General features: G+C 34.7%; 3 protein-coding genes and 1 pseudogene across 6 annotated transcripts in view; 2 read left to right on the top strand and 2 right to left on the bottom strand.

Annotated features, from left to right (window-relative positions):
* LOC107899405 (protein virilizer homolog) overlaps positions 1 to 6,532 on the bottom strand; it is a 19,235-nt gene extending 12,703 nt beyond the window's left edge. Inside the window, exons 1-9 of the mRNA XM_016825109.2 lie at positions 6,148 to 6,532; positions 5,832 to 5,920; positions 4,549 to 4,672; positions 3,446 to 4,102; positions 2,945 to 3,313; positions 2,742 to 2,846; positions 2,453 to 2,635; positions 1,582 to 1,723; positions 1,313 to 1,494 (exon numbers count right to left, since the gene is read on the bottom strand). Of these exons, the coding sequence (XP_016680598.1) occupies positions 1,313 to 1,494; positions 1,582 to 1,723; positions 2,453 to 2,635; positions 2,742 to 2,846; positions 2,945 to 3,313; positions 3,446 to 4,102; positions 4,549 to 4,672; positions 5,832 to 5,920; positions 6,148 to 6,222 (1,926 nt within the window). The 5' untranslated portion in view covers positions 6,223 to 6,532. The remainder of the gene's footprint in view (positions 1 to 1,312; positions 1,495 to 1,581; positions 1,724 to 2,452; positions 2,636 to 2,741; positions 2,847 to 2,944; positions 3,314 to 3,445; positions 4,103 to 4,548; positions 4,673 to 5,831; positions 5,921 to 6,147) is intronic.
* Positions 6,533 to 63,446: 56,914 nt separating this feature from the next.
* On the bottom strand, positions 63,447 to 71,857 carry LOC107899406 (DExH-box ATP-dependent RNA helicase DExH1). 3 transcript variants are annotated; one of them, XM_041091295.1, is made up of 17 exons: positions 71,800 to 71,849; positions 71,475 to 71,660; positions 70,942 to 71,087; positions 70,689 to 70,788; positions 70,383 to 70,598; positions 70,171 to 70,266; positions 68,610 to 68,885; positions 67,924 to 68,127; positions 67,673 to 67,828; positions 67,034 to 67,126; positions 66,592 to 66,806; positions 65,601 to 65,760; positions 65,208 to 65,481; positions 64,932 to 65,124; positions 64,645 to 64,831; positions 64,012 to 64,380; positions 63,447 to 63,861 (listed from the first exon to the last, which is right to left on the bottom strand). In XM_041091295.1, the coding sequence occupies exons 2-17, from the start codon at positions 71,643 to 71,645 to the stop codon at positions 63,730 to 63,732; spliced, it is 2,988 nt and encodes a 995-aa protein (XP_040947229.1). In that variant the 5' UTR covers positions 71,646 to 71,660; positions 71,800 to 71,849; the 3' UTR covers positions 63,447 to 63,729. The 3 variants fall into 3 exon arrangements, with proteins under 3 accessions (XP_040947229.1, XP_016680599.2, XP_040947230.1); XM_016825110.2 differs by having other exon boundaries at positions 71,475 to 71,857; XM_041091296.1 differs by lacking the exons at positions 71,475 to 71,660; positions 71,800 to 71,849 and having other exon boundaries at positions 70,689 to 70,792.
* A 9,246-nt stretch (positions 71,858 to 81,103) lies between these two features.
* On the top strand, positions 81,104 to 114,561 carry LOC107899407 (trafficking protein particle complex subunit 8). 2 transcript variants are annotated; one of them, XM_016825111.2, is made up of 28 exons: positions 81,104 to 81,532; positions 81,651 to 81,745; positions 82,140 to 82,239; positions 82,454 to 82,558; positions 82,720 to 82,882; positions 103,932 to 104,052; positions 104,202 to 104,264; positions 104,347 to 104,427; positions 104,547 to 104,641; positions 104,729 to 104,879; positions 105,135 to 105,221; positions 105,590 to 105,709; positions 105,801 to 105,929; positions 106,007 to 106,104; positions 106,200 to 106,323; positions 106,509 to 106,616; positions 107,042 to 107,180; positions 108,797 to 108,907; positions 109,014 to 109,074; positions 109,240 to 109,306; positions 109,590 to 109,775; positions 109,875 to 109,985; positions 111,213 to 111,377; positions 111,470 to 111,628; positions 112,298 to 112,531; positions 113,136 to 113,300; positions 113,553 to 113,656; positions 113,738 to 114,561. In XM_016825111.2, the coding sequence occupies exons 1-28, from the start codon at positions 81,370 to 81,372 to the stop codon at positions 114,285 to 114,287; spliced, it is 3,855 nt and encodes a 1,284-aa protein (XP_016680600.1). In that variant the 5' UTR covers positions 81,104 to 81,369; the 3' UTR covers positions 114,288 to 114,561. The 2 variants fall into 2 exon arrangements, with proteins under 2 accessions (XP_016680600.1, XP_016680601.1); XM_016825112.2 differs by lacking the exons at positions 81,104 to 81,532; positions 81,651 to 81,745; positions 82,140 to 82,239 and having other exon boundaries at positions 82,454 to 82,506.
* Positions 114,562 to 120,727: 6,166 nt separating this feature from the next.
* On the top strand, positions 120,728 to 123,030 carry LOC107898208 (60S ribosomal protein L15-1-like; annotated as a pseudogene).
* Positions 123,031 to 144,179: the final 21,149 nt, after the last annotated feature.

The following is a 144,179-nucleotide window of genomic DNA, read 5'->3' as shown; positions in this document are numbered from 1 at the left end:
CCCAGAGCTTGGTTCGAGAGGTTCACTAAAGTCATTCTTCAAAATGGCTACAAGCAGTCCCTTGCCGATCATACGCTTTTCATCAAGGTAACTTCTACAAATAAGAAAGCTATCCTAATTGTGTATGTGGATGACATCATTCTTACTGGAGATGATGAGGAAGAGATTAGCAATTTGAAGAAGTTGTTAAACAGGGAATTCGAAACCAAGGACTTGGGAAAGCTAAGGTATTTCCTAGGAATGGAGGTGGCAAGATCAAAAGGACTTGTGATCAACTAGAGAAAGTATGTACTTGATTTACTCAAAGAAACTGGTTTTCTTGGCTGTAAGCCGGCTGATACACCAATGGAGGCAAACTTGATATTCAATAAAGAAGATGAGTCCTTAGTAGACAGAGAGAAATTTCAAAGGTTAGTTGGGAAACTAATCTACTTATCCTTGACAAGGCCAGATATAGCTTTTCCCGTAAATGTGATAAGTCAACACATGACTAATCCTACTGAAGAGCATATGGCAGCAGCAAATAGAATTCTCAAGTACTTGAAGAAAACTCCAGGACACGGCTTAATGTTTAAGAAGACACAAGACAAAACTGTTAAGATTTTTACAGACTCTAGTTGGGCTGGAGATCTCACTGAAAGAAGATCCACTAGTGGGTACTGCACTTTTGTTTGGGGTAACCTTACAACTTCGAGAAGTAAGAAACAATCTGTTGTTTCAAGAAGTGCTGAAGCTGAATTTAGAGCACTAGCTTTGGGGATATGCGAAGGAATTTGGCTACTTAAATTACTAAAAGAACTTGGCACAAATCAGGAGGATCACTTTGAAGTTCTGTGTGATAATCAATCTGCCATTCAGATTGCCAAGAACCCAGTTCAACATGACCGAACAAAGCATGTTGAAATTGATAGGCATTTTATTGCTGATCAAGTCAACAAAAAGACAGCCACTCTTTCTTACATTCCTTCAGAAGGACAGATTGCAGACATTCTTACCAAGGCTTTGCCAAAACCTGTGTTCAATAAATTCCTATTCAAGCTGGGATTATACAATGTATATTCTCCAGCTTGAGGGGGAGTGTAGGAATATTCTGTAAATATTTTAGGAATATTTTGTAGATATTTTTTTTATTAAAATCCCTTATTTTAAGGGATAATATCTCCTATTTAGTATCTTTCCTAACTTAGAGTTTCCTAAAGTAGTGTCATAGGTTGTATATAAAAACTCTGATTTATGTTCTATTTAGTATCAAATACTCTGATTTCTACAAGGAGATTATCAATATTCATATCAACCAAGAAAAGGAACTAACCACCCTCAAATGTGTCTCAACAATGATTCCAACTTCCTGTGGACTGCAAGTAAATCCTTTAGATATTAAAACAGAAGCATACCGAAGAGGAACACACTCTTCCTTGTTCATAGCATCAGCACCCTTCAGGGCATGAATTAGTGTAGCAGTAAGGTCAGGCTGATGTAGGAGAAAAACTAAGCCTGAAACAGAGGTAATACAGCATCAATCACAACCATAATTGACTTAATGATACAATGCTATCTTTGTTGCAGAGTCATTAACAAAACCTGAGCGACAAAACAGTAGGGAGAGAATTATGGATCCAATGGATGACACAATCACCAAAGAAGTGTCCACAACATCCGCAGCTTCAGAATGCAAAATAGTAGTTGACAACAGCGCAGCTGATAAAGGAAGAAATCCTCGATCCTGCTTCAAAAGAGACAATATTGAGATAAATAATAGAACCACTATAATTTGATCACACCCAACCAACTCATCCAAAAATATTTGGAAAATAATAGATTTCTTGCAGAGTTGCATTACGCCTACAAAACAAAAAATAATAGACGCTCCATATAACATCACAATAACTAGAAAAGAAAAAAAAAGTTAGGGATACCAAGAGGGATTCTTATGGAAAATCGTAGACAAAGTTTATCCCCCTTCCCAAGCCAATGGCTAAGGTCACTGGTCCATCATCAACAATGTCTTTACTAGTCCAGGGGATAGTGCCCTTTGTGGTCAGTAGATCATGAGTGTAGTAATTTGTCAGTTTAATTGAGTTTTAGTGTTCTCTCTCTATCAGTATAATTCAATCATTCAGCAACAAACATGGCATACAATAAAAATTATCATATTCCACTTTTCATCTTGCAAAAACCAGCATAAGGTGAGATACAATCGTCCACTTTCTAACCTTATAGTAACCATTTCATCATCTTCCTACCAAATCCATCCTAAAAGAAATAAAATAATGATGCAATGATACTGATCGTGTGAAAGTTTATTTACGCCTTAGATCATAACACTTCTAAAAGATGGATAAACAAGTCTCAGAACAGATCATCTGCTATAAGCTAAAATCAAATTTGCAAAAGCAACAAGCATGGATATGGAACATTCAAAAAGTTCATAAGAGCTAACTGAGCAACCTACCTTGAGAAGTGCCAGCAAATGCAAGTCAATTTCCCAATCTGAGAAGCAACAATTTGAAGAAGCAATCAACCCACTGGTTGCTTTATGCGATACTAATCCATCAGTTTGACCAAGAATAAAATATCTGCTTGCATGGGCCACTGGAGATGGATCTTCAATTGGGCCATGTGAAATTACCAAATGCTGCATTAACATTGAGTACAAACATCACAAAATTACATTTAGAGCAGCCAGCACATATTTCGAAAACAACAAGAAAATTAACGCAGTTGAAAGATTGACAACTGACCAGAAGCTTTTTAAGTAGTGATCCAACACCTCTGAGCTTGTTTGAAGCAACATTTGTCCCTTTAGTAGTAGCAGAAAGGCCACCCAGTATGGATAAGATTTCAGACTGGTAAAGAATAAAATTACAAGCAAAGAATTTTAAGACAATTTTGGATATAAACCAATTGCCCAAGCAAAAAGGCAAGACCAACTTCATAAGCATACCTCGTATCTCGAAATAACTTCATAAAATCTTAGTCGATGAAGGATATAAGTTGCTAGAGAAGCAACATCATGTCGTGGTTTTTGCAGCAACAACTTCAGCAAGTAACTGTAACCATCACTAGTGCCAGAAGGGATATTTTCATCCTCACGAGGCCACCAACCAAGAAATCCCTCACATCCAACAGAATGTCGAGTAGCCTGCTCAATAACTCCAAGTAGCAACAATGTAATGGTAATCGAGTTCTGCATCTGGTGATCAAAAAGATATGCAAGCTGATCCATTCCCCCACAGTTGACAAAGTGAAAGCAGCTCTCCTTAGCGGAGCACAAGAAAAGAGCCACATTCAACCCCAAGATGACATTATTACTCTGTAAATTGAAGTTAGCATATGAAATATGGATAAGCATTAATTTCATACCAAAGTAATTTTATATCTTTAAATTCAAAAAGGAATGCAATATAATATAAATAACAAGGAAAACAGCCTCTATCTCAATCACCTCTGGTAGCTGGCCATGCCCAAAACTAGAGGAGCTCCTATTGAAATGAAAACATGGTGACAGCATTTCCACCAACTGTTTGGAAGAAGCCAAATCAGCATCAGACTCCATAAAGATACATTCTGTCAATGATTCAGAGGACTCGTTCATGGATTTACGTTGAAGAGTCTCATAGAGCTCAAGCAGCTCTTTCTTGGCCTCACTTATACCATGGTTCAACTCCTTAAAATCTTTGTTTCTTCCTGATGTAAGATGCTTCTGATTGATTGCATTAGAATCTAAGTCAAAGGTTACAAATGAAGCAGCTGCTAATGCTAGAGTATGAACAACTTCATGTACTTCGTGACCAAGGTTTGGCAATTCCAAAATTTTCAACATTTGCTGCAGTAATTGCTTAACCTCTACTGACAAATCTAGTGTGACTACTGGTAAAGATAAAACATTTAAAGATAATGATTCCTCAAATGTCCGATTAAACGCGCATAAGGGAAGAGGTAGGTCTTCAAGCTTTCCGTCAGCAGAGCTAACAAGATTAGTTAGAGAGCTATCATCAAATTCAATGTTGAACTGCCCCAAATCCTCTGCTGTATTTCCATATATGACCAAACTTAAACTCCGGTAGCTACCTCTTACAACTAGATGGTTGGTTACAACTGCCTGCAAAAGATCACAGTACAATTTTAAACAAACTCGGTGTCCACATATAGCTTTCCCAAAATAAAGACACACCAGGTGGACAGATAGGAAGCATAAAATACTTTTAAATAAAGGAGAGATAACTACAAACGGGAGATGAGAAGATAAGCAGAGCTATCTTATGCTAAAGATGTTAAAATGTTTTCTGCAGCCTCAACAAACATTTTAATTGCACATCACATCAATCAAATTGCTAATGCTAGCAAATTCCCAAAAAACTTTGTTAATTCATTCTTTTTAAAACATTTTATTATGCAGCAATCAACCTATAGGTGTACATAAATGCATATATATGGATAAAAGTGCAGGCTTACATAAACCAATGCATAAAGTGAGGCAACATAACCTGAAAAAGTTCAAATATAGAATTCAAATAAATCCCAATGGTATAGGAATGGTAGAATCACCTCAACTTCAAGCACATTTGATGAAGAATGAGAATATAGAAAAGGCTGACAGAGGCGCCTAAATCTTGTCTCTCCCTCACTCTGAACAAACACCTCCAAAGCAAATGAAGGGGGTGAAGTGGCCCTGTATAAATTACAGCATAGAAAATTAGGTTTTCAGAAACCTCAATATTCCAATAACTGAGAAGCACAATAGCCAAATTTATGGCATCAATTAAAATAATGTATATCCTTTCTACTAGCTTGCGCCTAACCTTAACAATGGAACACATGCTGAAATTTGTTATTAATATAATAATGTATCATACTAATTAAACCATATACAAAAGAACATATTTGTGATGCACCAATTACTGTTTATAATCAACAAAGTCTCAGATTTCGAATCTGTCAATTAACAAATTCAGAACTCCACATTCCTCGCTCAGCTGGATGAAAAAATCATGGTAAGATGCAAGGGTTTGAAAGCACTCAATCTAGGCCATGATAAAGCAGATGCAAGAGACTTCGACTTCCTCACCTGTTTAAGAAGCTGTTGTTGCTTGAGGTGAATTAGATGAATTTGGTTCTAACATTTACTAAGAAAGAAGCTGCTTTTAAGAATGAAAAAGGTAGATGATCTTCACCATCAAGTTCATAAGAGAAGTGAGAGAAGTAGATGAATGGTATGCCAGATTCATTCTTGCTTTTGCTCATCAGGAATTTTGGCAGAATTGGGTTCGACTTTTCAAAACCAATTTGATAGGAAGGCAAGAAGAAAGAAAGATTGCTAGGAAACGAAGAAAGGGAGAGAAAAACATTGCCACTCTTGAGAGAAATTGGATAAGCCAGAAAAATAAAGAATTGGCAATCAATAAATGGAAGAAAAGAAAGAGGAGAAGTCTCATCTCAACATATTAAAACAATTCAAATCAATTTATCAATCAGCAATCATTTTCCTTAAATTTATTTTGACTCGTCTAAAGGAGGAACAAGTCCCACCAATTAACCCCTGCTTACCATTCCTATTCTTTTGCTGTTCTTTCCCTCCAACCAAACACAATATAAGTGCCAAATTAAAACCTCCACTACTGAACTACATCATACCAACAAAACAACATACAATATATTTCAGGAGACGGATATGTCACTTATATACATACTTCCCTAGCTTCTAATGACCATAATTCAATAATATCATGTGAAGAAAACAAAATTATAACACCAACATTATCATGTACATGAACAGTTCCCATGAGAAAAATAACCCTACAAACTGTAGGAAGCTTACTAGCTTAACATACCCAACAAGCGACACAGCTTGAGAAGCTGAGGACGCATTCTGTTCAAGGAACTCACACGCAGTTATAACAACTGGTTCAGCAAACAATACCTGAGAAAAACAAGAAATCAAAAACAAAACACAACCCGAAACCCATAAATTAAATTCTTATAAAAGAAAATGCAATACTCCATTCAATCAATAAACCAAGAACCAACGAAACATTCCAATAAAATCCTGGATTGCCACAAAAAAATATCATTTAATTATTCCTTGCCAACCCATTTCATAAAATGCCAAAAAGGAAAGAAAGAATCGACACCAAGAAAACAAGATACCTCGTCGACGTATTCGTCCAAGTGAGTGTGAACGAAAGTCTGAGAAAACAGAACGCAGGGCTCGGGTCGACCCATTTTGGTTTAGGGTGTTAGTTTATCGATCTTCGGGTCCGATTAATGAGGGGACATGAAAATCTGAAGAAAAATTCTGGATTTGGGTTTGTTCAAGATTTTTAGGGTTTTGGATTTGATTTCTAAACCCCCGCCGCCGATTAAAGAGTGTTTGGTTCTGGTTGAAAGGGGGTCCAGTTTTTGTTTTGTGGCCAAACCGGACCTTGAACCAGAGAGGGAAGGCGGAGTTAGAACAAGGTTTTACTAGTTGAAATTAAATACCTTCAGATTTCAAAACTTTTCTTTTTTCCTATGGAGATTTCAAGATTTTTCTAATTTGATCCTTCGACCTCAGTTACATTTAAGTAATATTTAGATGGTTAAAATCTGTCATAGGTCCCTGTACTCTTTACAAATTAAGAATTTAGTCCTTTTAGCTTTATTTCTAAGAATTTAGTCCTACTTTCAGATTTCAAAATTCAGTTCCAAATGTTAATATTGTTAATTTTTTATTAAATTTATTGGTATGACATTTTTAAAATGAAATATTCACTTAGTAGCTATATAACTAAAAAAAATGGTATTGTAATTAACATGAATTTAACAAAATAATTTTAACACGGTTAATAGTTGGCCCTAAGTTTTAAAATATGAAAAGTAGAGAGACTAAATTCTTAAAAAGAGAAGTATATGGACTAAATTCCAAATTTTTGAAGAGTATAGGGACTTATGGCATATTTTAACCGATTCATAATTTAGTTTTTAGGTAGTAACAATTATAAATTTTGCCCTTAATATTTATATATTTTATCTATTTGACCCTAATTCTTTTTTTAGCTAAATTTGCCTCTAATCCGTTTAAAAAGAGTCAATTTTGATAATCAACCTTTCAAAAAGAGTTGAATTGCTATTTTTAACGAAAATATTCACTAAATCATTAAATTTTTAAACATGAAAACCCACGTGTACTTCATACTAATTTTTTTAACTTTTTATAAATTTTTTTTATTTTTGATTTTTTTTAATTTTTAAATTATTTGTTGACGTAAGATAAATAGTGTAATGTTTGCATGAAGTACACACAGACTCTTACGCGAGTTGTCACGTTAACATCAATGAAAAGTTAATGTTTTGGTCAGCATTTCTGTTTAAAAAATTGATTTTACTCTTTTTTAAATGTTAATAACCAAATTTAGCTAAAAAGTTAAAAACCAAATTGACAAAAAAATGTAAAAGTTGAGGACTAAATTTATCATAATCTATATATTTAAGGGTAAACTACAAGTTTAGTCACTTATATTTTCTAAAAAATATGTTTTGGTCAATAAACTTTTAAAAATTATTATATAACCACTAACGTTATCGATTTGTTATATTATGATCACTTAGTCATTAAAGGTGTAAAAATAAGCTAATATGGCATGTTAATGTAATAATTTCAGATGAAATTTTAGGTTAAATTATACAATTAGCCTTTATATTTTTTCCTTTTGAGCAAATTTTTTTTTCTTTTATTTCCCTTTTATTTCTTTATTTTCCTTCTCTTCTTCCCCCTTTCTCTTTTCTCCCGTTCTTCAATGGCTACCATTTTTTCTCCCACTATAGACAAAGTTTCAAAACATTTCTCTAGACTCCATTAATGGAACTTAAGTCACTATAATGGCAAAAAATAACCCTTTAACATTTAAAAAAAATATAACAACCCTAATTAAAGAAAAAATCCACATCCAAAATTCTAAATTCAAATACGAAATTAGGTATAAAAGGGAAATATAAAAGAAAAATGAAGAACCTAAAAATTTTGATTCTTGGCAACTATTCCACATCCAAGATTCAAAATTCAGATACAAAAATGGGTTTAAAATGGAATGCATTAACAACTATTCCTCTTCAAGCTCTTTATCTCTTTTTTTTTTCATTATAAACCCAATTTTTTTAACTAAAATTTGAATTCTAGTTGTGGGTTTCTTTGACTACAGTTTTTATGTTTTTTTAATGTGAATGGATTATTCTTTGTTATTATCATGACTTAAGTTCTATCAATAGAATTTAGAGTTTTTCTTTTTTAAGTTTTGTCTTTATTGGGAAAAAGATAATCATTGAAGAAACAGAAAATAAGAGAAGGAAAATGTAACTGTAACACCCTTAACTCGTATCCATCACCAGAACAAGGTTACGGTGCATTACCAAAGTTTACAGATCAAATAAACTAACATTTCATATCATATATGTTCATATCAGAAACCAATCGAAATTAAACATATTGTCCCTTATACAAGCCCTCAGAGCCCAAAATACGCGTTAGAAACAAGTCGAGACTAAATCAGATACTTAAAGAATTTTTCGGAAAACATTGAAATTTTTCAAAGCTGCAAGGGTCACACAGCCGTGTGGCCAAGCTGTGTGGCCATTCGAAATAGGGACACACGACCGAGTCACATGCCCGTGTGCTAAGTCGTGTGAACATATTGACTTGCATTCTTAAGAAGATACAGGGGACACACGACCGTGTCACCTACACACGGCTGAGACACACGCCTGTGTCTCTGCCCATGTGGATGAAAATAGACCAATTTCCAAGCCACATTTCTCACCCAATTTGACACCAACCTAACTCAACATTTTTGCACATCAACAAGCCATAACAAGGAATTCAAAACAAGCCAAAATCAAGTCTTAAACATAAAATATCACCACATACAACCAATATTCTCTTAGACACCTCAAATGACAACTTAAAAGCATGTCAACCAAGTATCCAAACTTACCTAAATAACCAAATACATATATACATAATCCCAAATGGTACAAAATATACCATTCTAACAAACATCAATATGATAAGACCACATATATATACATCAAAATATACCAAACATAAGCCACTTAAGTGGCTAATCTCAACAAAACACTTATATGCCAACATTAGCCAAGTTAACCTATACATGCCATTATAACCGAAATTAATTTACTGAAAGTACCAAAAAAGCCGATGGATAGTGTGAAATAGCTCCGACAAGCTTCCAACCCGAACGAGCTTTCGAATTACTATAAAACACGGAAAATAACATGAAATAAGCATTTAATTTTAGTAAGTTCGTATAACAAGGAAATTAACTTACAATTTAATCACATTTAAGGTAAGCATACAAAACATATCCAAACCAATTTGGCCAAAAGCCTAAACACATATCCTCAACATGTTAGCCATGTAAAACACATATAATAGCCAATAAACATGGATGAACATAACCACTAAGCAAGTTTCATATACATGTATCATCCATTTCATGTTTCAATATATCATGCAATATCATTTCCATGTATTTCATGTATATACCTATAATAGTTCGTATCGAACTCATATTGTCTCATAACAGAACACTGCCCGTTGAATCGTTTAAAATATCGTTAGATACACGGGTAGTACACATGAGGTGTACTGAACTGTAATTCGTCAATTCATGTACATGTATGCTCATGCTAGCTATGAATTGGTATGTTCTCACGAGCTGTGAATTGGTAAGCTCACACGAGCTGCAAATCGGGAAACTTATACAAGCTGCAAATTGGGAAGCTTATACGAGCTGTGGTGTGTCCGCAACACGTGTAGGACCCCAATCAAATCGGTAACCCTAATGACATGTCATTTGTATACTACGAATTCCTAAGGTTCAAACGGGACTTGGTAATCATCGGATATGCAATTGATATTTATACATAGCAATTATACAAATCACATACATATGATTCAATTAAAACATATAAATACTCAATTTAATTACACGAACTTACCTCGACGAGTATACGTAAACACGGAGGCGACTAATCCAACATTTTCTCTTTACCTCGATCTAACTCTGTACAAGGTCTGGCAAGATCTATACAAATAAATTTAACTCATTTCAATATAATTCTCATTCAATTTAATCCAACATGGAATTTTGGCAAAATTACCATTTTTCTCTATACTTTTAATTCCTTTATAATTTAGTCCCTAAGCTCGAAAAATGAAATTCATACAATTTAATCCTTACTCAAGCCTAGCTGATTTTTATACATAGTAATAACAGCCCATATATTTCATAATTTCACAAATTTTACCATAAATTTATCACCTTTTTCAATTTATCCACCAATTGATGATTTCATCAAAATTCTCTTTACAAAAGTTGTTTATCTAATAACAACCATTCATTTTCTATCATCAAACTTCAAAACCTAAGTATGTTCATCAATGACAAAACCCTAATACTCTAATAGTTTTGCAAATTAATCCCCAAGCTAGCTAGATTAAGCTACTACAATCTCGGAAACATAGAATTCATCAAAAACGGGACAAAAATTCATATCTAATTGAGCAAAATCAGCTTGCTTAAATTTCGAGCTTCATGGCTAGGTTTTCTTTCTTTCTTTTTTTTTTTGGTGGAAGATGATGAGAATGGATGATAATAGTTTATTTTATTTAATTTATTATAACTTTAATCACTAATTTCCAAAATTAACCTTAATATTTCATTCAATTTCCAATTATGACTATTCATGTTTATCCATTAACAACTTTAATGGATAATTACTATATAAGGACCTCCAATTTAAAATTCTATAGCTATTTAATACCTTTAGCTATTAGAACTCAACTTTTGCAGTTTACGCAATTTAGTCCCTTTTATCAAATTAAGTATGTAAACGGTAAAATTTCTTAATTTTTATACGGTATTTCTATCATACTGTAGACTATAAATTAATAATAAAATAATTTTTTTCTAACTTCGAATTTGTGGCCCCGAAACTACTGTTTCGATTTCACTAAAAATGGGCTATTACAGTAACACACCTAACCTAGACTATCATGAACACGAAAGTCAATCACCCTTCTGCCTACTTAGTCTGATTGTTAAGTTGGTATTTCATCTTTTATGCAATTTTGTCTTTTTATACAAATTTTCAATTTTGGTGTTAGTCGTAATTTGATTAGTAAATTAGTAGCTATTTAGACATAGGTTAGTGTGTTCATCATTACTGTTAATTTATTTTAGACAAACCTCCCTTGGGTACGATCCTCGGAATACTTCTGGTATTTTGTTATACAATCTATATTACAATTTGAAATTTTTGTTTGCAGATATCACACTTCACTTCCATAATTAATTGCATATTTCTAAGCCCCCACATACGCATGCTTGAGTGCGGTCATTCATATGTACAAATACTAGCATTGTTTCACTATGCAACTGTAAATCATTACACAAAATAGGTCATTTCTAAAGCTAGGTTATATGCCTTTTCAACCAACCATCACATTAAGGCTTGGCTTATATTCACAAATAATAAACTATCAATATATAAACTTATTCTACCTATGTCATTTTAGCAAGGATTTATATGCATGAAATGAGGCATGTGAACATGTTTAGGCAAGTGATGTTTGGATGCTAATTGTGGTGCCTTTGAATGACATATTGGTTAGTTGAATTAGGGTGTAACACCCCTTACCCGTATTCAACACCGAAATAGGGTACGAGGCATTACCAGAACACATAAAATTATAAACATGTTAAACCAAGTTATAAAATTTCATTCAAATTTGAACTCTTCAAATTTTTAACATGCTTTTATAAATCTTCACGTTATAACTTCAAAATACTATATTTGTAACAAATAGGGCTTCTGAGGCCCAATACATACTCATGCAATTCAACACTTCATTTCCATTTCATTTAATTCATGATTCTCATGTTCACGATTCAATTCAATTTCTCAATCCAATATACATTTCAATACCACAATAATTCATTTAATTCAAATCATATCATTTGCAATTTCCATTTAATTCACGTACAGTTCAATTTCATTAAGTTTAATACTAATACATATTTATCGTTTAACTTAACGTCCTCCTTTTGCGTCATTTTACACTTCAAGCATGAACTTAGTATTTCATTTCCTTTCCACTCCCATTTCCTATGCATATCACACAAGATATAAACATTACACTCAACCATAGTCGCAAGCTAGTTCTTTTTGAAGACTAACCACATGACAAACCATTTTAATAAAGATTACAAAGTTTAAACCTTACCACCCTTTTATGATCACAAGCATATTTCCATCTTACCATCTCAATGCATAATTTTATAAATTTAATGTGGCGTAATCCAGCCACAACTTGGCCAAAGTCTAAGCATACACACCAAACATGCTAACCAAATAAACATATAGTATAAGCATTATAAGCATGGATAAGTACCACATTTATTTATGTATCAAACTTATCAACATGAGTTAATTCATAAACCATTTTTGACATTGCTACATACCAAATCATATACCAAGTATACCACATACACATACTATGAAACTTTATTTTCTCACATGAACTTTAACCATAACTAATAATGTACAATTATAAACATCATTTCTTTTCGATCGTTTATTGATTATAATCGAGCATATGGCCAATTATACACAAATCATTCATATGTTCTTCCAATTTTCCTCCTCCTCCTCTCCATTCAACATCCTTAATGTACATAACACTCTTAGAAATAACATTTTATATAGTTTCACTATTCACTTACATGTATACTTAAAACTGTCTCTCCGCGTCAGAGTCACTAAATTATTTTTACCCAGAGATACAGAGCTCTAAATTAAGAACCGTTAATTTTTCTCGAAACTAGATTCACATATCTTCTTACCATAAAATTTTCAAAATTTTTTGGTTTAGCCAAATAGTACAGTTTATTCTTTAAATTTTCCCCTGTTTCACTGCTCAACAGTTCTGACCTCTCTTCACTAAAAACTAATTATCTCATTTTACAGAATTCAGATATTGTTTCCATTTGTTTCTCTTGAAAATAGATTCACTGAAGATTCTAAACATATAAACTTTATCCCATAATTATTTTTTTACAATTTTTGACAATTTCCAAAGTCAGAACAGGGGATTCTAAACTCATTCTGACTCTGTCTAACTAAACTTCAAATATCTCAAAATATATAACTCTTTTGCTTGCTCTGTTTCTTTTATGTAAAAATAGACTCATTCAGCTTCAATTTCATATATTATTTAGCCTCTAGTTAAATATCCACCATTTTTGGTTATTTTTCAAAGTCACACAACTGTTGCTGTCTAAATTATTTTATTGCTAAATGTACTCTTCCATAATTTCACTTTTTCACTTTCAATCACAATTCAATTCAAAATTCACTTTTCCATTTCTAAGTCGATATTCAATTCAATTCCACACCTATATTCACTATTCAATTACACTTAGTCAATTTCTCGATGAACACTTCGGAATAATAACAGATACTCAGTGGATTCAGCACATTGCAACCACCTTAGATGTCCGGTGGAATCAACACATAGCAACCACCTTACTAATCAATGATGTTCGGTTTGCATAGTAGCATGCACATAGTACTACACATGTGACCATTACCATCCGATACCCATAGTATCCTGCACATAGTACTACACACGTGATCGAAACTATCCGGTACGCATAGTAGCCTGCACATAGTACTACACAAGTGACCATCACTTTCACTTTTACATAGTGGCCTACACACAATCCGTGCCACACATGTGATCATTTCTGTCACTTCATTCGTATCCCTTTTTATTCCAAAGGTTCATTCGAGAATTTTTCACTTTTTCTCACTTTTCTTTTTATCGATCAATTTCAATTTCTCATCTTTCTTGATTTATAACAATACATTTAACTTATATAACATCCACACTATTCATTCCAGTCCAAAAATCATACTTTGGAAAAATTACATTTTTCCCCTAAAGTTTCACAAAATTACAATTTTGCCCATAGGCTCGTAAAATAATTTTTATTCAATTTCTTTGCATTTTAGGCCTAGCTGAACCATTTTCATAACTATAGCAGTCCACAATACTAACTTATTCAAACACTTGTGACATATTTTATAACTTTTACAAATTAATCCTTTTAGGGATTTTCATCGAAAATTACTTAGTACAAATCGTTTATCACACTCCAAACATTCATATTCTTACATAAAACATCAAAATACATACATATCATTCATAGGTAAATTTTTAAACACAAACCAATCGAGCTTGGAAGCTTGAAAAACCCTAGCAATGGTTTCTCCATGCAATTTTCGGCCTAGAGGTTGAAGATGGACAAAAATTGGCTTTTAATTTTATTTTTAATTCATTTTAATAACTAAATGACCAAAATGCCCTTAATGAAAAACTTTGGAAACATGCCTAACCATACACATTTTTGTCCACCAACTTAACCAATGGTCTAATTACCATATAAAGACCTCTAATTTAAAATTTCATAACAATTGAACACCTCTAACATATAGAACTCAACTTTCGCATTTTTTTACAATTTAATCCTTTTGATTAAATTGAGTGCCCAAACATCAAAATTTTTGAACAAAATTTTCAAGAAATCATTTTGTGAAATCATAGACCATAAAAATATAATGAAAATAATTTTTTTCTCGTCGAATTTGTCGTCCCGAAACCACTATTCCGACTAGCCCCAAATTTGGGCTATTACATAGGGTCTTGATAATGGCAATTATATGTGTGCTTGGATGATGTTTTGGTCCCTTGATAGTGTGTATAATTGGATTGAATGTTTATGCATGAAATGTTTTTGAAATGGTTTGATTTTAAGTAAATTTTGGGTTCACATGGCTTGGGACATGGGTGTGTGACTCAGCCGTGTGAGGTACATGACCGTGTGTCTTTTGAGAATTTCTTAAGGTTCAAGGCAGTGAATTACACGACCAAGCACATGGCCTGGCACGCGGGCGTGTGACACGACCGTGTGTCACTAGTTCGAAACTTACATAGCCTGGGGTTATGTCACACGACCTGGCCGCATGGCTTTGTGACCTCTATTTTGCAATTTTTGCGTCTTTTCCTTAAACTTTCCATTTTGTTTCAAATTAGTCTCGAATTACTTCTAAGCTATTTCTAGGTCATTGAGGGCTTGATTTAGGGATGAAATGTATGAGAATGAATGGTTTATGATATTTTTAAATTATTGAATGTTATGATGTTTAAATATTTCTGATTGTACGGTAATGCTCTATAACCTTAACTCGGTAATGGAGACGAGTTAAAGGTGTTACAGACATAGATGTGATTGACTGAATTGGCAGTACATTGGACATGACACAATTCGAATAGATCCTAGATCCATTAATGGATTTATTCACTTGTGACATTCGTAGTGTGACATACCTTAATCTTAAGTGGATGATGGACTATGTATGCATGACTCGCATACTTTAATGCAAGTAAAAGCTTGGGTTCAAATAGATAAGGAACTGAAAGCTAGTGCGTTAAGGATATGACTTATGTTGTGTGTAGCATCATTCATAATAGTAGAGTTCATAGCCCAACTAATGGGTAGATGATATCTTCCCATCGGCTTTACATGATAGATGACAAATAAATGTGGGCATATGTCGTTTGCCTTTGTGATAAATGACTTGATTACTATTTGATAGTAATTGACTTTTCATGAATGAAGAAGTAATCGTTACCATGAGATAAAATAGGATCATATTGGGAGAACAAATTTATCCCAAAGAGATTAATGATATCCTATGAGAGTAACACACTTATGACAAGGTAATTGGACGAACACTTATTAAGTAGCTTTCGTAATGATATGTAATTAGGGAGAGCTCAATCACGATAGTTTTCATGACTAAATAAGTTTCAGGCGAAAAGCTAAACCTTAATTATAAATTATTTGAGTGTTAATTATATATGTCCAATCAGTCTCTTCGTTAGCTAATTGAAACCATAAATGAATTTTATGTATAATCAAATGAATAAAAATGAATGAAAATGAAGAAGTTAGAGAAATTGGTTACATTCACAAATTAATATATTTTCTCACTAAGTATAAAAATGAATAAAGAATTAATTTAAGATTTTTGAATTATTAATTAAATAATTGAAGTTAAAAAATGGAATTAAATTAATTAGTCATTATGAATCTGTTTAATATAGAAATTAAATATATTTCTTTATAGATTCTTTTACAATAAAATTGTTGTGACTTTAACGAAATTAACATTGTGTTGAGAAAATTATTTAATTGAAAAATTAATTTATCTTATTAAATTAATCTATAAATAATATTTATTTTGGGAAATAGAAAAATATGTATTAGTTTGGATTAAATTATAAAGTGATGGGTCAAAAAGTTTAGAAAGCAAATATAATTGGATCCAATATAGGAGAGGCCCAAATCCCCCCATATTACAAAAGAGGGTGGCAACCCTAGTGTTATAATCTAGGGTGTGCTTGTAACACCCTACACCCAATTCGATTGTCAGATTCGAGAGGTGAGATATTACATTCGTTGTCGAAGCAAATACGGTCTTATTCAATATCCAAAAGAAGAATCATATGAACAAATTTAATTTAATCACACCTTCAATGAAATAAATGAGTTTTAAAACTTCTAAAAACATTATTAATTCATATTTGGGTTCTAAGTAAGCTTACAAAATCTCTTATGAATCATCGGTAACAAATGAGGGAGCAAAACACAAATACGGTTAAATACAAGGGTCTTATCGCTACATTAAAGGATGTATGTCGTGACAATGAGGGCAAATAACTCTTAGTGTCATGACTTTGCCAAGGTATGTCGTGAATTTGAAAGCAATAACTTGATGGCATGACTTCAATAAGGGAATGCCGCGACTATAAAGACAATTTTCTCGATTTTGCATCATTTCTTACAAGCCTATTAAGTTTCAATCTCATTTGGTCTATTATGACCTAAAAACTTATCTCATCATATTATACGCATTAACACAAATACCAATTTATCATCCTTGGCATATCAAACACCTATAAATACATTATTAGAAGTATATATCTATTTATTTTAGATTCATGCATCATACTTTTTCACTTGACATGCAAGAAATATCTTAATTCGTAGCATAAAATAACCAAATAAGCAAGCATAAAATCTAACCACTAGATTAGTACATATATACTACCAAGCGTATATGGTCACAATCAAAATGTAAACATTTCTTGCCAAAAGTACCAAAATAACAAATTGAACCTCAGTACCAACTTCAGACATTAAGTACATGCCATTTGCTACAAGCGTATTGATCCGAGAGTTGAGTCCTGGATGTTGTCGATCACCTTGAGACCTCAAGATCTAAGGATACCTACTCACATAAATAAACAAAACCGTACGTGGAGCAATAGGGCTCAACGGTGCTAACATGATTTAAACAATAATCAAATATAAGCAATAGACCAAATAGATTTGATATAAGTTCAACTATTAGCTAAATCATATTTTCTAATCTTATCTCATGTATTCAAAATCATACCATATCCTTATTATCATATCATATACCAACATTTAATTCATTTATCGTTATATCTCAACTATATCCACATTATAGCATAACACAAGAAACATTTCACTTTCTCATTACATTCTCAAACTTACTGATTCATTTTATAACTATATCTACCCTCGAGGCTCGTATTAACCAGAGCACATTATCTTTCACATACCATCTTTTATTGCTTAAGCATCAATATGCAATTACACAATTCAATATCCAATGCCAGTAAGTAAAGTGCATGTTTCATAATCCCTATTAATTGAACACAGACTTAATACGGATATACGAATCAACAAACCATCACACCAATATATTTGGCACTTAGTGCCGCATCGATACATCCAAAGAATAATGCACTCTGCGCCTCATCGGTATAAACCGAAGAAAATGTATAAATGTGCCTAGCACCTCCTTAGTATGTCCAAAGTATAATGTGTTCCATGCATCATCGGTATAAACTAAAGTAAAATCTCATACTCTAATCCTATAGCATGCCAACTATACTTGAATTTATCCGAGACTGTTAATAGGGTATTCAATATTTCAAAGCATATGAGATTCACATTTCACAATAAATTACATAACAAATATCTTTCATACTCAATCTGTAACACCCCTCGCTCAACCCTATCACCGGGCTCGATCTACAAGGTGCTACAGTTGTTGTTGGAGCAACTACTATCAAATAAACCATAAATAAATCAATCAAACATTCAATCATGTCTTAAGCGCATTCTCATTATGATACATAATTAAGTTCGAGCCTTAACCGAGCGTACAAAAGCTCTTTTGTTAACCTAAGCACGAAATAGGACTGACCGCCCAGAGTGTGAATACTACAAAATATATCGAATTGAGGTGGTGTCCGCAAGTATATGGGTCAGGTTGTAATATAGCTTGTTTAGAATAAAACAATTGGTAAGTGTTCCGAGGATCGTACCAAAGGATTGTAGTTTAGGGAAAACTGCTATTAAGCCAATTACCAAAAATAATTACTAATCATATCGAGTCATGAATTAGTAGTGTTAATCAAGAAGCAAGATGATAATACTAATAATAAACTAAATAAATTTAACTAAACCTAAATCTACTCCTAGGTTCATGTATTAGCTTTTCCTATTCGTTGTTTCAACTGCGCAAGTTCTTTTAACCTAGATCTAGTTGTTTTACCTAATTAATTATTGATGTAGAGTTCTAAATGGTTGGTTTCTAACTAACCTAGTAGGGATTCTAAACCTTCTACTAACCTAACTAGATGGCAAGACTACTTACCTCTCGATGATGCAGTAAGACCTGGGTAGGGTAAGGTTTTCATGGATAGGCAATGCCGATTTCGGGTTAATTCTCACTTAAACGACTTCCTAGGGTCGTCAAACCTAGGGTTTAAGTTCTTCCTTCCCTAACCATTGATCTGCTAAGTGATGCTTGGTAGGCAATACCGATTTTGGGTTAATTCCTACCTAGATGACTCCTTAGGGTCGTCAATCCTAGGGTTTAATAACACTCAACCAAATCTAACCAATCCAAATAAACTCTATCAATCAATCAATCAATTAATAAGATTAGAACAGTTGAAACATGTGAGATATGTATAAAGCATAAATTGATTCTAATCTTTACACAAACATCCAATTAAACAATGTTAAAAAAATAGATATAAAGAATAGAATAAAGGAAAAGAGATGCTCATGGATTTATTAATGAAAGTGTGGCTCCGAAACAATCTCCCCTCGCGAAAGTCTCACTTTCGAATAGGATCTTCAGATTACAAGAACATAAAATAAACTAAGGGTCCGTTTGTTTACATGTAAAAGGTTTTACAGAAAATGAAAAGAGCTCCTCTATAAGTATTTTTATTTTTATATAAAAATTAACTTAAATCAAGCTTAATATTATTATATTGATAATAAACTTTATTTTTATATTTAAAATATTTAAAATTATTAATAAACTAATATAAAATATTATAGTTTTCAATATTATTAAACATAAATATTTAATTATTTATATTTAGTTATATAATAAATTATTAAGATAATTAATATAATGTATTATTTTAATAAATTATTTAACGTTTCAATTTTATTTTAATAATAAATTTTAAAAATAATGATTTTAAATAATATTCTTCACATATTATTGAAAACATTCAATATTAATATTTTAATAATAAATATTTTGTAGTATAAAGGTTAAAATATGTCATAAGTCTATGTACTATTTACAAATTTGTAATTTAGTCTTCGTACTTTTATTTTCAAGAATTTAATCTCTGTACTTTTCAAATTTGAAAATCAAGTACAACTGTTGACATTGTTAATTTTTTTTGTCAAGTTTTTTGATGTCACATTTTTAAATAAAAAATACTCACTTGGTAGTCATGTAACTAAAAAATGACGTTGTAATGAACCTGAATTTAACAAAATATTTTTAATATATGCAAAAACAATGTAAAATATAAAGTCATACACATAAAATAAACTCAATTAAACAATGAAAAGATAAGAAAATCTTATGTTTGTTTCACTGAAAACAACTTTTATGAAATATTTTTAAGAAATTTGTCAAACAACAGATATTTTACACAAATTTATCCAAACACCGAATAATATTAAATTTTTTGGAAAAGTAAATCATTTTCCAGAAATCATTTTCCGGAAACCATTTTCAATGAAACAAACATACCCTAAGTAAAATTAAGAATGAAATAAAAAACCTAATAATAATTTCTATTTCCCTAAAATTGTTTGTTTAAACTGATTATAATGGCCTTTATATAGGATAAACTTGGAATATTAAAGTTCCAAAATTATTCTTGAAGTCCTTAGAGTTTGACTAGAACAAATACTCCTAATTTCCCTCAAAAATGCAATTATCTTGTCCAGGGACTTTTTGGGCTGCGCAAAGGCGGTGTTGCAACACAGGAATGTAGTGTTGCAACATCGAATTTGGTATCGTGACATTGAAGGTAATTTCGGTCCAAGGCTTTGTTTTTGCTTCTATCTTCGATGTTTTGACATTGATGTCTTGGTGTCACAACATAGGCATCAGTTTTGGCCCGAATATGAATCTTTAGCTCCCGAATTGTCCTATAAGATCATGTAACCTTATTTAGATATATAAAATGTAATAAAAACTACTAAAAAGTATAAATTACTACTTTAAGCTTGAAAACCTAAATATATATTAATATGTTTTTATTTAAATATTAAACAAGCTAAAGTTATGTGTAAAAATGATGTAAATAATAGTGTAATTCGTTGCATATCAAGGACCAAATTGTAAAGTTTTGAAAATTCAAGACTGACGTCGTGATGTCATCTCCTCCACATCATCACACCACCAAACAATTTGTCATGTTACAACGTCCAAGCACTCGATATTGGGACGTCACAAACTATAACAACCCATTGTCAGTGATGTCGAAAATAGTGGTGTCAAGACCATGATCTTGACTAGTGAGTTAGTATTCTAATATTTATTTAATGTTTATGAGTATTTATTGGGGTCGTATTAAATTTTCTTTAAGAAATTTTAATGTTTAGTTAGTTAATTTAGTAAAAAGGACTAAATCGTAAAGGTTACAAAAGTGGGTTTCTATTTGTTAAAGAGGTTAAACGGTTAGAAAATATACTAAAGGACTTAGATGGTAATAATACCATATTTTAAGTTAGTGGATGTTGGTGTATTGGTTTTTGTGTAAAATTTGATGATTTTAAAGGTTATAATTGTAATTTAGTAATTAAATTTAAAAAAAAACAAAGATAAAAAAAACTATCATCTTTCCTAATTTGCTTTTCCAAAACCGAATTCACCATTAGAGAAGGAAGAAAGTTTCGGCAAAGCTTTAGTGACTACATGGTATGAATTTTTGATCCATTTTTAGTGATTTTTATGTTTTTAAGCTCGTATTAGCTTAATCTAGCTAGCCCGGGGGTCAATTTGTAAACTGTTAAATGTCTAGGGATTTTCCATGAATGACTTACATGTGTTTGTGAATTTGGTTGATGGAATATTAAGTTTGATTGAGGAATAAGCTTATTTTGTTAAGAGATTTTTAGTGATTTTGAGCATTAGGGATTAATTTTTTAAAAGAGTAAAATCATATCTGTTAATGTGAAATTTTGATAAATATAGATTGTTAGGGAACCATATGAAAATCAGCTAGTATGAAATTTTTATTAGTTATGGATAAATTTAAGTTTCGGATTTAGGGACTAATTTGCATAAAAGTTAAAACGTTAGGGGTAAATTCATAATTTCATATTAAAATGGGTTATAAATTAGAATATAAGAAGTTAAGCTATTTGAATTAATTAATTGAGTTAAATTACTATTTAGATCAAGAATCGAATCAACTAGACTTGAATCGAGGAAAGGCAAAGGTGTCGGATTAATCATCGACTCTACTTTTACCACCGTATGAATCGAGGTTTACATTTCATTTTAAAATATTACATTTGAATTTATAAGATTAATTGATATCTTTATATATGTATCTATATATTGATGTTTAAGATTGCCTTGATTTGAGAAAAGGAAAGGGCTATGATTGAAATATATCATGATATTATACTTGAAAAGGAAAAAGACCATGGTTGAACGATACCATGGCATTACATTCGGTATTTCCAAATCAATGAAAAGGTTGAAAAGGATGTTATCCGAAAAGGATATCAAATGAAAGGGTTTAAAAGGATGTTATTAAAAAAGGATAACAAATTAAAAAAATGTATTTGAAAAGAATATCATGGAATGAATTATTAAGTATAGGTTTGTTATGTGATATGGAATGGTTATGTACATTTGAATTGAAAAGAAAGATGATTGAATGTGTGATTGATGATTTATATATTAAAATATTGTGCATGATATATTTCATGTTGTGATTAATATGTTCTTATATATGTGTATAGTTACTAACTTATGAAGCAGTGTGATTAGGAAGAAATGTGCATATGGGAAATAAACAATGCTTGAATAGTTTAATCATGTAATTATTTATTTGGTAAGTTTGAGTTTCTCATATACGAGTTTACTAAGTACTATTTCTTACGAAGTTGTTTTCTCTATCTTGTAGTTCTTTGGAAAGCTCAACCGGTTGGAATTTTTTCGAAGCTCTATCACACTATCCATTGACCATTTTGGTAGTTTTTGGCTATTTTGACAAACAGTTTTAAATGGCATGTATAAGACTTTGATGTAATAGGTACTTTAGATTAGTTTGATCATATGGTGTGTTTCGGCTTTACTTGTACCTAGTTGTATATATGGTTTTGGTTTGGCTTGTATATGTTTAAACTCATTTGGATATGGTGATTTTGGTGATGCCTATCTAAAGTGGTAAGTTGTGATGGTATGGATTGAGATGAAATGGTCTATTAGTATCCATGTTATACGATTTAAGTTGTGTATTGCAATTTTGTTCTTGAATGGTTTTGGTGTGTGAATTGTAGTGCCATTGAATGGCATATTGGTTAAAAATTATAGGATGATTGATTTGTTATGTTTTAAGTGTGTTTGGAGTGTGTTTTGATGATATGAATATATATGGAAATGGTGTTTCTTGGTGTGCAAGAATAGCTTTTGAGATGGCTTGTTTTAGGGGATAAAATTGGAGCACACGACCTAAGACATAGGTTGTCACATGACCATGTGCCATACATGGTCACCCTACATAGCCGTGTGTCTTTAATGTTTTAGGTGCAGGATTCACACGGTCTGAGACATGGCCTGCAACATGGCCGTATGTCTCAAGTCAGTATGTAACAAGGTCTGGCACACGACCTACGACACGACCATGTGACCCATTATTGAATACACACACGGTTTGGCACACAACTTGCGAGATGGCTATGTGGCCCTATTTCGAATACCCACACGGGTGAACACACGGACTAAGACACAGCCGTGTGACCATACTTCGAATGTCTACATGATCTGGGCCATATCACACATGTAAACCAAAGCTTTATATCCGAATTATTCACTAATACCATATTTGAACATCAAATGCATTTTGTGTCATCTCGTTTTCTCATTCCATATTAACAGTATTACCCGATGGAACTCAGGAAATGAACTTGAATACACTAGTACTAACCACATCTGTTGCTCGTTCGAGCTGAACATATATTCATGTTAGGTTACCCATCCAGACTAAACATTTATATCGACACAAAATAGTTTGGCCAAAGTTGTAAATATACATGTCAGGTTACCCATCCAGGCTAAACCTTTAAAACAACATCAGGTTACTCATCCGAGCTAAACTTGTCTCACATGTATCTTCGAGTCCTCAACAAATGCTGGATCTCAGTACTCATTGATATTCAACCTGTGTCCATGTGTACAATGCCTTTATTAAGTTCATCAGGGTAATTCCAGCATATAAGTTCATATTCATTTTTTTATAATTGGGTCCAAATCTCACATTTTGTACCAAATCATAAATAATCCAAATTTTAATTAAACGCATATATTCATAATTTTAAATACATAAAAATTTAAATACAACACACCATATCAACTTACTTGATCGAATCAACAGACAAGTTGATTTGCAATAACTAATCGGTAATTTTGGCTTTCCCCTGATTATCCTCGATTTGGTTCAAATCTCAATAATAATGGGCCAAAAGTTGAGCTTCAAAAAATAGGGTTTTTATTTCTTTCTTAGAGTTTGAAGAATATGATGAAGAGAAAATATTTTTCTTTTCATTTTCTAACTTACATACTTTAATTGAATCTAATTGAACTTAATTAATTTAAATAAATTTAATTAACTAACCTTAAGGACAATTAACAAAGTTGGTGCATACTAGTTGTCTCCCATTTGTCACAAATAAAAAGGGTCTAATTTCTCTATTGGTCCTTGGATTAATTAGAAATCTATAGCGATTAACTTTTACCAATTTTACAATTTAGTCCTTGCACCACAATTAACAATCCAATTAAAAAATGAAGGAACCAAATTTCAATTAACCTTTATAATAAACTCGTAAATATTAAATAATAATATTTGTGAACTCGAACATTGGAAATGAGGTTCATAACCCACCGTTTTCAATACCATTGAAAAACGGGTTGTTACAACTCTCCTCCATTAATAAATTTCATGCTTGAAATTATTACCTAAGAATAGGTTAGGGTACTATGATTTCATGGTTTCTTTTCGCTCCCACATAGCCTCTTCTGTACCATGACGATGCCATAACACTTTTTGTCACACCCAAACCTGGCAAACCAGATTAGAAGACATGTGGATGTGAAGTTATCTGTTTGGCATAGTGTAGTCCACCTATTTGAAGTCTTTTGGTGAATAAGAGTTGGCATAAAGTATCCACTGGGTATGTAATTAAAGATTTTATCTAGGTTATTCTGCTATTTAAGAAATGAGTGTGACAAGCAAAGAGTAAGCCTGGTGTAAGTTACCGCCGAAAGTATAGTACGCCTGGTTTGTGTGAGCACTGTGCTAATTGAGTTTTGTAACGTGATCTGGTTTGAAGTCAACTGGATTGGCTGGTCAAATAATATTTGTACAAGATTCTTATTTATATTTCACTCAGATTTTGTAGACCATTTACTAGGGTAGATTGTAGTTAAAATCGACACTTGTCAAGTTCCACTTAAGGGAACTGGATGTATATATATGGCGAGAAGGGTTTGTCCGGGGTTTTTTCTTCCTCCAACATTTCTTTTTGGTTATTTTTCTTAAAATAATATATTCTCTTCTTCTTTATTAAGCTGGAAGCTAAGGCTTTTAAAGTAATCAATGGATGTTCCACCTCTTGGTAAGTTTGATAGCTCTACATTTTAAGTTTTTGAAAGAATAAGGCTGTTAAAAAGCATATGAATAGTAGGTTATGAATAAGAGGCCCTACATGGGGTCGTCAATAATTGGGATGTTAACGATTTGGCTATAAATCGGTTCTAATGATGGTTCCAAGTTCTTTAAGCAGTTGTTGCTGCTGCTGGTTCGAGATAGGTGTTTGAGTTTAAAATTTTAAGCTACGGTATAGGTGAGTATCAGGTGAGTCCTTAGTCTCGACTCCTACACGTCATTTTAGGAAGCTTTTCATATGGTTGATGTTCTAGTAATTATGCATGAATTCTTTAGTGACAGCTGAGCGTATATGTGTGATCTTCATATAATAACTATGTAAGCATTAGTGTGTGAGGTGTTGCCTATATGTGTGCATCTGATCCTGTATAGCAACCATATATGTGTATATGGAATGTATATTGTGATGCCTGATTTTGTTGATGTTTGTTAAGCATCTAAAGAGGCATGACTCGATTATGAATATAAGTATATCCTACATGAATGTGTATTTATGTTAGAAGTATGATGCATGATTGAAAATGTTGGAGAATTGGGGGCTAATGGAATGTCAGAAAACTATGGGATGTGAATTTTGACACTGTGATAGTATTCGATGAGGTCCGTCGGGGTAGTAAAAAGAATTTCGGTACGACAATTTTGAGGAATGGCCATGCCCGTGGCATGTTCTAGAATGGGCGGATGAGCCACGTTTATCCACTAGGGTTTCTACGTATCCAAGGGTAATGATGGGAAAACCTCACGCGATAGTGAGTTTAAGCAAATCCATAATGCAAACAGGATAGTTCATGTGGTGCCTTGGTGGCAACCAAACAGAGCCTTTATAGGTAGGTTATCTATAAGGCCCTTTTGGCTTATTCTGTAAGTGCCTTTGTGGCGTATTTTGAAAGTGCCTTTATGGCATATTATATAAATGCCTTTATAGCATATTATGTGTTGCGTTTATGGTGAATTATGAAATACCTATGTGGCAGAATCTGGTTATTCGCTGTTGTGGTAAGATCTGGGTCAGTTCTAAGATCTCTTTGATAGATAATTCTACGATAAGGATCTAATACGTCTAATGATAATTTGGTTTGGTTAGCCTTGTAATGGAATTGAATGAGATTCCTAAAAGGAAGTATGTATCAGTATTATAAAGAGGGAATCTGCCATAATAATCTGTTAGTATAGGGTAGAGGTGTATTCATAATTATGAAAGGTATAAGTGTTAGTTGGTTTATGATTGACTACGATATGTAGGGTTAAAATCTGAGTTATCTGGTACCCTCCATGTATAAATATTTTCGGGTCTCATTTATTTGGAATCTGAGTTTATTATCAAATTGGGCGTTCTTATGTTTCGTAACATAGATGTTTGGAATTCTTCTGAATGATTTTGAATGTTTCATCATTAGTATGAGTTTTTTTAGGTCTGAATCAGGGTATAATCCGATTGTTGGTTTGACGATTATCAAACTCAGTATAGGAATCCACAAAATGTAAGATCAGTTAGTAAATATCCGCTAAGGAATAGTATCCTTGAATAGTTATTCTGGGGAAAATTGTTAAGTGTTGTTGATGAGGAAATTCATAGACAGTGGGTTCCGTGTAAATATTCTGTTGAGAAGTATCTTGGGTTCTAGGAAGAATTAAGGTCTATGTCGACTAGAATGATTTGGAATCAATCAATATGTGAAGTAACACTGACACATTAAATAGGATGTAACAGCCCATACCCAATCCAATCGTCGAACCTAAGCTATGGAACACCACATTAGCCACCAATGTGACTCTCCATTAAAACCCAACCTATCCTCCATCACACCAGCGTATAAACCATAAAATATATGCTTAAGTTACTTTCATGTGGCTAAATTATAGGTACTTACAATAAAACGCTAAACCAAGTTAATCTAATCATAACTCACACATAAACAAGACTTCGCATACTTGAAGGGTTCGCATAATGATTTTTCTAAGTGCTTTCATACTCAAAGATTCTTATGTCTTTCTAGACAAGCTTAATTTTGCGAACAAGGTTTGTAATATAACAAGGTCTTAAAAAAGGGAAGGTTCGCGAATTCCCCTTTAGTGCTCAGATTTCGCGAGCTTGGTTCGTAGAGTTTTCTACTATATTGTATTGTCAAAACCTATTAAAGATTCACAAGAAGTAGTTTGCCTTATGTTAGGGTTTTCAAATATAACTTTTTCGCTATCTCCAAATAGATAATCAATTGGCCTTTACATTTTATTGCTTAAAGTATCATCGGTTCACAAATAAAACCATGGGAAAAGTCATGAAGATATGAGATTTTACAGAACATCAAAGAAAAATTGGATTATAATCAAATATTTAAATATCAAATGTTTTTTTTATCAAATGTTACGGTTCGCAAATCAAACACAAAGAAAACACAAGGAAATATAAGGGAATTTTCTAAGTTCTAAATCAATTAGCGAGGTCACAAGATCTATATCTCTAAGCCCAAAATAGATTATCCCACATTCCCTTTTTCCCAGACTTCTCATGTCACCTTTTTAGAATTTCTGCCTCACCTAGATCACTCGCTCCACCGCTACTCCTTATGCACTTACCTATCTGTAGTGGTCAAAGAGGAGTGTGTGAGTCCTTGCAAACTCAACGAATATACAAGCAAAAATAATAACCACACAATAAGCATAAAACATATGTTAAGCAAAAACATGGGCAAGATTATAGGGCTGCGAACTAAGATTCACCTTACTTTTGTGAAGTCTGGTTCGCTAACACTTACAGTCAAATAGCTTAGTGAAAACATAGTAACTTTTTAAACATATTCTTAGTAACTTGTTCATTTTTGTTAGATAATAGGATCTCCTTATCATGCCTCAGAATGACTCAATGAATCCTTACCATGTCCCATAAGTGTAGCACAAGGTTAAACACTCTCCAACATACCAACATGTCCCATTAAATGGAGCCCAGCTCGACATTCCCGTATCTCTCTAAACTGTCCTAGGGCGTCAATACCCAAAACATAAAACATGTGCGTGAGTACTCACAATCCTATAACATGCCATTATATCCATTAGATTTAGAAGATTATTTTAAAAAATTTACTCAACATAGAGCTCGCAATTTGTAAGGAGCGTACAAAACATATATTCTTATAGAGCTTGCATGTCACTTGTTCCAAAAACAAATTTTTAAATGCCTTAACATAGTAAAGTAATAGAGAAGACTTATTCTCAAAACTTAAGTCAAAACCCTAAGCTTCTTATTAGCATTATGGTTCGTAAATACATGTGGCAATCCCTGAACCCTCACCAATTTGCTGGAACTGAAACAAGCTTTGATTTTCCTTTGACTCTACTTAGAGATGGTTCTATTAGGTTTGCAACAAACATGCACAAGTCACAAAGAGCACATTCAAGCACATACATAAACATAAGCGATTTTAGGTTTCTCACATACTGGACTATTTAGATAACATATTTTCTTGTTTTGCGAACAATTCTAACATTACTTAGAAAATAGGACCTTACCTTGATTTCTAAAGAATAATTGCTGAGCTCTTTGATGACATAACGATCAACAGTAAATCTAAGAGAACATAATATAGAATTTCCTTAATGACAAGGGCTTAATTTATAGGCTCTAAGTGTCCTAATGTTTTTAGGATACTCTAGCTGTAATGGAAGTAGGAATCAATTACATGCATGAATGGTGTTTTAGAGGGAAAAATAATTTAACTTTCAATAACTAAGGTGTAACTCTACTTTGACCATTCTACTTACGACTTTTAGCCCAGTATTGAGTTTACAGCTTGCCGAGCCCACTAGCGAACACTAGTTCGCCAAGCCTTCTAGTGAGCTCCTACTCGCCACACCCAGTAGCGTACTTCAACTTGCTAGACTTGTTGGTCGTACACCTGCTCGCTAAACTATTCACGTATACAAGCTTGTTATTTCCTCTAGCGAACCCCTATTTGCCAACCCTACTGATGAATACCTACTTGCCAAACCCTTTGGCAAACTATAGTTCCCCCTAGTCTCATTGCTTCCTCTGTTTCCCAAGTGGCTTCACTGGTCTTGTGATTTAGCCATAACACTTTAACTAGAGGTATCTTCTTATTTCGTAGAACCTTTTCTTCGAGAGCTAAGATTTCCAGGGGATCTTCATCATAACTAAGACCAGGTCACGCCTCAATTTCATCTTCTGAAACAACAAGGGAAGGGTCCGCGTAATATTTCCTTAACATGACCACATAGAAGACATCACGGATTCACTCCAGTCCTTGTGGAAACTTAAGTCGTTAGGCTACTCGACCAATCCTTTCAACCACCTCATAATGACCGATGTACCACAGACTTAGTTTCCCCTTTTGTCCAAATCTTAGGACCTTATTCCATGGTGAGACCTTCAAGAACACTTGCTCGCCTACTTGGTACTCTATGTCTTACTCTTTAAAATCAGTGTAACACTTCTGTCTGTTTGAAGAAACTTTCAACTGTTCACATATCATATTTACTCCATCCTCTATTTGATGAACTGGCTTTGGCCCAACTATTCGCTTTTCATCTAATTTTGCCTAACAGAAAGGTGTTTGACACCTCCTTCCATACAATACCTCGAAGGGTGTCATTTGGATACTTGCTTGGTTACTATTGTTATATGCGAACTATATCAGGGGTAAATATCATTTCCAGCTTTTTACTAACTCCAATATGCAGCTTCGCAGCATGTCCTCCAATACTTGTATCACCCTCTCTAATTGACCATTTGTTTGTGGATTATAGGGAGTACTAAAATTCAGTTTTGAACCTAAGGCTTATTGCAAACTTTTCAAAAATCTCGATGTGAATCATGGATCTCAATCAGAGGTAATGGAAACTAGAACACCATGTAATCGTACTATTTCTACGATGTATAACTCTGTTAACTTATGCAAAGTGTAAGTAGTGTGAACTCTTAGTAAGACAATCAATAATCATGCATATCGTATCTTTCTTTATCGAGGTTAGTGGCAAGCCTATTACAAAATACATGGTGATCCTTTCCCACTTTCACTTTGGAATTTGAGTGGTTGTAGCAGTTCTAAAGGATACTGATGTTCAGCTTTCACCCTGTGACAAACAAGGCACTTCACTACAAAGTCTGTGACAACTCACTTCAACCTAGGCCACCAATATAGTTTGTGAAGGTCATGGTACAAAAGTGTCCCTTATTTGTTTAGTGGGAAGTCCCCTTGTAACACCCCGAACCCGAGACCGACACCGGAGTCGAACACGAGGTGTTAACAGACTTTAAACCCCTTATAAAAAAATTTCCCAGACACTGCCAATCTGCGTACTAGTCGCTTTAAAAAATCATATCTTGAGTTTCACAACTCGAAAATCAGTTTCGTGATTTTTCCCTGAAACTAGACTCATATTCCCATCTACATATTTTTTTCTAGAATTTTTGGTCGGGCCAATTAGTACAGTTTATTAGTCAAAGTCTCCCATGTTACAGGGATCGACTACACTGACCTTTGTGCATTACGACTTGGATATCTCCCTGCACAGAGCTTCAATACTGATTCCGTTTGTTTCTATAGAAACTAGACTCAGAGAGGAATCTATACATATATGGTATGACTCCTAATTATCTCTGGTTAATTTATAATGAATTTCCAAAGTCGGAACAGGGAATCCAGAAACCGTTCTGGCCCTGTCTCACGAGAACCTGAATATCTCTTAACATACTGTCCATATGATCTTTTCGTTGCTTCTATATGAAAATAGACTCATCGAGCTTCGAATACATAATTTATTCATCAATTAATTCCACTCCTACTATTTTTAGTGATTTTTCAATCTCACGTCACTGCTGCTGCCAGCATCTGTTACGAAAGCAACTATGCCCATTTCGTGATTTCTCCTTGATCTAACTAGTAATTCGTCATACATATCACAAATTATGATCATGACTAGCCATGCCAAAGGCTAATCATTGTCAAACATCCCCCTACTACACTATTGCCATATCATGAATTTTAACACCAAAATAATCAACCATGACATATGGCATAAAAAGGTCGAATTATCAAGATTTACGACCTAACGTTATGAAACCAAACCCAACCGAACATTTATGCCATTTTCGCATGGCTAAAAGTTTACATACCAAAGTTCAAACACAACATAATAGCCTATACATGCCGAAATGTTCTCCTAAGCCGACTAAGAAGAAAGTACAGAAACTTGCTAGCCGGTGTGATGACTTCGACGACGGCACGATCACGCAAAAAGAGACGAGTCCAAGAAACCTAGAATAGGTGACAAGCAAACACCAAATGAGTATATAACTCAGTAAGCCATAAGCATTCCACAACCATCCATTAATAAAATTATCACAACAGGAAACAATGAAATGAGGTTAAGTACTCCATCCATACCAAACTATACCATAGTTCCTTAAACCCTATGGTTCAATCTCATACCAAGTCCTACATTGGCCTTTCATACATCATTTTATTTTCGTTATAATCATACAATTAAACGAACTTTCACCTATTCCACAATGAACCTTATGTACGTGACTTCAACTATAATCGTCACATAGGTTCAAAACTTACCAAGCTCAACTCCAAATATAAACATAGCGCCTATTAGCCATGAACTCGAGGTACTTACCTTTTCCGCTGTCCAAAATTGACTCGGTAAAGTCGCACCCTTCATGTAAATAATTTATAGAAAATATATATTGGGTTCGCACACATAGTGCTTAATAATCAACCGCGCACACTTAGTGCCATGCATTTCAAGTTCGCACACTTACCTTTTCCGCTGTCCAAAATCGACTCGATAAGGTCGCACCCTTAATGTAAATAATTTATAGAAAATATATATTGGGTTCGCACACATAGTGCTTAATAATCAACCACGCACACTTAGTGCCATGTACTTTAAACTCACACACTTAGTGCCATGCATTTCAAGTTCGCACACTTACCTTTTCCGCTGTCCAAAATCGACTCGGTAAGGTCGCACCCTTAATGTAAATAATTTATAGAAAATATATATTGGGTTCGCACACATAGTGCTTAATAATCAACCACGCACACTTAGTGCCATGTACTTTAAACTCACACACTTAGTGCTGTACAATTTAAACCCGCACACTTAGTGCCAATCTCATGACCGTGAACACTTATTGCCCGCACACTTAGTGCCGAAAACCAGCCACTCAATAGGCTTCACTTCCTTTTTACATTCGACAAATTTCATCTCTACTTACATATACATTTGTATACATTTCATCTCATTAAACACAATGGTATAGGTATTACGATCCTTTAAATCAATACCAAAGATATGCTTAATGACTTACTTGTGTTGGGTAAGATGGTTCCAACTCGGCTACTCGATGATCTTTTCTTTGCCTTTGCTCGATTCTCCTCCTTTAACTCCTTGAGCTTAATCAATAAATCAACTAGTTTAACCGCCTTGCTAAATATTTACAATCCAATTACACATGCATATGTATGTTAGTATATTCGGCAATCACCCTTACTAATCACCCACTTGATCAATTATGGAGAATCAAAGTTAATATCACAATGTGTACCCTATATGGCCCATTATACATAATCAAATTTAACATCATCTATATATTTACTCATATGGCCGAATATACCTAATCATTCATACACCTAACCAAAAATAATTTCTAAAATCTTTATATCATTTATACACTAGTAAAGCATCCTCTCCCTTTCCATCAATTTAGCACATGCATTACTCATTAACCTACAAAAATTATATTCGGCCTTAGCACACAACTTGCTAGCCGATTCTTCCCCATCTAGCAACCAATGCACATATGTGCTCACTCAAAAATGCTAAAAAAAAATAGATTCAAGAATCATCAATCCACCATCACATGCATCATTAACAAGCTTCATATTTAGCATGCAATGGCATTAACACAAACTCCACCTAGGCCGAATCTTAACTCATCTTCATGCCTCATCACCACAATATCAAACATCAAAATACCAACCAAGAATGTAACATGCATGGCCGAATATCATCTCCATCATTTAACAAAGTTTGAACCATGGCTAGGTAGATTTCAAACTTACAACTTAAAATATACATGAATCTCAAAGAATAATATCAAACATACCTCAATCTAGTTACATGCATGGCCAAACTTCCTCCTAATTCTCTTCCAAACCAAACATGAAGCAAGAACTCCTTCCTCCTCCCTTAGAATTTTCGGTCAAAAGAGGATGAAAAAGGATGAACAAGTTTTTCTTTTCCTTTCTTTATCTCACGGCAATGGGGGGGAAACAACCACTCATTTTTTTGTTTTTCCTTTCTTTGTTACCCATACTCCTTATTTTATTTTTTTCCTACATACCTCACTAGGCCAACATGTTCCCAACATGTTTCCACTCATAGCATGGCCAACCACTAGCTCAAATTTTGGGTAATTTGACATGCAAACCCATCATTTTCACAACATGCATTAATAGACCATTTTAAATTAGCCTATCATATTTTCACCATGTCTCATATCGATCCCTATTTAATAATTTCTCATACAATTGGCAAAATTGGAGAATGAAACTTCCACATACTCATGTACACACATAATAAGCATAGAATATGGAAATTAATTATTTTTATGACTCGGTTTTGTGGTCCCGAAACCACTTCCCGACTAGGGTAAATTTTGGGCTGTTACACCCCTTACACTCCGTGTTTCACTTGTTGAACCTTCTTCACCAAATCTTCATCTGAGGCATGCTTTTCATTTATTTGTTGTAAATGTGTAGGTTTCACCTGTAGTTCTACGAGCAATCCCCATCTTCTATCACACTCAAACGTATGAATAGAGCTCATAGCTCACTTACTGATTTTTTACTTAAGGCATCTGCAACCATGTTTGCCTTTCCTGAATGATATTCTATCATACAGTCATAGTATTTTAGTAGTTCTATCCACCTCATTTTATCGTAAGTTCAGTTCTTTCTATGTGAGTAAGTACCTAAGGCTCTTATGGTTTGTGTACATGGTACACTGTTTGCCTTACAAGTAGTGTCGCCAAATCTTGAGTCTGAACACCACTGCTACTAACTCCAAATCATGTGTTAGGTAGTTTCACTCATGAAGGTTTAGTTGCCTGGAGGAATAAACCATCACCTTTCATTCCTGTATAGCATGCAACCAAGTCCAATTTGCGAAGATTCATTGTAGACTACAAAGTGTTTCCCAAGTTTTGGTTGCACCAACTCTGCTGCTTTAGTAAGTATCGCCTTAAGTTTCTTGAAGCTTTTCTGTCTTTCTTTTGTCCATGCGAACTCCTCATCTTTTTGCATTAGCTTTTTTAAGAGTGTCGCTCTAGTGGCAAACCCTTCCACAAACATGCGATAGTAACCTGCGAGCCCCAAAAAGCTTTGCACCTCTGTAACACTTCTTGGCGATCTCCACTCCTATATTGCCTCAATCTTCTTTGGGTCCACGTAAACTCCTTCTTCCAAGACCACATGACCCAAGAATACTACATCTTTTAGCCAAAATTCACATTTGTTGAACTTCACGAACAATTGCTTCTCTCTTGTTTCCTTAGTTGCCTTAGCTTTGTCAACCAACTCATCAAAGCTTGATGTGTCATGCGGTACCAGATAGATTTGGATATCACAATACAATCCAAAATACTTTTATCCCTTTCTTGCGAAACCATTTCAACTATGTACATGCTCAATCTTACAAATTATGCTTTATACTCAGCTACAGTCAGTTCGCATTGCACTAAATTAATGAATTCTCACCTGCGAGCTTCCATGTACTGCTCCCCCATGAATTGCTTCTTAAATGTTACCAGGAAGAAATCCCAAGTCAATCTATTCATAGTAGTCTATTGCTTCACAGTATTCCACCAGTGATGGGCTTCACCAGTTAGCAAGGACATTCTATTCCCAACTCTCTTCCTCTGTGCACGCAATTTGCTCAAGGATTTTCTCAACTCCCTCAACCCAATATTCAGCCTTGGTAGTATTAGCTCCTCTTACCTCACTAAACTCCTTACCACCCAGAGCTCGTAAATGCTCCAGTGGCTACCCTCAGCAGGCAAGAGCTTGGTTCACACCAACATATCATTGAAACACTCCAAGTATAGCTTGTACCATGGAAACGGTTTTGTTGAAGTCTTGTCACCCTCTGGAGGGTTTGCAATTCCATTAACATAGTTTACATTAACTCTTCTAGGAGGTATCTTACTTACTCTAGTGAACATAAGACACAATCTTAAGTACTTACAGTTTCTCATCCTAGGCATAACAAACATATTTACAAACTTAATTCACCAGACACATGGGCAAACACAGCTCGCTGGAATACATAGGTGAATGAAACTTACTTAAAAAGGTGAGTAGCGGAGGATGATCCAAATCATTTTTCTGAAAGAGAAGCATTTGGACAAAGGCAATGTTTATTTCCCAACCCTACCCTAAGCAACCAACAGTCATGCATAACACTTCAATTATCATACAAACTTGATGATCCTGTTGAACTAGCTAGCCTAGTAAGCCTACCTAGCTAGCTAACTTGGTAAACCTTACCAAACCTGGCGAGCTCTAATACCAATAAATGTAACACTCCATACCCAGTTTAATCGCCAAACCTAAGCTATGGAATGCCGCATTATCTACCAAAGTGACTCTCCATGAAAGCCCAACCTATCCTTCATCACAACACCATATAAAAACAATATATGCTGAAATTACCTTCATGCAGTGAAATTATAGGTACTTATAACAAAACGCTTAACCATGTTGGTTAGTGGTTTCAGTGGGGACGTTTTATGTTTGGGGGTATTCCTTAGGGGCTTTCTCAAAATCAATAGAGCCTTATAAATCCTCTTCTTCATCTTCTACTTCAAGCGTAGTGGGAATGAAGAAGCAAGTTGATTGCTTCCATTTCTTTTGAAAATTTTCCCAGTCTTCGCTTTCAAGGTAATAGACATTCAAGCTTAAAGACTTGGTAGAGATGTTTTGAAGGAAGTTGAAGTCTACTTGACTCAGATCCACAGGGCCAATAGCCACTTGTGCATGAAGAACCAAGTTAAACCTTAGCTTAGGCAAAGCCTCAGTTAGATTCTTTATGATGTCCTTTTGATACTTTCTTAAAGCTTCATCACTAGTTGTGTAGACTTTCCAGACTTGCTATGATTGCTATGATGTTCATGTTTGAGGCTGGAACAAAGGTATTATGACAATTCAAAGAAGACACTACACCATCAACATAAAAATTAGCCCGACTTAATGAGGAAGAAGAATGAATACCAGGATGTGAAATATTCTAACTGCGTGCACGTAATCCAAAAATTTTGTAAAAGAATAAAGGAGGTTCCCTTATAGCCTTGTCAAAACCTGTGCCAGATCCCTACTTGCATTATGAGGTCAGGCCACTAAAGTTTAAAGGATACTAAAATCATCCAATCAATTTATGGAGTCATTTTCCCGATGACTGTTTGGGCTCAAATCTTGTAAGAAATATTGAAATATATTTTTAACTGAAACAACTTCACCAACTCCAACACACGCCCTTTTCTCATTCATTTGTATTGCTTCCAGGAAACTTGGAAGTCGGCTAGTTGACATTGTGCATAAACACTTTCCTGAGGAAGGGACCATCGTGTTGGACAGCCAAATCCATTCTCGATTTGTAGATAACTTTTACGTATTTATCCTTGCTTAAGTGTAGATTCAAAATCATGTCCAGTTTTTTGGGACCACAACTCTGACGTTTCATTCCATAAATATTAATTCTTTATTATTTACGAGCTCATTAGTGTTGTATTAGAATTTGGTTAGGAAATTTTATCCTTTGGATAGTTAATTAAGTAAAAAAGACTGAATCCTAAAAGCTGTAAAAGTTGAGTTCTATTAATTAAAAGGACTAAATGAATAATTGGACCAATGTGTGTTAAGTTAGTGAATTAAAGTGTTATTATCCATGTGAATAAAGCCTAATTAAGCTTAATGTTAGGTTAATTAAAGTATAATTTAAAAAGTCTTAATAATTACAAAAAAAACAAGGTATATAAATTAAATTAAAGAAACTAAAGATGATATTTTTGCATCATCTTCTTTACCTATCTTCTCCACGACCGAAACTAAAGGAAATTAGGGTTTCATCTTTTCAACCTTGAAGCTTGAGCTGGTAAGTGAATTCTAGCTCGTTTTTAGTAATTTTTATGTTTCTAAGCTCGTATTAGCTTAACCTAGCTAACCCGAGCACTAATTTGAAAACCTATCAAATGTTGTGTATTATGTCATTGATAAGTTCGAGTTGTTTTTGAATTTTTATGTTAGATTATTAAGCTTGGTTGTGAATTAAGACTATTTTGTAAAACATTTTTTTGATGATTTTAACGTTCAAGGACTGAGATGTAAAAATAGTAAAATTGCTTGTACTTGATTGAATTAATAGAAAATATGGTCTGTAACTCCTACACGGTTTGGCTAAGCTAGGTTTAGGATGAAAATGGTTTAATTGCGTGTTTTAGAGTTAGGGACTAAATTGCATAAAAGTAAAATATTGAGGGTAATTTTGTAAAAATGTCAAAAAGGACTTAATTGTATGAAATAATTTAATTTTAGAATTAGTTAATTAAATGAAATTATTATCTTAGATCAAGAACGAGTTGATAATCATGGAAAAGAGAAAGTTATAGAATAGTCCATGTACTTTTGACATCGCTGCAGTTTAGTCTAGAAAGTTCGTTCAGTTTAATTGAAATACAATTTTAAATGCTTGTTATATAGACTCAGTTATTGAATGTTGATTAATGAATTAGTTCTTGTAAATGGAAATAGAATTAATGAGTTATTATCGCCTGATCACTGATGAAATGCCTTGAGCTGGATGAACGTAGGATAAAGTACAATTGGCATGCCAATAGGTTATTCTACCTGCAGTACAGGATTGGTATGAGATGTGATGATGACTTCTGTATATTTTTTGTTCTCTAAATATACCAAGGTACTGTCTTTGTTGCAGACTATCGTGTTATATTATAATGTTTTCCTGGTGTGTTACGGGGGAGAATGATAACCCACGAGCTAGGCACCTAGTGCCGAGGTGTTTTATCAGTTGGTTTGGATCGTATGAGCATTTAGTGTGTTTTGGATGGTTAACCGTGTACTCATTTCTGTATACCATTGATCGGGCAATGTTTTATTGATATTTGAATATTGTTGAAATGTGGAAATGGATTTGATTGTTGTTTGAGTATTACTTACCTATTGTAAACTATGAATGTCAGGAACTTTATTTACTTATCTTGTAATTGAATTATTGGGTTTAATTCAATATATTTGATGGAAATCGGGAGATCGAATCAAGTTGAAGAATCACACTATCTAAGGATCTTTTGGTAGATTTTAAATTACATTTAGCTAATATGACATGTAATAGGAGTATTTGGTTATGTTTGTAAATGTTCCTAAGTACTTATAATGTGTGTTTTGTGCATTTGATCTGATGATATGAGTAACTAAATGTGGTATGCATTGTTTAATACCAAGTTTAAGCAAAAGTGTGCAAGCATGAAATGGTAAGATTGATATGATTTAGGTATGGTATGTTTGAATTGAAAGTAATTTGTTTTGAGTATGTGATGTGGCTTGTATAATGTAGCTAAGCTAGTTAAATGCTAAGTGATTAAATTGTGTTGTCATTGATAACACATTGGTTAGACTTTAGGTTCATGGTTTCCAAATTTTTGAGTGATTTTGAAAGCTCTTTAAAGTCTTTAGAACATGTGCTATTGAATATGTTTAGGTACGTAAGCTATTGGATGTGAAATGGCCAAGTTTTGAGTCATTTTTTGGGAACACATGACCTGGGAAAGGCGTTGTCACGGGACCGTGTGTCACACACGGGAAACCTACACGAGTGTGTAGCCTAAACGTGTTCGGTGCAAGGTTCACACAGCTCTGTGACCTAAGTCAGTGAGTTGCACGGGCAGACACACGGGTGAGCACACAGGCGCGTAGGCTAGTCACTCGGCCGTGTGGATAGTTACACAACCATGTCTGGAGCCACACGGTCTGGACTCTGTCACACGGCCTAGACACACGGTCGTGTGACCACTGTATTGAAAATTTTTAGATTTTCCCTAAATTTTCAGATTTGTTTTGAATTGGTCCCTGATTATTTCTAAAATATTTTTAAGGCCTCGTAAGCTCGATTTAAGACCTGTAAATTTATGTTCTACCTCAATCTATATTATTTATGAAATTGTTAATTAATTTGGTAGATTTGATGTTGTTTGTTATTGATTATTCTGAGTTGTACGATAATACTCTATAATCCTAATCTGGTGACTGATATAGGTTATGGGTGTTACATTACGAGCTTGTAACCTGGGCACATACTAAAGTGGGCATTGCCAATTAAGGCTCCTTGCCTTTTTATCTTCAATTGGTAAAATTTTTGGAAGACACCCAGCATCGATGGCTCATATGCATGAAGTAATTAATAAACATAGCTACCAACTTCCACCAGGATAGGGTTGATAACTATCCTGGTGTGATGTCGTACCAATTGAGCACCGCATAGAAGAAAGGATGGAGTATCAACTGGAAGCTGGCCTCCAACAAGATTAAAGGAAGGGTAAAACCTCTGGTATTATCGCTCAGGCGACACCCTTCTGGTTGTTGAAAATCATAAGCAAAGTTTGGATGGAGAATTCCTCGAGTTCCTAAGTACTGATATAATTCACCTTGGGTAATGTTACAATCCTACAGCTGAGGCTCTGCACATGGAGATGTGCCATCGGGACCTTTATGTCCGGAGATGGTTGGACTTTGGAAATTGACGTTTTGGTTACTCTAGTCTTAGCCCCTCCCTCGTGCGGTGGTCCTAACAATTTTATTTTAATGAAATAGAAAGAAAAGAATAACAAATATTTCCTTTGAGAAAGAGGAGAACTGAAGATGAAGGAAGTAAAAAGCTTAGATAGAAAAGAAATTACGGTTTCGGTATTTTATCAAGGTGTTTGAAAGAGGTGTTTAAGTTTCAGTTTTATAGAGAACCAAATGTGTGCAAGAAGTTTTAATTCATGGTAACTATTAAGGTTCCCTAATATAAATTCAACATTTTTCAAAGAGTAAGCTAAATAACGTTTGAAATCACGAGAGCACCCGCCAAGTTTTGAATCGCCAATTGGAGCAAACTATTAGAATTTTCACCAGTAGGGGATCCCTAAAATATACATCTTTGAAGAGTAGTCATCTTAAGTTTGTGGGCCATCCGCCAATCAATGCTATATGTCTGGCGTAGAGAGTTATCTACAAATTCTTTATAGTGAAAATTCTCAAGTTAGAAAAATTTCGAGGACAAAAGTTTCTTCAAAAGGGAGAGAGTTGTAACACCCCAAACCTGGTGGACCTGATTAGAAGACGTGTAGATGTGATGTTATCTATTTGGAATAGTGTAGTCTACCCATTTGCAGTCTTTTGGTGAATAAGAGTTGGCATAAACTCTCTGCCATATAAGTAATTAAAGAATTTATCTTAGGTTATTATGCTATTTAAGAAATGAGTGTGCCAAGCAAAGAGTAAGCCTAGAGTGAGTTACCGTCCAAAGTATAGTACGCTCGGTTTGTCTGAAAAATGCGCTAATTGGGTTTTCTAACGTGATCTGGTTACAAATCAACTAGATTGACTGATCAAATAATATTTGTACATGATTCTAATTTATATTTCACCTAAATTTTGTAGATCATTTATTAGGATAGATTCTGGTTAAAATAGACACCTTTAAGGTTCCACTAAAGGGAACTGAATGTATATATTGCTGGATTGATGATACGCCCCATGGCATAGCAAAAGAATTATTCTGACGATCGTCAACCACAAATCCATGTACAAGGAATGAATCAAGTTGGAATAGGGTTGAAGATATATCTTTTCAAATTGAAATTGGCGAATAACATTGTTGGTTGAAATACTTTGCATGATGTTAATCTAGCATGTCTCGGCCTCTATATAGTCCACCCAGTCAATCACGAATAGAAAATTCTTTTGAAATTTTTAGAAAGAATCAAAACTTTTGGATACTAGACCTAGTATCAACATTTTCCATATAACATGTAACAACATTTTCATTTAATTCATATGTATGAATGTAATAATTTGTATCGAACACTAACAATTCGTACCAGAATATTGCCTGTTGAACCATTTAGAATAATGTTAGATACCCGGGATGGCTCACACATAGTGTGCTAAATCATATAACTGTAATCCGTCAAATCCTGTAAATGTATGCTCACACGAGCTGTAAAGCAACATGCTCACACGAGCAATAATCGGTATGCTCTCACGAGCTGTAATCAGTATGCTTTCACGAGCTGTGGGTCAGAACGTAGCTACAAGATATTGCTCACATGAGCTATGGAGTATCTGGAACACATGTTGGACCTTAACCATAGGTAGAACGTTCGAGACCAACACCCAAATCATGTAAACCCTAATGACATGTCATTTGTACGCTACGTATTCTTAAGGTTTAGACAGGGCTCGGTAATTGTCGTATGTTGTTAGATATGCAGTCAGTATATATATACTACATTTCATAACACATGTATAATTCAATTAAAACCATATATACACAATTTTATTACATGAACTTACCTCGACGAGTATATGTAGATATAGAGCGGATTAATCTGAGACTTTCTCTTTGCCCCGATCTAAAGCCGTACGAGGTCTATCTTGACCTATACAGATAAATTTAACACAATTTAATATATAATTCATTCAATTTAGCACAAAATCATATTTTGCAAAATTACCATTTCGCCCTTATACTTTTAATTTCTTCGAAATTTAGTCCTTAACTTATAGAAATGGAAATTCATAAAATTTTGCAACAAAACAATATAGGTGAATATCAATTAGGTCCCTAGCAATCCCTATATTTCATTTATTTCACAATTTTACGATGTAAAAATTTCTATTTTTCAATTTAATCCCTATTTTATAATTTCATCAAAAATCTCTTTACAACAGTTGTTTATCTAACAACAACCATCCATTTTCTAACATCAAAACTCATGTATATTGAGTAATGGAAAAACCTAAACTGTTTAACAATTTCACAAATTAGTCCCCGAGCTAGCTAAATTAAGATACAACGATCCCGAAACATAAAAATATTTAAAAACAGGACAAAAATCATACCAACTTAGCAAAGGTGAAGGTGGTGAAATCCCTAGCTTAGAATATCAGTGGTCTTTTGATGAAACGAAGAAGATGAAAGCATTTTACCTATTTTTAATTACCATTTCATTACCAATTTACTTAATTAACCCTTAAAAACTTTAAAAATTACACAAAATGCAAGTCATAATATTCCACTATCTTATTTACAACTATTTAATACCTATTAGAGCTCAACTTTTGCACTCTACGCGACTTAGTTCTTTTTATCAAATTGAGCATATAAAACAGTAAATTTATTAACGAAATATTTATACGGTATTACTATCATTTGTTAGGTAATAAAATAAAAATAAAATAATTTTTTTGACTGCAAAACGGGTTATTACAACTCTCCTTCCCCTAAAGGTATTTTCGTCCCCGAAAATCTTACCAGAAAAGAGGTTCAGATATTGCTTTCTTATAGCTTCCACGAGTTCCCAGGTGGCTTCTTCTATTCTGTGTCATTGCTAGAGAACTTTTACTAAAGTTATTTTTTTGTTTCTCAATTCTTTCACCTCTCATGCAAGAGTTCTGATTGCTTCCTCACTGTACAACATATCAGGCTAAATCTCGACATCCATCGGTGAGATAACATGTGAAGGGTCAGATCGATAACGTCAGAACATAGACACTTGAAAGAAATTATGAATTTATTCTAGTTCTATCGGTAAAGCTAAACGATACGTAATAGGTCTGATTCTTTCAGTAACCTCATACGGCCTGAGAAAAGGCGGACTCAGTTTTCCTTTGCGATCGAACCGAAGAACTTTCTTCCAGGGCGATACTTTCAAGAATACTCTGTCGTCCGCTTGGAATTCTATGTCTTTTCGTTTAAGATCCGCATACAATTTCTGATGGTCTGAAGTTGTTTTCAAACTATCTATGATCACTTTTACTTTTTCTTCAGCCTCACTAATCAAATCAACCTCGTGTATCTTTTTTCACTGACCTCGGTCCAATATAATAGAGTTCGGCATTTACGACCATACAGAGCCTCATACGGTGCAATCTTTATGCTCGATTGAAAACTATTGTTATATGCAGATTCAACCAACGGTAAATATTTCTTCCAGTTACCTTCAAACCCTAATACACAGCAACGAAGCATATCCTCGAGAATTTAAATTACTCACTCACACTGACCATCATTCTGAGGATGAAATACAGTGATAAAATGCAACCTCGTACCCAGAGCTTCTTGTAACTTTCTCCAAAATCATGATGTAATCACGGATCTCTATCCAAGATAATGGAAACTGGAAACCCGTGTAATCTGACAATCTCAGAAACATATAACTCAGGTAATCTCTCAAGGGAGAAATCTGTACTTAACGGAATAAAATGTGCTGACTTTGTCAAATGATAACCAACAACCAAATGACATCTTTCTTTCTCAAAGATAGGGGTAAACCCGATACAAAATCCATAGTAACTCGATCCCATTTCTGATCTGATATCATCATTGGCTGTAATAATCCAGAAGGTACTTAATGTTCAGCTTTAACGTGCTGAAATACTAAACATCTCGATGCAAAGTCAAAAATCCCATATTTTATTCCTGGCCACCAGTACATCTATTTCAAGTCATGGTACATCTTATTACTTCCCGAATGAACAGACAAGCTACCACTATGAGCTTCGTGACATATTCTCCGAACAAGCTCTGGATTCTTTGGTACACAAATTCTACCTCGAAAAAATAAGCAATCATCGGGTCCTATCTAAAATTCTGACTAAGAAGCCGTCTCACGCTGTGCCTGCTTAGCTAGCAACTCAACATCACATTTCTTCGCTTCAATGATTTGCAGTAAAAACATTGGTATAGCTTTCAACTTAGCTAAGATTGAATCATCATTAGATAATGACAAACACATGTTCATTGCTCGTAGAAAAAATAAAGACTTTCTACTCAAAGCATCAGCAACTACGTTTGCTTTTCTCAGATGATAATCAATGATCAACTCATAATCTATTAACAGCTCGAGACATCTATACTGTCTCAAATTCAAATGTTTCTGCGACATTAGATACTTCAAACTTTTGTGATTAGTAAATATATGGCAGTTTTCATCGAACAAATGGTGTCGCCAAATTTTTAACACATCCATAATAGCTACCAACTCCAGGTCATGTGTCGAATAATTCTTTCCATGAGGCTTTAACTACCTGGAAGCATAAACTATTACTTTGCCTTCTTGCATCAAAACATAGCCTAAACCATTTAAAGATGAATCACTGTAAATCACAAATTCTTTACCCGATTCACGCTGAAACAAAACTGGCGCCTCGGTCAACAGCGCTTTCAACTGATTAAAACTTTGTTCACATTTCTCAGACCATTCAAATTTCACATTTTTTTGTAATAGTCGTGTCATTGGTGTAGCTATCATTGAGAACCATTTGACGAATCTTTGGTAATAACCAGCTAATCCCAAAAAACCTCTAACTTCTCTCGGTGGTTTCTAGTCAACAACTGCTGAAATTTTACTCGGATCAACTCTAATGCATTCAGCTGATACTATATGTCCCAAAAAATCAACTTCTCGAAACCAAAACTCACATTTTTTAAATTTAGCAAAAAGTTGTTTATCTCGCAGGGTTTGCAACACAATCCTCAAATGTTCAGCATGCTTGGACTCATCTTGCGAATATATCTTAATGTCGTCAATAAATACCACAAGAAATCTGTCTAAATACAGTCTGAAGATTCTATTCATCAAATCCATAAATACTGCAGGTGCATTAGTTAAACCAAACGGCATCACAAGAAATTCATAATGTCCGTACCTGGTTCTGAATGCAATTTTTGGCACGTCTAAATCTTTAACTCGTAACTGATAGTAGCCAGAAAAAAGATCAATCTTAGAGAATACTATGGCACCTTTCAAATGATCAAACATATCGTCAATTTAAGGCAATGGATACTTGTTCTTTATTGTAACTTTGTTAAGCTGATGGTAATCAATACACAATCTCATCGATCTATCTTTTTTCTTAACAAACAGAACCGGTGCACCCCAAGGTGAAAAACTAGGTCGAGCAAAACCCCTATCTGTCAACTTTTACAATTGTGCTTTCAACTCTTTTAACTCGGCAAGAGCCACTCTGTAAGGTGCTATAGATATCGCTGATGTCCCCGGTCTTAGTTCAATAGCAAACTCAACCTTTCTGACCGGCGGTAATCCAAGTAACTCTTCTTGAAACACATCAAGATACTCACAAACCACTGGCATTGATTCGAGCTTTGATTCAGACACTTTAGTATCCAACACATAAGCAAGGTAAGCATTGCAACCTTTTTTCACATATTTCTGCGTTGACATAGCTGATATCACAATAGGCAACCCACTCGGATATCTGATTCAATATGAAGCATCTCACCATTCTGACATTTCAGTATAACAAGCTTTCGTCTACAATTTACAACCGCATCATGTAAAGTTAGCCAATCTATGCCCAAAATCACATCAAATTCCTCAAACGGTAATAGCATCAAAATCAGTCAGAAAACTGTAACCCCAAGTCATCAAAGGACAATTTTTGCAAACTTTATCAACTAGCACATACTAACCTAGGGGGTTCGATACTTTAACCATGAATTCCGTGGATACAACAAGTAAATTCCTACTAGATACTAAATTCGTGCAAACATATGAATGGGTTGATCCCGGATTAATCAAAGCAGTAACATCAGTATCAAAAATGGAGAAAGTACCGATAATAACATCTAGCGCAGAAGCGTCCTCTCGTGTGCGTATAGGAAAAGCCCTAGTTAGTGACTGTGCCTTGGATCTCACAGCAAAGTCTTTTGTCACACCACGACTACCACTCATATTCTTGGGATTACGAGCTGGTCTACCTCTCACAACGGTACTGCTCGACCTCGTAGTCTGAACTTTCTCTTTCTCAAATTTCTCTAAGCAATCTCTGAAATAGTGGTCTATGGAACCATACCTGAAACACACTCCATTCTTCAGTTGGCACTCACCATAATGTGGTCTTTTACACTGCTTGCACTCGGGCCAAACATCTCTGACACTACCCACACTTGTTATGGATGTAGCCTGGGGTTTAGAACTCAAACATCGGTTGCCTCTGTCTCTACTGGAGTACCCCACTGAAGCTGTAGAATAGTTATGATATTTTTTTGATCTCTTAGATGCTGACTGATATAACTTTCCAGTCGATCTCTTTCTCGAGTCTCTAGCTTCAAAATCAGCATGTATTTTCTCTTTACCCAACTTTTCGACTTTGTGCGCTCGATCAACTAAGACAAAAAATTCTTTTAGCTCACGAATTCCAACTAGAAGCTTTATATCATCATTTAACCCTTCTTTGAATCTTTTACACATAGTAGTCTCAGTCGGGATACATTCACGAGCATATTTACTCAATCTAACAAATTCTCGCTCATACTCTGACACAGTCACACGGCCCTGTTTGAGCTCAAGAAATTATTTACGTTTTTTATCCAGAAATATTTGACTAATGTATTTCTTTAAGAACTTGGTTTGAAAGAATTCCCAGGTGATCCACTCTCTTGGCACAACAGAAATCAATTTATTCCACCACTGATAAGCCGAATCTTTCAACAAAGATACTGCACACTTAACACATTCAGTCGGTGAACAAGACAATTCATCGAAAACTCTAATTGTATTCTCTAACCAAAATTTTGCTATCTCAAGATCATCTTCAGCAGTAGCTCAGACTTCATCTCATTATTTACGAATCTTATCAATAGGTGGCTTACTAACTCGTATAGGTTCAAAACCTTGAGGAATAACAGGAACTGAATGAGGAGCAAGAGGGGTGGAGGTTGTTGAGCAGCTAGGTTCGTATGTACGAACTCAGTAAACCATTAGTTCATCATCTAGAAGAAAGCTTCCTTAGCCTCTCCTCCTCGACTGTCAGGTACGTGCCTTGTACCGCTCGATGCTACTTCGTGAATAAAGGATTCAGCGTTACTCTCAACTTCATCAGCGTTAGCTCGGTTGGATGTCATTGCTATATGAAACAAGTTTTAAAACGGTCAGAAGATATCACACTATCATAGGTTATATAATGGCATGTATAGCTAGACTCGTACACACTACGTTAAGCCCAAGAATCGACTAAACCGTAGTGCTGATACCAATAAATGGATCAACCCTAATCCATATCTGTCACCGGAATAGGGTTGTGGAGTATTACCGGAGTATACAATACAAACGGACAAAAATTTCAAAAATTTCATACAATAATAAACATATTAAACCCAAGTCAAAACATACATATTGTCCCTTAAGGCCCTCAATATTCGTCAGAAACAAGTCAGGACTAAATCAAAAACTTAGAGAATTTTCAAAAAATAATGAAAATTTTCAACACTGCAGGGGTCAAACAGCTGGTGGGCATTCGAAGTAGGAACACACGGCCGTGTCCCAGCCAGTTTCTGTTCCCGTGTAACTCACTGGCTTGTTCACATGGCCAAGTCACACACCCGTGTGCTAGGCCGTGTACCCTTCGAAATAACCGCACATGCCCGAGTGCCTGGCCATGTGTCACACACGATTGAGACACACGCTTATCTCTCTACCCGTGTGGACAAAAATAGGTCATTTTACAAGCCATTTTTCTCACCCAACTTGTCATGTACCTACAACCAAAAATGCATATATGAACAAGCCATAGCAAAGCACCAAAATCATGCCTAATCAAGTCATATTCATAAGGTATAATGTCATACAACCAATATACCCTTAGGCACCTCAAATGACAAAATATGAACATGTACAATCATGTAATCCATTTGGCCAAAATAATCAACTAAATTGCAATCAAGATTACATTAATTCAAGCTATTGAATTAACTTACCACAAACTATCAATCAGTACCAATTATGCCATTCAACTACTAGCATCTAAAACCATATAAGCCATTCAAACAAAGTGCCATTACACATCAATTCCAAACAACAACCATTAGAAAGCTAATATTCACATGCCATATACTAAGTTCATCTCATCATCAAAGTGCCAAATCACAAGCCAAAACAAATGACCATTTCAACAACCAAAACACATGGCCAACACTAACCAAAATACCTATACATGCCATTATAACTAAAATTAAAACAACCGAATGTACCAAAATAGCCGATGGATAGTGTGATATAGCACTGACAAGCTTCCAACCCGAACAAGCTTCTGATTCTCTATAAGACACGAAAAATAACACAGAGTAAGCATTTAAGCTTAGTAAGTTCGTATACACAACAACCATGTTAGCCATGTAAATACATATATAAACCAATAATAATGGATGAGCACATCAAATGATTAATTTCATTTACATGTATCATCCAATTCCATTTTCCATATAACATGTAACAACATTTTCATGTAATTCATATGCATGCCTGTAATAATCTGTATCGAACACATAACTATTCATATCAGAATATTGTTGATATGAACTCGTTTTCGTTGACGAAATCGAGTTGTTTCTTGCCCGATCGTAAAATTAAGTAACAAAGACTTGATAAACAAATTGGCTATTTTCAAAAGGGTTGGCAGTTTAAAACAAGGATAACAACAGAAGATAAAATAATAGAAATATGGAAATTGAACTTAACAGCGGAAGAAATAACCTCTACTAAAGAATAGAGACCCGAATCTTATAAGGCTATTAAGGTGATCAATGGATAGATGGATAGGACCGTGACCCTCTATCTAGGAAGATTGGAACCAGTCGGTATAAATGGGTGAACGCCACACTTAAAGAGTGATAAGTTTGACAAAAGAAACAGATTGACGCCACTAGTGAGTTTTTAGATAAGCCAATTTGAATAACCAAGAACAACGAGAGTTGAACAACTCACAAATATGCTATAACTCATTCAAGGATCAAAAAAGTTCTTAAAACAGGTTACAAGCAAGCTATTTATAGGCTGCTAATACCAGCCAACTAGTCACAAAATAATTACAGCTTAAATGAAACTGGAGTTGACTTAATTCAACTGAATGAATCTTTGAATGGCTTCAACGGTAAACTTGACAATTGGAGTTCCCGAACAATCTTGGAAGCTTTGTCAATTGGTATTCCAGAACAACCATTGAAGAAGACATAATAGTTGAACTGAAAGAAACATTAATTTGGTTGGTCAATGTTGTTATGAGCTAGAGTTAATGCTTCATGGTTCACCGAATAGATAATCAACTGATGAATGTATCTTGTGGCAACTGAATGGCCTTTGGTGTGAACACTCGAATTTGAACAGTTCTTTGGGTGTGAACACCAAGTATCGAATGGTCCATTAATGTGCTGGCTGATCAGCTCAACAAAAATCTATGAATGTCTCAGTGTTTCCCGAAAGGACACTCAAAAGAGTGTACCAAGCAGCTTTGAGATTCCTGTACAATCGAGTGCATACTTCTCTATAAATGAGCGTCAATGAATCTGGAATAGTGCATGAATGTCCAGTCGAATGATTGAATAACCTGTTAAGATAAATTAAACTCAGTTAAGTACATCATTAAGACAATCTAAAAACCCAATTTAATTTGCAAGAATCTAAGACATAATTAAGATGTCTGACTGAGACATGTATTAACACTATACAAACTAGGACAGAATTAATGGACTTAAAATAATAAAAACAATCAAACATGAAATAATAATGTATGGAATTAAAACATAATTAATATGACTTGAAACAAAAATAATCGGACATGTAATAATGTTGTATGGAATTAAAACATAATTAATATGAATGAAATAACTAAGAATGTTTAAGTCTTATTCAGCAGCTAAATTAGCTAGCTAAATTGGAATTCGGATTGAAGTAGATGGCATGGGGCACTTGACGAGCACTCCCAAGCTTGATCAATGAGTCCAGTTGAAGTTTCTTCCCAAACTTGTTCAACTAAGGCCGAAATTGCTTCTATAAACTTCTTGGCTCGAGCTTGAGTAATTGGACCAGGTGGTAACTCGATTGGCCCGCCAACAGATTTGATGGAGCTATTGGGTGAGTTCGTATCAATTTCCCGTTGAACCATTTAGAATACTGTTAGATACTCGGGATAGCTCACACATAGTGTGCTAAATCATATAACTATAATCCGTCAAATCCTGTACATGTATGCTCACACAAACTGTAAATCAGTATGCTCACAGGCTGTAATCTAGATGCTTTTACGAGCTGTAATCGGTGCTATCACGAGCTGTGGGTCGAAACGTAGCTACACGATATTGCTTACACGAGCTGTGGAGTATCCGCAACACATGCCGGACCACAACCATCGGTAGAATGTTCGAGACCAACACCCAAATCATGTAAACCCTAATGACATGTTATTTGTATCCTACGTATTCTTAAGGTTCAAACAGGGCTCGGTAATTTTCGTACGTCGTTGGATATGCAGTCGGTATATATATATGACATTTCATAACACATGTATAATTTAATTAAAAACATCTATACACAATTTAATTACATGAACTTATCTCGACGAGTATAGGTAAATACGCAGCCGATTAATCTAATACTTTCTCTTTGCCCCGATCTAAAGCCATGCGAGGTCTGTCTTGATCTACACAGATAAATTTAACTTAATTTAATATATAGTTCATTCAATTTAGCCCAAAATCATATTTTGGAAAAATTACCATTTTTCCCCTATACTTTTAATTTTTTTTCACAATTTAGTCCTTAGCTCATAAAAATGAAAATTCATGAAATTCCACCACAGCCTACTATTGTCGAATATTAAGCAAGCCCAATATTTCATTTATTTCACAATTTCACCATGTAAAAGTTGTTATTTTTCAATTTAATCCCTATTTGACAATTTTATCAAAAATCTCTTTACAAAAGTTGTTTATCTAACAACAACCATCCATTTTCTAACATCAAACATCAAAAATAAGGTATATTCAATAATGGAAAAACCTTAACAGTTTAACAGTTTCACAAATTAGTCCCCAAGCTAGCTAGATTATGCTACAACGATCCCAAAAACATAGAAACATTTAAAAACGGGACAAAAATCATGCCAATTTAGTAAAGGTGAAGGTGGTCGAATCCCTAGATTAGAAGAAGAAGTTTCAGTCTGATAGCTAACATCAGTCTAACCTTTTATACTTAGATTTTCCTCACCTTCATATATAAGGAATGCATCATTAGTCATTCTCAAGTACTTAAGGACATTTTTAATTGCAACCCAATGACCTTCACGGGGATTTATTTGGTATTGACTCGTTATGCTTAAAGCATACGATACATCTGAACGAGAACATAGCATGACATACATGATAGACCCAAAAACCGAAGCATATGGAATCTTACTCATACGTTCTCTCTCTTATGTAGTTGAAGGACACATTTCCTTCGAGAGTGAAATACCATGTCTCATAGGTAAGAATCCTCTCTTAGATTCTTCTATGCTGAATATTTTCAGTACTTTATCTATGTATGTACTTTTGCTCAATCCTAAGAGTCATCTCGATCTATCTCTATAGATTTTAACTCCTAATACGTATATAGCCTCACCCAAGTCCTTCATCGAAAAGCAACTTCTTAGCCAAGTCTAAAAAGACTGTAGGGTAGGTATGTCACTTCTTATGATAAGTATGTCATTTACATACAATACCAAGAATGCTACAGTGCTCCCACTAACTTTCTTATAAACACAAGGCTCATTTTCATTTTTGATAAAACCAAACTCTTTGATCGTATCACTAAAATGAAGATTCCAACTTTGAGAAGTTTGCTTCAATCCATAAATGGATCTCTGTAGCTTGCATATATTTTCAACATCTTTCGGATTGATAAAACCTTTAGGTTGTGTCATTTATACATTCTCTTCCAGTTTCCCATTAAGTAAAGTTGTTTTGACATCCATTTGTTAGATTTCATAATCATGAAATTCAACTATTGTAAGTAAGATTCGGATGGATTTTAACATAGCAACAGGAGAAAAGGTTCCGTCATAATCTATAAAATGAACTTGTCGAAAACCTTTAGCGACTAATCACCCTTTGTATGTTTGTATATTACCATCCAAGTTGATTTTCTTTTTAAAAACCCACTTGCACCCTATTGGTTTAACCCTTTCAGGTGGGTCAACCAAGATCCATACTTGGTTTTCTAACAAGGAATCCATCTCAGGCCTCATGGTCTCAAGCCATTTCTCAAAATCTAGGCTCGCCACCACTTCCTGATAAGTTCTAGGCTCATCTTGATCCATAAGTATAATATCACCATGTGCTATAATGAGAAATCCATATATTTTGGGTACATGGCGTTCTCTTAAAGATCTTTATTGTATTTATGTTTCCAAAATAGTTGATTGTTTCTCAAAAACTTATGGAACCTGCGGTTGTTCAATCTTTGGTTCAGTAATTTGCTATTGTTCTCAAATTTCTCTGAGTTCATTTTGTCTACCACTTCCTTTTTCTGGAGACATATTCTCTCTCAAGGAAGACTCTTGTTCGAGCAACAAACACTTTGTTCTCGGTAGGATTGAAGAAATAATATCCTTTAGTTTCCTTAGGATATTCCACAAAGATACACGTTTGGACCATTTAGCAAAATATCCCAAAACTACTATGTAGGCATTGATATTGGTAGAGTGGTATCGATAATTCTCTCAAATGGTATCAATACGGCTTAGAAAATCGATACCAAATTAGCTTACTGTTTCTCGTCTTAAAATCCTAACTTTCAGAAAATATCGGTACCACTAAAAAAGTAATCGATAATTTTACCTTGGGTATCGATACTCGTGGCAAAATATCGATACCAACTAGCGAAATTGACTTCTTGCACTTTGAAAATTACAGAGGTATCGATTTTAAAACTCGAATATTGATACCTCTATTCCAGACCTTAAAAACATAGCATATATCATCACTTAGATCATTCCAAATAGGTTCTAAATATCATACATCAATTGTCTCAATAAATAAACACTGAAATGTCTCAAATAACAGTCCCAAACACCGTATTTAAAGTCTACAAAATTTCTAAGCACAATAAGCATGCAAACAACCAAAAATCATAGCAAAACCAACATAACATCTACCACATTGCCTTTAATTCCCAAAACGAAAATAATCAAACTACACCTACTAGTAGCAGCTAAAGTACTTGGCTTGGATCACCCCTCGAGACCACACCACTCACACCGGCACTACTTATTTGCAATGGTCAAAAATGAGTGGGTGAGCTTAACAAGCTCAGTGAATGCTCAGAACAACCACTACGCAAACAAGTCATTATGCATTGACTAAGCACACATGTCACATATTCATTCATATTTAACTCTAATATCATATTTCACACGTTTATTCATCTTCCATTTATACTATTATGCATTTATCATATTAACCACATGATTATTTAAGAACATATCATAGTACATATAAACCATATTTAATCACATTCGGTCACATTATAAGATAGTTTTGCTCTTGAGGTTATGAAATATATTCTATCACCACACATCGGATACACGGATCTCTAGCACACCAAAATGACTCATAGAGTTGATCATGTCCCATAAGTGAAGCATATAGCTAACATTCTCCAACACACCAAAGATGTAACACCCCAAACTCAGCCTAGACATAATGGCTGAATCTGGCATGCCACATCAAAGTGTTTTTTGAAAAACTAGGTCTCATTGGTAAAAAATTATTTTTAAGTTCATTATTAACTTCTTGCTATTAGTTAACGATTCATCCAGTCAAAACGTTTATCTTATTGTTTGAAATTATTTTAATAGGTTGATCTAAAAATCGCGGAAGCTCTTTAAATTCTATTATTAAAACCTGTGTTTTTTTAAAGCAGCAATTAATTTAAAATTTCGTCTTCTCCTAAACTAGCAGTTTAAAATAAATAAGCAAAGCCCAATTAAAAATTTAAAACCAACTTAAAGGCTTTATTACAAAAACAAAACCCAGCAAATTAATAAAATCAAAATAAAGGCAAATCTAGCAGCAGCAGTAGTGTGGCCACCTCCGAGTCCCTCGCAGCACCAAATCGTCTATGGCTAAGGGTTACCTATACAATTAAGAGGAGAGGGTGAGTTTACGAAACTCAGTGTGTAATCCCCTATCAATCAAACAGTAAACAACATACAGTAGCAGTCTGGGCTTGGACCCTATTCAGTGACAGTACAGTGTGGGCCTTAGCCCAATACAGTAACAGTACAATATAGTAATGCAACCCATCCCAATTCAGCCAACACACCACTCCATACCACCAACACACCATGTGAGGATAAAATCGACCCACCCAGCCAACACACCAAAATCGCAGCAAAGCTGCCAGTAATAGTGATGCAACGAAGCGGCCAGTAACAGTATATGTGGCAAAGCCACCAGTACAGTATACTTCCTCTATATCAGAATCCCATCCCCATGCAGTATGTCATGTCATAAATCATACGTGTATGCAGTATGTCATATATATATCATAAAGTAAATCGATCATACACATATTTCAACTCCTAAGGGTATAACAATTATTTTACCCTTCAGGGGTATTTTGATCAATTTACCTTTCGAGGGTATTTCGGTCATTTTACCCTTCAAGGGTATTTTGGTCATTTTACCCTTCGAGGGTATTTCGATCATTTTACCCTTCGAGGGTATTTCGATCATTTTACCCATCGAGGGTATTTCAATCATTTTACCCTTCGAGGGTATTTCAATTATTTTACCCTTCGAGGGTGTTTCGGTCATTTTATCCTTCGAGGGTATTTCAGTCATTTTACCCTTTGAGGGTATTTCAGACATTTTACCTTTCGAGGGTATTTCAGTCATTTTCTGCCCATTACGGCCTAAGCCCGCGAAAACGCTCATGGAGGCCCCTACAATCTAACACCGTGTATCGTGGGCTTGGTTTACCACACGAGCGTTCGCACACCCATATGGTCTCAGTGCGGTTTATTCTGGCTTTTCAGCTTTTGCCGATTTACAATTGAGAGAGGGTGTGATTACTCACCTGATTACGAGAAACGTGTAAGCCTCCACGCACACCAACCTAGATTTAATCAAATCACAAGTCAGCCCTTAAAGCAAGACACCCTCTTAACAACACTTAAACCACACACCATCCTTACCTTGCTTGATAGGGGGTGACTTAACTCCTACAAGACTCTCAACCGAAAATGGTCACCCATTTAACGATTACCTGTACCACAACACAGATCTTTATCAACTAACTAGGCCAAAATAGTGGCCAAGAGGAGTATTCGATTTTAATGAAAAAGAAAGAAAAAGAACTGGTTTTAAACAAAAAATGAACAGTGTTCAAACTTTACTGATAACTAGGAATACTTGCAACACCGAGACAGTAAAAACAACAAAGAGAAGATCGGCACAGAGGAATAGAGCAAAAGGTGATAATCGGCTGAACCACACTCAAAATAGAGAGATTGCTCTCAGTCAAAAAGAGAAGAAAATAATAAAAGGTAAAATAAAATTAGAACAGAAAGAAAGAGAGGGATAACCTGATAAAGAAAAAGAGGAGGAGAGGAAAGGGATTCGGCCAAAAGAGAGATGAAAAGGAGAAAGGCGAAAGGAGGATTCAGTAGCAAAGTGAGAGAGGAGAAGGGAGGAATATTCGACAAACAGAAAGAAAAGGGAAAGAGAAAACAAAATCGAAAAGTGAACAAACCTGAGAAGAAACTTCCAGAACTTGGTAAAATTTGGCACCCAAACTAAAACATGAACCCCGAAACTCACCGAAATAAAAACAAACTGAGAGAGAAACTTCACAAAAGAACCAAAACTAAATACCTTTAGTGTTAAGAGACTAAATTCGGCAGAACACCCTCCCCCAGCCGAATTCTCAATGCCTCAATTACCCCAAACGGCACAACTCTCATCACTAAACAACTCTTTTATTTTCTCTTAAAATCTCTCCCCATATCCCTCATTGATTTTCTCCACCCGATCACAATCCCACTGTTCTTTCTATGATACACTCCTCCATTCAAATTCCACAGCATTTTAGTCAAACTCCACCACCTCACTGCACAGGTAATAAAAATAAACACTCTTTAGTGCAGCACAAGACTCGAACCTTAGACCTTAAGAGAACTTCACAGGCCACCTTGCCACTATACCACAGGCTCATTTTGTGACTAGATCCAACACTACTATTTATAAGGCCTACCTGCCTATGTCCAGATTCATTTAAGAGCAAAACTAAAAATTCTGTAAAAGCCAAGACTTTAACCCAGGCTCGTCAAACACTCCCAAACACACCCAAATTACTTAACCACTTAAGCAAACAAGCAATTTGTGTCAAAACATGCAAAAATTTAAGACTTGAATTTTGGGGCATTACAAAACACACATATCCGAGTGAATGGAGCTTAGCTCACACTCCCTTATCTCTCTGAAAAATTGTCACTGGGCCTCAATGCCCCAAAATCACATTTCAAATGTGAGTACTCACAATCCTATGACATGCATACTATATCCAACGGTCTCATAACATCACAAGGCCAAAATATCCACATTATTATCAAATTATTACTTACCAATTTTTTGCACATATTCATTGTATATTCACATTGCTAGCACATTATAATCACTATCATATGGTATGAAAACATACCCACATATTTACTGCCACACGGCATGAATAACATACCCACATATTCTCTTTCACAACAGTCATCACAAGCTTGTGGCACATGACATAGCATCTCATATATGTTCATATTTTTACGATTGCACAAGCACACATATATCATATTTAATCATAGGTGTGAGAACACTTACTCTCGAAATTTAGAGCATGGGATTAAGCTACCTCTAAATTCCCAATTATACAATGAGCCATCTACGAGCAACGATTCCAAAACACTCACCAGAAATATGCTTTTGCCAAAAAGTCGAAAGCTCAGACAAGCTTTTCTTTGCCTTTGTTTCTACTCGTTGAAGGTCCTATTGACTTCAACACTTCAACAAGACAAACCACACAAACATACAATCAACAATCAATCATTAACTCACCTTAAACAATAAAAAACAATAGTTTAAACTATGTTCTCTTTTAACCAAAACCTTCGACCTAGAAAACTTTAAATTTGAATATCTTAGCCTACATTTAATATTTTCACGCAAAAATAATTCTGTTCGTCTACATATTCATCTATGACTAGTTCTTAACCTTTAAACTACACAAAACTACACATTTCAAGGTATCGAAATTTTTCGATAAGTTTTGGCCATTATGACGGAAATTCATTAAAACTCAAGAAATTTTTAACGAAACTTTAAAGTAACTTTAGAAACCTTCTAATAATGTTAAAACAAGTTAAAAACACTTTAAAATTGTAACAGCCCATTTTTCAATGGTGTCAAAAATAGTGGTTTCAAGATCACAAATCTGACTAGTAAGTTTGTAAATATTATTATTTAATATTTATGAGTCAAATATGGTTTTAAAAAGGTTTTTTATTTGATAATTTATGCTATTCAAATTATTAATTAAGCTCAAGTGGTAAGACCCTAAGGTCACTTGGTTTTAGAAAATGAAGCATTGGGACCTCGTTTCTATAAACCGAGTCATAAATATTTTATAAATATTTACAAAGTGCCATTAAAGTGGTATTAAATTTTCGTTAAGAAATTTGAACATTTCGATAGTTAATTAATTAAAAATAACTAAATCATAAAAGATGTAAAATTTGATCACTATTTGATTTGAGTGATTAAGTGCTTTATTGAATAAAAGAAAATGAACTTAAATGATAATTAAATTATGCAAGGAGTTAGTGGAAAATTGTGGGCATGAAATTGGTGTTTTATTTATTTATTAACCAAGGTTAAAATGGTAATTTGATAATTAATTAAATTAAATAAAACATAAGGAAAAGATAATGGTTGTCATCTTCCTTTCTTATTTTTGTTTCAACCAAAAGTCATGGCTATGGAGAAGCTAGGTTCGGCCATGTTTCATTTCATGCATGGTAATCCATTTTCATATGTTTTTAATAATTTTTATGTTTTTGAGATCGTTGGAACTAGGTCCAGCTAACCTGTACCTTCGATTTTGAAATTGTTAAAGATATTGAATGTTGCCATTGATGAACCATTAAATGTTGCCATTGATGAACCTTATGATTTTAGATGTTAAATGATGAATTTGAATTGTTAGTTGGTATTTAAAAGTATTTTGTTAAGTTATTATTGATGAATTTACCGACTAGGGGCTAAATTGTTGAAATAATAAAAGTACAAGGATTTGATTTGAAATTATTACAAAAATAGGTTGAAATGGAGGCCATGAATTGGTCTTAATATGCATGCTTTGGTATGTTTGAAAGCTTGATTATATGTGCAAATGTCTTGTAGGTATGAGGTTGAAATGGGTGAAAGGAATGGCTTGAAATTGGCCTATTTCTTGTCCACACAGCCTAATACATGAGTGTGTGTCTCAGTCGTGTGCGACACACGGCCATGCGACACGGACATGTGTCCCTGTAAGTTTTAATGGTTACATTTCAAAAGTTACACGGCCTATCACACAAGCCTGTGGCTTGGCTGTGTGACCCAAGTCAAACAGTTACACGGGCACTAACACGGGCTGGGACACGGTCGTGTGTCCCTACTTCGAATGCCCACACGGCCTAAGACACGGGCATGTGTTTCAGCCGTGTGACAGTATGAATTTTTCTATCTTTTCCATGAAGTTTTAAATGTTTCCGATTTAGTCCCGTTTCTAAAGTGTTTCTGAGGCCTCAAAGGCTCGAATAAGGGACAATATGCATGTGTTTGATTGGAATATGATATGATTCATGAAATGTTTTGAAATGAATTTTTTGATGTTATAGTTTTACGGTAATACTCTGTAACCCTATCCTAGCAATGGATACGGGTTAGGGGTGTTACAGAAACATATTTTAATCCAAAATCCTAAAATTCACCATTAACAACCAACTTTTCAACTTTTATTTAAAACATACGTTTTAAGGGCTAACAATTCAGTTTAAGAGACTAGATATCATTTAAAACTATTAGAAGGACGAATGATTACCTTCAATGGAAGAAATACGAGCTTTGACGCAAATTCGAGAAAACCCACTCTTGAAGAAGATAATGAAATTAGTAAGGTTTTTGAGTGTTTTCCTTGGTTTCAATGGAGATTTATGGTTCAAAGAATGTTGGAAATTAAGAGTAATTAGGATTTGGAAATCAAAATAGAATGAAATAGCAAGAGAAAACAAAAGGGATGACAAAAGCTTTTGTGGGGAGTTCTATCATGAACAATTTGAAGAAAGGGGGTTTTAGGTTGATTTTAAAATTCTGGGTAAATCGTTTCATAAAAACTCTCAGTTTTAACTCTTTTATAGATCAGTCCTATTTTCAAAATTAGAGGTATTTAAAACTCATTTTCAAAAATTGACTTAATTTCCTAATAGCCATTGTCGAAAACATTATCGATTACCAACCTTGCGAAATTCCAAGCACATATAAGCTAAAATTCCTAAGATACCCTCAAAACTTTTAAGCTCAATTTTGGGGTGTTACATGCCTAGTTGGTTTTGTACTTCATTTTTAAATTTCTTAAACTTTTTAAGGGCTTTAGATTTATGAAAATAAGATATATATATACACATATCTACTGAAGTCATCAGTGAAAGTAATAGAGTATTGAAAACCTGCCATGGCTTGTGTATTCATTAGTCCATATACATCACTATGTATTAAGCCTAATAAATTACTAGCTCGCTTACTTTTACTATTAAAAGGGGTTTTAGTCATTTTACCCATCAAGCAAGACTCACATATATCAATTTGTTCGAAAATAAAAGAATCCGAAAATCCATCTTTAGAGTTTTGATATACTCTTCTCACTTATGTGGCCCTAACGAAAATGCCAAAGATAAGTTTGATTAGAGTCATTTATTCTTGATCTTTTAGTATTTATGTTATAAATGAGCATATCTTGATCTACAATATAGAGGTCATTTACTAATTGTGTCGAACCATAGAAAACATTATTGGGATAAAATGAACAACAATTATTCTTAATAATTATCTCAAAACCAATTTTGTCTAAATAAGAAATTGAAATAATGTTTCTAGTCAAACTGGGCACAAAATAGCAATCCTCCAAATTTAAATCAAGTCTACTAGGCAATGATAAAATATGTGTTCCTATAGCTAATGCAACAACTCTTGTTCCATTTCCAACTTGCAAGTCCACATCTCCTTTAGCTAGATTCCTACTCCTTTGTAGTCGTTGTACATAGGTACAAATATGAGAACCACAATTGGTATTTAATACCCAAAAAGTAGACGTTGATAAATTAATATCAATAACATAAATACCTGAAATGGACTTCCGCTTTCCTTTGCCTTCTTGACCTCTTCAAGATAGGTAGGGCAGTTCATTTTCCAATGTTCAGTCTTACCGCAATGGAAACATTTTCCTTCCTTAGCAATTCCTCCTTTAGGTTTCAATGAAGTCTTTTCTTTGTTAGGTTTGACCTTACCATTGTCCTTAGGCTTTGCATTTGCATTAAGTTTTTCTTTGCCCTTGTCCTTGCGAATCATCAGAATGGGCTTAGGTCCATCCTTTTTCATGTTACTCTCAGCAGCTCATAACATTGTAAATAATCGTGGAAAATTTTTGTTAATTTCATTCATTTTAAAATTTAGGACAAATTGGCAAAAACTATTCATCAACGATTACAGGATAACATCGGTGGCCAATTCCTCACCTAGAGGGAATTTAAGTTTTTCAAGGCTTTCAATGTAGCCTATCATTTTAAGAACATGAGTTCCCACAAAAGTCCTCTCCACCATCTTGTATAGAAATAGAGCTTTAGAGGTTTCGTACCTCTCTTAACGTGTTTGCCCCTCATATAATTCCTTGAGGTGCTAGATCATATCATAAGCAACCATATCCTCATGTTGCTTTTGAAGCTCAGAAGTCATGGTGGCAAGCATTAGACATCCAATGTCTAACATATCATCAAGATGCTTCTTATAAGCATCATTGTTAGCTCTAGAGGCATTGCTTGCTAGTTCATTAGGGACGGGTTCTTCAATGATATATAATTTCCGCTCTTGTTTGAGGGCAATCCTCAAGTTACGGAACTAGTCAAGAAAGTTCAAGTCATTCAACTTGTCCTTCTCAGGGATAGATCGCAATGATAAAGAGTTTGTGTTGTCTGCCATAATAAATCTACAATAATAAAAACATGTTTATGAGTGAATTTACCAAGTTTATTATGAACATTTAAAAAGGACTTTATTAAAAGGCACTCCTACTATTTCATTCAAAATTTATAACCCTCGAATATTAATTTCAAAAAATCATTTCTCTAAAATTTTCTAGTGGGTAAAGGTCTATATTTCACTTCCTCTTAAATCAACTCTGACTTTTCTCCGAAGATTGTAGTTATTTAGGTAAGCAACAATTGCTAATTGCATCCTATGTAACTTTTTATTTAGTGAACAATTCTTGTTCCAATTATCTCATGAGCATCCAAATCTCTTTGTCTCTAGGTTTCCAATCCTATTAGAGTAACCTAGTTAAGTCATTGACCAATATCATAACCGACAAATATCACTTACTTATTTTTCGCGTTTAACCAAAATAGATGAGCCATATTTTCCACATGCTCATCGACCTTCAGGATTGCAACTAGGTGGGGATGATAGTGGTGAAGCCTGTACTGATGACATATCAATAACAGGATAGATGAAAGATCGAATGATTATAAGTTTAATGTGTAATTCAGACATCTGAGCAGAAAACAATAAGTTCAGTCGGTTAGTCAGTTTGTTCATGTTCATAACGGACGAGCAATTGGCGATAAAAAACATCATGCACATAAAAGTGGACGACCGGCCAAAAAAGGAAAAAATGTTGCGAAAACTGGAGTCGTCCTTAATAAATTCTAGAAGTAGATCATAGAAAATTTTCAAGATTATGTTGAGTTCAATTCCTCATTCTGTTTATGCAGTGCGGAAAAGCTGCCTTTTGGTGTAGATATCATCTATGGACATTCACGTAAGGCCAGAGCTGCTTTTGTTGTATTTGCTTCGCATTACTCATTCTCTTAACATAAACCAGTTTCTATCTGGATATTATTAACATTGTTTATGAAGGTAAGGCCGCAGTTTCGGATGGAGCCATTGAACTTATCTAAGCTGATCATGCTGGGACTATTCTATAATGCCACTTGCAGACTGCACTGTACAATTCTGAGTCATTTATTAAGTGAAAGCTTGCAAGAAAATTGTGATTGTCTTTTCCCTGTTCCCATCGTCCATCCAATACCACAAGCTCAATTATAGTACTGAGGGGATGGATCATCAACAGCATTATCACCAGCTTTGGAGAACTCGCAATGCCTTCACCCAAAAACTGAGTCCGATTTGGACGTGTGACGAAAATCCTGCTTTTTTAGGGCTAATTCTCCCTTTCTTCTCAGATTGATTTGACAAGCTCTCCCAAAGTTTCAGCAGGCCCAGGCGACATTTGGATGCCAAAAGGCAAGAAAGCAGGCCATGGTAAGCGGAAATGGAGAAGAAAACATATCAACACTAGGTTCCCTTCCAGACAAATATTTGAACAGCAAGCTTGAAATGTAAACCACAAAGCTATATGCGATAAGTGGACATCGCATTGTTGATTGAAGATTTTCTTAGCTTCAAAGCTAAAGGAGCTAAGCGTAAATGTAAATCCACAAGGTGACGAGTAAACTACAGTGTCAATCATTTTGAACGATTAGAACTACAATTGGAACATAAATGATGGTAAAGACTGGAACCCTTTTGACATAAATGAAATAATTAAAATAATTGCTGCCTAAGGTATCATTAAGTCTCCAAATGGTGAACAATGGGATAAGTCAAACAAACTTAGGATCATGCCTTCCCATTTTTACCTTAATTTGCTACGAAAAAAGCTTTCAACATCCTAACAGGAATGTCGAATAGATTAAATCACCCCTAAAAAGTTGCATTTTGCTTATATTATCTCACAAAATGAAGAGCAATCCATCCTACCATAAAGAACTTAAAAGAATACGAATTCAGTACCGTACATTTTGGCTGTGCAATAACTCAACCACAGCAGACACTACTCCCTTTCCTTCAACAGATATATCAAATCCAGGTTCTTCAACCTTTCTGTTCAAAAGCTTGTCAAGTTCCCCACGCAGTTTCTGCATAAAAATGTTAATAATAATAATAAATAACATAAACAAAGAAAAATATATAATGTTTTAAGTGTTTTTGCTCTTCATCTGTCGCTTAAACTATCCAAAGGATAAAAATCCATTTTTTATGCGAAAGAAAAGCATAAGAGGAATTACCCGTATCAAGTCCAGTACACTCTTCGACGCAGAAAAATGAAGGTACCCCCCAAGCATCTCAATACCCTCTCCCGTTTTGCTAGGAATAAGATTACCACCAAACAGAAGTAAAGCGTAATCAGAAATATTTGTTGAGTCTCGGACAAAAATGCTGGTTGTTTTGACCTTTTCACTGTAAACCATATAAGGCAATGGAAAGAGATGAACCCCCGCGTTAACAGATGCAGGATGAATGTCAACTTTTCCGACTTCTTTAGTGTAGAATGCTGTACGTTTTCCTCTTCTTTTGCATTGCACAACATTTGGGTAAAGCCCAGCACAAAGGACTGCACATACCATCTCCAAATCATGGCTGTATTGGTTGTAAGCCTGTTTAAAAATACACACGGGAATTAATTATAAGTACAATCAGACAGTGACCATTCTGATGATAAAAAATAATGGCAAAGACTATGATAAAACCAGCAGCATATGTACAGTGAATGAAAACCTCATAAATCAAGGATGGCCATGAGTTCTTAAAAATGGGATGTATAGCAATAGCTAAACTTAAAAAATGATGTGCCCCCTGGGGGAGGGGTGTTGAAGAAAATGTTCATGCATGGCAAGAAAATTAGATAAGACAGAGCTTACGCTAGCACCCGGTGATTTGTCTACAAAGCCTATGTCTGATAACAGATCTATAAACTGATTTCTCATATCCTCCATCATCTGCAAGGTCACTGGGGATAGAAAATTTTCCCAACAAAATGCTCTCTCTCTTCCATTACGCTTTGCATCTTTATATCCTTCAAAAGCTTTAACAAGTGCTATATGGTCACTGCATATGAAAAAGTTAATATTTTCCGTTGGTAACAAAATCATAATTAATCTCAATTTGCAAGTCACAGAGAAAGGATAACTTAGCATAGCAGCCTAACCTGCAAGAAACACCAGCAAAGGATCTTTTTGCTGCATCAGCTTCCTCTTTCCTATTTATTGGAAGGACAAATGGGTCGCGATGAGCAAGAGCAGCTGCAATTGTCAAAGCAGGATTCAGGCATTGAAAAATAGCCCCCATTAGAAGCATCTTTCCTATATTTGGGTCCAAAGGTAGAGTGCAAAGATGACGACCTGCAAAATACCAGTTCAGGTAACAAATAGTATCTTACTAAAATGTGTAGAGAACAACAATGAAGAAAGAGAAAAAATGATACCAAGAGGAGTAAGCTCCTCTGCATCACCCAAAGCTCCAATTGTTTTAAGAAGCTCAATTGCATTTTCAACAGAAAGAGGATCTGGAGGCTGAAGTGCCTTTGCCAAAAATGATCCCACAGATCCAAGCTGCAAGCTTTTGATATGTAGACATAGCTCTTGCAATGGTGTTCGGAGAATTTCAGGTAATTGATACTCAAGCATTGCATCATGGATCAATTTTGGGTACAGCCTATAGCAAACTCCAGGTTGCACACGACCAGCACGGCCTCGTCTCTGAGATGATCATACCATGTCAAAGGAAAAATGACTCCTGGTAACGCGTGAAACTAGCCAAAACATTAACAGATATAGGGAATCACCCAACCCACACCACCTTGAAAATAAACAAATACCTGATGTGCTGAAGCCTTTGAAATCCATGAAGGTAAAAGACATGCCAGCTTGTTAAGAGCATCATAACTTGTTTCCTTTGCCTTTCCACAGTCTATAACATACACAACATCATCTATGGTGATGCTACTTTCAGCAATATTTGTCGCCAAAACAATTTTTCTGAAATATGAAAAGCAGATTTAGAATTCAAGAGGATATAAAATAGAACCAAAACAAATGATAAATATATATATGCAAAAGCAGTGAGCATAGCACCCAGTTGGAAATATACAGCAAAGAAAAATCTATGGTCCCATATGTTGCAAAAAAGGAACAGGAAGACAAGGAGCATAGCAAAAACAGCACTTAGGCCAAGAAATAACTACTTTGCACTTGACAAACAAAATCCATCTTCAATGCCAGATGAAATTCCAGAATTTCTATTCTGACAGTAAAAAACATGATAAGATATACACAGTTTCATAAAATATTATCTTACAAAGAAGTTACATGAATTCGTAAGAATCCAAACTAGAAATATAATGCATCATCTTTGCTCTTCAATCCATCTAACCATGAGAGGTTTAACCTATTCAAGCAATGATGTAACCTAACACTAAAGTGAGCACAGGGAAAATAAAAGTGTTTAAAGTCAAAAGGACCACAAACAAAAAGTGTCAATATTCACCAGATGAGAAGAATCCTTGTTATAGGTAATGTCCAGAATAAGCATATTCATGCTTAGTTCTTTACAGGGTGATTTTGGTCATTATTTACAGGATGATTTTGGTCATTATAGCCATACTTCTATGATAAGAACATTAGCAACAGGTGATATCATAATGGCACAAAATTTATTTCTCATCTTACTTATCAATTAAAACATACACCTTAAAATAATAATAATAATAATAATAATAATAATAAACAATTATGCTAGCCGCTAATAGAAAAGGGTACCATACACCATCAAGAAATTAAAAATAATAATAATAACATAGAAATGCTTACCGCTTGTTAGGTGGAGGACAGTCAAATATTTCTCGTTGATTAATGGTAGGCATAGAACCATGTAAGGGAAGAACCAGAAACTTGCTAAGATCCCCAAGAAAGCTGTTCACTTTAATCTTGTCAAGGACCTTAGAAATGTCATCCCAGCCTGTGAGGAATACAAGAATAGCTCCATCAGCTTCATGGCGGCAAATATGCTCAAGTGTGGCCTCCACCTAGAAATTTCCAACAATTGTAAATATGATTAGATACAGAGAGAAATTAATATAGTTTAAAATGTTGAGAGAACAAAAAGATAATCTATTTCACTATAAACATGAAAGTGGCAGGCGCAAAAGAAAAACAATAAGAAAACAAACATCCATTGCATTAAATAGAATTTCCTTCCAAGCTGGAAAAAGGCGGCAAGTCCTGTACTTAGAAAACGCTGTAAATTACATACCAGACCCAAATCAATCTGTGAACCTGACCATGCTTCAAGTGAATGTCTTGTAGATGCACTGTAATTCTTATATTCAGAATCAATGTCAACATCCTACATAAGAAAATGCCAAAATGTCAGGAGTACCTAACAGAATTGAAGAACAAACTTCCTAATCTTCAAGTAGGTTCTATTTATAGATAGAAGATACCTATTTAGATTATCCAGATGAAAGCACTAAATCCCTAATTAATAAATGCTAAAGTGCTAATAACAGGAAATGAATTAATAACAATGAGAAAATGGAAAGAGAAAGAGCAACCAATCTGAAATGAAGCTAAAATGTTCACTTACAGGAAGCACATTTACCACAGAAGTCTAGTAAGCATAAAGAGGAATGCAAATAATAGATATACAATCAGTAAATCTGCCAAGACCCAAGGGGTAAAGTGGTTTCAGACCCTTAGTAACCTGGTTTGGTTGGACCCTTAATAATGACTCAAAATGGTAAGCTTATGACTATTAGTAGGTTAGTTCAATTGTTTCTAATATTAACTAAAAATGTCAAGGAAAAAAATGGCAGAATGATGACACTTATAAATGCCTATGGCCCACTTTAGTGGCAGCATAACTAGGAATGACCCATCGTTGAATACATGCCTCAAATAGTGCAGTTAAATTATCTTTCTTGAAATCAAGCACTTTCCTCCTCCTTCGTGAATTGCCTTGATAATTGTCAAATTCTGATTTGATATTATAACGAGTTTTCTGCAGCACATCCTCGAGAAATAACTCAGCCACTGGAAAGGTCAACCCCTGCATAAACAAAAGTAATGATGTATAAAATAACATGCAATGAACAAAACAGAAAGAACTCATTTCTAACAGTGGAACTTCACCACTGACTATACCGGTATGTGAATAGTTGGAGCATTTCCAAAATATTTAGAGAACAAATCAGCATTGATGGTTGCACTCATCAAAATAAGACGCAAGTCTGGACGCCGAGGAAGAAGGTCACGTAAAATTATTAACAGGAAGTCCTCATTCATGCCTCTTTCATGAATTTCATCCACTAGCAAATGACTCACACCATTTAAATATGGGTCCTGAACCTGCAGTTTCAGAAGAATATAGGGATAAAAGAAAAAAGATGTCATATCATGGGAAAAAAGTTAGCTGACTGGAGAAAAAAATCACATGAAGTAAACAAATGCTCTAGGGCCTTCACATGAAGCAAACAAATGCTCTAGGGCCTTTTAAGCACCCTATGAAAATTTACTGAAGCTACTGAGAAAATTTTTCATAATGCGGTTTAATCACATCAAGAAACATCATTAAGCAAACAAAAGCAAGATGCATTTCACTGAAGTAACCAATAAAACTTTTAGTAACGCCAGTGACAGGATAGCCATACACCATAAAAATTCCCGGGAGTGACGAGATAGCTAAAAACACAACCAAACTATAACAATCAGAACTCTAGCCCAAAAACTTTAAAATGCAAGGTATCTCTAAAGCTTCAGAAGAGAATAACATACAAAAAAACTAACACAAAGAGATACAAACTTGACAACAAAAGAGGATTGAACTGTACCAACTGTCTGAGTAACACTCCAGTTGTGCAAAACAACAGCCGTGTCTGAGCAGATCGCTTTGACTCCAGGCGAATCTGATAACCAACAGTTTCACCAACATTCTCTCCCCTTTCTGAGGATATTCTGGCTGCAACAGATATCGCAGATATGCGACGTGGCTGAGTACATATTATGTTACAATTAGCACCCCTCAGAGATGATATCTCCTCTTCTAAAATAAATTGAGGAAGCTGTGTTGTTTTACCACAACCTGTTTCTCCTGAAACCACTAGAACCTGTATCATTGAGAAAATAACATAACTCAGAATACTTTTTAAGCACTGCAAACTACAAGGAAAGAAATAAATAGAACTTTCTTATTGATCATATGTATGTAGGTCAGTCTCCGAAACCCAAAGGAGTAAATAAACTTCTATTGAATGATGCAAACCAAGCTTGGAAAATAAAAATAGACAAAGGACAGAGGAGACACAAAGAAAACAATATTGACTATGAAAGAATCCAAAATCCAGACTGTGGAGTTCTCAAATCCATCATATTTTTTTTGGCCTGATCAAATTCATCATTGACTAAGCTTTTCATGTTATCTTCTTATAGTTCCTTTGGGTGTATGCAGGTAAAGATACTCGTGAGCACATGAAGCTGACTTATTGAGTGATTGAACTCAGCTAGTTCATCATTGAATCAAACTCAAGCTTGAATAGTTCAAGTAGTGAATCAAGTTGAGTTAGAGCATTCTAATACTTGTGTAGTTGAGATAAAAAAATTGCAAGCCTAGTTAATTTTTTTTGTAATAAATGGTATATTTAATATGCAGATAACGATAGAGCACAATAGTTCATCTTATAATTGCAATTTTAATGTTCATTGTACAACAACAAAGCTTAATCAAGTCACATTAAGTGGTTGGATTAAAAAAAAATAGTCACACTAAGTGGTTTAGGTATTTTTTGAGTAATACTTGAGCATAGCTTGATTTGAGTTCAATCATCAAGATTTCAACTGAGCTTGAGCTAGAGCTAGAGCTTTTTACTAGCCCATCTTGGTTACAGAATTCTGTTCTCTACTCTTATAATGATAAGTTCAAGCATTTAGCTCTATTTGAAATTTAAATGCAAATTTTTCAGCTTACCCTTCAAATACACAAACATGTGTATAGAGAGCTATGATTTTAGCATACAAATGTAACATACCAAAACAACTGATAGATGACTTCATGATACCTTGTACTAAACCTTAAAGAGAAAAGGCTAAAAAAAAATATATGCACCAATCAATTTGGAGCATCAAGCATGAGGAAGACTCTTCTTTTCTTTCCATTAAAAAAGAAATGCACAATTATGGCAAAAAGGCTTGAGCATAGTATGCACGATGAATATTTTTATTAAAGGTTCCAGATTTATGTAAAATTGATTACACTTTTATACAAGCAACTAGTCTAGTTAACAACCTCTTTTCTCTTGTTTTGCAGAATAAAATGCATCATCAGCAAGCTAGTGACATATAAGAAAAGAATGATGCTATCTGAAATCAGGAGAAACTGTTTAACAAGTATTAGACCTGATTTTGAGCAACAGCTTTCAGAAACTCAGCTTTCCCTTTGAATGCTGGTAGTTTTTCTCTGAAAGACAGCATCGCCTTCACACTGTTACTTGCCTGCAATTGATTAAATAACATGAGAAATATTTAAGCAGAGCAACCTGAACCATAGGAAGAAATGGATGTTAACAAAGATAGTATAATATTAATAATGTCTTGATTTGCATGCATACGTTCAAGTTTTCCTGCTTTTTCTTGAGTTCAGCACTGAATTTTTCCTTGGAAGAATCTGTTTCAATTGTAGAATCTGAATCAATTCTTTTTACATCAGGCAATGGTTTTGTGGCTCCCCTACTAGATGCCACTCCTGAATCATCACCCGACTTTGTGTCCCTTGAGACATCCAAGAGATTTCCCACTCGCCTCTCAGTTTCTGTAGACATTTGAATCTGTACAAAAGTTGGAAAATTAGAACTTATATGAACATACTCAGTAAGTATACAATAACATTAAGAACATAGATGGTACTCGGATCTAACCTGTTTTTGTGTTGATCCATGATGTTCATCAAGATCTGCACGATAATTTGGCAATGGAACTTTACTAACCACAAGAGCCTTCCCTTTATTATACGCATGACTTTCTTCCCACAAGTGAAAAATCAAGGTAAAATTAAGTTTAAAATTAATAACATATTAAAAACGGAAAGCAACCATTAATTCAACAAAATTATTGGGAAAAACAGCACTTTAACTAATATAGTGTAATTGAGAAGTAATTACAGAAACATACAAGTAAAGACCTAATTCGTAAGCCATATCAGAGAGAACTTGCTGGTCGGAACGGCTGAAATTTCGTTTAATGATCATCTCTTGCTCCTGTCCTTTTTTCATTTGATTCATCTTATACCACCACTCAGCCTCATCCAGAACTTCCATCTAAACACAAGCACAAGTACATAAAAATACTAACAAACTTCCATTTTTGTTACTTTTATTAACCAATTTTTTACTGCTTACAAAGATGTACTTATTGTAAAGCAAATGATGAAAAGTTAACATGGTACTATAAAAATTAGCAAAAAATTTATAATTGACAGACTAGTACTCGGACAAAGAAAACTCGTGAAGTTTGGTATTTAGAAAATTTTATTTATTAAAATCATTCAAAATTGCCAGTATTTACCTTTGTATTTCAAACGTCAATCAGAAACATCCTAAAACAGAAGCTAATTGCATAATGAGGCATAAACTTAATCAGCGGCTTAAACCTTAGTTACGTAATTTCAAAAAAGCCAAAAACAAAATTTTGCAGTTTTTAGATACCTCAGCGGCCTTTTGACGGAGGCGCTCAGCGCGCCAAACCGGGTCCCACCAGCGCTGTTCACCGCCTCGTCCTCCGCGTCCTCCGCCGTCGCCTCCTCGGCATCCACCTCCGCGGCCGGAGTTGGGACCCCCGCCTCGACGGCCACCTTGGTAGTTAGGGCGATAAGACATAGCGAAAGATGAAATCTGGAGTGGAGAAAAAGGAAAGATCAGCGTAGGGGCGGGGAAGGGGCGATTGAAAAGAACCGAAGTGAGCTTTTTATTAATGCTAAGCAAGCGCAGAGACATTTATACACGGTGGACCGAAGAAAATTGGAGCTCTTACTTTATGCACATGGTAATGGATGGATCGCACTGTGGGAAGTGGGGCGGTGAGTTGAGTTGGGGGGGGGGGGGGGTTTACTAAATTATTAATAAAAAATAAAAAATAACCAAAATATTATAAATTTTTTTATTTACTCAAATATTATAATTTTTTTATTTATCAAAATATACCAAAAAATAAAAAATAGAAAAAAAATCTGCACCGATTTGACAACACTCTGATCGTGCCAAGATGATTGTCGACACCAAACGTACCAAAGTGATTGGCGGCACCATGGTGCCAAGGAGATTGGCGGCCCCAATGATGCCATATTGATTGGCGGCACTATTCGTATTATACTCTGTCCAGCTGAAGGGAGAAAAATAAGAAGAAAAAGAAGAAGAGGTGCTGCGAAAAAAAAAAGAGAAAGAGAAGAGAAAAAAAATGTATTTTTTAAAAATAATTGATTATCTTGTTGTTATTGTTTTGTATATTTTGTATTATTTTTTGGTTTAGTTTAGTTATTAAAATTAATAAAACTCAAATTGATGGTTTTAGTTAGTATTATTATTATTATTATTATTATTATTATTATTATTATTATTATTATTATTATTATTATTATTATTATTATTATGTTATTAAGGTATTAAGATGTTACTTAGTAGTATTATTGTTAGTAAAAAACTAGTATTATTATTATGGTTAGTTATTATTTTTATTTACCAAAATAAACTAGTTAGTAAAAAACTAGTACTATTATTATAGTTAGTTAGTTATTATTTCTAGTAAAACCCTAATTAATAATTTTAGTATGTATTATTTAGAGTATAAAATTATTAATATTATTATTGTGTTAGTTATTAGGATTAGTGGTTAAACGGTTTTCATGTACAAAATTGCATATTGAAACATTAAATTTTTTTAAGTAATTTATTTACCGTTCGAGATTTTTTATGAGATTTTGTTTATTTTTTGATAGATTAAATATTGAAGATGGATGCTAAGTTTCTTGTATGCGTTTATTTCGATGGAGTCATCTTGACAACAAGTGTTGGATGTGTATTTGAATGTCGGCAACAAATAGCAATGAGATTTAATAGAAATGTCTCGTTCGATGCAATGAAGGTAAGGATTAATGCAAAAATTCTTAGACGTTATGGGAGAAGGATATCAAAAAATTTCTACAAGTTTGCAGTTTCGACAAATCCAGTCAAATTCGTTGAAATGGAACTTGTAGATGACGAAGACGTGGAGACAATGGTCGATCTCTACTGTGGGAATGGGAGTGAGAAGAATGCACCGATTCACTTATTTGTTGAGTTAGTCGGTATGGAGCAAAATGAAGATGTCAATGCATCTAATGAAGAAGACGGAACTGAAGAACCGTGGATGGTGGCTCAAATATCATACGTTGATAGTGAATCGACTATGGATGGGATCGGTATCGACCTGAATATTACACCCGATGTTGATATGGTTGGTGGTGAAGAAGAAGGTGCTGGCGAAGAAGAAGGTGGTGGCGATCATTGGGATGAAGAGGTCGATAGTGACGGTGATCCCGATGTGGACGATGTACCTGATGATATTGACGATGAAGATGTCAACAACGATGAAGGCATTAACGCTTCTTCGGTCGGGGAGCAGATGCGGCGTATTTTGATACACAATAATCTTGGGCCACACATGTCGCTCATAGACCCCGACGCAGCGTATGTAGCTAAGTTTCCTGAGTACCCTGAAATAGTTCATTCTCATAGGCTGGCCGTAACATCTGATGATGAGGAGTTATTCATAGGCCAGAGATTCAGGTGTAAAGAAGAGTGCGTATATGCCATTAAACGGTACATCATGAACATATTGGTGGATTATAAAGTCTCCGTGTTTACTCCGACAATATATGTTGGGGAGTGTTGGAAGGCAGCGGAAGGCTGCAATTGGCGGGTACGAGCTGCATTCATTAGAAGTTCTCAGATGTGGAAGATACGAAAATTTGTTGGTCATCATACATGCACATCAACACGTATGACAGAAGATCATGGAAAACTTGATTCGAAAACTATTTGTACGTGTATCATGCCAATGGTGAAGGACATGCCGACCATTAAAGTTTCGATACTGATTACCAAAATGCAAGCACGATTCCAGTATCGAGCCTCATATCGAAAGGCATGGATAGCTAAACAGATGGCGATGGAGCAACTGTATGGGGATTACGATTCATCGTATAACGAGCTTCATGGTTGGATAGCTGCTATGCGAAAGTACGTACCGAGGACTGTGATTGAGTTGCAGACAATGTCATATTACGGCCCGGATGACCAGTTACAGCCGACAAAAAGGATTTTTCATCGGATGTTCTGGATGTTCGATCCATGTGTGCGGGCATTTCCCCACTGCAAGCCACTTGTGCAGGTGGATGGAACCTGGCTGTCTGGAAAATATACACAGATCCTACTTCTTGCGGTTGCTCAAGACGGTAACAGAAACGTGCTCCCGATAGCATTTGCTATCGTAGATAAAGAGAACATGGAGTCTTGGGAATTCTTCCTCACAAATCTGCGGAGGTATGTTATTAGGAACGATAACATTTGCATCATCTCCGATAGAGGGAAGGGTTTAATTGCAGCTATTAGGCGTTCCGGTGTATCGTGGAGATCTGTTTACTGTATCCGTCACATTGCAGCTAACTTCCACAAAGATTATAAGAATGCAGACTGGAAGAGACAAGTCGTGGCAATGGGTAAATGATAACCTTATATTTTCAATATAAGTTGTAATATCGACTTACTAGAACTTATTTTTCCTTAATACGTATGAAGCGTACGAGTTAGAGCCACATATTTTTCGGCAAAGAATGATCCGACTTGAGAGTGACATGGAGGGGCAGACAAACACATCATTCTGACAATGGTTGGGCACAATGGAGCCATAGCAGTGGGCTCAAAGTTTTGACGAGGGCTTTCGTTATGGCCAAATGACCACAAACTTAGTCGAGGGGATCAATGCTGTCTTGTTAAAAACAGGTCATCTTCCGATTGCATCGGTATTTTCTGCTACTTTCTACAGGCTGGCTATTTTGATGCCAAGAATGGGTCAGTAGCAAGTCGACCAGATTCAGGCGGGACACCTATTTGTCAAACATGTCAGGGATGCAATGGTCGCAAACCATCGATTGGCGAGGTCAATGAACGTGGAAATATATGCATCAAAACAGCGGAGCCCCAGCTATACGAGCTAGCAGTGGACAAATCAGCTAACAGGGGCAAGTACATCAAATGCACATTGTCGCTATTTGCATCAGGCATGAGTACTCCCCCTACGATATGCATGATGTACGCTCGAGCAGCGTACATCAACTCACCTTCAGTGGCAGTCGCTGATAATTATCCAATTTTGGCTTTCAGCCATGTAAATTTTATGCCGGAAAAATATGACTCACCTTCCCCTGGCGAGTCTCATAGGAGCTGATAACAAAGTGCAGCCGGATCGGTAAATGAAGATACTCCCGTTACGGGACTCCCGTCAATTGGGAGCCCAAGCTGCAATGCAACATCTTCCAAGGTCACCGTGCACTCCCCACATGGAAAATGAAAAGTGTGGGTTTCCGGGCGCCACCGCTCTACTAGCGCAGATAATAAATCAAAGCGCAAGTCGGAGGACCGAATTAATGCTACTGACCCAAATCCGGCTAGCTCCAAGTACGGCATCAATCGTGCATCCGGAGCTTTCTTTAAAACGCTCACACGGTCCCTTAATACTCGGAACGAGTCCTGATAGTGTTAAATTACAGAAAAAATATTATGATAACAAGATTTATTTGTATATACTGTGTATATCCTTTTTAAATAAGTAGAACTCGTGATTAACAAATAATAAATCATACCGCGTTATTAACCGCATCAGATATGTGTCTATCGGTTCGAATCAATTGAGCCATTGCGATGCCTGCAAGTTGAAAAAAAAGTTAGTAAAAAAATCTTACTTCGGCCATTTATTCGTATTTTTTTCTCCACATTTTATTCCTTTAAAAAATATTATAATTTCTAATTTTATAATTTTACATTATTTCAGTGCATAATGTTTGAAATTTATTAATTTAGTGTGTTATTTAAATTAATTTGGTGTAAGAAAATAACCCTTACCCCTGCGCTTTGCTCATATTATTTTCCCGATTTTTATTACTTTCAATAAAAATATATTATTTTCGTATTTTATTATTTTATATTATTTCAGTACATTTTATTTGAAATATTTTGTATTAATATTTCTAAATTTTTAAAAAAGTTAGTAATACACTATTACTTCCGCCATTTGTTCGTAATTTTTTCTCCGCATTTTATTATTTTAAAAAATATCATAAACTTAGTCTTTTATAATTTTACATTATTTTAGTGCATAATGTTTAAAATTTATTAATTTAGTGTGTTGAATGGGAATAAAAGAAAATAATAAATAAGGAAGGCTTAAAAGGCAATTAGCCACATATTGGTGCCTCCTTTTTATTCCTCTCCATTGGTGCCGCCTTTTTATTCCCCTCCATCACCCTCTTTTTTTTCCCTTTATTATTTTGGTAAATAAAAAAAAGTTTACAATATTTTGGTATTTTTTTGTAATATTTTGGTAAAAAACCTGAAAAAACCCGAAAAAACCCTTTTCCCTGCCATTTGCTCGTATTTTTTTTCCGATTTTTATTACTTTCAATAAAAATATATTATTTTCGTATTTTATTATTTTATATTATTTCAGTACATTTTGTTTCAATTATTTGTATTAATTATTTCTGAATTTTTAAAAAATTTACTAATACACTATTACTTCGGCCATTTGTTCATATTTTTTATCCGCATTTTATTATTTTAAAAAATATCGTAATTTTTAATTTTATAATTTTACATTATTTCAATGCATTATGTTTGAAATTTATTACATATACAATTTTTTTCGCATTTTATTATTTTCGGTGAATATACAATTTCCGTTTTTCTTTTCGTATTTTATGTTTTCTTAAACATATTTCTTTATCATTTTACTTTTAATGCTATTTTCTTAAAACAACTAATTTCAACATCCTAAGTAAATTTCATAAAAAAAATCCCTAATCAACATATAATGTACATACCATGAATTTTTTTCATTTTTAAATATATTTCATAAAATATATATGCTAAATAAAATAATAAAATACGTATAATATACATAACATAAATTTTTAACACACAAATATTACAAAAAAATTAAATTTATAATAAAAATTACCTTTTTTTTCTTTTTTTTCCTTCCTTCCTTCTTCTTCTTCTTTTTTTTTCTCTTCTCCTTTCCTTTTCTTTCCTTCTTTTTCTTTATTTTTTCTTCTCCTTTCCTCTTCTTCTTCTTTATTTTTTTTTCTCTTCTCCTTTTTTTCTTTCTTTCCTCTCATTTCTTTCTTTCTTTCTTTCTTTCTTTCCTTCTCCTTCTCCCCCCACCGACCAGCCCTATTATAACATTGGTGCCGCCAATGACTTTGGCACCTTTGGTGCCACCAATTACTTTGGCACGACCAGGGTGTTGTCAAATCGGTCAGGGTTTTTTTCTTTTTTTTTTGTATATTTTGGTAAATAAAAAAAATTATAATATTTTGGTAAATAAAAAAAGTTATAATATTTTGGTTATTTTTTATTTTTTTTAATAATTTAGTAAAAAACCCGTTGAGTTGGTTTATTGGTTTGTAAAGCGATTGGAACAATATCATGTTTTAGGTTATCATTTCTCACATTAATCTTGCTAGTAAACTTTTGGGTTAATGCAATTTTTATTCCACTTATAAATATCAAAATTATACATGAATTATAATTTAACATGTAATATTATATATTAATATTGATTGTATAATTTTATTAAATATTAATTTAATTCAATTTCATAAATTATTAATACAATTATCGATATAATATCATTTTTTAAGTTTACATATTGCAATACAAATAATTTTATATATCTAATATAAAAATAAATTGTTATATTTATTTCTTTAAATGCTACAATTAAATAAAAATTAATGTTTTATATATACATTTGAACTATAATCAAAGTTTCATATGTATAATTGTATCAAATCAAAACTCGTGTATCAAATTACACGTCAAATCAAAGTTCATGTATAATTTTAATATTTATTTCTTAAAAAAAGTAAAAATGTAATGATGTAACACTTTAAGTTTGTATCACATCATATCAAATTTATGAACCAAAATAGATATTGTCTAGTTTAGGTGGCAAAATGGACAAAAAAGAGAGAGTATCAAATTGAGCTTAGTTGCCAAATTTAGGGGCAAAAAATTATATTAACGCTAATTTTTTACTTAGCTTGTGGGATAATTTTTTTAAATATGAATCGATTAAAATAAGCTATTTTTTTTGTACATTTAGAATTTAATTTTCTAACTTTTATGTCAAAGATTTTAGTTCCTCTTCTTGTTAGATTAAAAAAAAAATACAAGTTAAAATTGTGACACAATTAAAAATTTTCTGATTTTTATTTTAAATTGAAAGGTAAGGATTAGAACAAGATCCTAATCATTATAAATTGTTACGTAACTATTAAGTGAGTATCTATTTTATTTTATTTTAAGATGTTGCATTAACGAATTTAATGAAAGAATTTAAGGGTATTAACAACCAGACTTAAATTATGAAATTTAACAAATAAAAATACTAAATATTTGAAAGTAAAAATAGAAGAACTAAATTCTAAATATATAAAGAGTACACGGAATTGAGGCAATTTACCATTAAAAGCCTATTTTTTTTAAATTTACCGAAATGGGCCCGATATTTTATTATTTACCGGAATGGGCCCTTTTCCCCTAAATCGCGTCCACGTCAGTGCGATGTCAGGGGACGTGCCAGGAAATCACGGCTACGTAAGCGCGCTTTACTAACATGGCAACGAATCGCGTCCTCTAAAGCGCGATTTGTGTCCACGTCAGCAAAGCGTGCTGACGTGGACGCGATTTGCCCCGCGCGTAAACAGTGCAACGATCAATTTTTTGACCGTTGCCCCCCCAACGGTCCAAAAAAAAACTATAAATACCCCCACCCTTTTTTTTTCACAAACTAATCCTCTCTCAAATTTCCTTTTAATTTCTTGTAAATTTCCTCTCAATTTGCTCTCAAATTCCTTCAAAATTTCTCTCAAATCCATATTTATTTTCAATTTGCTCTCAAGTTCCTCTTAAATTTCTCTTAAATCCCTATTTTTAAATAATTTTTTTAAAAAATATTTTTTTAAATAATTTTTTTAAACCGTAAAAATTTGTACGATTTTAGCAATAGCCGGTGAATTGACTCGTCTTGATAAGCATCACATATCGGTGGAACAAATGAAAATGTTAAGCGTTAAATTTAATTTTTAAACTATTTGCTAAGAAACGTCAACTCGAAATTATTTTTCCAGAACCTACTGTAGCAAAAGCGTGTACACGTGGGCGCGACTTCAAAAATCCTTCTGATAAATCATCCTGTTTTGATTTTATCTTAAAAACTCATAAACACGAAACATAATCTAATTTTGAATAAATTTTAATTAATTTAATTACGAAACCCTAAACCCTAATCCGTTATTTGTTTACTTTTTTCTCCAAAAACCCTAAAAACCCTAAGGTAGGAAACACGGTGAAATCGCGTCCCCAGGGGCGCGCTACGTGCCAGGAAATCGAGTCCACGTCGCGCGCTTTGCTGACATGGACACAAATCGTGCTTCTGAGGACGTGATTTGTTGCCATATCTGCAAAGCGCGCTGATGTGGACGCGATTTAGGAAAAAATTGCCCATTCTGGTAAATAATAAAATACCGGGCCCATTTCGGTAAATTTAAAAAAATGGCTTTTTTTTGGTATTTTGCCCCACCGAATTGGACTATATTTTAACCACACTAATTTCATTATATTCATTTTTAAAAATAGAATTAAAACTTTTTTATCCAATCCAATATTTAAGGGCAAATTACAAAAATGATTACCTAACTATGTTATTCGCTCTATTTTAGTTATCTAAGTGTTAATTTTTTGATGTAGTCACTTAATTTTTCGAAATTAAATGCTACTCTGAGCTAATGTGGGTTTATTTTATTGATATAATAACAAAATTAGCCTTTTAATATTTACACATTATAACAATTTGATCCTAAATATAAAAAATTTTAAAAAAATCAGCTCTGAAATTTTACAAAATTTGTTATTTTTATTTAAATTCTAAAAAAAAATTATCCTTCAACATTTATAAAATTTGTTAATTTAGTTCAATTATAAAATTTTAAAATTTAAAATTAGGGCAAGGCTGTTGAACAAAAATGTGCTCTATCATTTAAATTATGCTTTGGAATGTGATAACCCTGTTTACTTGATAATTGAAAATGTAATTAATTGCTTCTGTAGATATTTGAGAGCAAAGGAGAATTGAGAATCTTCTATAATGCAAAATAAACAAGTGACAATGCCTCAAGAATTCTATCTTGCAACAAATGATAGGATACTTTCAGCAGCGGCCGTTGTTGATTTATTTGACAAGGTTCTATCAAATTTACCTAGTCATTATCCTACTACTAATCTGACTATGAAAGCAAAGTAGCAGTACTCTCTACCTGTTTGTTGTCTTTTATAGCTTTCTATTGCAAGAATTCAATCTCCATGTTGATCACAGGGCCGTGGAAAAGGTAGAATACAATCAAAAAGTAAAATTATAGTTTTAGTGCATTGTGATATTTCTAGTCGATATTTTACACTTATGTAAGAGAAAGAAATGATGTACAAGAGATACAGGAGGAGAGTGAAGATGCTAGAATGGTGTGTTATATTTTGTGTCCTATACTTGTTTTGACATTTATATTTATGGTCAGCATGTGATGAGAATTGCAAATATAATTACGATGTATTATTTTTTTTAGAATTTTAAAATTAAAATATTTTGTAAATATTGAGGATTAAATTTATTAAATTTTTTATAACTTGAATTAAAATGACAAATTTTGTAAACATTAAAAATTAATTTTGTTGAATTTTTTATATTTAGAATCAAATTAATAAAATATATAAACATTAAAAAGCTAGAAGAACTAAAATATTTAATTTCAAAAAATTTACTGACTAAATAAAAAAATAATTAAATAATTAAAATAGAAAAAATTAGATAATTAGGTGACAATTTTATAGTTTACCCTCTTTTTAAATATTTGAGCAGGTGGTTTTGCAGCCCATGGATATAGTCCATAAAAAGAAAGAAGAAGTCATCCTATTCAGCCCATCGAATGCTTATTGATATTTGAGCCGGTGGTTTTACGGCCCATGGTCATTGTCACGACCAAGAAAGCCCACAACTTCTTCCTTCGACGTCACCTCACCACCGGCCACCCAAACCTTGAACCTCTCCTACCCACATCCAACAGAAAGATCCGATCGAAGAAGCCGCTCTAGAGGCAGCTACTCTGCCTTATTTCTTTGCCTCTTCAAAGAGCGGTTCACTTGTCATATCTCCGGTTCAATCAACCCCGAGCTTCAGAGAAGCCGCTCTCGGCCTGTATTAGGGCATCCGACCAACCGGAGGAGAGGGAGAGTCATGGTGGATCCGGCGAATACTTCGCTTGGAAAGATGCTGTTGGAGGAGATCACTCCGGTGGTTATGGTGCTTTGCACTCCACTCGTGGAAGAATCTTGCCTTAAGAACGGCCTCTCCTTTGTCCAAATGCTCTCCCCTTTCTGCGACTTCACCAACATCGATGGTGAGTAATCCGAAACTTTCTCTATTTTTATGTCCACAGTTGTACGTGTTTGTGTATGTGTACGTTGACTTTGAGGTGACGTACTTTTCTTTTTTACTTATCTGAATTATGGTGACAGTGCCTGTACGGACGGCGAGTGATCAACCCTACAGGTTGCACAAGTTCAAATTTAGGTTGTTTTACGCCTCGGATATTCGGCAACCCAATCTCGAGGTAATTTCTCTTGAGATTCCTGGTTTTGTAGCTTAATAATATATACGTAGGTGAAGATCACGGAATTCAAATTTCTATGATTTTGATTTACGTGATAACGAGAATTTGGTAATAGGAATGTAATCGCCAGCACCGGTAAGCTATTAGTCGAGTTAGAAGACTGAGCTATTTTAGTTGGAATATATCTCTCATTGATTTTTGAGCTTTTATAGAGTATATTAGTGTAAGAATCTGGAAACTTTAACTGATTGGATCGAGGGAGATTTATTATACCCTGATAAGTCTAAAAGTTGTATGTTTTACACTTAATAGTGGGTCTGCAATTTCAATCATGTGAGAATTTTTAGCTTCATTTTCTGGAGGTTTGCTTCTGAAATAGATGTCAATTGACTAGGTAGCAAAGGAAAGACTAAAGCAAGTTATTACTAAGGCGGGAGAGGATGATTTCCCTGAAATATATTCAGATCTACCTCAAGTGAATGATCTTCTCTCAAGTAAGTTACTTTCAAGTTTGAAATCTTTTAATGGGTATCATTTTGCATGGTTTGTTGTTGTCATTTTTATTAGCATTTTGTTTCCTGTGGCTAGTTTTTCATTTTTAATATTCTATTGAGATTGTCTGATTTTGTAGCATGACCTTATTTTTTGTAGTTATTAATAAAACTTAACTAGTTGCTTTGATTTATATATGGTGAATGTTTTATGCAGGGCATGAGTCTGAAATTTTACCGACATGGTTTCAGTTTTTCAATAAAGAGCTTGTACGTACCTTGTCTTTTTCTGATCATGAAGCTTTTGATCATCCTGTGGCATGTAAGCTTTGGAAGTTTATTCAATACCATCCTTTTCCCCCTGTTGCATTTAAGCTCTGCTAATCATGCCCTTTCCACTTTATGGATTTCTTTAAACTATTCATTCTAGACACGATATTATATTCTCTTGTTGATTGTTTCTTCTCCAAAAATGATTTGTAGGCCTTTTGGTTGTTTCTTCAAGGGATGAGGAACCCATAAATAGATTTATAGACCTCTTTAACACCAACAAATTGCCCTCCTTTCTCAGTGATGGTGCAATGGACCCAAAGGTTTTGAAGCATTACTTACTTGTGCATGATAATCAAGATGGTGATTCAGAGAAGTATGCCACACCTTCATATCTGTCTATGGTTGAAATTATTAAGTTCGATAAGCATGATAAAATGCTGTTAATTCTGCTCTCTAATTTCATAAGGACATGCATGCCTATATAGGTTTAACTTTTTATTTTTCTGTGGAGCAATGTGCATATATAGTATACATTTCTTTCTTTTTTTTATTAATCGTTATATATTTATTTTATTTTTCTTACTCTTGTTATTACGACATTTTAAGAGCTGCTGATTAGGCTGGCAAGAATATTTCAGCTGCAGCTAATTGAATATATTAGATTACCAACCATATGCATGCATGGAGACATGAAACCAAGTGGAAAATGCAAGAACCTCAGTTTGAATAGCTAAAACCTGGAAAGAGATTCCTGCCATGTATGAAGAAACCTAGTTTATAAAAGAATCCTACATGACACGGAATAAAATGGTTTGATTGAAAACATCCTCAAAGAAGCTATAGGAAATGGAAGCTCATCATGTGTGATATGGATTAGGGAAGAGAACAGCAGCAAATAAGAGAATTAGGGCTAAACAAACGAATTGGAAAGGTGGAACTCTAGAAAACTTAGGGTTATAGAAAACCTCTAGTTTTTCTATTAAGTCAAATAAAATAATCAGAACAATAATAATGGCTGTAAAGACTACAACTTGTTTATAGACTATCTTTTCTTGCAAGTAAAGTTACTAGGCTTTCTTGCAAATAAAATGTTATTCCTAGCCCTAGCTTTAGACCCTAAAGATAACTAAGCTGTCTATAATATATCTAATGCTTTAAAATAAATATTATAAGATAAAACTAAAATAATAAAATATTATAATATAAATAAAAGCTCTTGTGTCATTCTCCCCGGCTTGGAAAACTTGACTTTGGTGAGAAAACTTTCACCTCTTCAGCATAATTTTCTCAATTAGCTCTTTTCAGTCTCTTCTTCATGTAATTGTCTTGGATCGTATCAACAGTTTGAAAAGCTTCTCCACGTGTAAAAATTAAAGCATGATTCTGGTTTTTATGTTTTCCTTCTCCTAACTTTGTATGCCTATGCAACTTTATTCCATAGATTTCCTGGTCAAGGTTATCAGCAGCTTTAACCATTATAGAATAGTAAACCTTTTGATTTCTTCCAAATTTTTGAAGTGCAACAATGCTAATTTCGGGTCTCCTTTCTCTTGGCATCTGACAAGACTATAAACATCTTCTGTGCTCAAACCTTGATCACTAGCCTTTTGAATTTCAATGGAAACAACCTTGACCAACTCAAGATGAAAGTGGTTGCCTTGTCCTTCATCAGAAGGTTTTGACAACAGATGCTCAATGTAACTGGCCATAGCTTCCTAAGGTGACTCACCAAACTTTGATGCTATGCTGACATTCTTTCTAAACTCAAGCATTTCCTTTATCTGGTTCAAATTAGTTAAATTTTCATCATTCAAAAGCTCAGGGCTGCATGTCTCCTCATCCTTAAGCAATTCTAGAGCATTGGATATGGGAAATCTTGTTGTACATATGGATACCATGATACTAAGAAAGCCCTTTTCTTGTTGTGAAACAAATTCACCTTGCATGATGGATTTTAATTTCTTAGCCATATCCATATCATCGAATTCAGTATCCTTAGCTCTACATTTTAATCTTCTCAACTTTGTAGAGAATTCTCCCACACCTTTATCTGGAAAGCATGGAAACAAGAAGTGCACTAGAACAAACCTTAGAAAATATAAATGGAAAATATCACCACATTGCAAATCTGCAGTCACATTAATTCCCCCTTCCACAAGACTTTTTCCTCTAGAATCCAAGCAGAAATATTAGTTGCTCTTTTTCTTTTATTGCAAGGAAATGGAGACTTAGACATATTGTGCAAGAATTGTTGAAAAAGTACAAACAATTTACCATAGGTATTGCCAATCATGATTTCTTGGGATTCTTTTGTAAACGAGGCAACGTGAGATAGGATGGATGATTTATTAGATAATGCACTAAGAGCACTTAATATGAATGCAATGACGAGAGAAAAAAGAAGCATGTGTAATCTGAGGTTTCAAGGTGTTATTGCCCTGTTGTTTTCTGACAACATTTGAATTAGACCTTCCATGTCTAAATGCCTTGCTTTCAACACTAGTCACACTTGATTTCTTAGACCTTCCGTGTCTATATGAGTTGCTTTTAACATTAGTTACACTTGATTTCTCCAAATATGATCCACTGCTTTCAGTAGGATCATTAGGTTCGCTCAATATTTTTACATTCGAAAACCCTCTAGACACATCAAAACAATTTCCATTGGAATGTTGATTCTGTATCATTAAGTATCACGTATCAAAGGTATCAGAGCCTCGCGATCTCCATGGTTGGGGAAGGGGTAACCATGCAAATGCAGAAGGAAATGAGCCATACGCAGCAAGAAGTCAGTTGCTTCAGGTGGAACTTGCATAGTTGGACACTAGGTTGGATGGTCATTTCAAGGAACTCAAAGATGAAGTCAAGGGAGAGATCAAAATTGAGTTGCAAGCTCTTTTTGAACAGTATCTGGGTCAACCATAGCCAGTGATGGGCAATGGCTCTTTCCAGGACAAAGGGAAGGGAGTGCTTGGAGGGGCTTCTCCTAGTTTTCGTCCTAAGGAGAACTTTTTAGTATCACCTATGCCAAAACTGGGTATTTGGGAACTCCCTTGAGAGTTGGTGTTGGGGATCCACACATGAGGCCTTACAAATTGGAATGTCCGAGATTTAATGGAATAGATTTCAAGGGCTGATGGTTGAAACTCAAACAACATTTTCAAGCAGAGAGGATCTTGGACAATGTTAAGGTCAAAACCGTGATGCTACACTTAGAGGGCAAAGATCTAGATTTGCATTGTCTGTTTTGGGATGCTTATGCTCTAGGGTTAGGGAACAGTTTGGCTCCACATCTTTTCTAGATCTAATGTCAGAGCTGGTATCTTTGAAACACCAAGGGACTGTGGATCAGTACCACGACCATTTGGTAAGCCTACTAAACGAACTTCACCTTCCTAAAAGTTATGCACTAAGCATATTTACTAGTAATTTGAAGGTCGAAATAGGTTAATATTTGCATCTCTTTAAACCTAAGACTTTAGTTGAAGGGTTTTTGCTGGCTAGACAGGTGGAGGGGATTTTGACCAACAATCATAAGAGGTCTTCTCCAATAGGAATAGGAGTATCCCCTAGACTGCCATCATTATTTCCTACTCCTCGAGCTAATGTATTTCCCAGCTCCACTACATCTTTTGGTGGACCCTCTACTGTTGCTAGCGTACAGACGGGTACTAAGGCTTTCACACAATCAGATATGGAGGATAGAAGGAAGGGGTTATGCTTTTGGTGTGCAGCTAAGTACAGACCTGGCCATAAATGTATGAAGGCACAGTTGTATCAACTCTTATTGGATCCTTAAGATGATGTGGATGGGGAAGCCACAAGTAGGGGTTTTCAAACTATTAATCGATTGGTTAACCGAACCGAACTAGTATTAACCGAGTTTTTTAATCCTTTAACCGTTAACCAAATCAAAATTTTTTAAAAAAAAATTAACCGAATCGAAATTTATATTTTTTGTTAAAACAAGTATAAAATATATAATAAAATAAATTAATAATATTCATTTGACCGAATTAACCGAATTAGTAATAGCTTAATACATATAATATATAATATTATTTATTAAGTTCGGTTAATTCAGTTACCATTAATCAAAATTTCAAAAAATCTTTAATTGACCTCCGGCTAAACTAGATCGGTTAATCGACCGATTAATTGAATTAGACCGATTCGGTTGATTAATTTGATTTCAATCGAAGTTTGAAGACCCTTAGCCACAAGGCGACAACCTGAGGAACTTTTGGATTGTCAGGAGCATTTGGACAATATTGAGCCTAAAGGAGAGTAGCCTCCAGCTCCCGTTCTTTCTTTGCATGCATTACATGACTCCCAAGGAAACAACACAATGAGGGTTGTTGCTACTATTGGTAATGCTACTGTCATCATTCTAATTGATTCAGGAAGTATCCACAATTTTTTGGATACCAAATTGGTAAGGAAACTTGGTCTTCCAGTCGGGCATACAACCAGGTTGAAGGTTATTGTTGCTAATGGTGGTATTTTACACACCCTAAGACACTGTAGGGCAGTAACTGGACATCTAGAGGCAGTCATTTTAGCACCAACTTCAAGCTCTTACCTCTAAAAGGGTGTGATCTCTTTCTAGGGGTCCAATGGCTCGTCTCTAGGAGATATTTTCTGGAGCTTCTCCACTCTCACCATGCAGTTTACTTACCAAGGCCAACATTGTACATTGCAAGGCAGAGATTTAAATTGCGGTTGCGGTCGCGTTTTCGGTCGCATTGCGTTTATCGCGGTTGCGGACATAACGGATGCTATTGCGGTCATTGCGGGTATCGCGGTCGTGAATTTAAAAAAAAATTCACACAACTTATTGTAAAATATAATAGCGGTTTTCGCAGTAGCGGTTTCGGACAGTGCCGCTACCGCTATATAACGGCCGCTATTTCGGTAGAGGACCGCTATTTAAATCCCTGCTGCAAGGTATTTCACAAGGATCTATCCAAATTATGTTTGGATCTCAATCGAGCAAGTTATTCTCCTTCATTAGCCATGGTCCCTATACTTTGCTCTTAACTACTGGTGCTCAAGCTTCCTTGTTTACTGTTACCAATACCTTGGATATAGACTTACACAAATTGTTGGTTGGCTTTGATGATATTTTTCAAGTCCCTCAAGGGCTGTGCCCTCCTAGGATGCAGAACCACTACATTCCTCTTAAGGATGAAACTGCTATGGTCAAGGTTAGGCCCTACTGGTACTCCATACTCTAAATGAATGAAATGGAAAGAATGATTCAAGAGACGCTTCAGGCTAGAATAATTAGAAACAACTGCAGTTCCTTTGCCTCACCAATTGTCATAGTGAAAAAGAACGGTGGGAGCTGGTGTTTATGTGTAGACTACATGCAATTAAATCAACTTATAATCAAGGATAAGGGATAAGTTTCTTATCCTTGTGATTGAAGAGCTACTCGATGAGCTTGGTCAAGCAACCTTCTTCTCCAAGCTGTGATACGAGCTCGTTTCGGATGTAAAGACGAGTCGTAATCTTTCCCGATCGAAATTAGGTAGTGTCGGAATTGAATCAAATTCAAGTCTTGGTGTTTGAAGTTGGATGGCTTTAGGAACAAAGGAGTTTGATGGGTTGTTGTTTGCTGGGTAATTCGATGAAACAAGATCGAACCCTTATTATCAAATAAGGACCCGGGCTTAAGGTTTTCAAAGAAAGAAATGGAAATAGGATAAAAACCGAGACCCTCTATTTAGCAAAATAGGAACCTACGGTATGAAGAACGCCACACCAATGGGTGATAAGTTCGAACAAAGTCAGATTGACGCCACTCGTTGAAGATAAGTCAATTTGAGCTTTGGAGAATAAAGAGAGTGAATTTCTCACTAAAATTATATTTCATTCAGAAATTTGGCAAAAAGTCCTTTTACAAGAAATTCAAGAACTATTTATAGCTTAAGTGACTGGTAGCCGAATAGTCAAGTTCAATACTTAAAAACTAAGTAAACATTGAACTAATTTTGAGCTAAGATCCATGAATGGTCTTGAATCAATGTTCGGCTGAATATAGACCAAGGAAGAGCTTCAACGAACTTGGAAAATTGGCAGCAGCTACATTCGGCCAATAGAGTTTAATAAGGTCAATAATGAAGCAACTCTTGCTGAAAAATTACCATCATTAATTAGCAACTTGAACAGTCATTTGGAAGTGTGAATGGACGGTTTTGAATGACCATAAGGTGTGAACATCATGAACCGAATAGCCACAATGTACCCAGCAATGTGAAGGAAATAAATGGCAGCTTTGGAGAATGGAAAATCATCTCTTTTGGCCGAATGGTCACTTAGAGAACTTCAACAATCAGCACACCATCTTTAATATAGTCCATGCATGTATCATTTGGTGCATTGAACCCAACATGCATGCATCTTCACATCCATTGAATCTTCATGCATGAATCTGCCCAATGAATCTTCAAATTCGGCTGTACCTAAAAACACACATGAACTTAATTAATTTCAATCAAATTAAGCTGAACTAAGTAAATACATAATGTGAACATCCTAATTTAACATTGAAACAACTTAAATATTAATAAAGCATGACACAAATTCGGTTGAACAGATTTAAGACATGTAATAATTTAGACAAACTAAATGAAATCAAGACATCTTTAATGTAACTAAATTAAGACATATTAAACACTTATATTAAATAAAAACATATTAATAAGCTGTAATAAGACTTAATTAAATGCTTATTTAAATGGTTTAAAATCCAGCAGCAATTTAATTAGCTAGAACGAATTTCAACTTCAAAGAAGTTGAAAATATTCAGCTCGTCTTTAAGCTCTTTGCTTTCATTTTCCTCAATCCGTTCCACCAATGCTAAAATAGCAACTTTAAATCGTTTAGCTCTAGCTCGCGTTATTGGACCAATGGGCAGCTTAATAGCTTCTTGTTCGTTCTCCATTTGGTTCGTAGGCAAGCTCACATCATTCCCCTCCTCTTCAGAACGATTTGTCCTCAAATCGGAATCTGCATCAGACGGAGACAAATCAGAAACGTTAAAAGTCGCGCTAACATTATATTCACCAGGCAAGTCCAATTTATAAGAATTGTCATTAATTCGTTCAAGGACTTGAAACGGTCCATCCCCTCTCGGAAGTAGTTTAGATCGTCGTTGCATAGGAAATCTTTCCTTGCGCATATGCAACCACACCCAATCTCCCGGCTCGAACACAACTCGTTTACGACCTTTGTTAGCATGTTGTTCATAGTTCTTGGTCCTTGCCTCAATGTTTTCTCGAACTCGTTGGTGCAATTGCTTGACGAAATCAGCTTTACGCTTTCCATCTACATGCACAAATTGGTTAGAAGGCAATGGCATTAAATCAAATGGTGTTAACGGATTGAAACCATAAACGATTTCAAAAGGAGAAAATTTGGTAGCTAAGTGAATAGCTCGATTATACGCAAACTCCACATGTGGTAAACATTCTTCCCAAGCCTTCAAATTTTTCCGGATGATAGCTCGAAGCAATGTAGACAAAATCCGATTGACCACTTCGGTTTGACCGTCCGTTTGCGGATGGCAAGTGGTTGAAAACAGCAACTTCGTTCCAAGGCGCCCCCATAGTGTCCTCCAAAAATGGCTAAGAAACTTCGCGTCTCGGTCGGACACAATCGTCCTAGGCATGCCATGCAACCTGACCACTTCTTTGAAAAATAAATTAGCAATATTCACGGCATCATCAGTTTTATGACATGCTATAAAATGAGCCATTTTTGAGAACCTATCTACAACCACAAATATTGAATCTCGGCCATTTTTACTCCTCGGTAAACCTAGCACGAAATCCATTGAGATATCAGACCAAGGGGTTTCGGGAATAGGCAATGGCTTATACAAACCATGGGGCTTAATTCGTGACTTAGCCCGTTTGCATGCAATGCATCGATTACAAAACCGTTCGACATCTCGTCGCATCTTAGGCCAAAAGAAATGTTCGTTGAGCATGGCTAACGTCTTTGCAACTCCGAAGTGCCCCATTAATCCTCCACTATGAGATTCTTCGATCAACACTTCTCGTACGGAACCTTGGGGTATACAAAGCTTTCCTTCTCGGAACAAGTACCCATCATGTCGATAGTACTTCTCGTAAGCTCCCTTTGCGCATAACCTAAAGAATTCACTAAAGTCAGCATCGTTGACATATAAATCTTTAAGAAATACAAACCCCATTAACTTAGCATCCAAAATATTTAACAACGCATACCTTCGAGATAGTGCATCAGCCACTACGTTTTCCTTACCTTTTTTATATTTAATAACATATGGAAAAGATTCGAGAAATTCTACCCACTTAGCATGCCGCTTATTCAACTTGTGTTGACCCTTTAAGTACTTCAAGGATTCGTGATCGGTATGTATGACGAATTCTTTGGGCCAAAGATAGTGTTGCCACGTCTCTAAGGCTCGAATCAACGAATAGAGCTCCTTGTCATAAGTCGGATAGTTTAAGACGGCACCATTGAGTTTCTCGCTAAAATAGGCAATAGGCCGTCCATCTTGCATCAACACGGCTCCAATGCCTAAACCTGAGGCATCACATTCTAACTCGAAGGTTTTATCAAAATTAGGCAAAGCTAATAACGGTGCATGAGTTAGACAATCTTTAATTTTCAAAAAGGATTTTTCTTGTTCCTCTCCCCAAACGAAGTTGGAATTCTTACGAATAACTCCAGTCAAGGGTGCGGCTAAGGTGCTGAAGTTTGGCACGAATCGACGGTAAAAACTTGCTAATCCATGGAAACTTCGGACTTGGGAGACATTCGTCGGACGGGGCCATTCTTGGATCGCCTTGACCTTCTCTTGATCGACTTCAAGGCCCTCCGAACTAACAACGAAACCTAAAAACACAACCTTGTTAGTGCAAAATTCACATTTCTTTAAATTAGCATACAAAGTTTCTTTCCTCAATACTTCCAAAACAGCCTTCAAATGTAAAACATGATCATCTAAATTTTTACTATAAACTAATATATCATCGAAGTATACGACGCAAAATCTACCAATAAAAGGTCTTAGAACGTGATTCATAAGCCTCATGAACGTGCTTGGGGCGTTCGTTAAGCCAAATGGCATAACGAGCCATTCGTAAAGCCCATGCTTCGTTTTAAACGCAGTCTTCCATTCATCACCCTCACGCATCCGTATTTGGTGATAACCACTCTTAAGATCAATTTTTGAAAACAGACTTGCGCCACTTAGCTCGTCAAGCATATCATCCAATCGTGGTATAGGATGACGATACTTGATAGTTATCTTGTTTATAGCACGGCAGTCCACGCACATCCTCCACGTTCCATCCTTTTTCGGGACAAGCAAAACAGGCACGGCGCATGGACTAAGGCTTTCGCGCACATAGCCCTTTTCAAGGAGTTCATTTACTTGCTTTTGTAATTCTTTCGTCTCTTCAGGATTGCTCCGGTAAGCAGGTCGGTTTGGAATCGCGGCTCCCGGCACAAGATCTATTTGGTGTTCGATTCCACGAATAGGTGGTAACCCACTCGGGATTTCTTCCGGGAATACGTCTCGAAATTCCTGCAACACAGACAAAATAGAAGAGGGCAACTTATCATCAAATTCGTTAGTGCCAAGCAAGCTCTCATTGTACAAAAGAACCAATAATGGTTGTTTCAATAACATCGATTTTCGAACTTCTCTCTCTTTTACCAACAAATTCTTTTTTTCATTTTCATCACTCGTTTCTTTTTCTTTTGAATCACTCTCTCTTTTTTTATCACTCATCTTTTTGTTTTTCTTCTTTTCTTCACTCTTTTCTTTATTCTTTTCATTTTTTTTGCTCTCTCTCGATTTCTTTTGATTTTTCAATCGAACTCCTCATTTTGAGTTGATCTTCATACACTTGTTTCGGTGATAATGGAGCTAACATCACCATTCGTCCCATGTGTTTGAAAGAGTATCGGTTTGTATATCCGTCATGAATCGCTCGCTTGTCGAATTGCCAAGGCCGCCCCAAAAGAAGATGCCCCGCATGCATTGGTACGACGTCACACATAACTTCATCTTGATACTTCCCAATTGTAAACGAAATCAACACTTGCTTCGTTACCTTCAATTCTCCACCATCGTTAAGCCATTGGAGTTTATACGGATGGGGATGTTTAATGGTGGCCAATCCGAGTTTCTCCACCATCATTGAACTTGCCACATTTGTACAACTTCCCCATCAATTATAACGCAACAAATCTTACCTTGCACTTGACATCGCGTATGAAAAATGTTTTCGCGTTGTTGATCGTTTTCGGCACCTTGCAAAGTAAGGCTTCTCTTCACCACCAATATTTCTCCATTTTCGGCTTGTTCAACATCTTCTTCATCTTCGGTTTGTTCAATAGCCTCCTTCTCTTGTTCACTTTCAGATTCAATCTCGCCATCGTCTCGAACAAACATCACATTCCGATTTGGACATTGGCTCGCGATGTGGCCCCTTCCAAGGCATTTGAAACATTTTATGTCTCGAGATCGACTTGGTTGGGCTTCCATCTTTCCTTTACTCGTTTCGGCAATCGGTTTGTTGAACTTGGTGGCACCACTTACTTCTTTGTTTCGGCTTGGTATGTCACGTTTGTTGGTCCCTTGCCCCACCTAGGCATAGAAGAAGTGTTAGAGAAAGTTCGTGACGTACATTTTCTTTTTAGTTGTTTTTCGACCTTTATGGCCATATGGACCATATCAATAACCTCAACATAGTGGTGTAGTTCGACGATATTTGCGATATCTCGGTTAAGGCCGGCGAGAAATCGAGCCATGGTGGCTTCTCGATCTTCCTCCACATCGGCGCGGATCATGGCCACTTCCATTTCTTTGTAATAATCCTCCACGCTTCGTTGGCCTTGAGTTAAGCTTTGGAGCTTTTGATACAACTCCCGGTGATAGTAAGCAGGAATAAAACGCTTTCTCATTATTGCTTTCATTTCCGCCCATGTAGACACGGGACGTTCTCCATTGCGTCTTCGGCTCAACGTGAGTTGATCCCACCATATTATGGCATAGTCGGAGAATTCTATAGCAGCTAACTTCACCTTTTTGCTTTCCGAGTAATTGTGGCACTCGAAAACTAATTCCACCTTCTTCTCCCATTCAAGATAGGCCTCGGGATCCGATCTTCCTTGAAAAGCAGGAATCGCCATTTTAATATTCTTTAAATCATCATCGGGCCTCTCTCGATCTCTTTGTTCTCGTGCTCGATGACCTCGTCTCCTTGCACTTTGTCGTGAACCTCGATCACTTTCATCATCACTTTGTTCATATAGATCATTTGCATGTTGCCATGGACGTTCTCGCTCTCTTCTCGGAATAGGAGAGGTGTTCGCACGTTGGCTTTGTTCCTCCATTTGTTCCATTCGTTCATTGAGAGAATCGAATTGAGGTTGGAACAGACGAGAGATTTCTCGTACGATTGCTTGGACTTGGAGATCGGGCACTCCACCTCCGGGAACGTTTCTCCTCGGTTGAAGGTTTACTCCTCCACCAGCAGCATTCGAAGCTCCTCCACTTGTTGCTCGACGATCCGGACTCCTAGACATGTTTAAAATAAGAACAAAATATTTCCTCACCACAAAAACCTCACAAATTCGCTCACAAGAAAAAAATTCACTCCTCTCGTGTTTCACTCTATTTTCGGCTTTTATCTTGATGTACTCTCTTGCCTTTTACCTCTCAAATCCAACTCTCGATATTCTAAAAAGCTACCTTAGACTTATCCCACTTGTGGGTCGGCTTCAAAGGCTAAACAAAGGAAAATCGTATGGTTTAGGGTAGGCTCGAAAGAAAGAAAGGTTTAAAGATGTGGCGTATAAAATGAATTCACGAATTGAAAATTTTTTTTTTTAATAGTGTGAAATTTCACTCAAAGGGGTATAAAAGGGTGTATAATATGATTTCGGAAAAATTTTTGTTGAAGTGTTTCCAGACTTTTTTTTTTTTTTTACGGATATTTTACGTTCTTTTCGTACGCACCTAGACCGTATGCAATTTTTTTTTTGCAATTTTTTCCTTCTTTTTTTTTTTCGGATTTTTTTTTTCGAAACTTTTTTTAACTTTTTTTTTTCGAAGCTACGATTTACGTACCTAATTTAGCTAGCTCTGATACCAACTGATACGAGCTCGTTTCGGATGTAAAGACGAGTCGTAATCTTTCCCGATCGAAATTAGGTAGTGTCGGAATTGAATCAAATTCAAGTCTTGGTGTTTGAAGTTGGATGGCTTTAGGAACAAAGGAGTTTGATGGGTTGTTGTTTGCTGGGTAATTCGATGAAACAAGATCGAACCCTTATTATCAAATAAGGACCCGGGCTTAAGGTTTCAAAGAAAGAAATGGAAATAGGATAAAAACCGAGACCCTCTATTTAGCAAAATAGGAACCTACGGTATGAAGAACGCCACACCAATGGGTGATAAGTTCGAACAAAGTCAGATTGACGCCACTCGTTGAAGATAAGTCAATTTGAGCTTTGGAGAATAAAGAGAGTGAATTTCTCACTAAAATTATATTTCATTCAGAAATTTGGCAAAAAGTCCTTTTACAAGAAATTCAAGAACTATTTATAGCTTAAGTGACTGGTAGCCGAATAGTCAAGTTCAATACTTAAAAACTAAGTAAACATTGAACTAATTTTGAGCTAAGATCCATGAATGGTCTTGAATCAATGTTCGGCTGAATATAGACCAAGGAAGAGCTTCAACGAACTTGGAAAATTGGCAGCAGCTACATTCGGCCAATGGAGTTTAATAAGGTCAATAATGAAGCAACTCTTGCTGAAAAATTACCATCATTAATTAGCAACTTGAACAGTCATTTGGAAGTGTGAATGGACGGTTTTGAATGACCATAAGGTGTGAACATCATGAACCGAATAGCCACAATGTACCCAGCAATGTGAAGGAAATAAATGGCAGCTTTGGAGAATGGAAAATCATCTCTTTTGGCCGAATGGTCACTTAGAGAACTTCAACAATCAGCACACCATCTTTAATATAGTCCATGCATGTATCATTTGGTGCATTGAACCCAACATGCATGCATCTTCACATCCATTGAATCTTCATGCATGAATCTGCCCAATGAATCTTCAAATTCGGCTGTACCTAAAAACACACATGAACTTAATTAATTTCAATCAAATTAAGCTGAACTAAGTAAATACATAATGTGAACATCCTAATTTAACATTGAAACAACTTAAATATTAATAAAGCATGACACAAATTCGGTTGAACAGATTTAAGACATGTAATAATTTAGACAAACTAAATGAAATCAAGACATCTTTAATGTAACTAAATTAAGACATATTAAACACTTATATTAAATAAAAACATATTAATAAGCTGTAATAAGACTTAATTAAATGCTTATTTAAATGGTTTAAAATCCAGCAGCAATTTAATTAGCTAGAACGAATTTCAACTTCAAAGAAGTTGAAAATATTCAGCTCGTCTTTAAGCTCTTTGCTTTCATTTTCCTCAATCCGTTCCACCAATGCTAAAATAGCAACTTTAAATCGTTTAGCTCTAGCTCGCGTTATTGGACCAATGGGCAGCTTAATAGCTTCTTGTTCGTTCTCCATTTGGTTCGTAGGCAAGCTCACATCAAGCTGGACTTGAGATCTGGCTATCATCATATCAAAATGGAGCAGGACATACACAAAATTGCATTTAGGACGCATAAGGGCCATTACGAGTTTTCAGTCATGCCTTTTGGCCTCATCAATGCACCCTCGAGTTTTCAGTCTTTGATGAATGCAGTCTTCAAAACACTTATCAGAAAATCAGTACTTGTTTTTTTTGATGACATCCTAGTGTATTCAGTGGACTGATATGCTTATTTGGTCCATTTAAGGGAGGTCCTTCTGTTACTTTGAGAGCATCAGTTATTTGCCAAAAAAAGCAAATGTACTTTTTGGTGCCACTGAGATAGAATACCTGGGTCACATCGTTTCCAAAGGCTCAGTCTCTATGGATGCTATTAAGGTCGATAGTGTGTTGAACTGGCCAACACCAACTTCAATGAATGAATTGAGAGGTTTTTTTTTGGGTTTGTTTGGCTATACAGTTCATTTGACACTATAGGGCAATGGCTAAGCCATTGACTACACTATTGAAGAAGGAAGTCAAATGGGAATGGACCAACACACTATAGTTCCTTCAATGTCTTGGCATCCTTATTTGCATCCTAAATACTCTTGGGATGATAGGGGTTTAAGAAGAAAAAGGAAGATTGTTGTAGGAGACAGTGACACTCTAAGAAGAGACTTGTTTCAGTATTTTCGTGGGAGAGCTATTGGTGGCCACTCATGTGTAGAGACCACTAGATACAGAATGGTTGGACTTTTTTATTAGAAGGGACTTTCCAAGGATGTTGGACAGTGGGTGCGTGAATGTGTGATATGTCAACAGTGCAAGGTTGATAATTCCCTAATCCAGGCCTTCTACAGCCTTTACCAGTCCTTGCTCGAGCTTGGTCATCAGTCAACATGGACTTTATAGAAGGATTGCCAGCTTCAAGGGGCAAGAACACCATTCTTGTGGTTGTGGACCGTTTGACCAAGTATGCACATTTTCCTGGCCTTAACTCACCCCTTCACTGCATTGGTTGTTGCTCAGGAGTACCTTAACCAGGTCTATAGGCTTCATGGCTTTCTTGATTCGATAGTGTTTGATAGAAATCAAATTTTTACAAGCAAATTTTGGCAGGAGTTGTTTAAAAGGTTAGGCACTAACTTGCACATGTCAACTGCCTACCATCCAAAGACTGATGGGCAGACAGAGGTTCTAAACAGGTGCCTCGAGGGATGCCTCCGGTGCATGATCGACGAGAGGCCAAGTGATACGGGGTTGCGCGCGGACCAAGATCGAGTTGCCAAGTCACGGGAAACTCCTACGAAAATCCTAAACAATCAGATCCGAAACGAAACAGAAAAATTAAAAGATTAGAACTTTGAATTTCCAGATCTGAAATAAAATCCCCAAATCAGCAAAGAATCAAATTGAGAATAGAAATAAGTGTTAGGGTTCTTGAAACCCTCAAGGAGATTGTGATTCTGCCCAATTGAACACCAAGATAGTTTTCCCCAAATTTCGACAATCTAATTTCACCCAAAAAGAGTATGGAAAAACCCTAAAAATTGGGGATTTTTGGGCTGATTCCTTAAGATAGAAAAAGGCTGAAAACATAATAAGAACAGAAAATAGATTAGATAATGATTCAGCACAAGTAGAAATAAAGAAAGAATTGATAGTAAGAAATTAAAAGATAAGTCCTAAGAAGCCTTGAAATCTCGAAAGATCTCACAACTCCCTTCAAACGGCTCTAATCTCCCCTCCAAAGAATATCAATGGCAAGAAGAAGGTTGAAGATGGCTCCCACAATCACAAGATTGTTAAAACAATTTCTAAAGAAAACTCAAGAGAGAAATCTTGGAGAAAACTCAAAGAAAATTCTGCTCTCAACAAATCTAAAATTTTAATAATAATGATAAGTGTTTAACAAGGTGGACAGCCATGCCTTTAAATAGGCCTTATAACTAGTCCTAATCTAATTAGAAAACTAAAATAAAAAAAATTTCTAATTATTTTAATATGAAAATTTGGTCAAAGGTCATTTTATCTGGGACTCTTGGACTGAATATTGACATAAAAATTTAAACTAAGTAAATAAATAAATAAATAAATAAAAATAAAAATAAAATTTTACAACTTGGGCCACTTTGACAATTTGGCCTGATTTTCAACTAAGTATGGATGGATTTCTTGATTGGGCTGGGAATTTGCTTATTGGGCCTCGCCTTCAAGAATTTGGGCTTTTGTGACTCGTATCATTCCCCCTTCCTCAAAAAGATTCGTCTTCGAATCTGAAAAATCAAATGAACTCGACTTTCCTCTATCGAACGGGACTAATGGCAATTGAGTCCACTGAGAAGAATAGCCATGAGATAGTAAATAGCAACGGAAATAAGCTTGTAATCCAATCATAAGTATAATAGAACAGGTATAACGCATGTGAATGGACAGATTCAGATTACCATGCAAACAATCTAATTTACTCACCATTGTCTCGTCAAATATTTGAAACAAAGATGGACATGTTTTAAGGCATTCAGTCGTCTCACATTGTTCCCACAAACCATGAATAAATTGCGAGTAATAAATCAAATGGTAAACATAATCGTCACAAGTAGGTATTTGAAAAGATTCACATGGTTCACAGAGTTGCATAATCATACCATGCATTAATCGACGGTCTATAGATTCACTCACACATGCATTATCAAAAACAAGAATCTTTTTATCAACCATCAAAACAGATAGATCATCAATAAATAAAATAGGACAGTCAAGCACGTTTCGATCTAAGTGTTCATTAACACGATCTTTATCACTATCCGAGGAGTACAAAAGTGTTTCAAAGGTTTCAAGCATCTTACCTCGATAAGCAGAAGAATAAGGGTCGATTTTACCTTTTTCATTTAAAACAAACCTTCGCTCATCGGGGGCATAGTGTAGTCGAATCTTCGTTGTTGAGTTAACGTTTGTCAAATGGAACTCAAACTTCATGTACAACCACATAAACTGTTTAAGGCACGAATATAAATTGAAAACAAATTTGGAAAATTTCGTTACCTTATTCTCCAAAACAGATTTGGACAAATTCAAGGATTTTACACAAGGTAAATCAAGAGAATAACAAATCACGCTTCTTTTCGTAATGACTTTATCAACCACAATCGAAGAGTAACAATTAATCGGATCAAAATGAAGGGATCTTTTAAAAACTAAGTCACCAAAAGTTTTATCAATAATTTTCAAATCTGCACTGGACTCGGTTTCTAAAATTTCCTTACCTCGCTTACTTTCGGGATCATGTAGTGTGATTTCATCTTTGCTTAAGTTGATCGTATGAAAGCGTCTTTCATTTGAGAGGTATTGAAGTTGAAAGTTATCTTTCGATCTTTCGGGAACCTGAAAAGTAGCAACACAAGAAAAATTCATATCTTGGTTAGTGGAAACATTCCTCACTATCCTTTCCACGTCTTTTTCTTTTGTTTCTTTTTCTAATTCATTTTCTCTTCTTTCTTCAATTTCTTTTTCACTCTCAATCTCTTTTTGCTTTTTTTCATTCTCTTTTTCTTTTTCCTCACTTGTTTTAACAGAATTTTTCAGTTTGATTTGGTCCTCATAGACTTGTTCCAGAGTGAGCGGCACTAAGGTGAGTTTCTTTCCTTGATGCTTGAAAGAATACCTATTGGTACGACCATCGTGAGTGACTTTTCGATCCAGTTGCCACGGTTCTCCTAGCAACAAATGGCAGGCTTGAATAGGTATTACGTCGCACACAACTTCGTCTTGATACTTACCGATAGAAAAGGCGATGCGCACTTGTTGAGTGACCCTAAATTGGCCTTCGTTGTTAAGCCCTTGTAGTTGATAAGGTTGTGGATGCTTGGTAGTGGTTAAGCAAAGCTTTTCCACCATCGTCGTGCTGGCTATGTTCGAGCAACTTTCACCATCAATAATAACTCTACAAAGCTTACCTTGTACGTGACAGCGAGTATGAAAGAGATGTTCTCGTTGCTGCTCGCTCTTTGGTTTTGCCAAAGATGATTGTCCATGATCATGACAATCATCATCCATTCTAGGGACACGTTGAGGGTTGCACCTATGGGGCTGGTTATCCCTATCTTCCTTAATTGGATCTCGATATTGATGTTTTTGATTCACTCGTACCTCATTCAAAGTAGTATTCAATGCTTGAAGTGTAGCATTTATTTGTGTGATTGCAGCAGTATGTCTGTCTAACTGTTGTTGGACTTTCATAAGTGCATCATTATTATCACCTTTAGACATCTTCAAAACCTGTAAAAAATAAACACTCAACACTCAAAAATAAAAGTTAGCAAACCTCACCATTAATCACTAAAAAAGAAAAATCAAATTCTCAATGAGGTCGAATTCAATCTTGTGAGTTCTTTATCAGAGTTTATATCAACCAATTAGAGAGTGTGAACCAAACTACCAAAGAATCCTAATTTGCACTAGGATGCCAAAAACTGACGAGACACCAAGTGATTCGTGTTGCACCGAGGAAGGATTGTGCACACGTTTAAATCCTACTAACACAAGAAACAAGAAGGTGTTAGATATTTTAAAAGGATAATAAAAAGCAAACAAATGAAAACCTACAGCTAAGAATCAATAAAAATTGCTGAAAACAGAAAACCCGAAAAACTGTGGAGTAACTTGACAACTTCGTTCGAGGTGTTCCCGATCTCAAAAAATCACAAAATTAAATCTCGAATGTCCTTAAATATTTAATTTTTGATCTGGAAAGTTTGGGCACCAAACTCAACCCGCTGAATTTTTTTTAAATTTTTATTGGATTTCGTATTTTTTTCGATTTTTTGACTTTTTTGACTGATTTTTTTGCAGGAATAAATTTTTTATATTCAATCACAGTGCCACAAATATGTATGTAAAATTTCAGATCAATTTGACAACGTTTACCCACTCAAATAAAATTTTTTTGAAAGATTTTTCTGGGTAAAACTGCTGTTTTTGCTTTAAAATATTGAGATCAGTTTAGAAATCAACCAAGAACACCCAAAACGCCCAAAATCTGATACCAAATGATACGGGGTTGCGCGCGGATCAAGATCGAGTTGCCAAGTCACGGGAAACTCCTACGAAAACCCTAAACAATCAGATCCGAAACGAAACAGAAATTTAAAAGATTAGAACTTTGAATTTCCAGATCTGAAATAAAATTCCCAAATCAGCAAAGAATCAAATTGAGAATAGAAATAAGTGTTAGGGTTCTTGAAACCCTCAAGGAGATTGTGATTCTGCCCAATTGAACACTAAGATAGTTTTCCCCAAATTTCGACAATCTAATTTCACCCAAAAAGAGTATGGAAAGACCCTAGAAATTGGGGATTTTTGGGTTGATTCCTTAAGATAGAAAAAGGCTGAAAACACAATAAGAACAGAAAATAGATTAGATAATGATTCAGCACAAGTAGAAATAAAGAAAGAATTGACAGTAAGAAATTAAAAGATAAGTCCTAAGAAGCCTTGAAATCTCGAAAGATCTCACAACTCCCTTCAAACGGCTCTAATCTCCCCTCCAAAGAATATCAATGGCAAGAAGAAGGTTGAAGATGGCTCCCACAATCACAAGATTGTTAAAACAATTTCTAAAGAAAACTCAAGAGAGAAATCTTGGAGAAAACTCAAAGAAAATTCTGCTCTCAACAAATCTGAAATTTTAATAATAATGATAAGTGTTTAACAAGGTGGACAGCCATGCCTTTAAATAGGCCTTATAACTAGTCCTAATCTAATTAGAAAACTAAAATAAAAAAACTCTTAATTATTTTAATATGGAAATTTGGTCAAAGGTCATTTTATCTGGGACTCTTGGACTGAATATTGACATAAAAATTTAAACTAAGTAAATAAATAAATAAATAAAAATAAAAATAAAACTTTACAACTTGGGCCACTTTGACAATTTGGCCTGATTTTCAACTAAGTATGGATGGATTTCTTGATTGGGCTGGGAATTTGCTTATTGGGCCTTGCCTTCAAGAATTTGGGCTTTTGTGACTCGTATCACCAAGTGACTGGTTGTTATGGCTACCATTGGCAAAGTGGTGGTACAACACCCATCACACTGCCATCCAATGCAACCCTTATGAGGCACTATATGGTCAGGAACCTCTTCACCAGTTGCCTTACTTAGCTGGATCTTCACCTGTGGAAACTGTGGATAGAAGTTTAAAACATTGAGAGGAAGCCAAACAATTGCTTAAGTTCCACCTTAAAAGAGCACAAGGAAGAATGAAACAGATAGTCGATCGAAAAAGGAGTGACCGGGAATTTCAAGAAGGGGACTTGGTGTATCTGAAATTGCAGTCCTATCGACAACACTACTCCATGAGATGAGTCATGAACCAGAAGCTCTCACCATTGTATTTTGGTCCCTACATAGTGGAAGCACGAATTGGGGAAGTGGCCTATCGGTTAAAGCTGCCAACTGACTCCAGAATCCACTTGACCTTCCATGTATCTCAGTTAAAAAAACATGTGGGGAAGGCTCCGAGCCAAATTAGTCTGCCACCAGTTGACACTGATGGAGCTCTGTCCAAAGAGCCATTGAAAGAACTACAACAGAGGATGGTTCGTAGAGGAGACCGTGCAATCATTGAGGTTTTAGATGAGTGAGCCAATACCTTCCCTGAGGACTCAACTTGGCAGGTGCTCCACGACTTACAACAAATATGGCCCCATTTCAATACTTGAGGAGGATCTTTCAAGGAAGGCAGTTTTATGGCTTGAAAATGCTTTTGTTATTTTTTGTTTTCTTTTGCCTTTCATGACCGTTGGTGCTGCGCACCGTTTTGGTTAGTAGACTTTAAGTGAAACGGTGCAGTTTGCTTGTGTTATAGAGTAGCTAGAAACGCTGTGTTTTGGGCAGCATAGTTAGTTAATTGAAACGGTGATGTTTGAGGGAAGGTTACAGCTGTCAATAACAGCTAGTGGCAACCAACCCCTTGGCCATTATGCACTCCTATTTCTAGTGGGAAGGGTGTAAAGGGACAGTTATGGAATGATTGTGATTTTTTCTCTGTTTCTCCTTTCAACTCTTTGCTTCTTTCTTCTTTTGTCTCTGTCAAATTTCTCATTCACTAAGTATCACGTATCAGAAAACAACAGTAAATAAGAGAATTAGAGCTGAGCAAATGAATTAGAAAGAAGATGGAACTCTAGAAAACTTAGGGTTATAGAAAACCTCTAGTTTTTCTATTAATTCAAAGAAAATAATCAAATTAATAATAAGGGCTGTAAAACCCCTATAGACCATTTCTTCTTGCAAGTAAAGTTACTAGGCTTTCTTGTAAATAAAGTTTTATTCCTAGCCCTAGCTTTAAACCCTAAAGATAACTAATAACCCTAGCCGTCTACAATATATTAATGCTTTAAAATAAATATTATAAGATAAAACTATAACAATAAAATATTATAATATAAATTAAAGCTCCTACGTCAATGTGAAAATGGGAGCAACTTGAGCTTTTTTTGAGGATAGGAAGTGCAGTTTCAGACTGATTTTCTTTCATCTTATGCCAATCAGGAATTTGTAATTAGTTCTACTTGCTTGTGGTGATGGTTTTGATAATATGATTACTAAAAAGGAAGCTGAAGACCTGATATAGATTGCATAATAACATCATGCGTATTTCAGTTAATTAACATGGATGCCTTGTGAGGAAAGAACAAATGATGATGAGATCTGCACGCAGTCAGATGAAACTTGAAAGTTCTTTAATTCGTCTTCTTTTCTCTTTTTTGTTTGCAGGGCTACTAAAATTTTGACTGAGATGAGAAGTACATTTGGCCCAAATGACTGTCAATTACTTTGCATTAATTTTTCTCAAGATGGGCAGACTCGCCATAAAGATACCCCTTGGTCTACTTTTGTAAATTACTTGACTTTGAAGGATTATTATCTTTCAGTTACATACTTGTTCATAGGGAAATGTTTGGGAATCTTATGTTGGTTCAAGGTACCAACAAAAGCATTTGATAATGTCAGTCTAATGCTTTAGTTTATGTACTTTTGTGTCAGAGATCTGATGCTTTAGCTACTGAACATCTTGGTCGCTTCCTCAAACTAGATGACCTTAATGAAGTAAGATTTTCAGCAACTTTATATGATATCCTTGGATAACTCTGTTTGTACTTCTACTTATGGTTGCATAATCTGGGAACAGATTAAGAATCTCATGCAAGAATTATCATCTAAACACATCATTCCTTACATGGAACAAAAGATACGTTTGTTGAACCAACAGGTATTTTAATTCCCAAAATGTCTTCTTATCTGTTGCTTATTGTTTTATGTTTTAATGTTTGTTTCTTATTGTCTTTTTTGTGTTCTTATTCCTCTTGTCATGTTTCATATTAAAATTAGGTTTCTTCTACAAGGAAAGGTTTTAGGAACCAATTTAAAAACTTATGGTGGAGGAAGGGGAAGGAAGATGCATTGGACACCACAAATGGTCCTGTGTAAGTGTGCTGCTCATTCATTGAAATTCAAGTTTGTTTCTTGTTTCTTGAGTTACCGTAATTTAGTTTTATTTTTTCTGTTCATAGGTATACCTTTAGCTCAATTGAATCTCAGATTAGAGTTTTGGGTGACTATGCATTCATGTTACGAGACTATGAGCTTGCCGTCTCCAGCTATCGCCTAATTTCCACTGATTACAAGCTTGATAAAGCCTGGAAGCGCTATGCTGGTGTGCAGGTTGCTTCAAATGTTATTGATTTGTTTATATTGTAAATATACCATTTTCTTTTGCTCTTTATGTTCATGCTCCGCTTTAAGTTGATTTTTGTGTTTCATGCAAATGATTTTTATCTTCCTAATAGAAAGTTTGGATTCCTTTTCATTCTCATCGGCATAGGTGTCGCAAAAACTTTCTACCAGTATGTTTGGGTTTACTTCTTGGGTTATTGTGTGTCTATTTTCAAACTTAATATGTTTTGTTCATTTCTTCAGGAGATGATCGGGCTTACATACTTCATGCTTGATCAATCACGAAAAGAAGCAGAGTACTGCATGGAAAATGCATTTAATACCTATTTAGTATGTATAGTTCTTGGCTCCTTTCCTGTTTCCTTGTAACTTTTAGGCTTTATTATGAATATGGTTTGTTGGAATTCTTTTAGCGACCTTAATTTTCTTCATCACTATCCATATTATGGAACCCATTTTTAATCTGAAGTGATTTGATTATTGATGTCATGAAGATGACTTATGGTATTGGGGATGTTTTGGGGATTTTTCTTTTGCTACAATGAACTAAGTCTTATACTGGTTTGTGTAAGTAGTTAGTAATAGTGTGGTGACCACTGGGAGTTGTTGATATCAAACAAACTTTTATGTAGAGCAAATTCCAATGAGTGTTAACATCCCCGGTTGTGATTTTGCATTTTCTTTTTCAAATCATGCAGAAGCTTGGGTCTGCTGTTCAACAAAATGCTACGAGATGTGGTCTTTGGTGGATAGAGATGCTGAAGACAAGAAATCAGATTAAAGAAGCTGCCACTGTTTATTTCCGCATTTGTGGTGAGGTAATGTTCCATTTCCTGGGAATTGCTTTGGGTGAGTGCATATTATCTGTAACTCACAACTTTTAATTTTATTTTTATTTTCATCCCGTAGGATCTTTTACATTCAGCTGTGATGCTCGAGCAAGCTTCTTTTTGCTACTTGTTATCAAAACCACCAATGCTGCATAAATATGGGTTTCATCTTGTTCTCTCTGGTGATCATTATAAAAAATGTGATCAGGTATCCAAATCCGGAAGTACTGGGATAATATATCAACTTCTCCATCTTCTAATATTTTACAATGATATCTTTTTCAGATTAAACATGCGATACGCACATATAGGAATGCTGTTTCTGTTTACAGAGGAACCACATGGAACCTTATTAAAGATCGTGTTCATTTCCACATTGGACAGTAAGCTACATAGACAGTGCATCTGGGTCCTATATAAATTTAATGGTTTCGTATTTTTATTGTGGAATATTGCTAATAAAACTTGCTTGATATAGGTGGTATGCTTCTCTTGGCATGTATGATGTTGCAGTCACTCATATGCTGGAGATCTTGGCCAGCAGTCATCAATCAAAGACATCACAGGAGCTATTTCTGAGAGATTTTCTTCATATTGTTCAGGTGATCAGTAATGCTAGCTTGATTTCCTTTGTGTTTGGTAGACTGGGGAAAGCAAAAATAAAATAGGTGTTTCTTGGGTCGTAGAGAATCTATCCTTTATTTTAAAAAGTGGGATTGTCTAATTAGTTTTGTCACATGTAAGTTTAACTGGGTTTATCTAATTGCATTTTTCTCGGATGATATAGAAAACTGGAAAAACGTTTGAGGTGTTGAAACTTCAGTTACCTGTTATCAACATTTCCTCACTTAAGGTCATTTTTGAAGATCATCGAACTTATGCATCTCCAGCGGCTGTAAGTTGAATTATTATTTGTTGTTACCCGGAAATTTGTATTTTTTTTTTGTTCAATTTTCTTGAAGATGCCTCCTTCTAGATCTCAATTTCCCCACTTTGTTTCTGTGTCACTGTTAATTGATGGATTGTGCATGCATGCAAAAGCACTCATATAATTTTTAAATGTAGTGATCTTGCTGATGTTGGAATATGGATCATGCTGGTGATGGATTGCTGAAGCATTGCTTGTTGGAGGCACATGATTTTTAGTTTAGTTTTTGTTCATGATTGTGATTTTTGTGCATGGAATTACTGAATTCTATTTATAAACATAACTACATTTATTTTCCTGTGATCTGTTTGTATGCTTAATGAATATGTTTCAGAAAATGGTTTAGATGATTTCTGCATGATGCCATTGTTGTTTCTTTATTTCTTTCTTAGGCAAGCATCAAAGAAGGTGTATGGCGTTCACTGGAGGAGGATATGATCCCATCATTGTTTGCCAAGTCCAACTGGCTGGATGTGCAATCAAAGCTTATTCCGAGAAAATATAAAGAATCAAATATTTGTGTGGCAGGAGGTATGAAGGTGTTACCACATTACATAATGCCAATAATTGTTTTCTGGGTCAAAAAGATTTTCTGTCCAGCTTAGAGTTTTGTCAAGACAGACTTAAGAAGGTTTTTTAGCTGGTGACTGGTTCACATTCAGCTAATTTTTACTTTTGAGCAACAAAGCATTACATAGATTTTAGTCAGTGGGACCAGCTTTCTCTTTTATTGTTTCCGAACTACCTGAATGGACCAAAGCTTGAACCAAAATAAAGCCTAGTACCAAGTGCTGCAATAATTTGTCCCGAAGTTCCATATTGCCTATTGCCTTGAGAAATTTTATTGTACAACTATGTCATGTCTGTCTACTGGCGATTAACAAAATATCATCACGCTCTTTGCTGCTATTGTCGACAGAGTTTTAGCCTACTTGTTTCCCTAATTTCATCTTCTTTTTGCTATGACAGACATCTAGATGGAGTTCCTTTGGGGGATCTAATTCTTTTATTTTTTATTTTATTCCCAATTGGATACTTTCTAGAACATGAGGCAACCACCCCAAATCCATCCCTAATACTTCAATGTTCTTTCTAGCAATACAAGTTTGCCCATGGAAGACTCTGATTTGCTGACTGTATTTCAATCATTAAAATGTATGTTAGTCTTAATGTGTATAGCTAAAACTTTTCCTTTTCACTTTAAGTGACTTTTTTGAAAATACATGTCAAAAGTTTCCTGTAATATTAAAGGTGAATGAAGCTTGAGTGTATTTTCTTTTTATCAATTTCAACTGGAAGAACACAATTTTGCTGAACTTTCGAAGAGTTTCTTGGGACAACTGGGATCACAAATTGGCAGTCTAAAGCTCTTAGACTTGTTAGGCATAAATGGGAGAGATTCTTAAAATGAAAGGAGACAAAAATGCATGCTTTGCATTATTCTTGGAGGGACATGATGGGTGAAGTTTGTTAACACGGGGAAATATTTTGCTCTTGGTTGCACTAATTTTTTGTTCTTTCAGTTCTATTAGTTCATAGAAATAATTATGCCACAGGATTAACTGGATGCAGCCTAGGTAGCGTAGTTTATTGTGATTGGGAAGGGAGAATGACTACCAATTTTAAATTTCTTGCTGTCACACAAACATATAGGATGACTTTTTTTTGGGGGTTACTTTATAAAGTTTACAATGTTATCCTGCTCAGTTTACTATAGAATATTCACCTGTCAAAGCCTACATATTCAGTTACTCATGAAAACGATATGTTTTTATGAGATTGGTGGCTGGCCTCCTTTTGATCTTTGGAGTATGAAAGGACATCTTGATTTTAAAAGTAGAATGCTTGAAAATAATTAATTTGTTCTAGGCAAATCAGCTTGTAGATTTTTTTCTGGCAATGATGCAATTGGTAGTGACTGAGCATTTTTGAGGATTCATTGTTCAATTAGATGTCCTGCACTAATCCTTTCCTAGCCTAACTAGAAAGCTTTCACATTCCTGCGAAGGAATTGAGATTCAACTTCAACTCAATTGAATCTCAAACTTTAACCATTAGAAATGTAAAATAATCAGTTAATGATATGATAAGGAGGTGTACTTTATTGTTATATTGATTTTTTTATTATTTTCTTCATCTGCTTGCAGAAGCAATAATAGTGGATATTGAATTTAAAAACCCTCTGCAAATCCCTATTTCCATCTTAAATGTTTCATTGATATGCGAGCTTTCTGCAAATCCTGAAGAATTGAACTCTGGCAAGTTGTCAAAATCTATTACATTTTACTTTGGCTATTGTTCCTTTCTTCAGTTTATTTATAATTTGACTAAAATTCACTTATTAACATTTTAATTATAATGCAGAGGCAAATAGTTCAAACGTCGAGCCCCAGAATGATGAATACAAAACATCAACTTCCACTGGGTATGTGTGGCTGCTATCTACATATATGTACAATGCATATAGATATATTTGTTTGTATGTATTGATGTGTGTTTATGTATTTACAATAATTCTTTCTTTTGGGAGGTTCCTATATCATTGTCGTACTGTGTACAACTTCTAATGGTGTTTGTATAACGACTGCAGGGATATTAATTCATCTTTGGTTTTATCGGAGGTTGACTTTTCACTAGAAGGGGGTGAAACAATCTTGGTACGTATTTTACAGGAATACTTTAATAAATTATTTATATATAAGTGTTGGTGTGAATTGTTATCTGCTACTAAATTGTAATTGTGAAGATTTCTAAAAGCTCAATTTGGTTTTATGGTTTTTATAGACTTATCGGCTCTTATGTATGCAAGTGAAATCATGTGGAAAAATAGTTATTCACACGATTGATGTTCTTATTGACGGAGTATAAATAACTAAAGTATATCTTTTCATTATATGCAATAATTTTCTGAACTTTTATATGCTATATCGTATTTTTCAGGTGCAACTAACCGTTACACCAAGAGTAGAAGGCATTCTGACAATTGTTGGTGTTAAATGGAAATTGTCAAGTTCAGTAGTAGGCTTGCATAATTTTGAGTCTAACTCTGTGAACAAAAGAATTGCCAAGGGAAGAAGGAAACCCAAGCATTCGCCCAGCGCTGACTTGAAGTTTATAGTGATTAAGGTGCATGTGTCCCCTATGAACCTGCTTTTTGCAGTCTTCATCAATATCTTTCTGTTGTGCAACTGCATCTTACTTGTGCTGTTTACAATGAATGTCTAGAGTCTACCCAGGCTTCAGGGTTTTATTCCTTCTTTACCAGAAAAAACATATGCGGGAGACTTGCGACATCTTGTGTTGGAGTTAAATAACCAATCAAAGTTTCCTGTCAAGGTCTGGTGTTCTTTACACATTTTAGTGTTGTAATCTTTATTCTTTACCATATTGCTGCTGACTGAGTTAGTATCAACCAATTTCATTCCATTTTTTAAAATTCAATATGCATCTTGATCTTGTATTTGGTTTAGGTTTTCCTAGATTAATTAAAGATAGCATAGACATCATGTTGATAAAGGTAGGTATGACCATGGTCAATGGCTGAACCACGGACTGATATTATGTGATTATCTACTATATTCATTTATAGAACCGTCAAAATATTTTAAGACTAGCTATCAAATGCTTTTTCTGGTAATAATTTGTCATTCTTACTTTCTAAAGATTGGTATATCCATGTAATTTATGTTGCTTAAACTTTACAAATAAATTTATGCATGGATAAAAATTTGTTTGTCATTGTCTTTACCAGGTTTCGTTAAAAAACATGTCTTAGGCTTTGTTTAGCAAGGATTTTCAAAAGCAGTTTTGGGAAAAAGCTTTTTTGAGCCATAAGTAAATGCTAAACAAATAGCTTTTGAATCCAAATACAAAAGCTGTAATTTCTAGCTTTTGCGTTTGAAAAAAGTACTTTTAGAGTCGTATGATGTTTTTAAACCTCATTTATAATCTAATATATTTTATATTGGGTATGCAATTATTTCCCTTAGATAAAAAAAAAAAAGGTATACAATTATTTCCTATTGAAATTTATTTCAAATATATAACTTATACATTTGAATTTTTAATGATTATATTTTAATATTTGAAAATATAATTTATATATTCAAATCAAAATTTACAAAAAATTAATATTAATTGCTTAAAAATATTTAAAAATTATATTTCATATATCACCATATTAATAATGAGTTATTATAAATTATTTTATTATATTTTTATTGAAATATCATAATATTAATGAATTTAAATATTATTTTAGTGCATATTTTTTTATTTTAAGACATCAAGTCTAAAATAGACATTTTATTTCTCAAAAACGCTTTTTGACAGCAATACTGAACGCTTAAATCAAACTTTTCGAAAGCAATGTTAACTATCTCTTAGATAGGTTTGGGACTTTAATTGGTACAGCCTCAAGTGAAGCCCAAGCTTGGCATGGATCAGTTGCTAATGGTGTACCCTTATATATATGCTTTCATGATTGTGCTGTGTGTCTTTTATATAATTGATTAATAAATATTTATTCGTTCTATAATGCGGGTTATGACGATATTTTGATAGAATCTAAAGATGAAGATCAGCAACCCGAGATTTCTAAATGCTGGGAATCAGAGTTATTTAAATGTAGAATTTTCTGCTTGCTTAGAAAAGAAGTTGAATGTTGAGCAAAGCGTTGGGCATGCTAATGCTAAGAAAATGTTGCAGAATGTGTTCCATTTTCCTGAGGTCTGTTTGGAATGTTTCCCTGTGCATATATCATCAAGTTGTTAGCACCTCATCCTTTTTCATTCATAAAATCTATATTGTCTATGCTTCAGGACATATCAGTGCAGGAGGAAACATCATTATCTTGGCCTCTTTGGTTTCATGCTGCTGTTCCTGGCAATATTTCTTTGTACATTACTGTATATTATGAAATGGAAAATGTATCAAGCATTATGAAATTCCGCACTCTACGTATGCATTATAATTTGCAGGTATGTTCTTGAATAGGAAAAGGTTGAGGTATCTTAGTTTGAATTTTGCCCTTACATTTGCTATATATGTAGTAACTTAAACTATAAATTGTTTCTAAATGAGATCTAGCTTTGTCTGTGAATTTTATTTGTTAAGTAAGAAATGGATAAAGGTACAATCAACATTTAATGTATTTATGTTAGAACACAATATGGTTTATACATAAAAGCTAAGATGAAAATGAAATTGATTGGGGGAGCAATATTTTGCTGTAAATTAATAGAAAATATCCTTTAAAGTTTAGTTAAAATGCTGATACTGAGCTCAAATCTCCCACTTCTTGTTATCAAAATAAATTCTAAGTACTTTAACTAGGGTTGAAAGTAGGATGTTAAAATGCCAATATATGTCCTCTGATGGTAGTCAGGAAAAATCTCCTTAGAAAACTATTTATATTTACCAATTATGTTTGAAGCAATTCTTCCATTCTTGTGTTTTCTAAGTATCTGTTTACTTGCATCACATTTGGTTCTTTTTCCTTTTTCTTTTCTATTTTAACTTTTTTATTAAAGAAACCTTTATTATTTCGAATGGTCTTATGGCAATACTTTGTTGATCGTATGTGTTTTTGCCTCTATGCATGAATTGCTACCTCGCCAATTTTAATATATTCTGTTCATCTTTGTTAGGTTTTACCATCGTTGGATGTATCATTTGAACTTAGTCCTTGTCCATCAAGATTGGAAGAGTTCCTCTTGCGTATGGATGTTGTCAACAAGACCAGTTCTGAATGTTTCCAGATTCATCAATTGTCTTCTGTTGGGCAGCAGTGGGATGTCTCATTGCTCCAACCTGTTGATAGCATTTTACCGTCTCAATCCTTATTTGCTGGTCAAGTATTGTCATGCTTCTTCATGCTTAAGGTTGGTACAACCATAGAAGAACTTGCACCTTGGATTATTCATCTGGTAAAATATTTTGTGTAATTTTCTACTGGAAGCAAAACTATTGTGTCTTCTGTTAATTACGATAAAAGTTATACTGTTAGTGGGATAATTCCTTGTGCTAGATACTATTGGGCAACTTCTATCTTTTTATATTGGGCTTCGGCCAGGGGTTTGGAGAGCGTTTGATCAAACACCTTCCTGTTGGTTCTGTGGGACAAAATAGTAGTTTAAATCGTGATGTACTTCTGAATCTAAGATGGCAAGAGCCATTGGTAAAAACCTTACAGACGGTAAAAACATCTGGCAAGTGTTAGATTGGGGTCTTGGTTGTGATCCAGATTGGAATAGCATGATCTCCAACCTCGTACATTATGCTTAAGTTGCAATTCTACATATTCTATTAATCTTATTCTATTAATCTTATCATCTTTTATTGCTAGGTAGCATGCTATATTGGCTGCATATTAGCTTGTTGGATTTGTTTGTTGTGAATTATTGTATTGCCAAATAATATTTATTTATTTATTTTTCAGCTTAACTGGTTGACTTTAAATTGTAATCTACTTTAATTTCATTTCAGTATCACAGGAAGTCATCAACTTCTGAAGACAGTAATCCTCTTTTCCTCCAGAGTGATGTAAGACTCGGACCTCCAGGAAACAGTGAAGCCCTCTTCGATGTATGTTCTTCACCTTTGGCTGATTTCCACGATTATGAGAGATTGTACCAGGGAATGTCATGTCAGGTTGTTAACTTTCATATTCTTATCGTGCCATTTCTGTAAGAACTAACTAGAATTGTCTATCCCATACATAAACATTACTGTTACGGTCAAAATCTGACACAGGTTATCTGATATTTATATCACCATTTCATTCTTGACTCAAAATCATATATAGTTGATGATGATAATGTTGCTCCATTTTCAGACTAGATAGATGTTCTTTGATTTCACTAGTCTTCTGATGCATTAAGCTTTTATGTTTTCATGGACCAGGGGAATGTTGATTTCGTTTTCATCACTCAACTGTGGAGGGGTAATATTGATTCTGGTGCTCCTCATAGACCACTTCTTTTTTCCCATCATGTTTGTCATTGCAGGTGAGACTCGGGCAACCTTTTAATGATGAATTTGTTAGATACCACTTTCTCTAATGAGTTTGTATCATATAATTTTGTTAGTCTTTCTAGCTTCAGTCCAATATCTTGGTTCGTGGATGGGCCTCGGACCATACAACATAACTTCTCAGCTTCTCCATGTGGAGTAAATTTGAAGATGACTATAAACAATTCATCCGATGCTGCTTCATCTGTCCATGTCAAGACCTTTGATCCCCCCAGTAGTAACAGCCAATCAATCGATGCTACTGCATCTCAGTCAGGTCTCCCTCTGGAAAATCAAGTAGGGTGGTTCAGCATTCCAGCAGTGAATGACACGAAAGTCATCACAACCGATGCTCTTGCAAAACGTATTACGAAGTCGGTTTCCCTGGAAAGTGCCCCCCAGTTCATTTGGACAGGTTCAAGCTCTACTAAACTCAAACTTCAACCTAGGGCAACAGCTGAAGTTCCTCTTCAGATCTGTGTTTTCGCTCCTGGAATATACGATTTATCAAACTATGCTTTGAATTGGAATCTAGCACCCATTGAAGAAAGTCAAGGAGAAGCAAACAAGTCTTCGGGAGAGTGCCAAGGATATCCCTATTATCTTACGGTGGTGCAGTCTACTTAAAATACGAGGCTCATCAGGTTTACTAATTCTCTGTACCCTTAACAATGGGATCTTACTTGTAGTTTTGTAACATGTAAATTATGGTCCCTAAAATGTATAATTATTGGTATAAAATAGGAATTGAGAAAGCCTCTGGAGATAATAGAAGAAACATTCTATTTTTGAGTTTTCATACAATAATAAGGGAACATAACAGATTTTTATGTTACATAATGTAAATGGACTCAGAATATTTGATTGGAGAAAATCGGTAACACTTGATACAATTGTTTAACTTTGTAGTTCGGATTCTTGATTTATTTATACTCATAAAAAAATGTTATTCTTTTTCAAATTAAACAAATAAAGGGTAAAAGATTGGCAAATATACTCATCTCTTCTGAGGTTTGAATAAAATTAAATAAATCCCTCAAGTTTGTAGAAAATCAAACTAATCTCCACTGATTTATTTACCAAGAAAATCAAATAAATCCTCTTAGATATGTTTGAAGAAAATCAAATTCTCCCCCTTTTATCCGTTTGTTTTATTCACATTCGAAAATTTAATTACTTTAGTGCTATAAAAGTAAATGAATATTTAAATTATATATGATTTTAAGCAGACTTCATAATTCGAGTGATACACATTACCTAACATGGTTTTGGACATTTCAAATGGATTTGACATATTCAAATTTAATAATTTAAATATATTTAAATTTAATAATATATAAAAATCATAGTGAATTGAGCCATCGAGTTGAGTTAGATCACATCTCGACTTGATTAGACTAATAGAAAGCTTGAACTTCAAGCAAAATGAAGTATTTTAAAGTTATATATATATTTATGTATTAACTTTGAGATGAGTTAACTATTTTTATTTAAAATTAATTATTAATTATTATTTAGAAGGATTCAATGAAAAAAGTTGATCAAAATATAAAAGTCAAGAAATCAAGTAAAAAATAAATTTATATCAAAATTAATATATACTATTGAATCAAAATAAACTGTTAAAAAATTTTATTAAAGAAAAAAAAAATGAAAGAGAGGACAAAAAGAAACGTAAATATCATTTATGATGAATCTGTTCAACATATGTTTGTATTAGAATATAAGGTAATTTATAATTTAATTTAAATAATTTGATAACTAATTATATCTTTATTAATTTCAATTGAAAATCATTGCATAAAAATATTAAAGATAGAAAAAAATAAATAAAATAATAATGAATTAATAAAGTATAAATTTATTTTTATTTAAAGTTCATTTAATAATTAAAATTTAAGAGATTAGTGTATTTTTCATCAAATTTCAAGGAAGTTATTATATATTTTTCAAAGCCTAAGAGAAAAAATGATACTGTTATCAAGGGATTTGAATATATTTCGTAGAATTGTAGATATCTTTTCGTTGAAGACGGTGATCAACTCATTCGGAATCACAAGTTAAAAAGAAAAGTAATCAAATTAAAAATATGTTGTTTGTCTCTAGAAATCGTATCTATCATATGAAATGCAAAAGAGATTCATTTCATAACAAGGGGTCAAAGACCAACAACATTACATGTGGGTAAACAAAACAAAAAGGCAGAACGGGCCATTCAAAAACAAAAATAGGCCGAAGACCATAGTCGGATCCATCGACCCAAAGAACCAAAACACGGACTCCTAGCTGAAGGATCTACGAGTAGTAACCACCCGCTTCTTGCCAAATGCACTATTGATCCTAGCTTAAAGTCTTCTAACGCATCAATAGTGCTTTGAGATGGGGAAAAAAGGATGCATCTCCAATGGCAACAACCAAATAAAGGAGCTGACCATTTCGCAACAACAAGAATGAAATAACATTTTGAACCAATGTTATCACTGTTGGGATGTTCTTGGTCGCAACAACAAAGAATGAAATAACATTTTCATGAAATGGCAAAGGAGGATAGTATTTTTCCCATCCTAAAGGACAAAAAAAGAGAGCTTAAAAACTTTGCAGCAACAACAGTAATGTCTAAGACTGTTCCATTCTCCAAGGCTCAACTAAGGTTAGGACCCCTCCCTTGGCGAAAAACATAGGAACAAATGGAAATATATAGGTCTTTGACCCCTCTAGAATCTCCTCTGGGGACACACTACTGCTACTAGCTAAATCCATCTGAAATAGAACCTCATCACTTTTGGTTAGGTTGAGCCTACTTTTTAAGACTTTCCTATGCTTATTTCTTTCTATCTCGTTTTGTCTTTCACATCCTTAAATTTTCCTTTCGTTTTTATTTTGTCAAAAGAAAACTCTTAAAGTATTTACATTTTCCTTGTTCCTCGATCTTGACCTCACGTGTAGTTTTGGATTCTCCAATGTTATTGAACTACTAACAGCAAGAAATAAGAACAAGATTGATTATCCATCAAGTCTATTGGGTTTATATAATTGATCGGCATCGAAACTACCAAATATAAATTTCTATGACAAAATAATACTAAATAGCAGTATAGAGCAGTAGGGTCGAATCAATAGGGGTTGATTATCTAATTTCACCTTTCTTGTGAACATAATTATTGTCGCGGCAATAGCCATACCCACGACTCGTGACGAACTTGCTAAAAAATAAATAAGGGGGATGAAAATGTTTAGAAACTAAATAAAATGAAATAGCAGCAATAAACAATTATATTAATTGAAAATAAAAAAAGAAAATGAAATCGAATTTTGTAAGCAATAATATAAAGTCTTAGCCTTAGAATTGGTGAATTCTAGTACTGAATCGATTCTTGAAAATGAGTTTTCTCTTCCAAACCATAAGCTGGTTATAGCGACCAAGAACGTCCCAACCGCCAATTCTTCCTTTTGTAGTTGATTCCGGAACGACTTGCAAACCAACCCTTACCAATTGTCTAACCGTGATACTTGCATTAACAATTCAAGACCCTGGCAACCTTATGTTTTGAAGAATCCAACTCGAATCAATGGCCTCAACTGCGTGCGTTGTTTAAATTTGATCACTATCTCCCTTGATGAAAATCCCACTAGTATGACCCCATCAAGGTACGTCAATTTGTTCACGGAAAGTAGAATACAGTATGACCGACTCAACTTCCCAACTGTACGCCAAAACGACTCCAACCCAATGTGCACTTTGGGTTGAAATTGAAATAATTTTAAGGGACAAATTTGTACTATCCAATATTCAGGAGAGATGGTGAATATCGTTATGAAAATTTTTAATGCGGATTCATTTTCTCATGATTCTTGATCGGAAAGAACACCAACCTAAAGCTAAGTAGAAGTTTAGTGAAGCATGTGATTAATCATGCTAATTGGTGTATGTAAATGGATTTAGTGGAAATGATAGAAGGTGGAAAGGGAATGGACTTATGAAGCAATTGAACAAATTTGTAAAGAAATAGGGAAAAGGAAATAAAATGGTAGTATGCTACTGACGCATGAAATAGAAAGGAATAAAAATAATTTCATTCAATTTCTAGTGTATTCAAGTGTGTTTTTCAAAGGCCGTCACACACCTTATTTATATACATATCTTATACTAAAATTAGCCTAACTCACTTAACAACCAATTACATGAAATCAAATTCATATAAGATTTTTTTTCTAAATATGTCTTTTACAAATTCAAAAATCTAATCGGCCCTTAAATGTCTCAAAATTTTCGATTTGACCCCCCTTTTATTGCTTGTGCTCTAATTTAGTCCTTTTCTGCTTTTTTTTAATTTAAAACATCTGAATTGCATTGCTGACAAAATTTAAACATAAAATCACCAAATTAGCAGGAATTAATTCAAGAATTAATTGATTTGAAATCGTAAAACATGAAAAATAAATATGCTATCAAATCCCCCTACTTAGCCTATGATTATCCTCAAGCATTTTGTTTTTTCCTACATTAGAAATTATCCAATAATTTATTAGAAATCAAGTCTCTCTTCCGCAACCATGATCAATGTAAACAATTTAGGTGAAAAATGAATCAGTGTTTAAATACTCAATTTAATCAACAAGTGCCCATAAAATTTAAACATGTAAATTCAATCATTTCATTAAATTTAGATTGAACCAAAATCTGCAAGGTATTTATTCTCAATTAATTGTGTAGTAAATTTGGGACATAGTCAAACTTTTTTATGCGATGTGAAATGACAACCCAAGCGCCTTACCCCGGTTACTCAATTTGACATGTCTCTAAATAGACTATTTTTCCCTACTCATGGTAGCTCGACTAGCGGAGTGTTTGCAAGTTTTCAGTTCGTACTCGAACTTTTTTACGCGAAATGAGATGACAACCCAAACACCTCATCCAGGTTACTAAATTTGGTCACATTCTCAAAATCTTCACTCATAACTTAAGCCATCAACGGAGTAGAATTGATTATTATTATTTTTTAATTATTATTTTTCATTATAAAATACATTTAAAATTAAACAACTAAGAATGATATACTTACCAAGAAAATTTATAAACAATCAATTTTCATGAAACAATCTAATTACAATATTTCAACTTTATAACACACACATCGATTAAACTAGATAATTAACACTTTAATTCAAGAACCACCCAACTATCTAAATTGATTAAGCATTGGAATTAGAGGCTCAATGTCAAACAAATTAACAAATAATCCTAACATAAGAATTAGCACATGTGAAAGAGAAACAATCAGGCAGCTAAAGAGAAACAAACAATCAGGCAACTAAAGAGAAACAATCATGCATATTTACTAATCCAACACCCCCTACTTAACCTATACTTGTCCTCAAGCATATTGTATAAGAATTAAAGTACAGTAGAGAGAAGGGCCAACTATACTCCCCATGTATATCTAACTTGGTTGTCGGTGTGGGAAGTAACTACTTTGCAAGACTTGGGTTTCCATTGTTTCAAGACGAGCTTCGATGTGGCTTAAATGTTCCTCTACAAATGAAGGAGGTTGCTCATTTAGCTTCCTAGTAACGAAATTGTGACATTGGAGAAAGACCCTATTACTGTGAGCAGTTCGTATACCTAGAGGAACAAAACAATATACAGTAGTGGTGTCGACAAGCAAACCCATAGAATCCAAACAATACTCATCTAGATGATCCATATTATATGCACATGTAAAGGAGGAAAAATCAACTTCAAAGGGAAAAATTTGGGAGATTAAATTTGTAATATATGGGCCAAGTATGAGTGGTCGATTAGAGCGTAAAACATCATGAAAATTTCGTGCAAACCAATATCCTAAATTAACCTTATATCCAGAATGCATACACTACATGAAAAATAATTATGTTTTGGTTAAAATAGATGAATCATTTCGACCTGAATAGCTGAAAGCTAAACACCGATGAATATATCTTAAAACTGGTTCATGCACTAACAAGTCCTTAAAGGTCTTGGGATTATAAAAATGGTTCCTAGATTGAGTTAAACTAGAATAAGCAACATTAGCATCGAATTTACTTGATATATCCAATAATAAAATATAGTATGAATTAGTTTGAACATTGTCGGGGTTAATGAAACCCATGGCGATGTTAAAATCTGAAATCGAAATCTTAAAATCATTACCAAGTAATCGAAAACAGACAACATCTCGAGTTTCAACAGTTCGAAATGCATTAATATTGAAGCTAAACGTTGCATAGAACTCATAGACTTGTTATAATATGCCACACATGAAATATTTGTAAATTATTTCCACCCAATAACATCGAAATAGTTCAATACAACATCATGTATATTAAGCATATCAAGGGTGTAAAGAGAAATTTTCTTATAGACTTGGAGTGGACGTTGTCGAATGTCGTTGAATCTTGCACGGTGCTCTCTAGTTGCAATGTTTAGGGACCCTTGAAGTTGTGCTTCTGTCGGTATAGTGTAGGTACGGCCTTGCCTATTACGTTGACTGTCTCGGGGTGGTCGAACATTTTCTTCAGGCGAGCAAGGTGGGGTACTCGAATATTCTGTAGCTTCACTACTGCTATGTGGAGGTGTTATTGGTTCATCAAGTGGTGGTTGATGTGTTCAAGTGGTGGATGATTGTGTTCGACGCTCAGTAATGTGCTCGTTTCTATTCGATGGACATTCGCCATGGTCATTAGAAGTTCCGGCCACGTTTGAGCAACCTGTATAGTACGATAGTAAAGGAAAAGTATGTTGTAAGTTAGGAATCAACCTTTCGGAAGTAGCAGGACTATTGTGAGAGCGTTTGATCTTGATCAGAGTTGGGCTTCATCAGTGACGATTCCTAATAGGTGTGGCAGTTTGCCTTGTAGGGGGTGGAGATCGTTCCGAGTCTTCATTATCTAAATCGATGATTAGAGACACCAAAAATCAGTTTCGATCGTGATTAAGAGAAACCAGGAATCCGTTGGCCGCTTGGTTCTTAGTGTGAACCATGGTTACTATTTGGTTTAGAGGAACAAATGACAATGCCCTTATAGTCTACTCATGACAGCGGGCAATGACGGCCGATGGTGGCTCACAGCTTTTGGATAGTGGCGATGTGGGTCATGTTGGTGGGCGTTTATGGAGGAAAGGAGTGGGGGTTTGGTTTTTGGAAGGTCGGTGTCTATTTTCAGAGTTTATGTTTGAAGAATCGAGGGTGTTTGGTGATAAGAAGGTAGCGATTTTGTGGGGTACAAAGGTGTGGTAGTTATGATGGAGAAAATGAAAAGTAAACGACGGTGGAGAGAAAAGAAACGAGCGATGGTGTTCATGAATCGACACCGTTTGGTGTTGGCTTGGTGCGGTGGTGCGAGAAAAGAAGAAAGAAGATTAATCGACGTTTGGCGATGGCTAGAGGTGATCATGGGCCGGGGGGCCCGGCCCGGCCCGACGTCCGCCCGAAATATGCGAGGGTTCGGGTAAAAATATAGGCCCAAAATATGGGCTTGGGCAAAAAACGAGGTCTGCTTAAAAAACGGGCCGGGCCTCGGGCAAAATTTTTTTGGCCGGGCTCGGCCCGGATATAATATATATATTTTTATTTTTTAAAACATTTCTTTTTCTTCCCCAGGCCATTTCCCCGTTTCCCCTCTTCCACAAATCCCTAGTGCCGGACTGCCCTCATCCATTTTTTTCTCAACCTTCACCTCCGGCACCAATCCACCTCCAGTCCTCCATCGATCCACCTCCGGTCCTCCACGACTCCACCCATTTCCCGTTTCCCCTCCTACAGCTCAATTTATTTCTCTGTTTACTGTTTATAGTTACATATTGTTTCTTTCCTTTTCTATGAATCATTTTCTTCTATGTTTCTCTTAATTTTTTGTCACATTTCTATTAAGGGGTTGATACCAATTTTATTCTTAACGTGTTTCAAATAAGTTAAATATCATGTGAGATTTTTTATTTTTTCTTTGGTTATTATCTTTGTTTGAGCTCGTTTTAATAGGTTTTTTTCCTCAGATTTTTAAAGAAAGTATTTTGTAGATTCATAAAATATATGGACTTTTATGGCTTAAAAACAGGACCATTAAAGTGTATAGTGATTTCTTTACGTAAAAAAAAAGCCTTAATTATTTTAATTGTTCTGGTGATTTATGTAGGATGATTGAATGTAAGGGCTTACAAGTACGTGTCGGAGCTATAGAGGAAGAAGCAATCGGATGTGATGAGGTTTTAACAGAGGGTGAGGTGCTGGGAATACCGTCAGCATCCAGCCATTGTTAGGGTCAACCACCCTACTCGTCCTGATAAGGCTCGGCGCTTGGGTTACAAGGCAAACAGGTAATGTCAAATTCCGTTTCATTCAAAAAAACATAGCTCTGGATCTTGATTTGCTTAGGGCTTTCTCTCAAAATTTAATCAACTTATGTTCTTTAAATTAAAAAATTAATTGTTTGCAAATGCCATTTGCTATACCTTAATACTTGATTTTGGGCCAAAGGTTTGGGTATTTTAGTTTGTCTAATCTTATTCATATATTTGGAAGATGTTTAGAGTATGGTATCCCTAAGCGCTTGTCTAGTGTCGGACATGGGTGTTAGATATGAATGCTTTGAGCTAAATGGTATAAGGGAATAGTAAGGCTCTCTATACATAATTTGACATAAATTTTCCCAAATAAAGTAAATGTGTATTTTTATAGGGTTATGTAGTTTATCATGTTCGAGTTAGAAGGAGTGGTCGAAAGAGGCCTGTTCCCAAAGGTATATTGTCTATGGTAAGCCCACAAACCAGGGTGTTACCCAATTGAAGTTCCAGCACAACAAGCGGTCTGTTGCAGAGGAGCGAGCTGGTCGAAAATTAGGAGGTCTCAGAGTTGTTAACTCATACTGGATCAACGAGGTTTGTAATAGTTTCTAAATGTTCTGATTTCTCCATTTACTGGATGATTCCATTGCCCTCATTGCTTTGTGCATGATCTGATCTTTGTAGGATTCTACTTACAAGTACTTTGAGGTTATCCTTGTTGATGTTGCACACAATGGAATCCGCAACGACCTGAGAATTAACTGGATCTGCAATACCATTCACAAGCACAGGGAACTTTGAGGACTCACATCTGCAGGTAAGAAAAATAGGGGTCTGCATGGAAAGGGTCACTTGCACCACAAGAATCGGCCGTCTCGAAGGGCTACCTGGAAGAGAAACAACACCCTTTCCCTTCGTCATTACCGTTGAGTTTAGTAGGTTACTTTCAGATGTATTAATTGCTTCTATCTTTGTGGGATTTTGGAATTCCTTTTACTGAGTTTGAAATTTTTGCAAGTTTATTTCTGTTAGTTTTTCAAAATAATTCAAGTAAAGTTCTTGACATCATGATATGTGCAAGTACTAGGATTTGGACTAGTTCACCTTATGACCGTTTTTGATCACCTTTTGAATTTGATATTGAGTTTTGGAGCTGGCGACCATGCTTGATTTCTGCAAATCTTGTTTGCAATATTGTTTTCATCCCTTTTATGGCTTTTATTAAATCAATTTGAGTTAAAGCAATTTTGGATGAATTTGCTTGCTTCTTCTTCTGCTTAAAAGCTCTAATTTGTCTTGAACTACTTCTAGGTTAATTTCTTTCTTTCTTTTGCTGCTTCCTCTTTACGATTTGCTTTTATTTTCTATAAAGTTGTTAAAAAAACAATAGTAAATGGTGGGCAACAGGTTCATTATTTATTAAGAATCAAAACTTAGAGTGTAATACTACATCAATTCTAACATAATTTTTATAGATAACATAATTAGTTTTAAGAAAAAAAAAGGGGCCTGGCTAGGCCGGGCTTGGGCTTCGTATTTTTTCCCCGAGCTGGGCCTGGACAAAATCTCAGGCCCATATTTTGGGCTGGGCCGGGCTCGGGCCTAGGAAGCGGGCTAAAATTTTTATTTGGGCCCGGGCAGGGTTCGACCCAAGGAAATGGGCTAAAATTTTTATTTGGGCCCGGCCTGAACCCAGCCACCTAGCCCGAACCCAGACCAAACTCGGCCCGGCCTGGCTTGGCCCATGAGCACCTCTAGCGATGGCGATGGCGGCGATCGGCAGTGGTGATGCACGTTGAAAGGGAATGGTTTTGTTAAAAGATATTTGGGGAAGAAGAAAAAAGATAAAAATGGGAAAAAGAAAAAAAAAGAAAGAAAGAAAGGGAAAGGTTAGGGTGGGTTTCGTGGGGCTGGGGTTCTTTTTTTTTTTTTTTGATTTGGGACATTTCTTGTGCTTTTTTAAGTTAATTTGGGCTGAATTGGATTTGGGTTTTTTTTATTTGGGTTGGTTTTAGGTTTGGTTTTATTTGGGTTGGTTTTGGGTTTATTTATGTGAAGAAAAATGGCAGCACAAGTGTGGGCACGCGATTGAAATCCGTTCTTCGAGAAGAAAAAATTATAACCTCCACCAACGTTCCTGGAAAATTACACATTAAAGTGGATTAAATAATAATCTTGTTATTATTTATTTTATTTTCAACCTAAATTAAGCTAAAATTCAAAATTAAATAAATTAAAATAAGTATGTGTTGCCTTCCAAAAAGTGCTTTTATTTAACGTGGTTAGCTCGACAACTTGAAAGTTTATTCAACCGGCTCTTCAAGTATTAACTCCTCGACAATGTGCACTTGAAAATTGTAAACTTGAAATTATATAGGATTTTTCTATATATTTTTACCACCTTTTGACTTAATAAATATGTTAATATTAAGAAACTGTTATTTAATTAAGTGAATTTTACTTAAATATTAATATTGGACATGAATTTATAAAGTATGTGAAATTATGCTTTATTACATGATTTTTGTGCATAATTTATATTATTTTCATGTTAATTATTAATATGTGAATTTTTACTATGTAGTAAGACCATGGAAGATGAGATTAATATAAAAGTTGCATGGACAGGCACATACCCACTCTATTTGGACGGTAAGACCATGTAAAACTGGGTCATAAAGATGTTAAGTTGACCCAGTAAAAGTGTGCTACACGATGGACAAATCTGATTATTTGTTAGACTAGGAAACCGTCCAACAAGGAGGAATTAAAGCCCAATTTTGGCACAAGCAAATGGCTGCACAAAAATAAGCTCTGGTATATTTTGTTGAAGGTCCCTACAGTTGGAAAGATGTTAGAAAGTAGCACACAAGTTTACCCTTTGAAACCGTCAAACCCTGGCTAAATATAACATGATCTTGTGCTCAAATCAAGCAACTAAATCACCCTCCTTTCCACACATCATGGCCGGCCATAGGAAGGAGAGAATCAAGGAAGATGTGATGCTATTTTTAGTAAGCTTCACCCTTATCTTCACCTATAAATACCACACACCTTTCACCTTTCAAAGCATCCCTTAATCCCTCAACACTCATCTCTCATTCATTCTCTCATTCATCATTCTCTCTTCTATTTCCCCATTCTTTTCCTTTGCATAGTAGTCCATCTCCCTTCCATTATTTAGCCAACAAAGGCTTCGTCAAGACCTTCCTTTGGCCGACCACCTTAGGAAAGCCTTAGTAAAATGAGCATCGAGCAGAATAGAGGAACACATTAGTCAGAAAAGATCCAAAAGGCTGTTGAACTGAATTAGAGTTTACTCTTTCCTCTTGTTATTTAATTTACTTATGTTTGCTATGTGTTTATTATTTTTGACATCAACGATGATATTTTATGTAACGCCCCAGAATTTTTATTTTTGTTCTTGCGAAGGTGTGACACAACTGTGTATCTGCTTCAGTGGTTAAGTGTTCTGGGTGTGTGAGAGGTCCCAAGTTCAAGCCAGGACTTGGGAAAATTTTGGTATTTTTATGAATAAGCCCTATCTTTGGTCAGTAGGCTTTTAAGTAAAAGTTGACAAATTAACAGAATGGGCCTGCTGGTCTGGTGGATAAGTGGAGTGTTGGTGTGAGGAGGTCCTGTGTTCAATTCTCTGTGATGGCGTGGAGACAATATTTTTGCTTAAATTACGGCTAAGAGTTGTGTTGGGGTAAAATCCTAAGTAGTTGTGTTTTAGTGGGTTAATAGGGAGTGATTTTAGGAGATAATAGGGGAGAGGTTATTAGAAAATAATCTGATTATCTTTTTTTACAGAAAAAAATTAGTGTTTCGGTTTTCTATCCAATTACCCAAACTTTTTCTGACGTTTTCTTCTTAATTTTTCCCTCCTCTGCCGATTCTTTCCCCTAGTTGTTGTCGAAATTTCCATTATTTTTCCCCCTTCCATTTCTTTTTTTATTTTCCAATTGATTTGGTTGTTCATCGTTGGTTGCGTGTGTTCGGTAAGTAACGGTTTTGTCTATTGTTAATTGTTCTTGGTTAATCTTTGAAAGGGGGATTCCTTTTTGGTGTTTAGGAGTTAATCAAGGGGATGGTGGTTTTGAATCGACGTTCTGATTGTGCGAAGCCGTGGTTACTCAAGTGAGGTAAGGGTTTTGTTAGGGTTTTAGTCGAGTTCCTTCCAAAATTGGTTATTAAAAATGAATTAATTGATTAATCTAGAGATTTGTTGGTCGATTTTTAGGTTTTAGAGGCTTAGGAGTGCTTACGCATCAGAAACGATACCAGGTATGTATCCGAAATGCAGAAAATGAGATTTGGTGAAAAGAAGAAATTGCTTGCTGTCGCAAAATAAGTGAAATAAGAGAAAATGATGCGAAATTGTAGAGAAAGGAAATTAGAGTGTTATAAACTTGGAAATCAACATTCTGCACTAAAATAGTTTTGGACGGCATCAGTAGTATAACTTTGAAAAATCATAAAAAATAGTGGAAATTGAGTTAAAGGTTGAATAAAATACGAAATTAAATTTTATTGAGTCTAGATTTTCATGGAAGAAACAGTGTAAGCAATGAAATTGTAAGTTATGAGATATATTGAATTTTGTAAGACAAGGTCAGAATGGGTTCGGGTTCCCCTGTTTTGAATTTGGAAAAATCATCGAAAATTATAAAAAAATAATTAGGGGCTTAAATTTATATGTTTAAATCTTTAATGAGTCTATTTTCAAGAAAAAAATGGAAACATCATCCGAATTCTGTACTAAGAGATAAATGATTTTTAGTAAAGAAAGGTTGAAGCTGTCAAACAACAGAATCAGGATAGATTTGAAGATTTCACTGTACTTATTTGACAAACTATAAAATCTGAAAATTTGATGGTTGAAAGGTATTTGAGTCTAGTTTCGAAAACATCAAGTGGATCTTAATTTGGAATTCTGTAGCTCAAGATATAAATAATTTAGGGACAATGACTCAAGTTGACAACTTTAAATGAACATATAAGTAAATAGTGAAAGCATATATGAATATTTAGCTAGCATAGGTTACATTAAATATGGATCACACGGCCAAGACCAATTTGGGCCGAGTGGGCTACACAGGCACACACGGGCGTGTGGGCCTATTTTTACTGGAATGTTTCTAAGATTGCACGGGTCGCCCAAGTCGACTGTGAACCTACTGTAAGGTCGGTAAGCGCTACTTAAACCCTTAAATATGTGAAATTGACTGAATGATATCTGTATTGAGCAGGTTAATATCTGAACCAAATATATGTACTAAAATTGCATAATAGCATATCATCCATTGTATGTTGCATTGCATTGGGTTGGGGGTTGTTATTCGGAAGAAGTGTACTGAAAGGCTTTAAGCCTAATTTACTGGAAGCTTAGCTGCAAACTACTAATTTGTGTCGCATTCGGTACTACTTGGAGTGTAGGGTTGGATGGAGATGGTGTGTAGAGGTTGGATGGGTAGGATTTTGCTACTGTATAACTATTACTGCTACTGATACTGTGATGGGCTAAGGCCCTACTGCATTTTTGACACTGTACTGAGATGGGCTAAGGCCCAAACTATCACTGATACTGAAAAGGGCTTAGGCCCAAGACTATTCAACCGTGCACAGTGAATACTGATTGTTTGTTTGTTTCTCAGGATTACACACTGAGTTTACGTAAACTCACCCTTTTTGTTTAATGTGCACAGGTAATCCCCAGATTTAGACGGATAGGTGCGACAGAGGACTCAGCGGTGACCATAGAAATTTTTGGACTTTATGGTTTTCAATTTCCGTTTTATGATTTAATTATTATTGATTATTTGGGTTGTAATTTAAGGGCCCTCTGGGACTTTGGTTTTAAATTTTGGGTTTTTATTTATTTATTTTACTTTATGGATTTATACCTGCTGGTCGTAGGAAATTTAGTTTTCAAAAAGTTAAAGTAGTTTCTAAACACATGATCACTTAGACTATTTTATTAAAGCTTTCGCAACGAAGGATGTTTCAAAACAAATGTTTTAAATGAATAAAGACGACTTCCTAAGTTCTAACAAAGGTTTACTAAAGATAACAACATGGAATGTTTTCAATGTAACAACGAGGTTTCAAAAACACTATCATGTGACATTGCTAGATTCGGCCATAACGTCTAGGCTGGGTTTGGGGTGTTATATTTTAAATCCTATTTTTTAGGATGATTATGTTAAGTCAAAAAGATGTATTTGGTTCATGTTTAATATGTTTGTGCCTTAGTCGATCATATTTTCAATTAAAATCAAGATGTATTTCATTCATACATGATTGGATGCATTTAGATTAGCTAAGCGATCCTAACCAGACGACTACTAGTAGAAAAATAATTCAAAAGTGCAATGCTCAATTTAGATCATTAAACCCAACTAAATTAGAGGTTCATAATATCTTTAGTTAGCTCTATTATCTTGCATAGTTTTTAGGTTTATGTGATTAAACTGTTTCAAACGTAAATGTCCCTGTTACCTTGCATAAATGCTAAGAAACCCTTAGTTTAATATAATCAGTAAAATGCATATTTAACTAAGTAAAAGATTCCTAGAGAACTTAATTTGGTTTACAAACTCATGAAAGATCGTGTTGCCATTGAATGTTTTCCAAACACTGTTAAGCATGATCAAAATGAATTGAGATGATTAATATAATTATCCTAGCCTATTTTATGTTGATTGTTTTTGTTGCTAAAGCCATTCATTCATAGATTTAGATAATTTGCATTTAGATTAAAATTGCATTACGGATCAATCTTTGCATCTAGTTGATTTCACTTAGTCTAAACATCACCATTCAAATTATTGTGTTTTTATACCAAATTGTGAATTTATAACTTTCCAAATAGTTGATTAACATACACAGTTCCTGTGGAGACGATAACTCATTTTACTTACTTATTGGTTTGGAGTTTACCTACAAAAATTCTTAGTGTAAAGTCATAAAGTAGTACTTTCTGCCCAATCAAAAATTTTTTACGAGTTATCTTTTGATCATGGAATGCCTTGATTTTTTCTTCATAAATTTGGGCATTTTCATATGCTTCTCGTCTAATTTCTGTAAGTTCCTGAATATGTAATTTTCGATACTTAACTGTAGCATCCAACTCCATGTTGCATTGTTTAATAGCTCAAAGTGCCTTGTTTTCTAATTCTATAGGAAAATGACATGGTTTACCAAATACAAGTCGGTAAGGAGACATACCTATGGGTCCCTTATAAGCTGTGCGGTATACCCATAGTGCATCATTTAATCGCAAATCCAATCTTTTCTATCTGGCTTAACGGTCTTTTCCAAAATTAATTTGATTTCTCGATTTGACACTTTCACTTGACTGTTTGATTGAGGGTGATAAGTCGTAGCAACTCGTTGTACTACCCCATATTTTTTTTCAAAAGTGCATCGATTACCTTATTGCAGAAATGTATTTCTCGATCGTTGATCAACGCTTTTGGTGTGCCAAATTTTGAAAAAATGGAATTTGTTAGAAATCCTACTATAGCCTTAGCATCATCACGACAAGTGGCTCTAGCTTCCACCCATTTAGACACATAGTCAACAACAAGCAAAATATAAATGTTACCAAACGATAAAACAAAAGGTCCCATAAAATCGATGCCCCAGACAAAAAAAAATTCAAATACATGTATAGGTGTTAAAGGCATTTCATTCTTCCGGCTCAAATTTCCTACGTTTTGACAACTTTCACAAGTTTCACAAAATAAATACGCATCACGAAAAATATGTGGCCAAAATAATCCACATTCAAGTACCTTATGTGCAGTTCATTTAGGGCCAAAATGGCCACCACATGCGTAAGAATGACAAAAATGTAAAATTGATTTTACCTCAGTTTCTGCAATGTATTGTTGAATTACTTGATCGGAACAGTATTTCCAAAGGTAGGGGTCGTCCCAAACATAGTATGAAAATTCTCGTTTAATCTCATCCTTTTCAGATCGTGATAAATTAGAAGAAATGATGCCTGTAGCAATAGTCTCTATAGGAATTTTCTAGTTATTAGCTAAGTTACTCAAAATTTACGAAGACGTAGATCCTAAACCTACCAATGAGAATAAAGGAATGGATTAGGAGGTAAAAATACCCGCAATCTCGTCGAACAAATCTAAACATATACAAATAAAACCAATGGTGTGAGTGGCGGTGAAATGATCCAAGTTACATTCCTGCAAGAAAGAAATTGGATTAGGGCAATCTGTTCCCGTTCCTACCCCACATGCAATTCAATCAGGGATATTTTCATCAATTTAAGCAATCAGGGTAACTTAAACACATAGGTTTCACAACCCCAATCCACACAACAATCACCTAGGTCTGAGTGTTAATAAACCTAGGCTCTGATACCGCCAAATGTAACACCTTATACCGGTTCGATCGTCGAGCCCAAATATTAGGATGCCATACCACCGTCACGTATCACACACATTATAAAATGTCACATTAATAGACAATTGTCCTCTTTATTAGCGTTCTTACAAATTTCTAAGTGAATAATATATTAATCATTATTAAAACATGCCAAACATACACCGAACAAACTTATAATATCAATTAAACATGCATTAGAGCCACTTAAAAAAATTCCAAAACAAGTTACGCATGTATCTATAACACCCTATACCCGACTCGGTCACCGAACCCGAATATCAAGATGCCACACCACTGTCTCACATCATACACAATACATCATACACAATACAACATGTCTCATTATTAAGGGAACATATTCTATTTTAGTATTCACACGAGATTTAAGTCAAATAGACTCATAATTATCATTAATACATGTTAACACACATCAAATGGTCTTATAAATATAATTAGACATGCATAGCGCCTACATAGCAAAATTTCCCAAAACAATCACCTAGGTATCGATACTAAAACATAGGTACCGATGTTTCCCTTAAATAGTATCGATACCAAAAAAGTATTCTGTTTCTCGCCTAAAAATAACATACCAAAAATTATTGGTGCCTTTCAAAAAGTATCGATAATTTTACCCCTAGCACCGATACTCGTGATATGGTATCGATACCAAATTACGATTCTGACTTCTTCCAAATTTAAAAATCACAGAGGTATCACTTTTAAAACACGAATGCCGGTACCTCTCCTCCAGGCCACAAAATAAAATAGTAGTTCAAGCATACAAACCATTCCAACTCAAGTTTATTCAACAAGCATCTTTTACCACATCAAAAGGTCAAAACGACCATAATAATATTTTCAAACATTGAAAATAAATCCAAGTAATAATCAACACAATATGATTCAAATATCAAAATCCTAAGAGCAATTAAGTTATGGAACATCCAAAACATCATGGAAAATACTAGTACAATGTGTACCACATTGCCTTATACCTAAGACATAAATCAGAAAATGAACACCTACGAAATAACGAAAATGAACTTGGATCACCATACGAAATCATTGTGACACCCCTATCCCTTTTCCGTTGCCAGATTAGGGTTATAGAGTATTACCAAGCAAAACAAAACATTAAACTTCACCATAGAATCAGTTATACAATTAAATGCCAATATATATAACACTCTAGGATTAAAACGAAACAACTCAGAAAAGTTTGGAAAACAGGGGTCACAAGGCCGTGTGGCCAGACTGTGTGACATAGGTTAGACCATGTGAACATTTGGAGTTAGGACACACGGTTGTGTTCCAGCCCGTGTGTCTGCCCGTATGGGTATTGAAAATAGGGCCACAAGACCATGTTGCAGGTTGTGCGCCAAACCGTGTGCAACCTGTTCCTAAAATCAAATTGACACACACGGGTGTGTGGTGTGACCTTGTGTGGCACACGACCATTTGACAAATCGTGTTCCAGGCCGTGTGCAGCTAAATTACTTCATTTTCAAGCCAAAACAACCATTTTAAATTTGACACCGAGCCATCGCATTTCTAACCAACATGACCTATTCAAAATTACATTTAACACATAAAAAAACATATCAAATTCATGAAACTTTGTGCCAAACCAATGTTTCCTTATTGACACAACAATTGTTAAACATATACCATTATCATATCACCTAAAAGATCACCATCGTGCATATGTTATTCAATTAACCATCATGTAACTATTTCCTAATATCAAACATAAACCATAAGCAAATCTAACATGAACAATACCATGTATCACCTACTAAATTGACCATAGCACATTTCAAACATCATTAAGAGTACTAAATCAAAACAATGCCTAGACAAAGGCACAATCATTACCATACCACACTGGTACCAACAAAACACATAACTTACTAAACATGACCATACATATATATATAAATACCAATAAACTAACATGTTAACTTTAATTACAACAAACCCTATATACATGCCACAACCAAGTTGACTCAGACAAAAGCTACCAAAGAGAGTCTAGATAGTATGAGAGTTGAAGTTGATCTGACTGAACCGTTCCGCAAAACATTAACTATAGAAACAAAAATGAAAATAGGCAATTTTAGGAAGCTTAGTAAGTCCATAGCTAAATATTCAAATCAACATACCTCATTCCATAAAAAAAATACTAAAAGAGAATTAAATTTCTAAACCTGACAGTCGTTTCCAAAATCACATAATGTCAGTACCAAAACTTTCGACTAAGCGATTCATAAAGCACGGTAGTTCAATTCAAAACATATCATTCTTTGATATTTAAATTCATAACTCTGTCACCAAAATCACATTTACAAAGCTTGCGTTTCATACATGTAACTATAAACTTTCCCTTAGTTTCAATATTGTTACATACAACTTTTAATCACATAATCATTAATTATTCAATTTCATCACTTAACATCTCCATATTCATCTAAACATATCACCTCCAAATTTTTCATAAATCCAATATCAACTTACCTTAACAAAATAGATAACCAAGAGGATGAATTTCTAATTCTTGATAACCGAATGCAAGATCACACCGCATTAGTATAACATACTTGATACATTTCAAAAGAACTAACCAAATTGTACTTATCAATATTTATACATAAGCATTTCATAGTGCTATTTATCACATAGTAGAAATTTAAACATTCCTTACAATTGAGCAAATAAATAAGTTTTAAGCCAATTAATACATAGTCTGATGAACTATAGTAACTTGACTTAGATACTCAGGTAACTACACCACACTAGAGGCATCAAAGATGTGTAACAGAGGCACCGGAGTGCAAACAAAGGCACAAATGTGCAATCAAAGTCACTGAAGTGCAAATAGAGGCACCGGAGTACAAACAGAGGCACCAAAGTGTAATCCTGTACAAGCGCGCATTCTAACCCTATTGGCATTCCAATCGTATCTTAACTGTTTACCACGTTCAACTGGGTATTATAGTTAAAATCGTAATATCAATAAATCCATCATTCAGAGGCACTTCTTATTTCTGTACACATACTATAAATCTGTAACTTTCATGTCAATAATGTGCAATCAGAATAATTACCATCATCAAACATTCATTTTCCATTTGTACTTAATTGGAAATTTTAATAATATATAAGTGACTAATGAAATTCCACCTATATACCATTAACTAGAAAAGCATAATATAATCATAAAGAGACAAATATAAATATATATTACTACACTATGAACTTACCTAATATTTGCTAACGGTTGACTCACAGGGACTAATTTGTTATTTTCCCGTTTCTTCGATTATCCTCCGCACGAGTCAAATCTTGATCTATAATAATGAAATTCAATCTTATCAAATTCAAATACACATCCCAACTCAATTTTATACTTAATTTTTCATTATTTACACATTTTCCTAAACTTTTATATTTCTTTCAATTTAGTCCCTAAACACAAAATTTCAAATTTATCAAAATTTCAAAATCTCCCATGCTAGCTGAACTTTTTTCTCTTTTAATACAGTCCAAAATTATTCACAATTTACAAAAATTCCATTTAAATTTTAATATTTTATCAAATTAATCATTTAACTAAAAATTAACTAAAATCACTTTACAACATAGTCCTAAACAAAAAGCAAGACTACAAATTCATCATTTAACATAAAAAATAATTAAGATTCATCAATGGCAAAATCCAAAATTTTGAACAGTTTCAAAAACGGAGATACGAGTTAGCTGGACCTAATTCTAAAGATTTTAAAAACATAAAAATTAGAAGAAACAGATTAACAAATCATACCATGCAAGAGTAAAAAGGGGTGGCTGATGCTCTCAACTTGTTTATCCATGGTTTTCGATGAAGAACATAAAGGTGAAGAAGATTACATTGCTTTAAGTTTCTTTTATTATTATCTTTATTAATTTAACATATTTTGTCAAATAAATATAATTTAATACATAGTTTACTTAAAAACCACCTATGTGTCATCCACCATAATTTAATTATGGTTAAATTATCATATAACACCCTTTAAGACCATTTAATCATTAGAATTCAATAATAATAAAGTTTTACATCTTTTACAATTTAATCCTTTTTAATTAATTAACTATCCAAACGTTAAAATTTTTATATCAAAATTTAGTACACTTATATAATTACTCCGTAAATATTTTTATTAAATATTTATGGGCTTAGTTTATAGAAACGAGGTCCCAATACCTCGTTTTTCAAAAGCACTTGACTTTCAGAATAACCACTTATACTTAACCATTTATTCAATTAGCTAAAATTCATTGAACCAAAATTCAATATAAAATTATATTTCACTCATATAAATTAATTAATAAATAATACAAACTTACTTGTTGGGCTTGTGGTCCTGAAACCATTGTTTCCAACACTAATGAAAAACGAGTTGTTACAACCACACTGCTCACATTGACACACAACTAATCTGCAATGGATTGAAAGGAGTGGGTGAGCTTAACAAGCTCAGTGAATGTCGGAATAACCACAAAGTATACACAACACCAAATGTTAAACAAGAGCATACTACAATACATTCACAACCATATCCTAACCATGCCACAATAACATATTCATGCTTCATTAAACAATAAAACTAGCATATACTCTCACGCATGGCTACACTCAACTTATATTCAAATAACTCATTTTACAATAATTCATCACGACTAAACAATGTATACATGCTTTAATAATCACAAGTCTAGCTTATATATTCACATGCATTCACATGTTAAATGATAACGACCCAGACTACAATTACATACGCAATTTACTATAAGAACACACTATCATATTCATGAAGCTTAAATAAACTCATTTAGCATATTACTCACAATTATAAGCATCCATCTCTTATCGTATTATCACAATATATAAGATCAGATTTAAATGATAATTTGACACTTGAGGCTATGAAACATTAAAGTGAGTTCTATCACCATACATCAGATACACGAATCTCTAACACACCAATTGACTCATAGACTCGAACATATCCCAAAAAGTGAAGCATAAAGCTAACACTCTCCAACACACCAAACATGTCCCATTGAATGGAGCTTAGCTCACATTCCCTTATCTCTCCAACTTTCCCAAGGCCTCAATACCCAAAAACACAATACATATAGTTGAGTACTCACAATCCTATGACATGACAACTATATCCAACGGTTTTAAGAGATCACAAGGCCAATATATCTACAATTACACATTTTTAATTACTAATTTAATGCACATCATCTCTGTTGATATTCATCAATTTAGATCACAACTTGTAAACAATGCATGCTTATCGAATTTACATTTAATTGCACTTTAAGTGCCACAATAATGCTCATTGAGCCATCACATATTCGACCACATTTGTGTGCATTAAAATTAGTACATCATATATCACATACAAGTATTCTCATTTATTACCTGTCACAATAATATCACATTCCACAATTCAACACATATATACTTACCGAAATTCCAAACACTATGAATTGTGTCTACAGTAGAGGTTCCAAACACTCACCGATCACGCTTTTGCCTAATTACCGTAAGCTTAAACTAGCTTTTTTCTTGCCTTTCTTCTTGCTCGTAGAAGGCTCCAATGGTTTTGATGCTTCACACATAATAACCACACAATATACAAAATCAACAGTCAGCCAAAGACTCATTTCAATCAATCAAAGCACAAGCCTTAGTTAAATTTCGTGTAATTGAAACTTTCGACATAGAAAACTTGAATTTCAATTATCTTAGTCTATACTTAATATTCTTTGCCTAAAATTGATTCCGTTCATCTTATTATTCACCTATGGATGATTCTCAACCTTTAAATTACACAAAACTACCCAATTCATGGTAACAAAATTTTTGACATGTTTATGGCAATTTTCATGAAAATTCATTAAAACATTGGAAATCTTTAATGAAAATTTTTAGTAAGTTTAGAAACCTTTTAATCATGTCAAAACTATTGAAAGACACTTTGAAGCCACGTTTTACCCAAAATCTTGAAATCCACCATTAATGACCTAATTTTTGGCTTTTATTTAAAACATGCGATTTAATGGCTAGAAACTCAATTTAAAGGATCAAATAACATCAAAAACTAATACGGGATTGAATTGTTACCTTAGTTGACAAAAAAATTGAACGTTTGATTCAAAACCAGAAAAACCCAAAAACTCAATAATGAAGAAATCTATGATGTTTTGAGTGGTTTTCTTGAAATACTACGGAGGTTTATTGGTCGGGTGATGATAGACATCTAAGGAATAAAATTTGGGAATCAAAATTGAATGAGAGGAGCTTTGGAATGCAATGGATGTCAAACAAAAATATGGAAAAGAGACTAATGTGGGTTTTATAAAGATGAAGGGAGAAAATAGGGTGAAAATTAAAATTTGGTTTAATTGCCTTTTAAAAACTCATAATTTAGACCCTTTTAGAAATCAATCCTTATTTCAAAATTGAAAGTGTTTTGAACATTATTTTCAAATATTGTTTTAATTTTCAAAATGCCATAGACGAAAACAATTTTGAGTTTCCACAATTCAAAATTTCTGGACCCATTCCGAGCCAAAATTTCTAATTTAGCCTCAAAAGTTCTAGCCAATTTTTGGGTGTGACAATTCCAAACAAGACATCAACTAACCATTGTTCCAACACAAGTCAAACTCAATATCACATTCAAACCTCCATATCAAGCCATGACCAACCATACTTTTAACCAACAAGCATACAAGTTTTATACAAGCATAAACATACCATTTATAATGAACACTTATAGACATATATAAGTTACTCCTATTACATGCGATATATCCAAAATTAAACATTTTCAAAGTCTACCGAAAGACAGCTGGATAGTGTGATCTTCAACTTGATATGATTGTCTAGTTCTGCAAAACGAGATCCACAAGAAAACAAAATGAGTAAGTTTTTACGAGCTTAGTAAGTTCACAGGTTGAAACGTTATAACTTACCGTATAATCATAGTTTTATAATTAACAAAATCAATAGCTAACATTAACCTTGTCAACCACAACCATGCAACATCTGAGTTTCGTAAATATGAGTCATTTAATCAACTCATTTATACAGTATCAATCGTTACCAAGTTACGATATAATATCGGAAACCATGAACACATGTACAAGTCTTTCACAAGAAATCATAACCAAATATTAGTTACATATCATGATTAAGTCATTTAACCATTAAAAATTTAGCCTGATGAATGGTATAAATAGATACAGAGACACAGTTATCCACCAAGACACGCTAGCATGCTCAACTCAGCCAGTCGAACCAAGAACACACTCGGGCATCAAGTACCTAGCCCATAGGCTAACATCCTTCCAGTTACATGCTTGGGCACCAAGTGCCAAGCCCTTAGGCTTTACATCTGCCCCCAGAAATATGCTAGAATCATTGTACATATAACTTGGAAATCTGCAACAAATGCTGGATTCCAGTATACTCAGCGTATAAAATCAAGTCATGTATCATCATCTCATCACATATCAATCCCGTACAACACGCAAAATAACCTATTGGCATGCCAATTGTATCCTATCCTATGTTTATCCGGGCTCGATACAAGTAATCATATAACACTTTTCAATTCAATCCACTTTCTCACCTTGTACCAGTTTGCAACAATTAAAATATACATGCATATATATATATTAAATATACCAAAATTCTGAAATCAACATAATATTACAAATTGTACGAAATTAAACTATATGAACTTACTAGGGCTAAACAACAAATATTGTAATGTTAGCGACTAATCAACAGTTTTTTTCCCTTTTCCAGAATTATCTATCGGCTCTTGATCTAAATAGTAGTTTATTTCAATTATCTACCCAATTACTTATAAATAATCAATTTAATGCATATGACTTCTTTATTGACATTTTCACAATTACCTTAAAATTTTGCATTTTATTCAATTTAGTCCCTAAAATCGAAACAAGCTTAATTTCACAATTAATCCCTAACCCATATTGCTAAATTTATTTCCATCCTTAATCATCCCTCAAATTCTAAAATTTCACAAGAAAACCAATCAAATTTCAACATTTTATCTATTTAGTCCCTAAACTCAAAACTATTCAAAATTACTTTACAAAATAGTTCAAATCCATCATCAAGCTTCAAGCTCAAATATAAACTTCAAGAAAGCTTCAAAAACATGAATGGAAAGTTTTCAAAACTTTTCCTGTTTCACAAAATAGTCCTTGGGCTAGATCAATTAAGTTACAACGATTTTAAAAACATAAAATTTATGAGGAAATGATGAAAAATAGACTTACATGCAATTGAATAAACAAGGTCAAAGCTTCCTTAAGTTTCAACAATGTTTTTTAGCTGAAAAAAATAAAAAGAAAAGAAGAAGATGAAAATATAACATTGGCTTCCTTTTTGTTTTATTATTTCATTACTTTAACTTAATTTAATAAACATTGTAACCAATATAAAAATCAATTCTCAATGTATATCACTGACCATTAACGTTAGAAATGGTTTAATTGCCATTTGAATCCACCCCATTTTACTTTAATACTCAATTAGCACTTAAACTCTAATAGTGATTAAGTTTTACGATTTTTATGATTTAGTCATTTTTCTTTAATTAACTATCAAATCACTAAAATTTTCAGACCAAACTTCAATATACCTATATAGTAACTCTGTAAATATTTAATAAAGATATTTACGAGCTCAGTTTATAGAAACGAGGTCCCAATACCCCATTTTCTAAAACCATTTGACTTCAGGGACAACCCACTTGTATTTAACTATTCGTTCAAAAAGAAAAATTACCAGATAAAAATTCTAAATAATACTATATTTGACTTGTAAATATTAAATAATAATATTTACAGACTCACTTATCAGATTTGTGGTCCCAAGCCACTGTTTTCGACACCACTAGAAAATGAGTTGTTACAGTACAATACTTAAGCTACCATATTTCTTTCTTCAGAACCATGTTCCGCTATCTTGAGCATATTAAACTTAACATCTCTATACTTTCTATATCCTTTCTTCAATTTATCAAACTTAATACCTTTTTCCATACTTCTTAGCCATATCATTTTCTTCGGGAGGGGTAGACTAAGCCCAATACTTAACTCAGAATTTGCCCAAATTTTCCTTACTTTAGTGCACTTTCTATACATACTTCCAGCACATAACCTTCCCTCGCCACGTACTCTGGCGCACACTAGCCTAATCCCTTGTAACTATACGGGGTTTGCCCAAATACGTTGTCTTCATATGGTCATCATGAGAGTTGTTCTTCAGATTTCGCTGTGAAGGCGTTCCATTCCAAAGATAGCCACAACGAATTTCTTTTCAGAGCCTCATCAAGAAGTTGTCCTTTTTACAAAATTTTCCAGAAGGCATTCATTTATCTGAGATAGGCACAAAGATATCCTTTTAACAGAGATAGGCACAAAGGCATCCTTTTTACAGAGATAGCCACAAAGGCTTCCTTTAACAGAGACCGCCATAAAGGTTTCCTTTAACAGAGATCACCACAAAGACACTTCTTTAGGTTTCGCCACAAAGGCATCTTCTTATAGATTACCAAAAAGGTTTTCCTTATCAGAGATTTTCCACAATGACATTTCTTTAATAGAAGCAACTACAAAAGGCTCACTTTTATGAAAGTTTATGTTTTTGACGATAGGGATTCACCTAAACTCACTGTCGTGAGGTTTTCCCCTTATTGTCTGGTACTCACCCAACCGTTGTTTAAATCTTCTCCATATGATGCCATAGCCTAGCCATGGTTCTACACTATATGGTCTTGAGAGTGCCATGAACTTTTCCTTTCAGAGATTTGTGTTTTTAGTCCCGATGGACCCTTTTAGTCAACTCTGGAAACAGACACAAACACTTCATGTAGACTCATTCACATCTGACTTACTCATGACAGACTCTTTCACAGTAGACTTGTTCATGTCATCAAAACACACATAGACACACTTTACTTATTCAGATACATTAACCATTGACCTTAGATATCATATCCATATTCCATACTAATCATTCATGCAAGTTCATTAGACATGTATTTCTCATAGAATCATCACATCATGCGTTCTGAACTCATTTTCACAGAATTTTCTAACATACATAATACATTTGCAAGAGTCGACTTAGGGACTCACCTAACTTGCATATTTAATAGCTTTAAACTCCATATCTGGACTTCTATTGAGTAGATCGATAGGCCTTAATTGACAAAACATGGGAACTTATCAAGATCTGTATAATCAACTCATTTTCTTTCACTTTGAACATAAAAATCTCTAAATAAGACTTTCCATACTTACTTTACCCAACTAAACTGAGCTGCTCCTTAACAGCTTAGTATGTAAGGTTGTAGATCTTACCTTAACAAGGAGAATCTCAAAGACTAGATCCATATCTTCAACTCAGCTTGAAGGATGAGAGGAATTCTCTCAATTTCTCTATTTTTTTATAAAAAGAGATTACTTCTTGAGGAAGTGAGAGAAAGGTTCTCCATTTCTTACCTGGGTTACCTTGATATTTTACCTTTGTCCTTATGGATATTTGACATGCGTCCCAGTCCTCACAATCCACTAGATAAATGCTTGAAAAATATAAAGAAATGTGTACGAGAATATATATATTTACATAACATACCCTTAGGCCTTAATCCATCCTTTGTCCTTAGTCATTATGTTAGAGCGTAGCTAGTATCTGGAGTAATCACACTTGGCACATCATACCTTCTCGGTGACGACCCTATTATCCGAGTTTCCTTAATACATTACTAGACTTTTTTTCCAAATGATTTATTCCTTTCTAAGGCGGTCTTTTGCCACTGTCCAATGTTGGTTACGCACCCACTTTGCACGCCAAGAGCATCAATGGGCGGACAAAACCTCACCATTTGAAGTAACACTTAGTTTACTAATTAAGTTTAGAGCTCACCCAAATATTAGATGTTACCCTACTTTTCAGGAAATCTTGTTCAAACAACGTGGTCTCAGACTTATCTTAGAGGAGTACCTCACCTTTCTTCTAGTCCTATTATCTAAAGAAAAGGAAGAGAGAAAATATTTTCTTCTGAACCTATTGGTGTATAGGAATTTGAAATTTAGTCTATGACTAAATGGAATTACTCATGGTTGATTAATTTAATGCAATTGGTAAGTTTAAGTTCCTTTATATGAGCTTACTAGGCACTATTTGCTTATATAGTTATTTTCTTTATTTTGCAGATCATTGGAAAGCTCGAGCGGTGGGAATCTTCGTCGGAGCACAATTACACTATCCATCGATCCACTTTGGTAGCTTTTGAATATATGGAAATGGTTGTAAGTGGCATGTATAGGTTTGTATGTCTATTTGGTATGTATTGGATTGTGCCAAGCCTTGGTGTGCCTTAATGCTTTTGTTGATGGTTTGTATATGAAGTGTATTTATAAGATGTTAATGATTGTGCCTTTTGAAATTAGAAAGGAAATGGTTGATTGATATGTTTTTGGATATGGATATTTGGTATATTTGAAGTATGTTAAATGATTGAACTTATTATGTTAAATTGATTTAGGTTAAGTGTTTGAAATGTGGTGCCTTTGAATAGCATATTGGTTTGATCATATAGGATGGTTGAATTGTTATGTTTTGTATGTGTTTAAGGTGTGTTTTGGTCATATGAATGTGTATGGGAAGGGTGTGTTTTGGTATGCAAGTATAGGTTTTGAAGCGACGTGTTTCAGGGGCTACATTTGGAGCATAAGGCCAAGGATACGGGATGTCACACGACCATGTGTCATTTATATTTTAAGTGCAAGTTTCACAAGATCTGAGACACGACCATGTGTCTCAAAAACTTTTGTCACATGGTTTAGCACATGACCTACGACACGGTCGTGTGGCCCTATTGTGAATACACACACGGGACAAGACACGACCGTGTCCCTACTTCTGTAACACCGTATACCCAAGTCAGTTGCTAAACCCAAGTTCTAGGACGCTACACCATCGTCTCACATTGATTTCATCATAATTGTCACATTTAGTATACAAACATCCTTACTTTTTTTTCTTACCATAGCAATCATATGAATATTAAGACATGCTAACTCAAATAAACGTTTAACCATGCTAAACATATGATAAGCAACATGAAATAGACACACATCGAGCATTGGGACCACTTAGCCAATTTTCCCAAAAATGTTATGTAGGTATCAAGACTAAAGGAGTGGTATCGATATTTTCTTTAAGTGGTATCGATACCAGATGAAAAGTCGATACCAAACTTGCATTTTGTTTCTCACAAGAATTTTAAAACGTCAAAAACTATCGGTACCTTTTGCAAGGTATCGATAAATTTACCCCGAGTATCGATACTCGAGCTAGGGTATCGATACTAAATTTATATTTTATTTCCATGCACTTTTGAAAATACAAAGGTACCATTTTTAAAAAACCAAAGATCGATACCTTTACTCCAAACTACAAAATCTCAGCATACATCAACATTGAAACCATTCAAACTTAATCCTAAACAACATGCTTCATTCACCTAGTTAAAGAAACATCAAAATGTTCGAAATAGCTGTCCCAATGTCATGCTCAAGTCCACAAACATCCAAACATAAATAGCATGCAAACAACCCAAAGATTGACTTAGCATAACCAATATAAAATCTACCATATTGGCCTATTGATCGGCTGTTTAACGCCATAGCAATAATGTACAAGCGTACATTGTTGATGCAAGTATGGTAGACAGATGTGAGGCTGTCGGATATCGATCCCACATGGATGGTTGTCTTTTGTCTATTAATGTAAGACTATAACTAGATAGAAACGAGATAAATTGTGAGGATAGTTTTCGAAGCAACAAATTGAACATAATAAAATAAAATATGATAATGATAAATTGGGATCCCGAACATGAATCTTTAGCAGAATACTAAGTGCTCACAAGGTATAAAAGGATAGGTGATTGTCAAGGCAATAAATTTCAATGTATATCTTATCAAGCGTCACTCCTCTATTTAATCTGAGACTTAAACATGCACATTAACCTCGCCTTCTGATGATGGCAATATGACACTATTAAGAACAAGTGGATTAAATTCCTCTAATCCTCACTCAACTTCCGTTGTAATGCTTGTTGGCTTGAACTGTCACTGCATTTTCCAGTGTCAGTGACTGCAATAACACTTCTGTGTTAAGAAACATTCAAACCCCAAGATTAAACAATAAAAGCAAGATTGAATAATATAACATTTAACTAAGAATTCATGTGCACTTCCATATAAACAAAAAACAGAGAGTAATCACTAGCATTTAGACATAAATAAGAAAGAATCGAGTGAAGAATACTATTCCTAGACAACTCAACTGAATCTCTCTATTCCCTATTGTCTCGTACTTAGGTCTTCTCATCAGAAGCTAATCTGCACCAATTTTCATGTTGGCTCACCCGTGAGAGGCTTAAGCTGCCATAGCCGCAAGCTTTGAGGTAGGATGAAGAAGATAATGGTCAAGAAAAATCTCTCCTCCCTCATATTTTTCTTCTCACATCAACCTTTTATGTCCTCCTCCAACAGTACAGGTGTCCTTTCCTCAGAATTATTCTGTCCTTTTATGTATAGGTTGGTTATACCAGATTGGAAAGCTCATACATTTTTAGTTCTTATCTAGACAGCTGTCAGGTGCGACGATAATTTTTAACGCAATCTGG

Source organism: Gossypium hirsutum, chromosome D04 (genome assembly GCF_007990345.1).
Source record: "Gossypium hirsutum isolate 1008001.06 chromosome D04, Gossypium_hirsutum_v2.1, whole genome shotgun sequence".
Lineage (NCBI taxonomy): Eukaryota > Viridiplantae > Streptophyta > Magnoliopsida > Malvales > Malvaceae > Gossypium > Gossypium hirsutum.
Note: the sequence above shows the minus strand (reverse complement) of the source record. Positions and strands in the feature narration are given on the sequence as shown.

Bases quoted from the DNA above. Each gene is read 5' to 3' on its own strand.
- LOC107899407 (XM_016825111.2), top strand. From the start codon at position 81,370: ATGGTGGATCCGGCGAATACTTCGCTTGGAAAGATGCTGTTGGAGGAG. The intron at 81,746-82,139 runs GTAATTTCTCTT...TCAATTGACTAG, and splicing joins TTCGGCAACCCAATCTCGAG to GTAGCAAAGGAAAGACTAAA. The intron at 112,532-113,135 runs GTTGGTACAACC...ATTTCATTTCAG, and splicing joins CATGCTTCTTCATGCTTAAG to TATCACAGGAAGTCATCAAC.
- LOC107899406 (XM_016825110.2), bottom strand. From the start codon at position 71,762: ATGTCTCTGCGCTTGCTTAGCATTAATAAAAAGCTCACTTCGGTTCTT. The intron at 68,128-68,609 runs GTACAGTTCAAT...CTGAAACTGCAG, and splicing joins GAGTGTTACTCAGACAGTTG to GTTCAGGACCCATATTTAAA. The intron at 65,482-65,600 runs GTATTTGTTTAT...TGATCATCTCAG, and splicing joins CAAAGGCTTCAGCACATCAG to AGACGAGGCCGTGCTGGTCG.